Raw genomic sequence first — 144179 nt, 5'->3', positions numbered from 1 at the left:
TCGCTTATAAAGTCACTAGTACCAAAAATAGAACTTAGCTTAGACATTTGGTTCAAATGTATTTATAAATTTATTGGTAGATGCCAACTAAGTGCCCCAATGGATCTTAAATAGATTGAATAGCTCTAATTATAAAATTTGATATAATATAATTTACAATTATGAAATTCACTAAAGATAAATTAATTGTAGAATTACTAGACATAATTCATTTATGAATTTAACTACACAATGATCTCAACTATTCATAAATTCTTCTAAGTCAAACTTAAAATTTCAAATTATATATATATATATATATATATATATATATATATATAACTAATAAAATAAACGAATTTCCCTTTTTTTAATTTTCAAAAACTAAAAAAAAATACAACAAATGTGAATCCTATTTAAAGAAAAAGGGGAGTGGGGACCCACGGGTCCTGTCACCCCTGCGGTCCTGCAGGTGCAGGCCCGCAGAGGTGAGGGGACATCGTGGGCCCCTCCACTCCCCCTACAGCCACTGCCGTGACAGTGATCGCAGGGGTAGTGGAGGGTACCACTACCCTCCCCCCGGCGGTTACCTTAGCCGCCTCCCCTGCACGAAGCCCAAAGCGTGTTCGACATAAATTCTGAATGCCATGTTTTATCTTTATTTTTATATTTATATTAAAATTCACCTTGAAACATTTACTATATTCTTTTCGCATGATATAAATTTTATATATATATATATATATATATATATATATATATATATATATATATATATATATATATATATATATATATATATATATATATATATATATATATATATATATATATGGCTTAGATTTCCAGAATATTAAAATTGCATAAAAGGAGAATATATAAACAAGTGTGTGCATAAGGGAAAAAAAATATTTATGTAAGAGTAAGAAATTTAATCCCAGGGACAAAAATATAACAGAGAAATAGAGAAATAATTTGCTCCAGCGATGCACAGATTATCAAGGAAGTAGGTAGATGTTTATGCTGAGAAATACAAAGCTCACACAGAGGGATTTTATTTTATCCAACTAATATTCATAGAGAGTAGCATATAACCATGAAAATAAAAATAAACAAATGAGATCAGGGATTTATTCACAGGAAAGAATTTCACAGAGAATTATTCACAGAGAGATGTATATAACCAGATTAATGTAACCAAATGAGAGTAAGGATTTGTTTACGGGGATGAACAACATAGAGGATTATTCACACGGAAATATATTCCTTAATTTCAACTGATATCCACAGAGAGATTTATATTCAAAGAATGAGATTCAGATTTCCATTCGAAAAACCAGAGAAATGAATTAGAGGGAGGAAATAAAGATTGATCTAATCTAATTCCCAGCAAGGAATTGAAACAAAATTGATCTAATTCTCATCAAGGAATTGAAACAAGATTGATCTAATCTATTTCTCAGCAAGGAATTGAAACAAAATTGATCTAATTCTCATCAAGGAATTGAAACAAGATTGATCTAATCTATTTCTCAACAAGGAATTGAAACAATTTTTTTTTACTAATCTGATTCGCAGCAAGAATAAGATGCATGATTTCAAATAGAATAAAACTAAATTAAAAGAACCTAGACGCTTGCAATTGATGTAAAATCCCCTATGAATTCTTCAATTAGCCTCCCTTGATCCTTCAAGCTTGGATAAATTTCTCCAAAACAACCTTAGCTATTCTCCGAAATGAAATATGACTACCAAAACAATTATTTGAGAAAATAATTTCTTCAAAGAATAACCAACTCCCATTTTTGAAAAATTGCATATCATTTATAAGAAAAATCCCTTCATTCCACTATCTAGAAAATTTAATTAAAAAGGAGATTCTTTTCCAATATTGGACTTCATGCAAATTGATTAAACTTAGCGGGGGAAGTTACATGCAAGGTGGTGGAGATTCATCTAGAAGCTTCTTATTCTTCCTACAACATGTGCCATAATTGGGAGTGAAAAATAAATAAATAAAAATAATGCCTTTTGAATTATATTCTCCAAGTGTGTGTGTGTATATTCATTTTATTCTTTTATAATATTTATTCAATCATTTTGAGTAGTTTAACCAAATATAATAGAATTGTATTTTAAATCCAAAGTGATAAAGGAGGGTTGTGACATCCTCCCCCCCTTAATTTGTGCATCGTCTCGATGCACTTATTGAATGTATCCAAAAGAGTCTATAGTTCATGATTAGCTTAAAAAAAAAAGGAAACAATTGTTGCATTTCCTTAGTATCCTCCCACATGGCATTCTTTTCATCGTACTGGTTCCATTGTACTTTGCATTGATCAACCTCTCTATTGCGCAATTGGCACTAGCGCCTCTCCAAGATTTTGAATGGCTCTATCATTATTCTTCCCATTTCCTGGACCTATAAAGCATCCCAATTCAAAACGTGTTTATCATCAGGTACATATTTTTTAAGAAGAGATACATGGAAGACATCATGGATTCGGCTCAACAGGGGAGGTAAGGCCAACCGGTATGCAACTGGATTAATCCTTCCCAATATTTCAAAGGGTCCAACATAATGAGGTGCAAGCTTAGTCTTTTTCCCAAACCTTATGGAACCCTTGTGTGGCCTAACCCTTAGGAAGACTTTCTCTCCCACCTCAAACTCCCTTGGTGTCCTGTTCTTGTCTGCATAACTCTTCTGCCTATCTGAGGCTTCCTTCAATCTCTGCCTAATTTCCTTAGTTTTCCTTTCCATCTCCTTCAACATATCTGGTCCAACAATTACTCTATCTTCAAGACTATCCCAACTCAAAGGTGTTATACATGGTCTACCATACAATGCTTCGAAAGGTGCCATTCCCAAAGATGTTTGATATGTATTATTGTAAGAAAACTCTACCAGAGGTAGGTACTCTTCCCATTTCTTCTGTTAGTCCATGCAATACATGCGAAGTAGGTATTCCATAATCTGATTTGTCCTTTCTGTCTGACCATCAGTTTCAGGATGGTATGCAGTGCTAAAATTTAGTTGAGTCCCCAGAGTTGATTGAAGAGTTGTCCAAAACCTTGAAGTGAATCTAGCATCTCTATCTTATATGATTTTCTCTGGTATTCCATGCAACCTAAATATTTCCTTAACAAAGCGCCTAGCCAAGGTACGTGCATCATTCGTCAGGTTCCCTGGTATAAAGTGTGCCACCTTAGTGAGTTTGTCAATTACCACCATTATTGTATTATGCCTAAAAGGTGACATGGGCAACCCTTGCACAAAATCCATACTAATAACTTGCCACTTGTGTTGAGGTACATCATGTAACTGTAACAATCCAGCTGGATGTCTGTGTTCTGCCTTTACTCTTTGACACTCCAAACATTTAGCCACATACTTGACTATGTCATTCTTCATCCCTTGCCAAAAGTATAACTTCTTTAAATCTGCATAAAGTTTGTTAACTCCTGGGTGCCCTGAATAAGGGGCATTGTGAGTCTCCGACAAGACTACTTCCCTTAAGTCTCCTGAATTAGGAATATAGATTCTATTATTGTATTTGAGCAACCCATCTTTGTCTAATGTATACCCTCCAATCTTAGGATCGGTTGGATCGTGTTCTAATGTCAATTTGACTTGCTCATCCATCACTTGCCTTTTGAAAGAAGTTTTGAATGTTGCCATAGTCATCAAGTGTCTCCTCCTACTCAAAGCATCTGCCACCCTATTTTCCTTCCCCTTAATATATTCAATTTCAAAATCATATTCACTTAGAAACTCTAACCACCTTCTTTGTCTAGCATTTAAGTGGGGTTGGGTAAAGATGTACTTTAGTCCTTGGTTATCTGACTTTAACTCAAAGGGCTTCCCTAGTAAGAAGTGTCTCTGTTTCTATAGGGCATGCACAATTGCTGCCAACTCTAAGTCGTGGGGTGCATAATTAAATTCATGAGTCTTTAGCTTTCTAGATTTGTAACCTACTACCCCTTCATCTTGGACAAGTACTCCTCCTAAACCTTTAATAGAAGCATCAGTTACGACTGTGAAGTGTCCATTCGGATCTGGTACTTTTAGAATGGGTGCTGAGGTTAGTTTTCCCTTCAAGATTTGGAATGCCTTATCACTTTTTTCTATCCACACAAACCTTTTTCCCTTCCTTTGTAATGAGGTGATGGGGTTTGCTATCTTACAGAATCCTTCCACAAACCTCCTATAGTAACTTGCTAGCCCCATAAAGCTTCTTACCTCTTAAACGTTTTTAGGGATCGACCATTCTACTATTGCCTTTATCGTATCTGGATCAACTGCTATTCCCTCCTTTGATATTATATGCCCAAGGTAGTGAATCTTTTCCTCAAAGAAGGCCCAATTTGACAATTTCCCATATAACTTATGTTCTCTCAACTTTTGCAAAACAATTTGTAGGTGTACTAAATGTTCCTCCTCATTCCTAGAGTAAATCAATATGTCATCCAGAAATACCAAAACAAATTTATCCAAGTAGTCATGGAGTACACTATTCATTAGGTTCATAAATGCAACTGGGGCGTTGGTTACACCAAAAGGAACTACTATGAATTCATAATGCCCATATCTAGTCCTGAAAGTTGTTTTTGGAATGTCCTCCTCCTTAATTCTGAGTTGATGGTACCCTGACCGAAGGTCTATCTTTGAGAAAACTGTTGCTCCTTTCGTTTGGTCAAAAAGATCCTCTATGCGAGGTAAGGGATACCTATTCTTTATTGTGACCTTGTTCAACATCCTATAGTCGATGCATAGTCTTAAGGTTCCATCCTTCTTCTTAACGAATAAGACTGGCGCTCCCCATGGTGATACACTTGGCCTTATTAATCCCTTAGCTAAGAGTTCCTCTAATTGCATCTTGAGCTCTTGCAATGCAGTTGTGTTCATTCGGTAAGGTGCCCTTGATACTGGTTCAGCTCCCGATAGTACTTCAACAGAAAAGTCAAACTTCCTTTTAGGGGGTAAGCTGGGTAATTCTTCTAGAAAAACATCCTTGAATTCTTTTAAGAAAGGGGTATTTTCAAAGGTCAGGGTATTTTCCTCCTTCCCTTCATCAATTTCAACCATATAGATTAGGCCTCCTCTTCTTCTTTCCTTCTTTAATTGCATGGCTGATATGGTTTCTATACAAATGGGGTAAAACTTTCCTTAGATTTTGATCCTTTTTCCCCCATCATCCAAACATTCAACAACTTTATTATAGCAATCTACATTAGCTTGATGGTCTGTTAACCATCTCATTCCAATAATTATATTATATAATCCTAGGGGTGCCACATAGAGATCTACCCTTGTTTCAAACTCAGGAAATTGTACCCTTGCTCTCGGCAAACACTTAGTTACTTCTCTAGTTGCCTTATCCCCATATTGAACCGTCCATGATAACTCCATTTGATTAACTTTTAATGTATATTTGCTTACTAATTTAGGTGGGATGAAACATTCAAATGGCCCAGTGTCAATTAGAATTGAAATTGGTTGTTCAAATAGTGTACCTGTAGTTTCCACGAGAACATTCTGGTATCTTCCTCTTCAATTCCTAACTGCTACATGAATCCTTTGTTGGGGTTCCTGTTGGGGTTGGTTGGCCCTAATCTGACCTTGCATCCTGGGACATTCTCTAGCAAAATGGTTTCCCCCACACATGAAGCATCCACCTGGAGGACCCCTCCTACCTTGGTTCCTAGGGGGATCATTTCTTGTTTCATTGGCCCTGGGCAGATAAGTTATCCTGTTCTGTTGGTCATTCCTGTTATAGTTGCCTCTGTTATTATTGCCCCAGTTATTATTATTATTTCAATTCCTCTGATATTGATTAGTGGGTGGCCTTCTTTCGGAAGAATTATTCCTTTGACCTTTGTTGAAGTTAGTGTTCCCATTGAATTCCTGCTTCCTTTTAAATGAGTGGTTCCCATTATAGTTCCGCCCTGCTAGTGTTTGAATCTTCCTCTCTTGCCTTAGGGACTTTTCAAGTACTTCATTCATGTTTTTGGGTCCATGAATGTCAACCTCTGCCCCTATGTTGGTATTTAGCCCCAAAATGAACTTCCTTGCTTGGCCTTCTTCATCTTTCTGGTACATAGGTACATATTTAAGCAATTTGGGGAACTTATCCCAATATTGTTGGACTGATAGGGGCCCTTGACGTAGATTATGGAATTCTATCACCTTCTCATCAAAGAACAATTGAGGGAGCCACCTCTCTCAGAAGTGGTGAACAAATTGATCCCATGTGACCGTATCCCTGCTATACCCACTTTGTTCCTTGGTGTTGGTCCACCAACTAGCTGCCTCCCCTGTGAGTTGATAGGAACCCCATAAGGCTTTGGTTGTTTCACTAAAATCTCTTAGTTCAAAATACTTTTCCATTTCATTTAACCAATTCTCAGCTCCTTCACCAATTTGCCTCCCATTGAACTTAGGAGGGCTGATTTTCTTTAAGTCCTTGGAGAGTTCCAATATGTTATTTTCTTTTCTATTACCCACCATATTCCCTTGATCGCTACTAGGGTTTCCATTTTCGGTACCACTTCTATTTTCAAAGTCATTCTCCCTTTCCCTAAGGTCCTGCATTGATTGTTCCAAGAAGTTGATTTTATCTCTTTGTTCAGTTAGAAGGTTGATTATAGCCTCGACCCCATCTTCGTTATTTCCTGGGTTATGTCGATCCTCTTCATGGACCTCATGGTTTTCTTCATGGTTTTCCTCATGGTTTTCTTCTCTTTGACTCCTAGTGGTAGTATGTCTTCCATTACCCCTTCCTCTTTCGCTTCCTCTTCCTCTAGCCATTCTAGGTTTTTACCTGAAAGTTAAATTATGTAGTTAGTTCTTGATTTAGGATTTTAAAAATTAATTTCTACCATTGCAAAACATTCCCTTAGCTGTATAAATTGAAGTGAGCACAAGGCCTAGATTTGAACCTTTGCTCTGATACCACATGTAACAACCCACCATAATTAACTCGACAAAATTGACCATTTTTTTGTTTTGTTTAATTTAATCATTATGTTTGATTCAATCGCATACTTTGGGCATCCATCCATTTGGATTAGGCATTCATCCATCCGCGATGAGCATCTAACCATATGGGTTAGGCATTTGTCCATACGGGACATAAGATTTCATCTATCCAATACAGGATAGGCATCTACCCATATGGGGTAGGCATCTATCCAATCGAGATAGGAGGTGCTCTGGCCAGAGACTTAGACTCATCGGGACCATTCGGGTCCTGAGCCACTCACTAAGTACTACACTCTTCTAACAGAAGTGCACCAAGGTCGCCATCCTTAGGAGTAATTAAATAACATAATATAAGCTTGAATTCCGCCTCGAAATTTGGCTTAAAGCCTCGGGAAGTCAAGCAAATCCATACGGGATTCCTTCCGAGTATGCATTGAATTACTTTTTTTAATTTAATTATCTTATCTTTCAAAATAGGATTCTTACTCAATCTTTCTTTTACCAAGCCTAGACCCCACCCACGAACGCTTGAGTACTAAGGACAACTCCGTCCCAAGACTACCTACATACCCGTTTTGGCACAGGATCAAGGCGTAAAGTATGTAGTTCTATTTTCTACTCTATGGTTTGATGTAAACTGATTAGTGGGTACGCAACCCTTTCTAGGGTCAATGTCCCAGACAGTTTCTCTACGGTTGCTACCCATGGTGGTAGCGCTTAAGCTAAGGCTCAAGATGGCCTATTGCTCGTGGCCTAAAAACAACTAGATCCTAATTCTTATCATAAGCGTCACCCTTGACCAATTTTCAATCGATAACAATTCTTCGAGATTAAATCAATTTTCATAAAAGCATTTCACTCATCATCCCTATAGGGGTTTACTATAGTTTAACTCAGTGGATGAAAGATCGTTTTAGAATTATCTTATTAAATTATCGATCTAAGGGGGATTACCCACCCCTTGGATTTTAACTTCCAAGTGTCCCTTATTACTCCTCGACGATTTATAGGGACGATGCCACAGACGTCGTTGATGCAGCTTTATTAGGCGTTAAGTGCAGTTGTTCAACACGACGACATTACTCGCAAGCGTGACCCAGAGGCACTGTATATAACGAACGCTGCTAGGTTTTGGTTTTCCAACTTCCTTTGTTTAATTTTCTAACTTATGATAAACATCATGCTTGAAAACGATTATGACTTGAACATGCAAAATTTAGACATTGCAAAACTTAATAAATTAAAAAAAACTACTTGATGAATTTCGCGGAATAAAAAACATAACTAAAATTATTTGTTATTCGAAACTTGAAACATAACTTGCATAATAATGACAATTATGAAACTTGCATATTAATAATTAAACGCATAACTTGTATGGAGACGAAAACGTCAATAAATGTAATTAATGTGTAAGAAATTGCATGAAGCGAGGGTAGTATAAGTTACATGCAAGAATAATTGCTTATAAAGTCACTAGTACCAAAAATAGAACTTAGCTTAGACATTTGGTTCAAATGTATTTATAAATTTATTGGTAGATGCCAACTAAGTGCCCCAATGGATCTTAAATAGATTGAATAGCTCTAATTATAAAATTTGATATAATATATAATTTACAATTATGAAATTCACTAAAGATAAATTAATTGTAGAATTACTAGACATAATTCAATTATGAATTTAACTACACAATGATCTCAACTATTCATAAATTCTTCTAAGTTAAACTTAAAATTTCAAATTATTATATATATATATATATAAACTAATTAAATAAACGAATTTCCCTTTTTTTAATTTTCAAAAACTAAAAAAAAATACAACAAATGTGAATCCTATTTAAAGAAAAAGGGGAGTGGGGACCCACGGGTCCCGTCACCCCTGCGGTCCTGCAGGTGCAGGCCCGCAGAGGTGAGGGGACGTCGTGGGCCCCTCCACTCCCCCTGCGACCACTGCCGTGATAGTGACTGCAGGGGTAGTGGAGGGTACCACTACCCTCCCCCCGGCGGTTACCTTAGCTGCCTCCCCTGCATGAAGCCCAAAGCGTGTTCGGCATAAATTCCGAATGCCATGTTTTATCTTTATTTTTATATTTATATTAAAATTGACCTTGAAATATTTACTAAAAATATTAATGTAAGAGTAAGAAATTTAATCCTAGGGACGAAAATATAACAGAGAAATAATTTGCTCCAGCGATGCACAGATTATCAAGGAAGTAGGTAGATGTTTATGCTGAGAAATACAAAGCTCACACATAGGGATTTTATTTTATACAACTAATATTCACAGAGAGTAGCATATAACCATGAAAATAAAAATAAACAAATGAAATCAGGGATTTATTCACAAGAAAGAATTTCACAGAGAGATGTATATAACCAAATTAATGTAACCAAATGAGAGTAAGGATTTGTTTACGGGGATGAACAACACAGAGGATTATTCACAGGGAAATATATTCCTCAATTTCAACTGATATCGACAGAGAGATTTATATTCAAAGAATGAGATTCAGATTTCCATTCGAAAAACTAGAGAAATGAATTAGAGGGAGGAAATAAATATTGATCTAAACTAATTCCTAGCAAGAAATTGAAACAAAATTGATCTAATTCTCATCAAATAATTGAAACAAGATTGATCTAATCTATTTCTCAGCAAGGAATTGAAACAAAATTGATCTAATTCTCATCAAGGAATTGAAACAAGATTGATCTAATCTATTTCTCAGCAAGGAATTGAAACAAATTTTTTTTACTAATCTGATTCGCAGCAAGAATAAGATGCATGATTTCAAATAGAATAAAACTAAATTAAAAGAACCTAGACACTTGCAATTGATGTAGAATCCCCTATGAATTCTTCAATTAGCCTCCCTTGATCCTTCAAGCTTGGAAAAATTTCTCCAAAACAACCTTAGCTATTCTCCAAAATGAAATATGACTACCAAAACAATTATTTGAGAAAATAATTTCTTCAAAGAATAACCAACTCCCATTTTTGAAAACTTGCATATCATTTATAAGAAAAATCCCTTCATTCCACTATCTAGAAAATTTAATTAAAAAGGAGATTCTTTTCCAATATTGGACTTCATGCAAATTGATTAAACTTAGCGGGGGAAGTTACATGCAAGGTGGTGGAGATTCATCTAGAAGCTTCTTATTCTTCCTACAACATGTGCCGTAATTGGGAGTGGAAAATAAATAAATAAAAATAATGCCTTTTGAATTATATTCTCCAAGTGTGTGTGTGTATATTCATTTTATTCTTTTATAATATTTATTCAATCATTTTGAGTAGTTTAACCAAAATATAATAGAATTGTATTTTAAATCCAAAAGTGACAAAGGAGGGTTGTGACAGTTTGTGTGCTCACATATCCATATAGCCTTGCCTATATAAGCAGGCTCATATTCATTTCATGTAATGATTGATGATCGAGTTGATTAGTATTTTCATATTGATAGAATACAGTTTATTCCTATAATCTATTTTGTCTCTCTTGTACTTTTCATTGAGCTCTTGATCTTGGCAAAATCTCACAAATATGAAAGGAGGAAAAATGAATATGGATGTAGATAGAGTGAATGGATGAGGGATAATGGAGGATAAGGTGGATGTAGATAGAGTGAATGGATGAGGGATAATGGAGGATAAGGTGGATGGGACAGGATGGATGAAACTTGCCCCCAAGTGTAGAATACAAGAGGATAATATATTACACATGACACTTATTTGCCGAGTTTTCATCATGGTACTTTCCCAAGACACCACAAGAAGTGGTTTTCACTATTATAGAAATTATTTCTTTACTTTTTTTTGCTTTTTCTTTCATTTTTTTCAATTTTTTATTTTGATTGTTTTTTCTTTTTTGAAGATAAAGGATGCATGATAGGAGACGAAGGATGGACTCAATCATATCATTCTTTAGATAGTACCCCTAAAAGATGTCCAATGGACTATGGCTATTAAATATATGCTCAAAGATAATTGTAGGGTGATGGTAAAGGTAGATGAAATGGATAATAAAATAGAAATAGGTAAGGATTGGATGTGACATGGATGGAAGGATGGAAAATAGGTGTTGGATAATGTATGGGGTGTTGAATGATTTGTGTAGGGGTGGATGAAAATGTTGGCAAGATCAACATTGTCACACACCTTGAAGGGCAGTGGAGTGATGGAAACTAATTTCTATTGATTCAACGGTTTATAGAAAATGTTGGCAAGATCAACATTGTCAAATGAAAACTAATTTCTATTGATTCAACGGTTTATATTGAAAATCATATAATATCAAATTGAAATAGAGATTTGAAATTAATAATATCATCAAAATAGATAAATCATTACAACCTTACGCGTAATAACAATAGAATTGTCTTCATAATCGTAGTCACAGAACTTACAAAACGATTGGATGCACATGAAACCTTCCAATCAGAGTTATAAGATGTGCAGGAGGTTTGGAAATCCACATACCAACAATAGTCTGATAACTTCAGCAAACGCCAACCAGAGTAGATATTTCACCACCATAGCTAGTCTTGTTCAAGAGAGATTTCGTCCTCGAGAAGGTTGATATGGATCAAGTCCAAATCCCCAGAATCTCACAAGGTTACAACCAAGAAATGAATAAACTTAACATGCTCAAACAATCCTCACAATGCTCTTTTATAACTTTCTGAATGTACCTTGGCCTTCCATTTCCCCTTGCTTTTTCATTTTCATTTATTTTATTTCACTTTTGAATTAAAGGCCACTTTATTTGATTTCCCACTTTTTTTATTCACTTAAGTAATTGTATAATATTATCCTTATGTTGTACCTTTTAAAAGGAATAATATTAAATAATTGCATCAATGGCTTATTAAATAATTAAACATGCTTTTAATTATTTAATTATATCTAAGCCAAAAGGGGACATTATAACAACAAGAGACGAAGAAAAGCTAAGGGACATGTTTATTGGAGAGATAGCCCCTACAATCACACTTTCGTAGAAGTAAAGAATTATGGAGATACAAACAAACGAACTCTGATCTAAATAAATATTAGACAAATTGATGATGGAGAAGTGAAAAATCACCAAAGTCATTCAAGCAAAAGTAAGGAAAGCCACAAAAAAGGCTTATCAGTAGTTGTGCGAGGAAGAAGAAAAATGTAAGACAACTTCAAAGTCTACCCATGCATGAGAAGAAACATCTCACTGTCCACTTGAGACACCTTCATCCCATTGTTGACATAGTCTGATACCTTTCTGATGAAATTTAAGGGAGATGTTTTTGAGTGACATCCTAATCCTGAATCTACTTCTAATGTTTGCATCAAACACCTTTAGGAATAAGTCACCTATTGACACAGTCTGGTACTTTTGGGCTCAAATCGCAGACACAGATTCCTCTTGATTCTCATTTTTAAATCTATACTTAGAGTTTGCATATATATTTTGTAGCTTATCTTTTATGTTGATTATTTATGTCGAATTTGTGTCTATTTGTAAATCTTAACTAAGCCAACCACTAACCCTAGATCTACAAACTAATTCAACAAAACTCAATAGAGAAACTACAATTGCATACAAATAACATAAAATAAAAAAAGCTAGGGGCTTATCTCTATTGTTCTCCTATGCTCCAAGATCTTGTATTGATGATGGTTGCTCTCAACTATGTAGCACATGCACAAGAGGTCATGAAAGAATGAAATGTGGTTATGATGATGTAAGGATATTATTGTGATGATGTATGTTGATTTTGATGAAATGTAAAAATAATTGTTTGTAAATGTGTTGTAGAGTGAGAGGAGGAAGCCTCCTTTATAGAGATCATCTTAAAATTTGAGGGGTTAAATTAAGAGGTGGAATTATGAATGGCCAATATCTCATAGTTAGAAGAGAATCAATAAGATTTGAGGGTAGGTAAAGATGAAAGGAGGAGATTGAGTGGTATGTGGGAGTGAATAAGATTAAGAGATTAATTTTAAAATGAAGGGATGGGATTTAGTGGTGGGTTTACTTCATGGAGAAAGCACAAAGTGAATGAAGAGACGATTGACATTTGTCACATTCCTACAAATTTAGATTGTGATCCATGTGAACAAGTTGAAGGGCTAAGATTAAAAGAGGAAAAATGTAAGTAAATTAATTAATTAAATAAAAATATTTATTTAGTTAATAGAGGAAAGGGGCTAGATTAATTAAATATATATTTAATTTAGGAAAGAAGGTGGGATCAAATAAATAATAAATATTTATTTAATTTTGAAAGAAGAGGCTTAGTGAACTAATTAAAAATATAAAAAACATTTATTTAATTAATAGAAGACATTAAGATAAAATAATTAAATAAATAATAAATATTTATTTAATTAAAGACAATTTTAGGTGTTTACATTTCGCCTCTCTTTGAGACAATGCAATTTATCACGTTCTTTCAAAGAAGTTCAAAACATAGTGGGTAGGACATTTGGGATAAGGATTGGAAGGATTATGCCCTAGTTTGGGAAGGGTGAGGAAAGATGACAAGTTAGTAGGATGATGCTCCCTTGAGAGGACATGTGGGTTAGGAGAACACATGTGTGCTCTCGAAAAGAAAGATGGGGGATATAGATAAGGGGGGAATGGACAAAGAGATGGTAAATTTATGACCATAGAAGTAGTTATGGATAGGAATGGATGGACAGTTAGAAAGGACAAGGGTAGTGGAATCTCGTGCTTGATATAGTGGGATATCATATTGAGCTTATTATGGCAAGTGAATGCAAGCCTCTAAACATGATAAATCTAGATGACTCACATACTGCAAGGAGTGATAGGGCAAACCACAAACAACAATCAAATGATAAAAATAATGATCCATCCTCGCTTCTCTAATCACTTGTGGACATCCTTGAGTAGCACAGGATCATGATACAAGATAAATCAAATAAAAGATAAGACTCACTAAATCAAACGAGTTAGCATAAATTTAGATCTTCTTGCCAAAGTTAACAGTTTTTGTTAAAATGATGTTTGATAGAGGATGTCAATTGTAGGAAAGATATATTTGTAGGAAATGATATTTAATAGGGTGCTTGTTCTAGGAATGATGTATATTAAGAAAAGTCAAGTTAGCAATCACTGGCTCTTATTTTGATGTTGACATTAAAAAACGTCTTTTGCCTTCCAAAGAAGTTACCCCCCGCATTTATGGTGCCCCAAAAATTCATAAAGTCGGGGTTTTTCTGAGACCCATTGTTGACACCATAGACTCGCCTATGTACCTCCTCGCTTCTTTCCTTGCCAAACTCATTGCCCCTTCGATTGGGAATTCAGAGTCCTTTATCAAGGATTCTTACCATTTTGTCCAATTTGTCAAAGACAAAAAATTGGACAACAATGACCTATTGGTAAGCTTCCACATCGTTTCTCTTTTTACCAAGGTCCCTATTCTTGACTCTATTGAGATTGTCAAATGCAAATTCAATGATGAAATTTCCTCTCTGGTGGATTTATGCCTTAGGTCCACCTTCTTCTCCTTTCAAGGGATCATCTATGAGAAACTAGATGGTGTTGCTATGGGTTCCCCCCTTTTCCCCATCATTGCAAATTTGCACATGGAGTATTTTGAAGAGATTGCCTTGCATTATTTCCCTCTCCAACCTAGCTGGTGGAAGTGTTATGTGAATGACACCAATATCTGTTGGCCCCATGGTCTTCAGAAGTTGGGATAATTCCATGCTCATCTCAACAACATAACTCCGTGTATTTCTTTCACCAAAGAACTGGAATCTGATAATCAACTTCCCTTCTTGGATGTATTGCTCATCAAAAAACCTGATGGATCCCTTGGCCATTAGACTCATCGTAAATCTACCCACACTAATCTCTATTTGCACTCCTCGTCTCACCACCACCCGCATCAAAAAAATGGTATCCTTAAAACGCTTACCCTGAGAGCCTATCGTATTTGTGATGAAGACAACTTAAACCAAGAACTTGACCATCTTCGTAATGTCTTCATTCTCAACGGGCACTCCATCAAGAAAATCTCTAGGGCCCTCATCCATGCCAAGCATCTTTTCTTTTCTGATAACCAACCCCCCCAATCATCTACCCACCCTTTGATTGCCCTTCCCTTCATTGATGGCATTTCACAAAAAAAATTCAAGATCCTTCGTAAGAAAGGCCTTCAATGTTCTCTCAAACCCTTCTCCACTTTGAGGCATCAAATTCGTTCCCTCAAAGACCCTAAAGACATCTTGCTTGATTCAGGTGTCTACAAGGTCACTTTCTCTTAGGTGCACCTTACATAGGTGAGACGAGTAGGTCTTTCAACACTAGAATCAAAGAGAATAGTGTCAATATTAAGCATGACCGTGTCTCTAAGTCTGCCCTTGCCGAGCATTCCTCGTTAAACAAGCACCACATTTTGTTATACCCCTGCCCTAATCAATTTTTAATCTCGGTTTGACCTTGGTTAGTTTATCATAATATAATGATTATAGTCAGATGTTTTGATTTAGTGTATATCGGTTTATGTGGTCTTTACACCAATTTGTATGCAAGTGATTAATTCTCCTATTTTGTGCTATAATCTCGGGCTAACACTTTCATTAAATTTATATATGTATGCATGTATGACTCTTGATTGCAGGAGATTTTAGGTACAGTGCCGCATGGGTGCGAGGTTCCTCTCCACTTGGATTCGTAGGTTTGAGTGTACCTCTTTGGTCCTTAGAATTTGGATTAGGTGGTCGTAAGACCCTCGTTTGACCTTAGTCATGCTCAAGTGAGCATCGTCAGTCGTCATCGGTGTTCCCTTTGGTTGGGTATGCGGGTCGTCTATCTGTTTGGCTTTCTTGGGTTGCGAGTTTTGTGTGTGGTTAATCGAGTAATTAATCCTTAATCTTTAATTTGATTAAATGCATGTTTTCGCATTAGTATATTTGGGGACTAAATTAAATAGGCTCCTATTTTATGTGATTAATCGTTAATTGAATTGCTCGATTTAAATTGGGAGCAAGTTCAATTAAATAATTAATTTTGATGTTAAACTTAATATGTTTATGTTGTTGGAAAAGAAAAATTTAAATTTAATTGAAATAGAGTTAATTTAATCTTGTTGGCTTTTTGAAATAGAAAGGTTAATTTCAGTTATTTAAGAAAATCAATTTCAAATTGAAAAGCAAGTTAATATATTGATATAGTTGGAAAATAATGATTTTTGAGGAATTATTTTAAATAAAATATTTTAATTCCAAAAAAAAATAATAAAATTTTTGGTCAAACCTTTTCCATTTAACCTAGACTTTTGGAAAAATATGGGGATTGATTTTTTTGGAAAATATTTTGGATGGAAAATTTGGGGGTTTTGGAGGGAGAAGGATTTCTTGTGCTGCAGGTTGGGGCTCTCCATCAGATCCTTTCCAGGAATGCTTTTGAGGTAGGAATTTGTTTATCAATTTGATAAATTGTTTAATAAAAAAAAAATGGGCTTGAACGTTCTTCATGCAATTTTGGTTTCAAATTCTCCATTGATTGCCCCAAGATTAAGAACTATTGTGGAAATTAGTTAAGATTGGTTGATTGCTTGTATCTTGTATGAAAAATGAGCTTCCTTATGCCCAAAAAGATTATTTATTTGGATGGTTATTCCACAAATTTCTCTAATTTTGAAAACCTCTATCATTCTGAAAATCTTTATTTTAAGTCTCAATAAGAGACTTTTTTTTTTTTAAATGGGGGTTTGTTTAAAAAAAAAGAGAGAAATATAAATATAAAACAAAAATATATTTCATAACAAAATCGATTTTTATTTCAAAATCAAAATTTCATATTTGTTTGGAAAAAATATATTAATTTGGGGATTGGAGGAGCGGGGAGTGGAGGCTCAACCCGCCGCCTCCTCCCCCTGCGCGGGTCTACGACCAGCGGCGGCCGTAGGGAGCTGCGACCCCCGCGGTGACCGCAGGGTCCCCCGCGGTTAGGGCATGACCGCCCAACCCCCGTGAAAGGGAGGTGGGCTCGGCTACCCTTTTTGCTGCCCCCATTATATTGTTGTTTTTAAAAATTGTTTTTATTATAAAAAAATAATAATAATATAATAATTATTTAATATTATTAAATGTAATTTTTAATTAAGTTTAAATATGGCATTTAATTAATAACTGGGATCTTTGGTGTCATGTGTGCCCTTAGTTGGTGTGAGGTGTATCGACTTTATGTGCATGCTTGTCCTCCTCTTTGTATGTGAGTGATTGAGCAGACCTTAACTTGTTTGTAACGCGTGTGTTCACACCTTGTTTTCAGCTTCTTGATGTTGGTGCTTTGGAGTGATTATATGTTCTTTGTTGCTTATTGATATCTTGGTCTACGATTACTCAGATTCTGAAAGAGAGTCGTATGTACCTTCCTTATTGAGTGTTGTACTCTTTAGACTAATCCATTTGGGTTGGTTAGTGCTTGTCTTGAATCTGAAAGTGTGAAATGTGCTTGTTTAAGAGTATGATCTAGTTTAAGTGTTGTTCGCTTGAAGGACTGGTATGGTAGATACTGAATGCTTATTTTGTAGCAAATTGAATAGTTATAACCCTTCCTCCTCTCTCTCTCTAGAAATTAAAATGTTTGGGATATGTGTAATTATCTCTTATATGAGGTTTCTTTTTGGAAGAGAAAGGTGTGACTTCTTGAACCCTTGTGTGAACCTTATGACGCTTATGTGTTTTTAAATAATAAAAAGGGCTTTGGGTTTGAAAGTTAATATTGGCTATTGGGAGAAAACTATATGTTTGAATTAAGAATTCTCCATGTGTTTTGTAGAAGTAACATAATTAAATTCTATCTTAAGTAATGTGAATTAGTATGCGAATAGCCATTATTTGAAACTACTTTGTTTGTAAAAGAGGTATTAAAGGGAACATGTTATAGTAGCTTCAAAAGTGTATTAATGTGTTCCACGAAAGATTATTTTATGTATTTCATTAAACCAATTTTATTGAGGATTTATTTTAGCAATGCTCCATTGAACTTGCTTTTGGGTATATGTAATTACCTTATTATGTTTAGAAAGTGCGAATGAAAAGCTTGTTTGATGTGCATGCATTAATATGTATTATTTTGGTGATAGCTCCTCACTTACCTTTTGATCGTAATTTGATTTTCAAATATAGGTTGCAAATTATGATATGTGTCTGTATTGTATTAAAGTAGTGAGTGTTCTCAAGAGGCCTTGCATCATCGATAAGATTACCTGTTTTGATCTCTGTTGTTTGGAAAACTAGAACATTCTGTTGCAACCATAATTATTGGAAATGTCATGTTAGGATGTTTGGCATCCTTCTAAAACGATAGAGAAATGAAAACCATGCATTTAAAATGATAGGCTTATAGTGAGAAATTTATATTCTAGTGTGATCTTGTTGATCTTGTGTCTTTGTAGGAAATGGTTTGATTATCAAACTCTCTTTCCCTTCTCTTTGCCTAAATCATAAGATTTTTAGAAATGCTACGAAGAATGCATCGATTAAAATAGAATGGTTATAAAACATGTGAAATTGTACTGTTGCATTTTGGCTTCATATTGAAAGATGGAAGTCTTAAGCTTTGGAAAAGAGATTTGCATAGTTAGTAATGTGAATACGAATGCTTAGTGATATCCGAGAAAGATATAGTAATGATGTTATTCCTTATGTAATTGTGAATTGTTAATAATTATAGTACTTGTATCTAGAATAAACTTTATTCAGTTATTCATGTGGAAAGCATAATTAAAATCTTCCTTGAGTAGATGATAGCGTACTGGAAAGTACTCCTCATAAATGTGACTAAACCAGTACTGGTGTATTCGTGTGTATTGTAAGAAACCAATGCTTATTATATGTGCCCATGGGTTGGTGAAGTAATCAACCATGGAGGATATGTTGCTTATGAGTATGGGAAACCATACTATGTATGTGATGTTGCTTATTTGTTTCCCTACTGAGTACCAACCTCAGGTTGTGGGCAATTCAGTATGTTAAGGGGTAGTATTCGAAGTCACCATTCCTTGAATAGTATGGATTGGCGTACGAGTAATGTCGGCGCAAAGCGACTTTAGCTTCTCTATTTCGAGGAATGATATAGTTATACTATAAAACTGTATCAAAGGTGTACTCAATACTTTCCCTTTTGATGAATCTATTTATAGGTTTATGTGTGGCAGCCTATTCCTTCCTTTATTTGAGCATTTTGATGGCATTTCTTGAGCATAGTGATGGTGTAGTTTGGAGGATCCTTTGCCTTGTCTTCATGAAAGGTAGGTTTATCCACATGAGCTACTAGTTAGTATGTGTTGGTGGACATGTGGGTGGACCTTAGTCATGTATACCTCTGGCTTACGACGAGTATCCTTTTAGATACGTCTCTATGCAGGACTTGACCTACGCGTGCTTATTTCCGCGAGGTACACTACCATGCGGGATACATCCATTGCGTGTCTTTTCCGCTTGGAGTATTGCCATGCCGTGCTAAGACACGATGCAAGATGTAGTAGACATTGCCATGCGGCCTATCGACAGGTTTAGGGTAGAGCCATGCCGCATGACGACGTGATGTGGGGTGATGCCAAGGTGCACACTGCCATGGCGTGTGGATGTGTGACTTGGTCGCACCACACGATGATCTACTGTGATAGTTTTACGATTGTTCCTTCCTTCCTCGTTGGTGGCTAGATGCTAGTCACATAGTGATGTTATGTGCAGTTGTGATATTCTTATTTATTTCTTTGTGGACCAACAATTTATTCTACTTTGACTTTGAAGGTTTAGCCATGATCTTGTGATCTTTTGCATTCTTGATTTGGTGTTGCAAATTCCGGATTATTTTCTTGCCTTACTGTTGGAATTGATGATTTATTATCTTTATTCATCTGTACTTTGGTGGCTAAACTGGTTTATCCTTATTGTTTTCATATGCTGGTCTTGTGTTGAAATGTGAAATTCCTCTCCAAGGACATATGAGACGGTCTTGGTAGAGTGTGTACGAGGAAGTAGACGTAAGGAACCTTGAGGATGGGGCTATGTGAGGCTGTGATGCAGCCAGGATCCACTACCTACCTATGTGTGGTGACTATCTCTTGGAGGCTAACCACCTTACTCAACAAAGGATGTTCACGAAGGTCTTGTATGGAAGGTGACACTACTATGGTGTGCCTGGCACCATCGAGCCTTGAGTGAGATATTGGATATTTATGATCATATTATTGTTCTGAGATCAGGCATAGAGATGTTGATCGTGCATGTTATCTTTGACCGAGCATTAGACATGCTCACATGTGGCCTTTTGAGTTATGCATTCCAGTTATGTGGATGGTTATTATGTGTATCATGGAGTAAATTGTGTTAACTTGTCACTATGTTATGGGACATAGTCATTAGAAAGGTTTTCATTTATGTTTGGCAAGTGTAAACAATTGTGTACTATATGTTGCTCTTATTTCTTGAAAGGTAACTTGGTTGTAGAAATTGATATTTGAAGCTAGTTCTATGCGATAAAGTTTATGAAAAAGATGGAATTGGTAAAGGAAATTGATCATGTTGACATGTTTTTTGGTCATATTTGATAGATGAGTATGGTAATTGTTGCTTACCTCTTTTAATGCTTTAATTTGGTGTAATGAAAGGAAGAAAGCTCTTGTATCTCTACCATGATTACTGATGATTCCTAGAATATTTTAAGAAGTGTATGGTTTTAAAATGTATCTTGCCAATGGATAATGGCATTCATAAAGAATTTAGCAATAATGTTTCATTTATTTATGGAAAGATTCCTATGTACAATTTGATCTTTGTTAAATGAGTTTTAGGGCTAATGCATGCGACATGTTCTCCATCTAGAATTACGACTTCCAGGAGCAAGTCGGAACCTAGGGGGGGAGAATGTAGTACCCCTGCCCTAATCAATTTTTAATCTCGGTTTGACCTTGGTTAGTTTATCATAATATAATGATTATAGTCAGATGTTTTGATTTAGTGCATATCGGTTTATGTGGTCTTCACACCGATTTGTATGCAAGTTATTAATTCTCCTATTTTGTGTTATAATCTCAGGCTAACACTTTCATTAAATTTATATATGTATGCATGTATGACTCTTGGTTGCAGGAGATTTTAGGTATAGTGTCGCATGGGTGCGAGGTTCGTCTCCACTTGGATTCGCAGGTTTGAGTGTACCTCTTTGGTCCTTAGAATTTGGATTAGGTGGTCGTAATACCCTCGTTTGACCTTAGTCGTGCTCAAGTGAGCATCATCAGTCGTCGTCGGTGTTCCCTTTGGTTGGGTATGTGGGTCGTCTATCTATTTGGCTTTCTTGGGTTGTGAGTTTTGTGTGTGGTTAATCGAGTAATTAATCCTTAATCTTTAATTTGATTAAATGTGTGTTTTCACATTAGCATATTTGGGGACTAAATTAAATAGGCTCCTGTTTTATGTGATTAATCGTTAATCGAATTGCTCGATTTAAATTGGGAGCAAGTTCAATTAAATAGTTAATTTTAATGTTAAACTTAATATGTTTATGCTGTTGGAAAAGAAAAATTTAAATTTAATTGAAATAGAGTTAATTTAATCTTGTTGGCTTTTTGAAATAGAAAGCTTAATTTCAATTATTTAAGAAAATCAATTTCAAATTGAAAAGCAAGTTAATATATTGATATAGTTGGAAAATAATGATTTTTGAGGAATTATTTTAAATAAAATATTTCAATTCCAAAAAAAAATAATAATAATAAAATTTTTGGTCAAACCTTTTCCATTTAACCTAGACTTTTGGAAAAATATGGGGATTGATTTTTTTGGAAAAATATATTTGGAAAATATTTTGGATGGAAAATTTGGAGGTTTTGGAGGGAGAAGGATTTCTTGAGCTGCAGGTTGGAGCTCTCCATCAGATCCTTTCCAGGAATGCTTTTGAGGTAGGAATTTGTTTATCAATTTGATTAATTGTTTAATAAAAAAAAATGGGCTTGAATGTTCTTCATGCAATTTTGGTTTCAAATTCTCCATTGATTGCCCAAGATTAAGAACTATTGTGGAAATTAGTTAAGATTGGCTGATTGCTTGTATCTTGTATGAAAAATGAGCTTCCTTATGCCCAAAAATATTATTTATTTGGATGGTTATTCCACAAATTTCTCTAATTTTGAAAACCTCTATCATTTTGAAAATCTTTATTTTAAGTCTCTATAAGAGACTGGTTTTTTTTTTTAAATGGGGGTTTGTTTAAAAAAAAGAGAGAAATATAAATATAAAACAAAAATATATTTCATAACAAAAATCGATTTTTATTTCAAAATCAAAATTTCATATTTGTTTGGAAAAAATATATTAATTTAGGGATTGGAGGAGCAGGGAGCGGAGGCTCAACCCGCCGCCTCCTCCCCCTGCGCAAGTCTGCGACCAGTGGCGGCCGCAGCTAGCTGCGACCCCCGTGGTGGCTGCAGGGTCCCCTGCGGTGGCCGCATGGGCCCGCAGGACCCGCGTCCATCGTGGTGGCGCCGTCCGCAGTTAGGGCACGGTCGCCCAACCCCCGTGAAAGGGAAGTGGGCCCGACTACCCTTTTTGCCGCCCCCCATTATATTGTTGTTTTTAAAAATTGTTTTTATTATCAAAAATAAAATAAAAATATAATAATTATTTAATATTATTAAATGTAAATTTTAATTAAGTTTTTAATTAAGTTTAAATATGACATTTAATTAATAAATTATGATTATTTATAATTAATTGTATAAGTGGCAATATACTTTAATTAATTTTCAAATTGTATTTTATTATTAATGCATATTTTTCTAATTAGATACTTAATTTGTTATTTTGTTATTATTAATTGTATATATTTTATTAATTGTGGATTAATAAATATATAGGAGTTAATATTTAATTTTGGTTATTTTCTATATATGCACAAGGAAATAATTGTTAAGTTGGAATGGACTATCTTTATTTGGATTCCTTATATGTTTAAGTTTCCTTGATCCGTATAGTGTAACTGGGCTTGGAAAAGACGAAATTGGAGATATTGTTTTTGAGCCAATATGAGAATGATATTTTATTTGAAGAATAAATATCTTATTTAGTTGGTTAATGATTATTTAATTATATTCATGTGAACTTGGTTAAAAAACTCATAATGACGCATTTATGTATGTTCGATGCAATGAACCTTAGAAAGTTAGAAAACCAAGAACAACCTGTACCTGGATAAGGTGGGTAACTACAATCTAACTTAGATCATTTAGAAAACTTGATCGACATTTAATGTTTAGATCAATATGGGAAAAAATTGTATTTACCAATTGTTACCTATGCAAGTTTAATTTTTGTATTCGCTTTTTCTTAAGTAATGGCAAGTCGTGCTTTGTTTGATAGGACCTTGTCATATGGATTGATTTGGGGTACCCGTTTATGTCCTCAGTATTGAGTTTGACTGTTGTTTTATGGTGGTGTTGTAATTGGTCATATCCTTTATGCGGGTGTCGAATGATGTATAGTGGTTGACCATAGTTGGTCAGGTCTCTGGTTAGAGTATCTTTGTCAGTGCACCTCATGTGAGTCGTGTTTGACCAAATGGTTGTTCCCCCCTTTTTGAACTCCGGTTGCTTGACCATGTGTATTCCTTGGTTTTTGAGTTCGTTTGAGTATAGTCTAGTGCCGTATGGGAAAGTGGCTTTCGATTGGGGGCCGTGCCCAAAGTGGTTGTTGGGTAACCCATAGAAAGTGAGTCTAATAAGTGATAACCTAACATTAGATTAGAATGTTAATCTCTAAGTAAGATTATCGTGCCTCACACATGGGACGAGTGCTAACACAGACTCGACATGTTGTGAGAAGGCCTGAAATGGCAAACCATCATCCTTGTCTTCATGAATGGATGTGTGGGTCCACATGAGGCTTGGATGGGCCGAAGGTTCGGATTAGGTTGCCAGGGTAACCCAGTGTATGGGGCCGGAACCTATGAAGACCTGCCATGGTAACCATACCAAGTTGTGTGATGACACTTGTCCCTATGTTAGCTAGTGTGTTGTCGTGTTGTCTTGATAGGAGTACTTTTGTGGAGTCATCCTGTTGCTTATGTCCTTGTGAGAACCTGATTTCATGCTAGACCTTGGGTTGCGATGTCTTAGCTTTGCAGATGCTCCAGTGGACCTTTGTATTTGCTTCGTTTATGTTTCAGATGGATCCTTTCCTTTCTAGGGATCAATTATGTATTTATTGACCGATGTGGTCGTTTGTATATTGGTTATGTTTCGCCTTGATGACAGGATTGTAAATAATGTGAACCTTATGTATTCTTAACTTTATTAATTATCAGAGGGGTCTTGCAGTTGAGCAGACCAGGAGATGTAGCCCTTTAGGGGTGAACTCCGAGATCATCTTGGTGTTATGCAATGCTTTTGTTCTTATGTTTCATGTTTAGTGATAGCATGTACAGATGACATTTTGATAGAATGTATAAGTGGGTTAGAAGAAATTAATCTTAAATGCATGTATGCAGTCGTCTTTTAAATGCTGAAATGGGATGATATGGTAGATTGTAGATTAGAGCAATAGAATGCTTTCAGTTATTGTTAATGAAATTAAGTATGCATGGAAAGATCTCATTAGTTTATGATAAAATTCAAGTGTGTTGTTAAATTAGATGCATGACTTAGATTCTAATGAAAGTTTGAATGGAGGGTATAGATAAATCTTAATGGATGAACCTTATATTGTGATCTATATTTTCATCTATCTGAAAGAAATTATCCTTGTTTAAGAATTATCTTGTTATAAGATAATCAGCTTATTGGATTTATTAGTGTGAGTTAAGTTAAATGTGGAATTAAGTAATCACGTTGGGAAACTCTTTAGGTGTTAGTTGATGTCTTCCGCTATGTAATCTGAATTTTTGATATCTCATTGTATCATTATGTTGTGTTTAATTTAAATTTTTTTTTTATTGCACTCTATTCATGTGTTTTAGCTTATCCCTTCGGGGTTTCTTGGCGGGGCATTACGTATTTGTTTAGAGAGCACACAAATCTTGTCTAAGGAAGATAACTATTTCAAGAGAAAACTTAAAGAGGCCATTGCAATTAGCAACCAACCTTCTAACCTAAACCGTGATGAAGGGTGGAGCCTTAGTCCTTCATGGCACCCCTTTTATCCTTTCTTAGGAAACCTCTCCCCCACCCTTAATGCGTCATTTTCCTCCTCTTTGCAGTCGTCCCCCCTTTCCTTTTCTCTCTTTCCCCTTCTCTTGTCCTTTTTCATTTTTCTTTTTCTTTTCTTTGTTTGTTATCATTTTTTGATCCTAATCATTTTCTTCGTTATTTATTTTTATTCTTTTTAAATTTTTTTTTAATTTAGCATCTTTCTCTCTCTCTCTCTCTCTCTTTTTGATTGGTAAGGGCCGAAGCCAATAAGGTGTACATACCCTACCCCCTTGTGGGATTTGAACTTGTGACCTCTCTTTCAAGAGCACAAGTTCTCTACCACTAGGCCAACTTAGGTTGTACAACATCTTTCTCTTTTTTATTTATTCTCTTACTTTTTCCTTTGTTTCTGTTTCTTTTTGTCATTTTTATTTTGTATTATTTCTTTTCTTTTAGTCTTTTTTGTTTTTTATTCCCTTTCTTTTCTTTTTATTTATTTTTTCACTTATGTTTTTATGTATTCTTTCTTTCATACACTAATATTTATTTATATATGTGTGTGGGTGTCTACACACACACACACACATGTATATGTATACACACACACACACACATATACATACATACATACATACATACACATACACATACACATACACATACACATACACATACACATACACATACACACACACACACATACATATACATATACATATACACACACACACACACACACACACACACACACACACACACACACACACACACACACACACACACATGTATATATACATATTCACATATACTTGCTTGCATATATTTATATTTTTATTAGGTTTAGCCTTTCTTTTCTTTGTTCATGTTGTTCTTCTCATTTGTATTTATGTTTATTTTTATATCTATTTTCATTTTTCATCTTTATTTTTTATTTTATTTATTTATTTAACATTTTTTCTCCTTCATATGACCTTTTGTTTTCCTCTTCTTTTTTAATCTTTTCTTTGGTTTTGTTTCCTCTATTTCATTTTTTGGTTCTTGTTTTTCTTATAGGTATTTTCTAACATTTTTGGGGTTTTTGTTTCTTCTCTTTGACTTTTCGCCTCGTCAACCATGCCACTCTCTCCTCCTTTGTGCTATCTCTTTATATCCCCCTTTGATCTACAACTGTCCATCTTACTAATTATTAAGCATTCTTTCATCCTGATGATGGATCACAAAGTGTGATCCGAAACGTTGATGCAAAAAATTACACAATCAAAACCAGAAGCAAGAATAACAATTATCATGGATTGTGGAAAAATAATTAGTTTTTATATTGCTTGATAAAGACGCTAAAACTAGTAGGCAGTGATTGGTAAAGTTGTAGAATAGCTTGGTAGTTTGTCTATTGATTCATGATTTTTTAAAATCGATGTTTTGTATGATGTTTTGATTGTGTTTGTTCAAAGTGTCAGTGTCGTATTAAGAGATGATTTAAAGCGGATTTTGGATTTAGAAAGTTTTTTTTTTTAATTAATTAGTTCATTTATTTTGATTGTTTTTTTTGGATTTTGAACGTTGTTTTTTAGATTTTGAATTTTTTTTTTTTTTTTTTTTTTTAATTTTAAATTTTAATTGGATTTTTAAAAGTTGTCTTGATCACTAATTGAGGTATAAGACATATATCAAGATTTATTCTCTAGTAGGATGTATTTATTTGCCCTTAGTGTCTATCAAGGCAAAAAATAATTATGAATGAGAGAATAAAGTAATTGGATGGAAATTGATAAGTGAAGGATGGAGGCAATTTATTATGGAATCAAAGATTATTTGATTTTCAAGGGTCATCTCATGATGGAATAACATGTTTATCAAAGATGAGGGATTTGATATGACAATATAAGGTGATGACATGAGCATTGAATAACACGTAGTCCATAGGAATGAACATGTTAAGAGGCTCCTAAAAACATGCTTTACATTTTATGTCCTTAGTTTTGATCAAGATCAAGAGATGGATTTAGATGGAATGGAAACATGATAAGGAAGATCAAAGGTGATAATAGATGATGAAAGCAATAAATGGATAAGATAATGAATATATACTAAAAGTGTGGGTAAGGTGAAGTGGATAGGATGCACAATGATTATGGAGATCCCTAACCCTGTCTATATCAAAGGTGGAAAATGGAATATGGATGTAGATAAAGTGAATAGATGAGGGATAATGGAGGATAAGGTGGATGAGACAGGATGGATGAAACTTGCCCCCAAGTGTAGAATACAAGAGGATACTGTATTACACATGACACTTGTTTTCCGAGTTTTCATCATGGTACTTTCCCAAGGCACCACAAGAAGTAGTTTTCACCATTATAGGAATTATTTCTTTACTGTTTTTTTGCTTTTTCTTTCAGTTTTTTCAATTTTTTCTTTTTTGAAGATAATGGATGCATGATAGGAGACGGAGGATGGACTCAAGCATATCATTCTTTAGATATAACCCTTGAAAGATGTCCATTGGACTATGGCTATTAAACATATGCTCAAAGATATTGGTAGGGTGATGGTAAAGGGAGATGAAATGGATGCTAAAATAGAAATAGGTAAGGATTGGATGTGACATGGATGGAAGGATAGAAAATAGGTGTTGGATAATGTATGGGGTGTTGAATGATTTGTGGAGGGGTGGATGAAAATGTTGGCAAGATCAACATTGTCACACACCTTGAAGGGCAGTGGACTGATGGAGGGAAAATGGATTTTGGAGTTTGAGATTTTTATTTTCAAACATAAGGACTAAAAATGGATGAAGGAGATGATGGAGGATCTAAGACAATAGATTTTGGGACACAGGGACCCAAAAATAGACTTGAAAGGTGGGATATGTTTAGATGGAGTGAAGGAAGCCTTTGGAATAACAGGCTTGGATGCCAATTTTGATTATTCATTGGGATGCAACAACATGAGAATCCACATGATTATTTGTTTTTATTTTCTTTGTGGTTCTTTGAAATTCATTGCTTCTATGAGCAACTTAGGAATCCACATGGTTTTTGATTTATGATTTTTATTTAATGGGCCCTTGTGGCTTATATATATTTTATTTTGGATCAAATTTTGCATTGTTTTTACATGTCTCTTAGATGGGACATGTTGATCTTTGGGCATATGTGGATTTCTATACTTATGAACTTTATGCTTGGCATCCAAATTGCTTCCAAGAGCATTGGAGTTCATGGGTGGATAGGAATGATATGGAAGTCTTTTGGATGAGTTCATGTAGATGGATGATTAGAAGGTTCTCAAGGATGTGTACCTTTGTTGACCTTGGTTTATGGTATGGTAAGTGGATTGTGAGCTAGAGGTGATATGGATAACTGACGAAAGGATATAAGGACCTAAGATGGATGGAAGGGATGGAGGCTTTAGTTTTGGGGTATAAGGACCTAAGATGGATTAAAGCGATGAAGGGGGACGTGCATGTTTGGGTTTAGATGGAGGAATGCAAGATTTAGTAGGGATACCAATGTATTGAGAGTGAGTTACGTAGTGAAGGCCATGACTATTAGGATTTGATTTTATATCAAGGGGTTCTAATATACCTTGTTCATGGATGCATAACCCTTTTCCTTGATAATGCATGCTTTGACAAATCCTTTTAGAAATGGGATACTCGTTGCTTTTGAAACAAGATGCAAGTCCATTTTGATGAGGATATGGTATGGAAGGAATAATAAGCTTTTGGATCAAATGAACATATTGCAAGGTTAGTCACACGAGAATAAAATCACCTAATCTCAATTACGAGTCTAATATCAAAATGGTAATAATTATCCACAAGCATCCACTAATCTAAATCAACACTATATACTCACAAATTTGACCACTTCAATAAAAAATTTGCACTACCAATGTAATATGTTATAATGAATATGATCAAAAAATATACATGTGAGAATCAACAATTATTTGTTTCCCAAAATAGATACATCAAGGAAAATAAGATTGCATAGAAAAGTGGGTCTCGTGCTAAAACATAGAGTTTTATGAGATAATGCAGATTTTGACACAACCATTATATAAAAAAAATTAATTCCATGTAGTGGTGAACATAAATAACATGACATCAACATTTCTATATTGTCAAATCTAGAACTATCTCTAATCCTAATATATAATAATCACATCTTCAATACAACTATCAACCTTATCTTTTTTTACAAAGGATAAACACTTTTGACCTAAAGCTATGAATCCTTGAGGTCACAAATGGGGCAACCTAATCCCACTTAAAAAAATTCAACAATAACACCCAAGTGAAATTTGAACCTTGATGGCAAGAACAACACCACCACAACTTAATTATCAGTGTGTATTGATATCGATTCAATTTATCAATTTGATCTCTTATTAATCTAAATTAATTATTTAGTATACTTATTTAATTTGCTCATATATATTTATATATATTCCATATAATTAGCAATAACCAAGATTTTTTTATTATTGAAGATGTGACATTCTCTTTCTACCAGTCAACCTAAGCCCCCTAAATAGGCCACAATGTGGTGGAGCTCCATTGGTCACGAACACTGTTTAACAAATCCCACTAAATTTTTCGTGGGTCCCAGGCCCACAATATTGGTGCACAAGTTTTGATGCAAGATTTTATTGGTCAATTTTATCGTATAAAAAAAGTATAAAAGCATCCCGGAAGACTCGAATTTAAACTGTGACACAGGCCCGAAGAATAGGACTCTGCTGTGTGTTGGAAGGAAAACGAAACCATTCAAACCCCGAGAGAATCGAAACTGCGACCTGTAAACAGCGTGTGTTGGATCAGTGATGGTGCCTTCAAAAGATCCAACGCAAACCGTGCCAACTGACCCTCAGGAGCAACAAGAGGAGCGTCCTGTTTCGAGCCTTCTCATAGTAATCGGTATGTGGTAATGAAAATCTTTTATACTATTTTTCATGCTCAAAACCCTAGGTCTCACAATCTACAGCATCTTAGTGACAATCTTTATGATTTTTAAAATTTATTTAATAAAACATATGAGGATGTGTTTTTATCTAATAAAGGCATTCTATTAATATTATCCAGATAACAAATGATCTATATATTGTTTAATTTAAAATGGTTATGTGATCAGAACCCGAGACTTTGCAATTTGCAGAGATTTTGGTATAGAGTTTTGTTGCCGACGATGTCTTTCTAGTAAAGAAATGTCTCTTATATTTACTCTGAAGAGAAATGTTTTACATCAGCCAAGCATAATGATTTAAAAAAAAATCTCTGTATACAAGTACTAACAATTTTTATTTGGATTTTGTTGGTCAGCAATGCAAGCAGAGGCGCTTCCTTTAGTCAGCAAGTTTAATCTTTCGGAGGACCAAGATTCACCGTAAGTTTGAGAGTTTTATCACCGTCTGGTTTGAGACAATTTTATTACGTAATGTCCTGTGATGCAGCCGTATACGACAAAAAAAATGTTTAAACTTAAGTGTAGATATTCCTTTGTCAGTCCAACTTTTTGTCAATTTAGGCATCTCACTCGGTTTGTGGGCTTAGGCGCAGTATATATTTAGCCCTAATGCATTTTCTGGATCAATTTTTTATGTGGAAATTGAATAGTCTTTCAATAAGAAAACAAGGTTTTAGAAGGAACCCGTAGGAAGTTTTGTAATCAACATTATGGATCATGCTCCGTGATCCATTTTTAAGAGAAAAATATGTATATAGGTTGTAGATTAAAGCTCTTTATACATAACTCTGTTATGTTGACGCCATTTTGCAATATAAAGATAATTAAATATATATAGGTTGTAGATTAAAGCTCTTTATACATAACTCTGTTATGTTGACGCCATTTTGCAATATAAAGATAATTAAATATAATCACGTGCAAAACAATTGTTAACCCCCATTTATTAATGAATGATTAGCACTTCATAGATATTGCAAAATATTGAATGAAATAACAATTGCTACCAATTTCTATCTTACAACAATTTTGTACTGATTTTAATTTATTGATGATTAGTCTTCATGATTGGCCTTAATCCTTCATCCCTTTTCAGATTATGAGCATTCTTGCTAATCTTCATAATTTCCTTAAGCCATCTTTTGAGAGCCTATGCTGTTTTAATACAAATTGATTGGTATAATACTATAAAATCTGTGCTCTGTAAAAGCTGACTTGATAACCCAGTCATTTTTTCATATCAGAATCCTGCTCTTTAATCCTAGTAAATATAGAATGACCAGTTTCACTGATCTGTGTTCTCTCATAAAATAAATAAATTCAATATCACATTTTTGGTTTGCTTCTAGTCAATTCTTGGAAGACTTGAGCAATTCTTTCAGCTTATTATGGGGAACAAAAATAGGATTTATGCTCTTTTTTTCATAATTCTTGGTATCTTATTGGGGATGCCCTCAAAGCAGGAAAAGAAAGCTGCTGGAATCCCTCATGCATGATTCACAGTCTGACATTTCTCATGATTTTGTCTTTCCTGTTTGAAAGTCCTGGCATGATGTTTACCATTATAACCATTTCTTTTCAATACCAAAAGAAGGTGTAAAGGTTTTGTTTAATATGCTCATCTTCACAAATCTTAAAAGCTCTAGTAATCAGGGTTTTGAGGACCCCTTCTTTTTAAGCCCGATGTGATTTGATGATACATGCAAATAAAGGTCTGTATGTGATGAAGCATTTAATGGAGAAGATTTTCTATGCTTTTATTTTCAAATAGCTGGCTTGTGCTTTTTTAATTGGTAAGCTCTAGTTGTTTACTAGTTCTCTGCCCTGATAAACAACAAAAAATCAGAATGAGGTGCAACTACGTGAGGATACTGACACATCTCAGTGTTTCACCAAGGCTTACAAATCTCAATGTTATTAATCACTAAGCCTATTATATTTTTACAACAGTGACTGCAGTTTCAAAATACGATAAGACAAAGCTTTTGTCAAATAATTTCCATGCTTTTCAGTCTTTGACCTTTGCTACTTGCAAGCCTGCCTATCATAGTCTTCAATAATTCTGATGTCTGGACTCCTGCAGTAAATGCTTTCAACAAGGTCCTGCTGCTCTCCAATAGCTCCTATAGTCCTAGGGCTGCACCTTACCAAGGCATTAGCCATTTCTCAGCACCATACCCCAGTAAGACACTAGTCAAACAATTGATGTTCTTTCTGTGAGCTTCATTCTATCACTATGTCTTATTATTGTGTTCTGAGTTTGCAGGAGGACAAACAAGAAGTGAAAAAATTGATTTTCATTCATAAAATTTGAGGTTACATTTCTTCCAGATTTTCTCTCATGAGAAGGTTCTTACAGTAATAGTTCCAATTTTTTTCTATAAATTAGTGGTGGAAACCATACATGATTTGTGTTTATAGACAAATTTTACTTTCATTAGTATTACCGTGCTGGAAACGTTATCGAGTCCAATCATTCAATCATATTTTGAGGCTTTTCATGCCATGGCCATAGAAAATAATTGTTTATGGATTATGGATTGTCTATTGTAGACTGAATATAAATGTTTTGCACACATATCCCTTTTTCTGTAAGTATAAAATTAAAAGTAGGGGGTTTGTGCCTGGGGAAACCCATCCTACAGTAGAGGAAAAATGAAACAAGCAGCTGAGTAGAGATCAGAGTAAATAACTAATTCCATGAAACAATCAACTAGCAAAAGTGTTTTTTACTAACATTGATCTTATTATATTGATAGCTCATAGCATCATTTAATAACATTTCTTTATAGACAGAAGATGAAAGAAAAGGAGACTTGTAAATAGTTGGCAGAATTCACATAGTTGATCTGGTTCCATACATCACCCAGTTTGTGGTGGGGATTCATATTTTAAAGCTATGAGATTTCCACAATCCATGCTGTAATTCTCTTATTTCTTCTGGATTAGATCGTGTATGCAATTTTTTATCATCAAAAAAATTGCATACACAATCGAATCCAGAAGAAATAAGAGGATTCATATTTTTTCTCTCACAGTCAAAGAAATACAATTTCACTAAACAGAAGCTGAAACTAGAAACCATTAGCAGCTATGTAATAGGATAGACTGAAATCTCATTGCAACCTCCCGAAGTCATTGTAAGCCTGATTGTCTAATTGGTTAATAGATGCTATCAGCCTATCACAAAAATCTTGACCCAAAAAATTGCCACAAAATAGAATGGGTAAGAGGGAAGAGGATATTACAGTTGACAAAGCTGTTACTCCTTGATGAATCATTGAACTAGCTGGCTGAATCAGATAACTGTGAAGATGGATCTGATACTTCCACAGAAGCTGTTCAGTAAGAACACTGGTGTGACCACCCATCAAGTTCTTGGGGGCCACCCATGTCCTCTTATAAGAGGAGAGAGATGGGAGTTTAGGCAAAGGGTGGTCTCACAATGATTTCTCAGCAATTGATCAATCCCTTTATCAGCTAGGTAATCTGCTATAGTTATCTACTATTTTATCTAATATGTTTGCATTTATTGTTATTGCATTTTAACTAAGTTACTGGGTACACCCTTAAGGCCTATCGCACCCATACCGGTTATGGGTTCGCTTGGCACTACACTTGGGTATGTAACTGGGTGTCTTGGTACGTACCTGGTGTACCCATGCGTACCTAGTAACAAAATGGACATATTTTGACTTTTTTTTCCATCCAAAAACCTTAAACCTTAATCCTAACACTAAAGCCTTTTAAAATAGCATTGATTCTATATGTGAATCTCCTTTATAAGGGTCTTGTTCTAGGAATAAGGCAAGGTTGGACCAATTACTCATATCAAATGGCCACATCAAAGGTAGAAATTATAAAAACCACCATTAAACATCTCAAGGACTAGGCATGTCCTTTTTACAAGGATAGATATGGGGATCTAGGAAAAGGATTATCACACAATGAAAAATTGAAAATGTTTGTTTTGTTCAGAAATGGAACCAACCTCTTTATTAGCTAGTTAATCTGCTGCACAGTTACTATGCCATATAATATGTTTGTGTTCTCTGCTATTGTAATATAGTAGAAGAGATCCGATGTCTTGGATAACTTTCTTTATTTGCTAGCTGGGACCAAAACCTTTCTTAATAGCATTGATGCTAGTCTATTAATCTTCTATAATAATCAAATTGCTCCAACTATGCCTTATACCACATGGACAAGACCCTCATGAAATGATTTTGCTTGAACTATGTTTTGGCACCAAGTCCTTTTAAAACTGACTAGGCCACTACCCTTTCATCTTTAATCATTCCATTTGATCTAAAAATTGGATCTTGATTGTGATTGTAATGTGGGTTTTTCTACATTTTGGTCAAGAAAGACTAGCCAAGGAGTTCTTGCATGTGAATAAGCTGGTTTTTGTAGGTTTTGGCATAGAGGGGACTTGTATGCAGGGTGATGAAGAATCAAGAAGATCTGGAGCATTCTAAGGAAGAAGATGGACTTGCATGCAGGCTGGAAAAACTTGATATTTTGTACTTTTGGCAAGTTCGCTGCTTACACAGGTGACAAACACATGTTTGCCCCAGTGAAAAGCCATCTGCTGGGGTGAATGCATTATGAAGCAGCAAACACATCATTGAGAACCAGCAAACTCGTTTGTGTGTGTGCTGAGCATGGAATTTGAAGGTTAACACTATTCATTTCCACTTCCAAGCACTGTTTTGTGTGCCTCAAACCTTGGGAAATGTATGGGCACTTATTTAAGCATGTTTGGATGTCTACATATGGTTCAGCATTCATTTTCCTCATTGTAAGGAGGGAGTTTGCTTTGAAAGACACCATTGGAGTAGGGTATTGGAGTAGAGCAGCACATTGATGTGCTTGGGAGCTCTTGATATGTGTTGATGAGCTTCTTATGTCATGTTCAGACCTTTTGTACGTTGTATTGACTGTTCCTGATTGGTTGCATAGTGGAGATGCCATTGTATTTGCCCCTCAACTGGAGTTTTCTCCTCGTCAGGTTTTCTCTTGGTCAAAATTTTTGTCTCTGTCATTGACATGGTTTTTTCGTTATTAATGTTTGTATGTTTCCTTTGATTCTTGATGATGTTTAGATGCAACTGTATGACAGGCCCAAGTTTGAGGAACGTTTACCCACTCTTTTGCTTGTTTGGTGGTTTTTTGGAGTGATAACATTGATAAAATCTGTAAATGGTGAGCTGATTAGGAGTACTTGATCAGTTTACTGATCAGATTGGTACTGGAGCAGGTCTGAAACACCTGTGGGTTGGTGTTCATCGCATTTTTGGTGGGTTTTCAGTTTAATGGCCCTTACATAATCTACTTGAAGTGGGGATTTAAGAGAATTTGAGCTCGAAATTGATGCTCGGAGGTCGAATCAATTACAAAGGAGGATGGCACATGATGGTGATAAGGGTGTGGATAAGCTAGAGAAAATATTTGGACACTAGAAGCTGATATTGCCATCATTTCTTGACATATTGTAATGAGATATTTGCTTGAGATTGTTCTAATGGTCATAACTCAGAAGTTGGGCATTCAAAAGACCCTAGAAGAAGAAGAGCAACCAAAGACCATGCATGGACATGTTGAAACTCAAATAGTGCTAACAACCTTCTGTTTAAAGATGAAGCAAAAATAGAGATGCAACCATTTGATGGGGAAGTAAATGTAGAGAGGTTGGATCAACGAGTCTCCCAAATGGAGGCCTACTTTAGCCTACACAATCTAAATCCTCAACAACAGATTTCTTTTGCCTGTTTGAAGCTATTTGGACGTGCCTTAACATGGAATGAAGCACATGCAACGTCATTGCACATGAGAAAGGCCCCTTCAATCTCGAATTGCAAAGATTTTAAGGAAAGATAAAGAAATTCAACAACACTTCTTTTGTCAGTGACAAGGGAAAAGTATTTCAAGACTATACAGGTGAATTCCATGCTTCAACTTGGTATCCATGTGATGGACTGAGATATGCTAATGAAGTACATTGGAGGCTTGTAAGGCATCTTTGTAGCACTGTTCTAATGGCCAAACCTCAAAATATTGATAAGGCCAGTGTGCAGGCCCATTATTTGGAGATGAAAAAGAAGAAATCCAGTGAATATAAGGATAAGCAGCAGGGTAAAATGAAAGGTAGGAAGGTAAAGATTCTAACAAGGGTTGAACAAGTGGAAGTTTAAGAAATCTGCTAGCATCACTATGAAGAATAGCAACAAAGGAGAAATGAAAAAGATTTTTTAAACATTGTGACAAGGAGGGTCATAATGAAGAGGATTGTTGGAAGTTGCACACGGAGTTTCATCCCTTCAACAAGTTAAAGAGGAATAAGAGTGCTGCCACTTCTCATAGGCTGAAAGAAATTGAATGTAACTTGGATACAGATGATAGAATCTCTTTAGCAACTATGCAGAAAGGTGCAAACATGGTTCAAGATGATGCTCAAGGTGAGGATGAGTCCACCAAATTATTCTATGTCAAGGTATAGCTGAAAGGTAGGAAAGTAGATGCACTTTTTGATACTTGTTCTCAGGCAAATTTAATTTCTCAAAATCTAGTGGAAGAGCTTTGGTTAGAAATGAAGAAGCATCCCAAACTATTCCTTGGGTTGGCTGAAACAAGCTGTTGAAATTACTGTCAGAACGCAGTGTACAATAAAAGACCTCCAACAAGGCTCCTAAACATAGAAATTAAAAAGCCAATTGCCATGGTGGAAGCAAAAAATGGAATGTTACTTCAGAATTTGACTCAAAACTTTTCATTTACCATCTCTCGGGCTGGTTCACCCAAATTGTATACATTTGCCCCGTTTATCAGTAAATGCATTATTTACCTGATTTTGTCTACACCTTCCAGAGGCAATAAATTTTGCATGGACTTCAACATAGATGCAGTTATTTTGTACTTGCACTTTTCTTTGAGATCTATCCAAATATGCAATAAGATCCCACTTATGATTCCATCTTCACATTCTTTTTAGCCTTGAATCTTGACTGCATCTTTGGGACCCCAAATGAGCTAAGTCAATCTCAGCGGTTCTCTCATTTGCTAGTGGCCTTATAAAGATTCTGAGATGTCCCATACCATCCCAAAACATCCATAAGTATGAAACAAACTGGCTAATGTGCTGAAATATCCCTGCATGTTGATTTAATGATGAACTTCACCTTTTGGCTCCTTGGCAATATGCTGCGGGCTGGAATGACATGTCCAAATTTCAACTACATCTGAGTTTTTGGATCTCAACTCCCCAACCACAAGGCTTTTGGTCCTGTTGTGACCTTTTCACACATCGCCCCATTGCTAACGAGGACCCCCTCTTTGCTAGCTTCTTGCGTCGTTAGGTTAGGGTTTTGGTTGCTTAGTGGGCAATTTTGTGTTTTCCGTGCCCGAGTCTCAGAGTTTTGATCATGCCTAGTGCCGTCTAGGGTTTTTGAAGTGTTAGGATCAAGTTGCAAAAGATGATATTTTTTTAATGATCCTAAGTTTTGCTAGGTGTTTGAGCATTTGAACGTTAACGTGTTTTTAAACACGCGCATCAATAATTTTAAAGTGCTAAGATATTCACAGACCTTTTGGAGTTGTTTTCTCACTCCTAAGGTAATATTTAAGTTGGTTTCGCACTTTATTCCAACATTTTCCTGGCGTTTCGCTCATATTTTTGGAAAATTAGTCTAAGTCCAGTTAAATTTAAAGTCGCTGAGTAATTTTGAGTGGTTAAAATGTTGAAATCCTAAGGGAAATCCATATTCCAAGGGTTAAAGGGTCAAAATCCATGCTAAAGGTGATTTTCCCCTCACATTCCAGACTACCCAACCCATTCCCCCACTCAAAATCCATACTACACATGGGTTTCCCCTGGAATCCATACTGGCCACTAATTTCCCCCACTGTTTATCCACACCTGGAGTGATTTTCCCCTGGGAATGCTAAAATTTGGCTAAGTGTCAGGATTTATCCAGACACCCATCGAATTTCCCCTGGGAGTGCGGATTGGAGTGCAAGGATAATTCTATGCCTGGGTCGTTTTTCCACCAGGATTTTTGTGACAACTAAGTTAGGATTTTTGTCCGGATTTTTATCCAGACAGGGATCGATTTTCCCCTAAGCATTTTTGTAAGGATTTTTGTCCAGACAGGGATCGATTTTCCACTGGGAACATTATTAAGAGTTTTTGAGTCCGGATTTTTGTCCAGACTGAGGTCGAATTTCCACCAGGGAGGTATTTTTTCAAGTTAAGTGATTTTTGAGTGTGGATTTTTGTCCAGACACCCATCGAATTTCCCCTGGGGGGTGATTTTTGCAAATTGAGTGCAATTTTGTCTGGATTTTTGTCCAAACTCCTATCGATTTTCCCCTGGAGGGTGATTTATGTGCATTTTGATGATTTTTTTGCATGGATTTTTATCCAAGCATGGGTCGAATTTCCCCTATGGGGCAAATTTTGACACTTAAGCGTTTTTTGAAGGGATTTTTTAATCTCAACCTATAGCGATTTTCCCCTGGAGGCTTTATTTTGGATTTAAATTGCAATATTTTAAATAAAAGCCCCATTTTGATTGCTTTTAAATAATTATTAAATGATTATTTAAAATTTAAAAGCAAATTTAATAACTTGCAATAATTATTAAATGTTTGAATCTTCTAGAAGCAAGTTAGGGTTTCACCAAGCAAGTATTTATACAAGTGTTTTTTTTATCCCACATTGCTTGTGTGGTGAAAGTTGGAGCTGAAAGCAAGTATATGAGAGGAACTTCAGCATTATTTTATTATTATTTCTGCCAGGTGTCTCCATGAGAGCGATTTTTTCAAGTTGGGCGAATTTTTTTAGCAAGGCATTTTTGTGAAGTGTGGGATTGAGGATTTATTTTCCTCCATTTTTTCCAGCTTGCTGATTTATTCCTCTTGGCTGCCATTAAAGTCCAGTTTCAGATTTTCGATTTTGCTAAGTTTGGCGATTTTTTCCAAATTTAGCATTTTTTGGTGAAAGTTGGCGAATTTGTGTTTGGAGACCTTGGGCGATTTTTCCTCCACCATTGTTGCTTGCTGTTCAGACCTTCATTTCTGCAGATTGCTGCCATTAACAACAATTTTCAGAATTTTGAAAATTTCGATTTTTTGCTAAGGCAGGCAAATTTTTGTGTTTGGGGTTTTCAATCCCAACTTGGGCGATTTTTCCAGATTATTGCCATCCTCCATTATTGCAGATCCGAGCTACCATTGGCATCAATTTTCAGATTTCCATTTTAGTGCTAGACTTGGGAAAATTTCGATTTTGCTTGGAGGCCACATTTTGGTGGATTTTTCATTCATGTTTGTTGGCTGTCATCATTTCCAGCCTGCTGATTCGCTTCAGATCTGAGGTTTGCTTCAGATTTTGACCTCCATTAATGGCTGCCATTAATTTTCAGACTTAAGTTTTTATTGCCCAGCCAATTCTAACTTAAATATTTAGCATTTGGAGACATTTTGTGGAGTTTTCTGTGCACTTTTTAGACCATTTTATCGCTGTTGCAGGTCTGAAACTCCATTGTTAGGCGGTTGTCCTCAGAAATTTCATCTCCAGCCACCTAACCAATTTTGGCGAATTTGCTTAGGGCTGTTTCCTAAGCCATTTTTCATCATTTTCAGGGATTTAAACCACTTTGCAAGGTGCTGGTAAGTTTGAAGTGTTCGATTTTCAGACTTGTCCTTAGAAAACTAATTTTTACCAGCCATACTTACATTCCAGAAAATGATTGTTTTCATCAATAAAACTGATTTCTATTGATTTTATGCACATTTTGAAGATTACAACATATTTTGAAAGTCTGAATTTGCTGGTTGTCTTCAGAATTTTGACCTCCATTGTTGACTGCGGAAGGTGTCTTCAGACATTCATTGTGTGAAAACACAACCTTTCACACCTTTCCTAAGTCATCATCAATCCGGTATACTCCTTTGCATTCTTTGCTTGCATATTTTCTAAGCGTAAGGAGGTATAAATGAATTTTTATGGAAGGCTTCCATGCCTTAGTGTTGTCACACATTGAACGTAATTGCTAAAATTTACCAAGTGTATGGATTATTTTCCTGACTTCATGCTCTAAACTAGCTAAATCTCTAGAAAGTCAGGAATTTTATTACAAGTATTTATTTTTATCCCAGGACTAACTTCCAGTTTCGTACAGGTGCGATGTCGAAGTCAGGATACAAGGAAAGGAAAGAGCTGCTGAAGACGTTGGAGATTGGATTTTATCCAGAGTTCAAGATTTCATCCAGATGGAGGGAGATCACTGATACCAACATGCATTTCCTGGACTTCGACCAGATGCAGCGTCGGATGTTCGGATCCAGAGATCAGGTTCCTTCTCCAGCATATGCGAATATTACGAAGAGTGGCATTTTCCATGCCGCTGGGTTTCCACAATCCATACAGTGCAGTGAGTTGATCCTGGAGTGTGCACGATGTTACGATCCGCTCACAAGAATGATCAAGAGTCCGAAGGGTGTTGTCATCGCCTACCTTGCTGAGGATGCCATTGCTGAGGTATTCGGAATTCCACGCAGTACAGACATGAAGGATGTGACCAAGGAAGATTATGCAGACAGATACACGAAGAAGATGGGTGTATGCAAGAGTTTAATTAATAAAGAATGGATGATTGAACCTAGAAATCATCATTCCAAGGCTCCCAAGACACTTATGTGCGTAGATTTTAAGGAGGAATATAGTGATTTGATATTCCTGTTCAACAGAGTGATGAGAATGCCGCAGGGAGCAATATTTCATGGATGGATGTTCTACTTCATCCAGGATTGTCTTAAAGGGACACTAGTGAATTGGTCTAAGATCATAAGCGACAATCTGGATTTTCAGTTGAGGAATGTAGAGAGGTCCAAGTCATTCGCCATGACTTCTTACCTGGTGTACCTACTTGCACGGTTTGTTTCATACAGAGGATTAATATGCAAAGGTGAAGTCGGGAATGGGCAAGGACAGTTTAAGAGTTATGAATGCTACCCCCAGTTGAGTATGCACAGAATTGAAGACTATAAAAGAGTGAATGATGCATTCACTATGTACATCACACGGATGCTGCAGGGCGGAATCCACAGAAGATTGTCCAAGGAGGCAACAGAGTTAATAGAGAAATATGGATCGTGGTATATACAGTTTCCCACTTTCACATACCTCAGGATTCATGGGTTTCAATCTGAACCCTACAGGCTTCCTAGGTATCCTACTGACAGAATGATATTGTTGGAAGTCGTAAGACAGTTTCTAGAGTTCGATGTTATCTAGAGAGAGAAGCACAGGACAGGAATGACATTCCCTATTTCAGTTGGGAAGACGTTAGAGGTCTGCCAACCCGCCATAGCTGCCAGCACTGCAGGTGAGGAGATTGCTTTCTACAGATTTGCTACCTACAAGAAAAGAGAAAGATTTGATCTAGACAAGAAGGTCGGAAGGATCAGAGGAGAGAAGTTCACTCACAAGGTTGACATAGAGGATTATTGGTCTAACTTAATGGATGAACAAGCAGTAAAGAGAAAAATGTGGTCCAGAATGTCAGTGGATTTCATGAGGAAGTGTGGACTTTTCCTCATCCCTGATCAGGTATTGGATGATAGAGATCATACACACCCACATTATGAGAATGAAATGAAGAAGGCAATCCTATTGCCAAATTGGTCAGAGTCAGAGGAGACTGATCTGAATATATTGATGAGAGAAGTCTTGAATTTCTCCCGCACATGGGTAGATATGCAGATGAACAGATTAGTTGACATGGGTGTTCCCTTCACTTATGAGAGGATGAAGACGGAAGAGTCTACTTCCGAGGATAATCAGAGGACTGTCAGTGATGTCAGGATTCATGCAGACGAAGAGAGTCAAGCTCCCAAAAGAAGGAAGAACATGCATGGAGAAGTCAAGGCTAGAGAGAAGAAGATTGAGGATGTGAAGAAGAAACAAAAGACTATCATTCCTTCACCCCCTCCCAGTGTCTCATCAATCGAAGTGATTAAAGTAACATAACAGAATAAGGAGACTCAGTAGTGTTCCAACACAGTGATACTACCAGAGAATACTCAGGAATTTCATGCCACAACAACATCTGCACCTCCTAATGAGAATGATGACCAGCCGGGATCCCCTATTGTCCTTTTGGAAGTTAGTTTGGGAAATGATGTATATGATTGGACCAGGAATAATCCTGATGATAATGATGAAGTTATCTCGGCACTGAAGGACCTTGATCAAGAAATATGTCTTGATGATGGTATGGAGATGACCGCTATTCCTGAATGGTTGAGGAAGAGTATGGAAAAAAGTAAACAAATGATAGAAGTACAGCCTATTGAGGATATTGATGACTACCTAGTTAGGAGTGCTAAGAAGAAAGAGCCCAAGAGAGCGGAGATTTTGTCGCACATAGCTAGAGATGAGACAGGAATGCGGATTGCGCAGATTGCTGTTCCTAGAGCAGGCGTGACAGTGGACACTGCTACTCCCATGGATTTCCAGATCACTTCAGTTGCCCTTGGTCGTCCATCCGCAGGGCAGGAATTTCAGGAGATTGGTGACAACCTCCAAGCAATCAATGCCAAGTTAGACACAGCGATTGCGGAGAATGAAAGGTACAAAGAAGAAAATATTAGACTCATAGAGTATATTGCAGCGACAAGGCGTGGGGATCCCACCCTTATTTCCCCTATTGCAGTTGACCATGGAATACATTCACACTGCGAGGTAGCGAGAGGTACACACTCCGAGGTGGAAAAGTGGATTGAAAGCACAAGAAGGCAGGCAGATGATTTCCTTACTCAGTTTGTCCAAGCATATGAGAAGACAACAACGCTTGTATTCAGAATCCAGTATTTGGAGGGAGTTTGGGAAGAATTCCGGCCTATCCAAGAGAAGACCATTCCACGCCTTCTGGCATTGAAGAAGGTTCCTAATTCCATTTTGGTCAGCGAGAACATTGTGCACAGTGGAGACATATATAATTTCCATGGCTGGTATTGTGCACTAGCTTTGAAGAAATCCGCTTATGAGAACGCTCAATCGAGTTGTATGGAGATGGAAGGATTAATTCAGGACATTCAGATGAAAATCCTTGCCTCGATTGAGGAATTATTGGGTGTTGATGTTAGTGATGCTAGTGGTTTACACTTAGCCGAATTAAGAGACAAGATAAAATTTATGTATTTTTGCCAGTTGGACCCTTTGCAGAAGAGTCAGATAGATGACTTGGTCTCTTTGTTGATTCATGTTCATAATTCGCAGAAGCTCATACCTGAATGGGAGAACACTTTGAATGCTTGCTCGGATTCATTGGATGTGATTGATTTACAGCAGGATACCTTGCCTAGCATTTCCATGGAGGAGTTAAATTCAGTTTTGGCTAGATTCTTGGAGTATGCTAAGAGAGAGAGAGATGCAGGGAGGAATCTTCTAGAAGATTCTCTATATGATGACTAGGTATCTTTCTATTGGGCCATATGTTGGTGGCACCATTTTTGATGTAACCCTAATTAGGGCAATTCTAGGGTTTTGTTGGCATGATCTCGACCATTGATCTTAGATCAATCTGGGCCATCCATTTTGTAAGAGACTCTATATATGCCCCTTTGTCTCTCACTTGTAAGAGAGAGTTTTTGTAGAATTGTTGGTATATGCTACAGCTATTTGAATCCTAATCATTGTTCAATTGTTGGTGATTTTGCTCTTCAAGTGTTGTATTTGCATTCATGGTTCTCAATTCCTCCAAGTTAGATTAGAATTTAGATTAGAATTTATTTTCATGTATGTTAGATTGAATGGAAGATTTGTTGAGTATATTTGTGTGGAATCCTTAATCCATACCACTAGCCTCTTTCCGCTAGTAAGTGCGCCTTGTGTGGTCAACTGGAGTTTGAGTAAGCATAACTTCAACTATTACGCGTCCGTTGACAAGCATCAACTTGGATGGTGTCTTCGTTTGATGGTAATAGTTTGAAAATCATTAAGTATACCTTAGATGATTGCACTAAGCTTGTGTCAATACCTGATTGTGAGACCTTGCCTGGTTTGATTCCACTAAATCCATTCACCATTTCCTACATTCCTAGGATTAGAATAGATTTCCTGAACCCTATTCTTTTTCCCCCTTTTTTTAGTAAGAAGTAAATCCAGAGCCTTATTGATAAATCTGAAGTTATCAGCACACCTATTCCGCATCATTCATGATAATCCAAACATTTGCGTAAGTCCCCAAAGTGAAACACAGCAATTCACATCAACCACTGAACTTACCCACTCGTCAAGACCTGACATGTAGAAACCTTGGAATCACATTAGTTGATCTCATCCTTAGCATCTGAGGTGATTTTGTTCAAGAGAGGGTAAATTACTTTGGTAATTTATTTTGTATTGTTATGTGCATAAAAAACACATCAACAGATCCCAAAAGTTTCTCAACACAGAGAACAAGATGAAGATTCTCAACATGAAGAATCCCCCCAAAACCTTTATCCTCCAAACATGCTGAATCAAAACATGGCGACTTGTCACTTTGATTGACTATTAGGTGCATCACATGAACCAAACTAAAAAGAAAACCAATCTGGACTGGTCCTTGGAGGCATTCCTTGAACAACTTGTTTTGTACTCCCATGCAAGTCCAACTTATTTTTCTCAAGAGCGAGCCAAGAAAAATTTCCCTTGTTTACACAGCTCTCATTTAGCATGCAAGCCCTACATATTTGACATTCCAGCTTCTTCCAACTGCACAATGTTGTTTTGCCTTTTTTGGGTTAAAATAATTAATAATATTTAAGCTGGGCCCAATAATATCTAATTTTAAGGGCAACTTAATAATATTATTGTGATTAAAATAAAAGGCATTTTTAACTAGTAATAAAATAAAAGTATTTGTAAATACTTAAAAAAATAAAAATAAAAAAGAGTATTTTTAAATATTTGAAGGGAAATTTAGGATCCAAGGGCCCAATTTGCAAAGGCTTATCAAGGGGATGCCTATCTTCATTTGATCATCCAATTTCATGTTTTGACATTCCTATTTCAGTTCAAGAGTGATCATGCATTCAAGTACAAAACCCCTTGCCTGCACATTCTGAGGTTGTTCATTGTAATATTGCAAACAAATTCACATCTCAATTTTCAGGACTGTTGGATGAAATTTGAAGGAAATTCATCCTGGGTGCTTGTTGACGTGTATTTTGTACACCATCATACACAGAATAAAATACCTAAAGGCATCTTATCCTCTCTTGAATAAAGTCTCTAACTGCTGAAGATTCGCATGAAGGATCAGTTAGGATGACTCCAATGTTCTTTTGGTAGGGTCTCTACGTGTGGATAAACTCCAGTGGTATGATGTGATTTGCTGGAATCACAAGGGGACTTACATCTGATGATTGAACTTCCGATCTGCTTAGTTGGAACACAGGCTCTTACTGGCTTAGATTTGAAAAAATGGAAAAAGGATGAGGGCGAAGAGAAGATCTAATCCTAATACTAAGAATGTAGGAGCAATGATTTGATTTTTGATGAAACTCTAACTAGGTCTTGTTTTGACATCAATGGACCATCTCCACAAGGCTAGTGCGATCTTCTAAGGGAAGCTTTATGATGTTCAAATCATCACCGCAGGCATAGACACCATCAAGTTGATGCATATCAATGAAGAAGCGACAAATTGAAATTGAGCTTAAGCTGAATGATTCCAGTTGACTACACAAGGCAAGTCTGCAATCAACAAACTGCTAGTAGTATGGATATACGAATTCCACCATTAATCAATCGCATTTCCTCCATTCATCTAATCATCTACCATCTAGGATTGAAGACTCAACAAGAAACCATGCAAATTGCAAGAAACGACACACTTCACCATTACTTCAATGAAAATGGAGTTTGTTTACAATCAATGGCAACAATTTCTTGCCTTGTCCTCCTATTCTACTCTAATTGCTATTCTATCAACTTCTAACTACTCTCTATCTACTAACTGCTTTCTATTATTTACAACTCTCTCTCTCCTTATTGCTAAAAAATTAGCCTTTACAAATGAAATGCCTGGGCTTATATAGTGCCCACAATACAATTTGATGGCTTAGATCAATTCGAGATCAATGGCCAAGATTCAACAATGAAAACCCTAATTAGGGTTTGTTACAACCATTACATAACATTTAACGCTTGACCAATGATAAAATTGTATTGCTTGGACACATGTCCTCTCTAGAAAAAATCGACTAATGGATAGCCGGGGTAGGTACATCGGAGTTTGTGCCACCTTCCATGAGTTAGGTACATTGAATCTGGACATGCTGAGGTGGACCACACTGACTGGAGGAGTGATGACTGGGATGCCACCTCATCTGACACTTGTAGCTTGCTACATATTCAATTTGATGTCGTTGAGAGGCTATCTTTAATTAACTCTTGTTCTAACTCCTTGTGTCCTTGATGTGCAAGATGATGATGTACCTCGCCTTGGAACGCTGGATTGAAAGAGGTCGCCCCTGTCCTGGCTTGATCGTCCCGGCGAAGACCGTCCTTGATCCGGCTTGATTTTTCTTGACGAGATCTCCATTTGATGCCTACACAACATTTCAAAATTAGTAACATGATTTTGCAATGAATAGCATAGATTAAATTAATTTTTAGGAAACTTCATAATAAATCCTTGAGTTATTATTTCCTAAAAAACAATTGGGCTACTGGAATTCAAAATTTCAAAATTCAAAATTTAAGCTATGACGATCAACGTTCAAAATCAAAACAATAAATCCATATCGCCATACCTCTCTTGAGAGCTAACTCTAGAATGCAAAATGAAGAAAATTCGCCTAGGGAAAATTGATATTAGATGGCCTCAACGTGATCTCTTGTTCAAATTAGGAACTTCGCCACCTTTGATATGTCCTTGACGTGATCTTCAATGTCCTTGGCAAGTTCGCTCAAGTGGAAACTAAGTTCGCACTCCTTTGATGATATTAGCGCCTTCCTTTGCTTGAAATGAAATTCGCACCTCTAACACACAATTCGCACTACTCCTTTGTCTTCCTCAAATCGCACTTGAATGATAAAATGGTAATGTGAAAATAACAATCTTCACCACCCTTTATAAGCGCTTACACCACCAATTCACTTAGGCCGACTTTTATAAAATAAGACAATTTAAATGATTTTTTAAATAAATAACAAGGGCCGACCTTCATAAAACAAATAAATACCAAGCGCTCTATTTAATTTTTTAATTAATTAATAATTAATTATTAAATGCCTTTATTATTTAAATTATCAAATTCGATTTTTTTACAAAGGCAAAAAATAATTAATAAATATCAAGCGCAATATTTAAATGCTAATTTAATTGAATTTTCCAAGTTATCGATTTTTTAGCATCTAAATAAATTCAAAAATATTTGTTTGAGCGCCAAATTTTGAAGATAAAAAAAAAATACAAACCTCATCGCCCTGGTCCCTGACTGAGGGATAGGAGCGATCCATCACCTTTGGTCATGATTCTTGCAATTTTGATGTTCAAAGTCTCCATTCTTACGTTGAATTTGGCATTTTTGCTAGGGATTTCGAGCTTGATTGACTTGTTTTTGCAAACGAATGCCCTTTAGATGTGATATCGCCCTGGTCCCTTGGAGAGGGACAGGAGCGATCTTCATGCTTTCTCCTTGATCTTGCATTCTTTGACCTCCAATCTCTATCATAGGCGAAAAATAACATTGTTTCTTTACTCCACGCTTGTTCCACTTGATTTTTACAAGGCATATTTGATGTTAAGAGGAATATCGCCCTGGTCCCTTGGAGAGGGACAGGAGCGATCCTTGTCTTCTAGCTTGAAATTCATCGTTTTTGATTCTAACTCCTCGTTCATTGCCTTCCAAATGGCGTTTTAGACCCTTTGCAACTTTGTTTTGTCATAATCTTTGAAGAATAACAAGTGACTTAGCAAATATCGCCTTGGTCCCTTGGAGAGGGACAGGAGCGATCCTGGTGTCCTGGCTCAAATTTGCTAACTTTTAATCTTTGCCTCTTGTTCATCACCGTCCCTGATCTTGCCTATCCTTGCCTTGTCATGATTTTGAAGGAACATGGGTATTTTAATGAAAATCGCTTTGGTCCTTGTCCAAAGGACAGGAGCGATATAAGTCCCTTAGCTCAATTGATAACATTTTGATGTTCAAAACTCTTGCATATCATCTTCAAAAGACACCTTAGACCTTGTATGACCTTGCAAAACATTGACTTAACGTGATTTTTGCATGAATTGGCCAATATATTCAATATCGCTCTGGTCCCTTCCTGAGGGACAGGAGCGAACCTAGGTATTTAAGTGCAAATCTCTCAATGTGGTGACCTTTGATGCTTTGTGCTTGATAGAGATGCCTTAAGACTTCCTTGCCACCTTGTTCTTCATCTTGAAGTGGTTTGAACTTGGAGGAATAGCAATATAATCATTATATCGCCCTGGTCCCTTGGAGAGGGACAGGAGCGAACTTGTTCTTGTGGGCTTCATTTCACTTCATCACCTTCAAAAACTATCTTCAACGGATTCGTAATGTTCCATTCCATTCATCCATGCCTTGGGATCCATTCAAACTGGGCAAGAAAATCATCTAAGACAAAAATCGCTCTGGTTCCTGCCTGAGGGACAGGAGCGAACTTTGGGCATTTGGGTCCCTTGTTGACGTTTGATAATCTTCAATTTGTCTTCAACAGTTTCAACTCACCTCTTTTCTTGCCTTCAAACTTATAACTTGCTTGATTTTTGCCTAGAACATGCCCTATGAAGAATTTCGCTTTGGTCCCTGGGAGAGGGACGGGAGCTACAAAGAACTTCGCCCTGGTCCCTGACTGAGGGACAGGAGCGATTTTTGCATTTTGAGTCATTCTCCTTCATGACGGCACTTCAAGTTATATTCATTTGATAAAACATCTCTCCTTGGACTTCTTCAAATCGTCAAGTCGTCAAAATCCTGCAAGGACAAAGCAACATTTGATTTTGAGCTCCGGTCCTTCACTGAGGGACAGGAGCGATTTTGCTTCCTAAGGCATTTCCGTGTTCGTGAAATTCTTCAATTTATATTCAACGGAAAGATCACGCCTTTCCTCATCACTTCCAATTCGCAATTCATCTTGACCCTGTAGAGACAGTAAGATATTTGAAAACGAGCTCCGGTCCTTCACTGAGGGACAGGAGCGATTTTGCTCCTACAGGCCAAAACATCATGATTTTACACATTTAATCATTTCACAAGGCGAAAACAAATTATTTCCCATGCCCAGGATCAAAAATCAAAAAAGTCAAAATTTGGTCAAAATTGCTCAATTGGACAAAAATTCATATTTCATTATCAACACTTAGAAAAATTCAGACTCTGCACTTCAAAATTCCGATTGAAAATAGACCATTTTGGCGAATTCATTTCATTCAAAATTGCATCCTACAACAGGAAGCTCAAAAAGCTCTCAAAATTGACTGGATTCTGGCCTGAAAAGATCGAAAAAGGAACCCTAGGGCTTGACCCTAAATCCAGACAACTGACAAACTAAACCAAAACCCTAAAAAGCAAAGCGAAAACGAGCAAAACGAGCAAAAAAACATGGGTCCCCATTTGCAATGGGGCGATGTGTGAAAATGTCACAACAGTGCTGCCTACAAATATCATTGTGGGATCATCAAAACATTTTGAAGAGAAAATTCATATCAATCCTTGGCTGCTGGCTGGAGTTGCTTTCATTACTGATTGCTGGGGTATTAACTATTGATTTTACACAAGGGCTTAAGCTACCTCACACATCTCCTGTGCATCTGGTATTCATCCTAGGTCACTGCCATTTCCAAGGGCAAAGTCAGAGCTTGCATCCATTGCTGGAGGCTGATGGTCACATAAATAGCAAGGCTAGTTAGTAGGGTTTAGGTTCTACATATTGCAGCAGTGAGTCCTCTTGTTTTATGGCAGATTTACATTATTTTGGACCTCAGAGTGCAGTAAATAACCCTACAGGAGGTGTGGTAGTAACAAAGAATCATCTACTTTGCAGATCACTTCATTTAGGAACCTTGACTTGCTGACCACTTCTTTTTAACACCCTAACTGCTGTAGTTCATCATCTGGGAGGAGTTGCACAGGTTCTAGGAGGGTTTTGCAAACCAGTGGTGACCTACAAGCCCCATTTTGTGGTTGCTGTCAATTTGTCCTTTGTACAGCATTGTGCCCTCATATTCAGGCAGTTTTGTAATTATGAAACTTGTGTTCAGTTCTGCCTGAACGGCATTCTCCTATTGGTTATTGAGTGACTCATCAGTTTGATGAGATACACATATCAAAAATAGCATATTTTATATGTTTTGGAACTGTGGTGAAATCAAATAAACTGAGGTTACTAAACTGTTCTTGCAATTTGACTGTGGTTGCTCCTAAGTCACTGTATTGATCAATTTTTTAATTTGTTTTAGTTTGAAGGCATCCAGAAAATCATAAAAGCTCAGAAAATATAGAAAATTGCAAGAATTTTGATCAGGGACATGTTGATGTGTTTTTAATGCACATGCAAGCATCAGGATAAAATACCAAAGTACTTTACTCTCTCTTGAACAAAATCACCTCAGATGCTAAGGGTAAGATCAACCAAAATGATTCCAAGGTTTCTACAGTCAGGTCTTGACGAGTGGGTAACTCAATAGTCGATGTGCATTGCTGTTTTCACTTGGGGACTTACACAATTGTTTGAATCAACTTTACTTATCATGAATATGGAACGAGTGTGCTGATTACTTAGGATTTTGCACCGAAGTTCTGGACTTAATTCTAACAAGACTTTCTAAAAAAATGCAAAAGGGAAAAGGTTTCAGGAAATCTATTCTAAAGCCTAGATTGCAAGAAGTGATGAACAAATTCAATGGAATCAAACTAGGCAAGGTCTCACCATCAAGTCGAACAGATTTGAGTCAAGCTTAGTGCAATCATCTAAGGTGTATCTCATAGATTTTCAAATTACTACCATCAAACATTGATACCATCCAAGTTGATGCATAACAATGGACGTATAATAATCGAAGTTAAGTTTGCATAAATTTCCAGTTGACCATGCACGACGCACTTACAATCATCAGCAAGAGGCTAGTGGTATGGATTAATGGATTCCACACAAATACATTCAACAAATCTTTCATTCAATCTAACAAACTTGAAAGCAAATTCTAATCTAACTTGGAGGAATTGAGAACCTTGAATGCAAGACAACACTTAAACAAAATCACCATCAAGTCGAACAATAATTTATATTCAAATATGCAACATCTACCAACAATTCTCAAAATTCTCTCTCTTACAAATGAGAGGCAATGAGGTATATATAGAGCCTCATACAAAATGGATGGCCAAGATTAAATCAAAATCAAGGGCCAAGATCATGCCAACACAACCCTAAAGTTGTCCTAATTAGGGTTTACATAAAAAATGGAGCCACCGACATATGGCCCAATAGGAAGACACCTAGTCATCAAATAGGGAACCTTCTAGAAGATTCTGTCCCGCATCTCTTACTCTCACATCATAATCCAAGAATCTAGCCAATACAAAATCTAATTCCTCCATGGAAATGCTGGGTAAGGTATCTTGTTGTAGATCAATCACGTCCAACGCATCCGAGCAAGCATCCAAGGTGTTCTCCCAATTGGCATAAGCTTCTGCGAATTGTGAACGACAAATCAACAAAGACATTAAGTCATCCATCTGACCCTTATTCAAAGAGTCCAACTGATTGAAGTACATGAACTTCATCTTGTCTCTCAATTCTGCTAAGTGTAAACCAAAGTTCCCAGACTTGGACTCGGCAAGACCAACTCGACTCATGACTCGGCTATGACTCGACAACAACTTGGCAAAATTAAAAAACCCTTGAAATTTAGAGATTTTTAACGATTGAAAACTTGTGTCATGTACCCATTATTGAATAAAGCTTAAAGACACTATAACATCATCAAATAGAAGCTAATTTGATCACATACATAAACATACATCCATCACATGTGTAGAAATGTAAATTGTAGCTGAAGGAAATAGAAAACATAGATATATAGAGTTATAAATGTTGTCAAATGTATATAAAATTTATGACATCAAATGTTCCCAAACACATATGTAACTGTAAACAAAAACAAGTCTATGGCTCAGGCTCTAGCTCATCCCCAACCTCAGCCTCAGAGTAGTTCGTTTGCCTCCTACAAAGGTGTCTAAGGTAGGTCTTGGATGACTGAGTAGCCATAATCTCCGCTTGTGAGGTGCCACAATGATCAACATCAACTGTGCCTGAGCCGGATCATGCTCTATCCTCCTCCTTCGCCATAGCCACAGCCTTTCTGTCAGCCTGGTCAACCCACTCATGGTCCTCCTCAGTGAAGACAGGATCGGTAGACTCAGCGATCCACTCAGACTCTGGATTGATCTCCGCTAGAGTGATCAGAGAGGAGTCAGTGTCCAATATCTGTCTGGTCCTAAGATGAAGGTTGTAATGAACAAAAACAAGATCATTCAACCTCTGCACAAACAATCTATTACGCCTCTTCGAGTGGATGTGCTCAAACATGGACCAATTGCGCTCACATCCAGAAGTGCTGCATGGTTGATTCAAAATATGGATGGCAATTTTTCGAAGGTTTGGGGTTGAGGGCCCAAACATTTGCCACCATGTATCTGAAATAACAAAGAGAAAAAAAAATCGGTCTCATTTCCAACTGTATAAAATCAAAAATTAAAATGCATAAGCCATAAACTTAAGAATCTTAAGTTTACATATATTTCTACCTGGCTGCAATTGTGTCCGAGCCTCTAGGCACGTGCTGCTTGCAAAGATTGCCCCTTCTTGATTATTATATTTATCCAGCTGGAGGGTTAAATGAAAAAGAAATTAAAAAAAAACATGTCAAAAAACTTATTTTTTTTTGTTTTTTGTAAGTCAAAATGTGGCCTGCCACGGCGCGAGTCTTGGAGCTCGGACTCGGCAAGTTTGTCCATAACTTGCCTGACTCGCGAGTCATGCGAGTTATGCGAAAAACTCATCGAGTCCGAGTCACGAGCTACCAAAACTCGCCGAGCTTCACTCGACTCGCCAACTCGGGAAACTCGCCTGACTCGCAGCGAGTTTTGATACTCTGGTGTAAACCATTGGCTTCACTGACATCAACCCCCAATAATTCCTCAATTGAGGCAAGGATCTTCGACTAAATATCATGAATTGATCCTTTCATCTCTGCACAATCCTTTTGTGCGTGCTCATAAGTTGATTTCTTCATGGCCAATGAACAATACCAGCCATGGAAATCGTATCTATCTCCATTATGCACAATATTCTCCCTGATCAATGTGGACATAGGAATTCTTACTCAAAACTCTGAGGCGTGGAATAGTCTTCTCCTGAGTAGGTCGGAATTCTTCCCAAACTCCCTCCAAATACTATATCCTGAATATGAGCCCTGTTGTCCTGTCAAAAGCTTGGACAAAATGAGTAAGGAAATCATCCGCCTGTCTTTTTGTATCCTCAATCCATTTCTTCACTTCCGAGAGTGTATCTCTTGCTGCCTCATAATGTGTATGTAGTCCACGATCAACTGCAATAGGAGAAATAAGGGTGGGTTTCTCACACCTTATCTTTGCAATATACTCTTTGAGTTTGATATTTTCTTCTTCATACTTTTTTTTTTCAATCTCCCTGTCCAACCTTGCACTGATTGACTTGAGAGTATCACCAACTTCTTGGAATTCGTGCTCCTTTGTAGTACGGCCAAGGGCAACTGAAGTAATCTGGAAATCCATGGGAGTAGCAACATCCTTCGCCACATCTCCAATAGGAACAACCACCTGCGCAATCCGCATTCCTATCTCATCTCTAGCTATATGTGACAAAATCTCAGCCACCTTTGGTTCTTTTTTCTTGTTGCTCCTAGCTAAGTAGTCATCAATGTCGTCAATAGGCTGCACCCCTACCATTTTCTTACTTTTTTCCATACTCTTCATCAGCCAACCAGAAATAGTGGCCATCTCCATACCATCATCAAGACACATCTCTTGGTCGAGCTCTCTCAATGCCGAGATAACATGATCATCATCAGGATTATCCTTAGTCAAATCATATACATTCTTCCCCAAACTAAACTCCAAAAGGACAGTAGGATATCTCGGCAGATCATCATCTTCATTAGGTAGAATAGATGTAGCTGTGGCACATAAGTCTTGAACATTCTTTGGTAATATCACCATGTTGGAACATTGTTGAACCTCGTTATTCTGTTGTGGCACTTCAACTTCCTTGATTGATGAGACACTGAGGGAAGGTGAAAGAATGATAATCTTTTGCTTCTTCTTCTTAACCTCCTCAATCTTCTTCCCTCTAGCCTTGACTTCTCCTGGTGTGTTCTCCTTCGCTTGGGGGCTTGACTCTCCTCATCCGCATGAATCCTTATGTCATTGATAGTTGTTTGATTGTCTTTGGAAGCAGATTCCTCATGTTTCATCTTTTCATATGTGAAGATAACACTCATGTCAACTAACTTGTTCATCTGACTGTCTACCCATCCTCGAGAGAAACTCAAGACTTCTCTCATCAATACATTCAAATCTGTCACTTCTTGTTCTGACCAATTAGGCAATAAAATAGCCTTCATTTCATTCTCATATTGTGGATGCGTATGATCTTTGTCATCTAATATCTGATTAGGAATGAGGAAAAGTCCACACAACCTCATGAAATCCACGGACATTTTGGACCACATTTTTCTTTTCACTGCTTGCTCGTCCATTAGGTTGGCCCAATAATCCTCTATGTCCACCTTGTGAATGAACTTATCTTCCTTGATCCTTCCAACTTTCTTATTCGGATCAAACCTTTCTCCTCTCTTGTATGTTGCAAGGCGATAAAATGCAAGTTCTTCAATAACTGTGTTAGCTGCTGTGGTGGAATGACAAACCTCTAATGTCTTCCCTACCGAAATAGGAAATGTCATCCCCGTTCTATGTTTGTTTTTCTGGATAGAATCAAACTCCAGAAGCTATCTCACCACCTCAAGTAATATCATTCTGTCTGTAGGATACCTAGGAAGCCTGTAAGGTTCGGATTGAAATCCATGAATCCTTAGGTATGTGAAAGTGGGAAACTGTATGTACCACGATCCATATTTCTCTATCAGCTCTGTTGCCTCCTTGGACAACCTCTTGTGGATTCTGCCCTACAACATCCGTGTTATGTACATAGTGAATGCATCATTCACTCTCTTATAATCTTCAATTTGATACATGTTCGGCTGTGGATAACATTCATAACTCTTATGCTGCCCTTGTCCATTCCCAACTTCACTTCTGCATATCAATCCTTTATAAGTAACAAATCGCGCAAGTAGATACACCAGGTAGGAAGTCATGGCGAATGACTTGGATCTCCCCACATTCCTCAGCTGAAAACCCAAATTGTCACTTATAATTTTTGACCAATTGATCAATGTTCCCTTCAGGCAATCCTGGATGAAATAGAACGTCCATCCATCAAATATTGCACCTTGCGGCATCCCTATCACTCAGTTAAGAAGGAATACCAAGTCGCAATATTCCTCTTTGAAATCTGTGCACATGAGTGTCTTGGGAGCTTTGGAATGATGAGACCTAGGGTTGATCATCCAATCCTTTTTCACTATGGTCTTGCACGCATCCTTCTTCTTCTTATATCTTTCTTCGTATTCATCCTTGTTTCTATCTTTCATGTCTACTCCACTTGGAATTCCGAACACCTCAACAATCGCATCCTCAGCAAGGTAGGCAATGATGATATCCTTAGGAGTCTTGATCATTTGGGAGCGAGGATCATAACGTTGTGCACACTCTAGGATTAGCTCACTGCACTGGATTGTGGAAATTTAGTGGCTTGATAAATACCACTCTTCATAATGTTTGAAATTTGAATAAGTTGGGGAAGGAATTTGGCTTCCAATTCCGAACATCCGCTGCCGCATTTGGTCCATGTTCAATAAATGCATGTTCGTGTTTGTAATCTCCTTCCATCTGGATGACATCCTGGATTCTGGATAGAATCCCGTCTCAACTATCGTCTGTTGTTCCTTTCTAATGCTAATTCCGGATTTCGACATTGCACCTGTATGAAGCTGGAAGTTAGAAACTTTGGAAAATTTTCCTGACAACTATTTTCAGAATTGAATAAGTTCTGATTTCTTAATGATTTAGCCAAGTTTATGGATGGAAATCAAGAATTTTATCCATATTTTAAACGAATTCTAAAAATAGAATGTAAGTATGACAAGGCTAGGGTATGAAACTCTCATGAAATTCATTAAAATCATAAATTTTCAGACTTAACAAAGTCTGAAGACACCTCCTTATACTTAGAAATTTCATCAAAATTAGACTGCAAATGAGTATACCAGATCAGGAAATGAACTAGGAAAGGTGTGAAAAGTAGTGTTTTTTCACTCAAAAGTTGTTTGAGGACACCTTCCCAAGGTCAAAATGGCTGCCAGCAAGTCTGAAGACAACCTGCAACTCTACAAATTAGTCCTTAAAAATATGTTGCAATCACTCAAAATGCACAAACTTGATGAAAATAAAAATAACCTTCCTGTGGTGAAAACAAACAATTTTGGGTGCGTATGTGTGGCTGGCCAAATAAAACTTTTTTGAGGATAAGTCTGAAAATGGTGGTTTCAGACTTACCAGCACCTTGCGAAGTGACAAGAAACCCTGGAAATGATGGAAAAATGACTTATAAACGCCCTCCAAGTAAAATCGCTAAGGTAGGTGTTGACGTGTATTTTATACACAATCATACACAGAATAAAATACCCAAAGGCATCTTATCCTCTCTTGAATAAAGTCGCTAACTGCTGAAGATTTTGCAAGAAGGATCAGTTAGGATGACTCCAATGTTCTTTTTAGTAGGGTCTCTACGTGTGGATAAGCACCAGTGGTCGTTGTGATTGCTGTGTCATCAAGGGGCCTTACGTTGCCGAAGATTTTGCTAAACTAAACAAGCTTTTTTAAAAAAATATCAAAAGGATAGGGTTTGCAAGAGATCTAATCTAGTCTAACCCTAAGAATGACTTGATGTGGACTATGCTTGGTGAGATTCAACCAATTTCAATATTGCCATACATTAACAACTCAATTGAAATTGATGCGATCTTCTAAGGCAACAAATGATTTTTCAATACATCAAAGATCAAAGACACTACCACGAAGGTACATATCCAAGATACAACAATGATTGAAGGTTTGAGTGATTCCAATATCTCCAGTCGACCACGCAAGGCGTTCCTACAATCAGCAAGAAGCTAGTGGTTTGGAAAGCGAATCCTACCAAAGATCAAGTCCAACACTTTGTCCTTTGAATTAACACACTACTTTGATTGAGAATGGTTCAAGAAAAAATGAACAACCATGAAGATAACCAAGAGAATTGCAACAAAACACCATAACTTCAATATTTTATTGATCTCAAAGCCATCATGTACAACAATTGTTTGAATTCCTTTCTCAAAACTCAATCTTGCTACAAAAGTAAATTGCTTCTAAACTCTAATCTCTAATGCATCAATAATTTCTAACTCTCTCTCTTTCTATTTTTCTCCATTTCGCATGTGAAGGATGTTGAATGATGGTTTGAAAATGAAATAAACCACTCCCCTTTATAGGCGCTCACCCTCTTCATTAACTCTAGGCCGCCTTGGCAATTAAAAACAAATTTAAAATAAATTTAAAGGCCGACTTTTGTAAAAACAAAACAAATAAACCCCAAGCGCCCCCACTTTTTATTAATAATTAATTAATTTAATGCCTTTATAATTAATTTTTTCGATTTTTAAAGGCAAGCAATAATTAATTAAATGCTCACGCGCAAATTTTAAATGCTAACTTTTAATTGTATTTATCGATTTTTAGCATTTAATAAAATTCAAAAAAAATGTTTTAGCGCCAAAATTTGGAGAGGTGGAAAGATACAAACCATATCGCTCTGGTCCCTGGGAGAGGGACAGGAGCGAATTTTCATCTTAGCCTTGATTCTTTTACCTTTTACGTTCAAAATCTTCATTTTTACGTTGAAACTGGCATTTCTGACAAGAACCTTGTGCTTGATTGATTTGATTTCGTAGACGAATGCCCTTTGTGACCATTATCGCCCTGGTCCCTTGGTGAGGGACAGGAGCGAACCTTGTGTTTTTTCCTTGATCCTAACTTCTTCGATTACCAATCTTCATCATGTGGCAAGCAATGACGTTATCCCTTGGTTCCACGCTTACTTTATTCGTCCTTAACAAGGTATTTTGATGTTTGAATGGTTTTCGCCCTGGTCCCTTGGTGAGGGACAGGAGCGAATTTTATGCTCTAGCCAAAATTCATCATGTTTTAATCTTAGCCTCTTATTTGTCGCCTTCCAAATGGCGTTTTCAACCTTATGCAACTTTGCTTTGACATGATCTTTGAATGATAATGAGTGATTTAATGAAAATCGCCCTGGTCCTTGCCTGAAGGACAGGAGCGATTTAGCTTCTTGGCTTAATTTGATCACCTTTTGACGTTTAACTTCCTCGCATATCATCTTCTTAAGAACACTTTGACGCTTTGCAACCTTGCACGACCTTGGTTTGACGTAGTTTTCGAAAGAAATGGCCAATATAGTGAATATCGCCCTGGTCCTTGCCTGAAGGACAGGAGCGATTCTTGGTGTCTTGAGCTCATCTTTGTTCTTGCCAACCTGCAATTGCCTTCACAATGTAGAATGAGGTCATTTGATCCCTCCTGAACGTACGAAATGTGATTATCATTCAAAACCTAAGCCTCCATAGAAATTTCGCTCTGGTCCTTGACTGAGGGACAGGAGCGAACTTGGGCATTTGGTGCAAATCGTTCATCATATTAACTTGTAATTGTCTTCAAAGTGCAAAACGATGCCCCTTACTTCCTTTAAAACATTTAAAATGTGAATGGCAACTTAAATTTGGCCTCATTTGAACATTTCGCTCTGGTCCCTGACTGAGGGACAGGAGCGAACTTGGGCATTTTAGTGCAAATCCTTCATCTTTGTCAATCTTTGTAACTCCGTTCTTCGTCGAGACACCTCAAAACGTCCTTGCCACCTTGTATCCTGACTTAGAGTGGTTTAAACTTGGGGGAAAGGCAAGATAAATACCATCTCGCCCTGGTCCCTGGCTGAGGGACAGGAGCGAATTTGATGTTCTAGGCTCCATCACACTTTGCTAACTTCCAAAATTATCTTCAATGGACTCGATGTGGACCCTTTCACCTATTCTTGGCATGAAATTCGTTCTAACTTGGTGAAAAATTGACCTAAGGCAAAAATCGCTCTGGTCCCTGACTGAGGGACAGGAGCGCCTAGGCCAATTTAGGCTTCACTTTGGTATCCTGTAATCTTCAATTTGTCTTCAACGAGTTCATTACGCCATCTTTACTTGCCTCAAACTCAAAACCTACTTGATCTTTGCCCAAAACATGCCTCATGAGGAAATTCGCTCTGGTCCCTAGGAGAGGGACGGGAGCTACCACTGAATTTCGCCCTGGTCCCTGACTGAGGGACAGGAGCGATTTAGCTCCAAAGTCATGTTTTCCTCATGTTTTGCGCTTCCAAATTATATTCAACTGATGAAACATATCTCCTTTGATCCTCTCAAATCGTCAAATTGTTCAAATCCTGCAAGGACAAGGCAATGTTTGATTTCGAGCTCCGGTCTTCCACTGAGGGACAGGAGCGATTTTTGCTCCTGGCACATTTCCATGCTTGTGAAATTCTTCAAGTTATATTCAATGGAAAGAACATGCCTCCCCTTATCACTTCCAATTCGAAATTCATCTTGATCCTGCAGAGATAGTAAGATTTTGAAAAACAAGCTCCGGTCCTCCACTGAGGGACAGGAGCGATTTTGCTCCTACAGGCCAAAATATCAAGATTTTGGGAGTTTAATCACTTCACAAGGCAAAAACAAGTCATTTCCAATGCTCGGGATCAATTATCAAAATTTTCAAAATTTGGTCAAAATTACTCAATCGGACAAAAATCCAAAATCGCATCATTCACACTTAGACAAATTTGGACTCTGTATTCAAAATTCCAATTGAAACTAGACCAACTCACTTAGCCCCTGGCGAATTCACTTTATTCAAAATTGCATCCTACGAGAGGAAGCTCAAAAAGCTCAAAATTGGACTGGACTCTGGCCTGAAAACACAGTAACAAAAACCCTAAGGTTTGACCCTAGTCCAGACAACTGGCATACTAAACCAAAATCCTAAAAAGCAGAGAGAAAGGCGAACAAAAACGAGCAAAAAGAGGGGGTCCCCATTTAAATGGGGCGATGTGTGAAATGGTCACAACAGTAGGTAAGTGGCTGGAAATGATGTTTTCTGAGGACAGCCTGCAACAATTGCATCTTAGACCCGCAACAGCGATGAATAGCTCTGAAAATTCACTGAAAACTCCTCTGGACAAAATCACCAAAGGCTGGAAATGTGTTGGGAATGAAATGTATATCTGAAAAATGTGTTCCCAGCCAACAATGGAGGTAAGATAATTTCCAACAATGGTGAAAAATCAGGTCTGATGGCAATGATAGTGTATCTCAAGCAATGGCGCCACCCAACATGGAGGATAATCACCAAAAATTAGAGGAATAATCTCCCCAAACTAAATCGCCTTCTCCTCAACAATGGCGCCACCCAAGGAAACTTGCCAAAATCTGAAAATTAGTCTTCAAGCACATCCAATGGCTGCCAAGAAAAATGGCCTAAGGCTGGAAATGGAGAAAAATAAACAATGGAAACAACTTTCAGCCTCAATGGTGTCAAGTTGACACTTCACCAAAATCGCCAGGTGGAGAAATTCGCTCAAATCAGCAACATACTTGGCAAATATAATATTATTATAATGCTGGCCTCCCTCATTTAAACATGCTTTCACCACAAGTTTTCACCACACAAGCAATGTGGGATAAAACCTTGATATTTATACTTGCCTGGGGAAAATTGATTTGCTTCTAGAAGGTGAAAATCATTTAATGTTTATTGCAAATCATTTATTAATTGTTTTTTATTTTTTAAATAATTGTCAACACTTGTAAAAAAAACAATTAATTTTGGGTCGAATTAAAAAAATATTTCAAAATTTAGATCAAAATTGACCTCAAGGGGAAAATTGATCCCTATTGGGATAAAAATTCCAATAATTTTTTTTTATTAAAAATCATTAATAACGCTCTTGGGAAAAAATCACCCCATACTAGGATAAAAATCCCAACAAAATTTCATCAAACTTGTACAAATCTGCCTCTAGGGGAAAATTGACCCTTGTTTGGAATGAAAATCCCAACTTAAATCTTGTCATTCAACTCAAAAATCACCTTGGGGTAAAATCGATCCCTATTTGGATAGTTATTCGGACTTAAAATTGTCAAAATCATCACTGGTGGAAAATTGATAGGCATCAGGAATCATCATTTTAGTCACCATTAAAGTCATCCGCAGTCCTGGTGGAAAATCATGGCTCATTAGGATGATTTCCCTCACTTAGTCAAATTTTTACCTCTCTAATGGAAAATCACCCCATGTTTGGATAATGAGTGGGGGAAAAATTAGGTCCATCAGGAATCCAATGGAAATTCACCTCCGATCAGGATTTTCAGTGGGGGAAAATCATGGGTCATTGGAAATGTGGGGGGAAAAGCACTTCCCATTAGGAATTTTGACATTTTGACCCTTAGAATATGGATTTTCATCGGGAATTTAATAATTTAATCATTCAAAATCATCCGGACACTTACAATTTTCAATAAACGCATCGAGACCTAGGCAAACTTACCAAAATTTGAGCGAAACAAAAGGAAAACTATTGGGATAAAGTGCAAAATCAACTTGAATAACTTCCTAGGAGCGAGAAAACAACTCCTAAAGGTACTAAAATACCTTAGCACTTAAAAATCATTGATGAGGACGTTCAAAAACACGCTTATGCCCAAAAGGTCTACACTTAGACAAAATTAGGATCATTTAAAATCTCAACTTTACGCACTTGATCCTATAACTTCAAAACCCTAAACGACAATTAGGCATGATAAAAAATCCTAGACTCGGGCATGGGAACTCAAAATTGCCCACTACGCTGGCAAAACCTTAAACTAACCAACACAAAAAGCAAGAAAGAGGGGGTTCCTGTTTGCAATGGGGCGATGTGTGAAAAGGTCAGAACAGGACATTACACACAAATATTGCAACAATTATGCCTTTCCGAAAGAAAACGAATTTGCAGCAACCAGTACAAACATTGTCCAGATGGCACTTTTACAATCTTGCCAAATACTTACAAGAAAGACACCTTCTCAAACAGTAACCTGCTACTATTAACAATGGAAAAAAGAGTGCAATTGGCTGAACTAGAGTGCCCAATGCCTAATCCATGAGTGTGCGATGCATGTCCTCAAAGGATTTACTTGCTGTTCACCTTCTGGTTTACATTTTGAACTGCTATTGTACCCAACACAGTTCTTAAATCATGCTGCTGACAAAACAGATTTGGAAACATCCGTATAGCTCTTGGCCATGAGTGTTTGTGACATCAGAAAAACCATTGCTTAGCAACAATATCAGAAAATTCTGCACACAAGAGATGTCAACAGATTCTAAGCAAAAATCCCTGCTCACATAACTTCTTCCTCAAGTCACAAGAAGAAGAATCGGCTCACACATGGCTTCCCAATGGCTTAATTGAATTGGTCTCTGACACCACCTGATCATTAAACTGGGGTGGCGATGCTGCACCTCAGTTACCAACACACAGATTTAAAAATGCTCACATTCTCTATACTCCTTCAAATCCACATAACATGCAACTAGCACTAAGAGAACTAGGTATTCAACAAATATGGAAATAAAGACATTGCAATGAACAAATTGCAACACAATATACTATTGAAGAAAATCAATCAATGGCAAAAACTTCAGAAAGAGTAGGATAATTCTTCATGCCACTATCAGACAACATTTTTAGAATTATTACATGCTTTGTGCCTAATACAAGAGATTTCATGCAATTACCATGCTCCCAACACTTGCAAACTATAAATGACATCAATATAAACTTGCAACAATCCATGCTACTGTGATAGAAAGTACATTAATTACCCAAACACATGGGGAATGCCATACAACTAATATTCTGGTCATCAATAAGGTTATTACAACACGTAACCCAAACTATTCAAACTGAATGAAGTACTACTCCTTCCTTTCTGAAGAAGAAGATTCACATCTCTCAACACAGATGATTACTATTGCTTTATATACAACCTAAGTCACAGGATACGGCGATTTTCATGGATGAGATTCTAATTTAATCGAATTTCAAACATCTATAAAAAAAATCGAATTTAATCGAATTTCCTCTATAAAGCACTGCTATCCGCCTCTAAACACAACTCAGCTGGTCGTGGGTATTCTTTGTATATGCTTTGTATCTATTGGGTCATGGGTGTCTGCAACTGCTGGGTCGCCCTCGGATTTTCTCCAACAAGGATCGCTATTCTGATAATTTATTAGAAGTATACATATATTTAAAAATAAACAAAATTATAGAAGGCGAATTTTATCCGAATTTTTTTTTCAATTTTCCCTTGTCGAATTTCATCCGAATTTCATGGCTTTCGAATTCGAACCTTGTGACTTAGTATACAACAGTTCCAATTGGACTACCTCCATCAATTAGATGAGTGCTTGCTTGTCTTCTATCCTCAAAACATGGAAAGACCATATATTGAAAAGCCAATCACCATGGTGGAAGCTAAACTGAAGGATACTTCATAAATCTGATCTAAAATCTTCATTTTCCAATTCTCGGTCCATAGACATGTGGCTTCACCCAAAATATACTAATTCCCCCCTTTATTATTAGTAATATATTCGTTGGGCCTATGCCGTCTTCACTAGGACGAATGCATGATTTACCCAGTTTTGCCTACATCTTCTATATGATATAACTTTTGAATATGGTCTTGAAATTAGGAGTAGTGTTTTCTGAAATTACACTATTTTGAGGGTTATCTGAATATGCAAGAAAATTCTACTTTGGGTTCCATCTCCAGATTCATTTTGGCCTTGCAACACGATGACATCTTTGAGACCTTGATTGAGTTGAATCAATCCTGGAAGTTTTCTCATCTACCATCAAAGGTTCTGAGATGTCCCATACCATCCCAAAACATCCACAAGCATGGAACAAAATAGAGCTAATGTCTTGAAACCTCCCTGTACACTGATTTGAGGACAAACTTCGCCATTGGGTTTCTTGGCAATAATTTGCAAGTTGGAATGACATGTCCAAATGTCATCTACATCTGAGTTTTTAGATCAGGTGACCCTCATGCGATTGATGAATGAAGTGCTAAGCCTTTGTAATGACAAGGGTGTGATTGTCTACTTGGATGATATTCTTGTTTTCTGCTGGACATATGAATAACATGTTGCATATTTGGAAAAAGTATTACTGATTTTGAAGGAGATTGCACTTTATTTAGATGGTAAGAAATTCGAATTTGTGAAACAGATTTTGGTTTACCTTAGACTAGTGGTAGGATCTGTGGTATAGTTTGAATTTACCTGGCAAAAATAGAAGCTATTGTGAATAGGTGCAAGTCCACAAGCATAACCAAAACAAAGAGCTTTGTTTGGGCAGATCAATACTTGCAGAAATTTGTAAATGCATTTTCCTTCATTGCAGCTCCGTTGCATGCAATAATAGGCCATGGTAAGAGTTTTAATTGGGGCAACATGCAACAAAAGGCTTTTGAATCAGTTTGATGAATTGACGAAGCAATTCAGCAATGAACCTGTGTTGGCTCTTCCTAACTTTGGAACTTCCATTTGAAGTAGAGACGATGCAAGATTATGATACGAGGGCTGTTCTAATGTAAGGTGGAATACCTCTCTGTTTCCATTTCAAGTTGTTTCTTGGGTTGATCGTTGGGTATTTCACCTATGATAAGGAGCTTTATGCATTGGTACACGTGGTTAAAAATTGGAGACTTTATTTGTTAAGCAAAGAGACCATGTTGCATATGGATCATCGGCCACTCCAGTATCCTCAAAGCTCAAATGGAGCTTCAACAAACTTGGCTTTACAAGCAGATGGGCTTCCTCCAATGGTTCCACTTGGTAATCAAATATAGAAAAGGTATAATGAAAAAGCTTGCTGATTTATTGTCAAGGATACCATTATTAACAGTTATTTCTATTTTGTCTCTTCTTGAGCCTTTTGGAAAGGAGTTATGTGTGGAGGCTATGAGCATGACAGATTTTGGGAAGCTGTTTTAGCAGCTAAAAGGTGGTGTAAAATTCCTTAACTAAGATCTGATTGCAGATAGTTATATGTCCAGGATATAACAGAAACGAACACAGCCGGTGGATTATTGGAATACCAATGAATATCGTTATACAGTATTATTTTTTAATACACAGAGTCTCAATTCTACTTTCATATTTACTAATAAACATAGCATTTGTCAACAGAAAATTGAACAATCATTATTCAAGGAAGTTGATATCAAATGATTAAATATTCCACCAGGAAATGGGTTAAAGAATTTCTTTCATGATGCACCTGATAGATAAGCTGTGACTGCCGGTTGTACATTCATGTTGATGCCAAACTCGTTGCAGAATGCTACCAAAGAGTCTTCATATATTCACCGATAGACAATGTAGAAGGAGACACCCACAGTAGCAAACAGTTCACCCCGAACTTAATTCCACTGGAAAATCAATTTGCACGAACAGGTCTGGGACACGAAACCATCATGGTGTGCTTCATATTTGGTAACCCTTCCATTTCCTCTATGCGAGGAATGCGGTCTCCCATCACGACAATAACAGACCATACGCTTCAACCCGATATCGGGTTACAGGGCCACGGGAGAAGGAGTGAGTTTGAGCGCTGTCTTTCACCCGCCTAGCTTCCGTTGGTCTTATTCCCGTCTCGCGTGTAAGGAAACACACGCTTCCGCAACACACGCGTCCACATCACATACAAGGACTCACTCTATTAAGTTACTCCGCTGCTTCGATAAAACATGGTTCCACTCCAAGAACTTGCGTCCAATAGGCCAGTCAAGAACTGACGAAAGGTAATTTAATTCAATGTGTATCCTATCACACAGATAACAAATCTTTTATTCTCCCCAATTGCCAAATCTCCACCTCCTTAAATCCATTCCGGAGGTAGTTCCCGAACAAAATCGAACCAATCCCCATTATTTGGAACTAATCATAAACCATCAAATAGTTTAGGCATTTATTAATTAATTTATATTAACAAATGGGTGATTAATATAAAATAATTAATATTACAATAAACATTTATTAATTAATTAATTTATATTAGTGAATTGGAAACTAATATAAAAGAATTAATGTGACTTTGACTTAGAAATTATTAGGGGATATTACAGACTCCCCTGCCTCTTGTTGCTTGCCCACAAGTAATTGTAAGTTAGAATGCTGGAGAATATGCTCATTTTCCCATGTAACATCATTTAAGGGCAAATTCTTCCACTTAATTAGATATTCTCGGATAGTCCTGTTCCGCAATTGCCTGTCTCAGGATTCTAAAATCACTTCAGGAATCATTTCCAATTTTCCTTCATCATTCATGGGGGGTAGTTCCTCTGACACGGTCATTTGCTGTCCCAAAGCCTTTTTGAGACAAGATATGTGAAACACATTGTGTATCTTACTAGCTGTTGGTAAATCAAGTTCATAAGCTATTGTGCCAACTTTCTGAACAATCGGATACGGTCCATAAAACCGAGGCTTTAATTTTTCAGCACCACTACGCTTAAGAGATGATTGCCGGTAGGGCTGTAACCTTAGAAATACCAAGTCACCCATTTCAAAATGTTGCTCAACTCGCTTTTTATCAACATAAATTTTCTGTTGATTTTGTGCACACTGCAAATTCTCCTTAAGTGCTTTCAAAATATCTTGGCAATCCTGAAGCAAATCACGAGATTTGGGAACATTACTCTGATCAAAAGCAAGATTAAGGAAGGAGAGCGCATCATATCCATATAATGCCTTGAAAGGAGTCATAACAATTGACATATGAAATGTGGTATTATAGCAATATTCACCCAAATACAACCAACGAACCCAAGCTTTCTGATGTCCTGCTACGTAGTTACGAAGGTAACCTTCTATCCACTTGTTCACTATTTCCGTTTGTCCGTCAGTTTGTTCACTATTTCCGTTTGTCCGTCAGTTTGTTCACTATTTCCGTTTGTCCGTCAATCTGAAAAGTTCTTCCCAAAATATACTAAAAAATCTGCTATCTCAATCACTGATTATATTCTTCGGTAATCCATGTAAACGGCATATGTCTCTAAAAAATAGGTCTGCGATCTGAACAACTGTAAATCCGGTAGTGATAGAAAAGAAGCGTGCAAATTTAGTTAATCTATCAACCACAACAAAAATACAATCTTTACCTTGGGACCTTGGTAAGCCTGCAATGAAATCCATAGATATACTTTCCCATTTTTGTTCAGGTATTGGCAGCGGCTGTAATAAACCTGCAGGGTAAGTGTGCTCTGCTTTATTTTGCTGACAAGTGGTGCATTCCTTGACATAACGAAGGATATCATTTTTAATCCTTTCCATGTGAACCTTTCTCTTATTTGTCGGTAAGTTTTAAAGTATCCGGGATGCCCTGCTAAAGGAACATCATGCACTGATTGGAGGATTTTCTCTTTCAGCTTTGAACTGGGAACTAAGTAAATTCTGTCCTTGTAATAGATAACATCATTTACAACCTTATATTTGTCATCCTGCACATTTCCATCTAGCAAATCACATGCAAAAGAATCCTTAGAGTATTCAACCAGCAATAGATATTTCCAATCCGCTGTTACTACAGATAATGCATTTATTTCAGGCTTCCTAGACAAGGCATCTGCAACAACATTGTTTTTACCTTTCACATATTCAATTTCAAAATCATAAGCTTGGATCTTACTGACCCATTTCTGCTGTCTGTCATTTAAATCTTTTTGTCCCAAGAAATATCTCAAACCGTTATGGTCAGTTCTTACTACAAATTTGCCACCAACCAAATATTGTCTAAATTTTGTCATTGCATGCATGATTGCCAACATTTCCTTATCATAAATGGAATATAATCTCTCAAGGTTGCTAAGTTTCCTGCTTTCATAAGCTATAGGATGTTTATTTTGCATTAAAATTGCTCCTATTCCCTCCCCGGAAGCATCACATTCCAAAACAAAAGGTTGATTAAAATCAAGGAGTGCAAGTACTGGGCAAGAACTCATTACCTCTTTAAGTTTCTCAAAAACCAATTGTGCTTCTTTAGTCCATCGAAATGCCCCCTTTTTGGTAAGATCTGTCAATGGTGCCCCAAGCTGTGAAAAGCCTCTGACAAATCGCCTGTAATAACTGCATAAACCAAAGAATCCTCTTAACTCGATAAGAACCTGTGGCGGTGGCCAATCCAAAATGGCCCTTATCTTTTCTTGATGAACCTGTACACCTGTAGCACTAATCATATGCCCTAAATACAAATTTTTTGTCATTCCAAATTCACATTTAGAAGTCTTTGCATATAGTGATTGAGATTCCATAATACCAATAACTATATCAATGTGTTTTAAGCGATCTTCCCAAGTTTTACTGTAAATCAATATATCATCAAAGAAAACTAGCAAAAATTTTCTCAACTGTTTGCTAAAGATATTATTCATACAAGACTGAAATGTTGCCGGAGCATTTGTTAAACCAAACGGCATAACCAAGAATTCATAATGACAGTGAAAAGCCGTTTTATGAATATCTTGATCTCTTAACTTAATCTGATGATATCCTGACCTCAAATCGATTTTAGAAAAATAAACAACACCATGTAATTCATCTAACAACTCATCAATACGAGGAATTGGATACCTGTTTTTGATTGTCTTCTTGTTAAGAGCCCGGTAATCAATACACATACGAAGCGTTCCATCCTTCTTTTTGACTAGTACCACTGATGATGCAAAAGGGCTAGAACTAGGCCTGATATGCCCCATATCCAACAATTCTTTAATTGCCTTTTCTATTTCATCCTTGAATGTTTTAGGATGTCTGTAAGGAGTTGTGATAACTGGTTTGGTGCCTTATTCTAATTCAATGGTATGTTCAAATCCTCTATCAGGTGGGACTACTGGAGGAATATCATTGAAAACCACATGATGTGATTCTAATACTTCTAACAAATCTTCTTGATAAGATTTAGATTCAAATCCTGGTACCTTGTTAGAGATTAAACATTGTGCTGACCATGCCTCATCTCCATGTCTGAATATAGCCTCCATTCTTTTAGCACTAACGATCTTGGGACCACCGTTAGATATTCCATGAAGAACTACTTTCTTATCATCAATTTTGAAAGAAAATTCCAATCTTTTGAAACTCTGAGTGTACTCATCTAGGGTTTCCATCCTTTGAATACCTAAAACAACATTAGTATCAGCCAAATCAATCACATAAAAATCATCAGTAACAGTATAATTACCAAGGGTAATACTTAATTTGGCCACTTTATGAGTACTGGATAAATTAGTTCCACCTGCTACTCTAACATCAAAACCTTCATGTTTCTCAGTTTGCAAACCACGCTTAACTACAAGAGCTGCATCTATAAAATTATGAGTAGACCCACTATCAAGCATAACAACCACACGCTGCCCATTCAAAACTCCTCGAACTCTGAAAATATTATAATGTGGTGTTCCTGTCATAGATGCTATTACCCCTTCACCATGTTTTACTGTCTCTGATTCTGTGTTTTTTGATGTAAGTTCTATGTTAGGATCAACATTTTCTTCATCATCACTATCTGACATAACCTCAATGTAGTGAATTTTTCCCTTACCTAGACATCTATGTCCTGGCTGCCATGATTCTCTACAACCGAAACATAGTTTTTTCCTTCTGAGTTCTTCCCTTTCTTCTTTATCTAACCTGTTATTAGGGAAATTTTCCTTGTTAAAGGGTTGTTTGTCTTTATCGTGCTTAAGTAGTGGTCCTTTATTAACAGTTTTCCCTTTTGAAGAAGGTTCTAATTCTCTTGCTCTTTTAATAGCTGTCTGTAAAGTAGGAGGATTTAAGGATTTAACCCATCCTTTGAGTGAATCAGACAATCCATCTATGAATATAACAATTTTGTGTCTTTCTGAAATTTCAGTTACTAAGGCTGCCAATTTTTCAAATTCAGAAATGTATTGCTCAACAGTTCTAGATTGCTTAAGCTGGGTCAAATCTTTTAGATGAAGTTCAAGATCTTTAGAATCAAATCTGTCAATAAGTTTCTCAGGAATTCAACATATGTAATAATCTGATTATGACCCAAAGTTACTTGCCCATGATGCCACCATTCGTGTGCTACACCATCAAGATGTAATGCTGCATATTTGATTGCTTCATCTTCCAACATAGGATTTAATTGAAAGTAGGTGTCAAGTTTTTGCATCCAAGCCCTAGCTGGCGTTTACCCTGACCCATCAAAGTAAGGAATAGACATCTTACCGATTTTCCTCTGTAATTCACTGTTATTCCCTCGCTGTCCTCTTGGCCTATGTTTCATTCTGACATCCAAGTACTCTCTAAATGTCATTGTTGATCTAAATTCATCCCCTGATAATAACCAATCATGGTGTATCTCATCTTGTAATTCTCTAATTGTCGGTTCGTTTTTTGGTTGCACATTCCTAATAGTGAAAGTTGGCATAAAGGGTCTGGCTGTTTCTGTTCTTTTCGGCTGATTATTATTGACAGAATGCTCATCTCTACCCCCATTATTTGCCCCAGCATTATGATGTTGATTATTTCCATTATTTTGCTGCTGATTAATAAATTGGGTCATTAAATTAGTCATTCTGTTGACATTGTCCTGCATATCTTGTTGACTTCTGATTAAGGCTGCTATGAGATCCCTATTGTTTTCAGGTTCTCCCATACTGTTTGTTTCAAAAAGAATCTCTTCGTCAGTCGCCGTATGGCTGTCCTCAATTTCAAACTGAATAGAAGAGCTACTTGGTGCTAAAGGCAAGTTTTGATCTCTGTTTTGTCGCACCCTAGTATTCCGAAGGTTATAATTTCCCTAGTGCATACTCAGCTATACATAGAACTTTCAACTCAACAACACCCTACAGGCTGGCAAGATTCAAAGGCTCTGATACCACTGTAAAATTCCTTAACTAAGATCTGATTGCAGATAGTTTTATGTCCAGGATATAACTGAAACGAACACAGCGGGTGGATTATTGGAATACCAATGAATATCGTTATACAGTATTATTGTTTAATACACAGAGTCTCAATTCTACTTTCATATTTACTGATAAACATAGCATTTGTCAACAGAAAACTGAACAATCATTATTCAAGGAAGTTGATATCAAATGGTTAAATATTCCACCAGGAAATGGGTTAAAGAATTTCTTTCATGATGCACCTGATAGATAAGCTGTGGCTGCCAGTTGTACATTCACGTTGATGCCAAACTCGTTGCAGAATGCTACCAAAGAGTCTTCATATATTCACCGATAGACAATGTAGAAGGAGACACCCACAGTAGCAAACAATTCACCCCAAACTTAATTCTACTGGAAAATCAATTTGCACGAACAGGTCTGGGACACGAAACCATCACGGCGTGCTTCATATTTGGTAACCCTTCCATTTCCTCTACGCGAGGACTGCGGTCTCCCATCATGGCAATAACAGACCATACGCTTCAACCCGATATCGGGTTACAGGGCCACAGGAGGAGGAGTGAGTTTGAGCGCCGTCTTTCACCCGCCTAGCTTCCGGTGGTCTTATTCCCGTCTTGCGTGTAAGGAAACACATGCATCCGCATCACATATAAGGACTCACTCCATTAAGTCACTCCGCTGCTTCGATAAAACACGGTTCCACTCCAAGAACTTGCGTCCAATAGGCCAGTGAATAACTGACGAAAGGTAATTTAATTCAATGTGTATCCTATCACACAGATAACAAATCTTTTCTTCTCCCCAATTGCCAACTCTCCACCTCCTTAAATCCATTCCGGAGGTAGTTCCCGAACAGAATCGAACCAATTCCCATTATTTGGAACTAATCATAAACCATCGAATAGTTTAGGCATTTATTAATTAATTTATATTAACAAATGGGTGATTAATATGAAATAATTAATATTACAATAAACATTTATTAATTAATTAATTTATATTAGTGAATTGGAAACTAGTATAAAAGAATTAATGTGACTTTGACTTAGAAATTATTAGGGGATATTACAAAAGGTAAGCAGGACAAGTTTTGCTGAAAAAATGATTTTTCTTTGAAAGATGGACTACACTTCAAGTGCAATTTGTTGCATGTTTTGAAGGAGAGGAGATTCATGTTTTTGAGAGAAACACATGCTTCTAAGATAGCTGCTCATTTTGGAGTTAAAAAAACATTTTCAAACTTGCAGTGGTATGCTCATTGGCACTATTAGCCACTTCTAGTTTCATCATGGCCATGAGAGAGTACTTCGATGAATTTTGTATGTGGTTTTTACATGACATAGAAAGGGCATGACTATCTATTTGTAGTGGTTGATATGTTTAGCAAAATGTGTGTCTTAATCCGATGCAAGGAGACTTTGATGGGTAAGGATGCAACTGAAATTTTTGTTTCCAAAATTTGGATTCATATTGGTCTACCTCAAAGCATTATTTCAGACTGGAATTCCAGGTTTCTTGGTAAAATTTGGTGTATTTTATGGGATAACACAAATATCCAACTGAAAGAAGCAAGGCTTTCCATCTAAAAATAGATGAACAAACTGAAGTGGTTAACTGGACATTGGTGCAGCCACTCTGTGAGTGCTGTATGGAGCATGTGAAAACATGGGATGAAGGTCTTGCATATATACAACATTCCTACAACCAAACAATGCATTATCTGACAAATCTTTCTCCATTTGAGACATGTTAAGGCTTTCTACCTACTCGCCTGCTTGATATAGTCGTGGGATAGCTACTCCAAAAGGGTAAATGTTAATCCACAGGTTGATATTTGCTGAAAAGTTTATTGAACATATCAGACAAGTGCAGCTCCAAGTGCAAGGGCTTTTGAGCAGCCAATGAAGGTATGATTGAGTCATTGACACTGCACTGAGCACAAGTTCAAGGTGGGTGATAGATTTTGGTTGTATGTGAGCAAGGCTAGGCTTAAAGGATTAGCATAGAAGGTGAAACCACTATGGTATGGGATCTTTTCAATTTTGGAACAAGTTGGTAAAAGTGAATTCTGGCTTGGTTGCCCCCATAAATGAAAGTGTATTTGGTGTTTATTGCAAAGAACTTGAGATGGTTTGAGATTTCAATGTTGGATGAATAAAAAGAGCTGGTTTTGTCATCCACGGAAGATCTTAGTTCATGTCCATTGGAAGAGTTTTAACAAGATGTGTTCCTACAGAGAAAACAAAAACATGAGATTTCATGAAACATGGTTGTTTGAGTTGAAAAGGCATTTCAACCAAGGCAAAATGATACCTTGAAGAGAATGTTGGAAAGAAATTTCTGCATCTTATGAGTCCCAAAGCTTTTGGGTACCAAAAACCTTCTAATTGGGAAACCCAAAAATTGGATCTTGATTCTGATTGTAAGTTCAGTTTTTCTCCATTTTCATCAATTAAGACTAGCCAAGGAGTTCCTACATGTGAATAGATTGTGTTTTTGGTGCATTGGGGACTTGTATGCACAATTGTTGAGGACTCCAGGTCTTTGGAAGATCTCAGTCCAGGTCTGTTGGAACAGTTTGAAAAAGATCCTACAAAAGAAAGAAAGACAAAGACTTATGTAAAACATGGTTGTTTGGTTTGAAAACACAACTCCCAACCAAGGAAAATTTGCACCCTGAAGTGGTTGTCGGAAAGAAATTTATGCATCTTATGAGTATCAAAGCTTTTGGGGAGCAAAGCCTCCTGATTAGGGAGGTATAATCCAAAAATTGGATCTTGATCATGATCCTAAGGTCAGTTTTTCTCCATTTCAATCAAGAAAGAGTAGCCAAGGATTTCCTACATGTGAATAAGTTGGTTTTGGCACACTGAGGACTAGTATGCACAGTTGTTGAAGATTCAAGGTGATCTTGAGCATCGGGGGGAAGAAGACAGACTTGCATATAGGTTGCAAAAACTTTATATATTGCTACTTTTGGCAAGTTTTCTGCTTACGCGAGCAGTAACAGGCCTTCTCCTGTGGTGAACATGCTATGAAGTAGTGAACATATCACTGAGAATCAGTAAACTTGTTTCTATGCATTCTGAACATGGAATTTGAGGGGTCGCCACTGTTATTTCCACTTCCAAGCATTATTTTGTGTCTCTGGCCTTGGCAAATGTATGGATACCCAAGCATGTTCAGATGCCTGCACATGGGTTGGAACTCATTTTCTTCATTGTAAATAAGAGAGATTTCGTTGGAAGACACCATTTGAACATAACAGCAGTATGTACTTGGAAGCTCTTGTAATGTGTTGATGAGCTTCTTATATTGTGTTCAAATCTTTTGTACATTGTATTGACTGTATTTGGCTGATTACATTGTGACGCAGACCAATACTTCGAGTCTTTCCAGACTGAGAAGTATTGCAGCCAAGATCACACAAATTTAACACAATATACTCAGGCACAATATGAAACTTCAAGGTATCTGAAATTTTATTAGAATCTGCTAGGGAAATTAATATAAAACAACATTACTTAATAATCCCCTGTTCACTTTATGTTAACCTGCACTACAATATTTGCTTTTAAGTTATTCTCCTCCAGCATTACCAAGTTATTCTTCACATTCTTCCTGGGTTTAGTGCAGCAATCAGTTCATTCTGTTTGGCTCTGTATTCTACAGTTCCTATGCTAGTTTTCTATTCACGCAGTTGTAACTCCTTTCCATACTTGTTTACCAATTTCTTTTCCTTACATACCACACCACACTCACACTCTGTTTCTTCAAACCAATGCAGCAATTTATTGTCTTCCTTTCTCTGTTCATTCATAAGCCAAAGCATCTAACTACTCTAATGCTGCTCTCTCCACCTTCCTACGTAACCAAAAAAAACCTCTTCACTTCTATCCCCAACTCTTCTTTTGTTGACTATTCAAATCCTCAATGCTGCAATTTGTTGTGCCCTCACACAGCAGCTTAGAGACTCTAAGAGTCACACAAGCAATAGTAACACCTTCTTTCTTCTATTTTTATTTCTCTTTTCAGAAATTTTAATTTTTTTAATTCAATGTAAATGGTGCCAAACCTTCGTACTTTACTCTAGAACACTTTTGTCTCCATGTATTCCACTCTACATTTGAATCTTCTACTACATATTCCTGAATGTTTATTGTTGCATTGGCATGTGAATATTTCATCTTGATTGCTCTGGATGTACTCAATTAGTATGTTGATAGAATATTCCCGCTCTACTCCTTGGACCAATATACACAATACACAATATACCAAGGTTGCCCGGGTACGGGGGTACTTGGAGATTGGTGCTGGTACCGGTACGACTATTTTTTCAAAATAGGAGACGTGGGTACTTGGAGACGCCAATTTCTCTTAAATATAATTTAATAATTTATAGAAATTCCAAAAATATAATGACATTGAACATTAAATATAATGACATTAAATGTAATATAATAATTTAGTAATGGCTGTTGCAACGTTTTAAGAAATCCTTGTGACCTGCATTTGTTTTGAGCGTTTTTTTTTTTTTCCGTTTGTACTGCAATTTGATTATTTTGTTGCCTGTGTTTTTTTTTTTTTTTTTAAAACATTTTAGGGTTTCCCTTTTTTTACAGTGGGAAATGGGCGGATATGTTAGCGGGAAGTCTCCTCTCTATAGAGACGTTTCCAACCAAGTTTCCGGTGCGGGATATGCGTCTGAGTCTCTGGTACGAGTACCCAGGGGCTGAGTACGAGTACCCATGCAACTATGCAATATACACTATTCTAAACCCTCAATCTCAACAAATTGTATAAAAATAAACATTGAAAAACAAAAATTAAAATTCAAAATATTTTGGATGATGTCGCTTGTTATTCACTCGGGATGCTCCTGCATTACATTGTGGAGATGAGGTGGTATTTGCCCCTCAATTGGAGTTTTCTCCTTCTCAAGGTTGCTCCAGGTCAAAATTCTTGTCTTGGTCATTCCCATGTTGTTTACATTGCTGTTTCTATTTTTCCTTTAATTAGTGATGTTTTGATGCATTTGTATGACTGTCCCATAGGTTGAGGACTGGTAACCCGCTCTTTGCTTGTTTGGTGATTGTTTTGAGTGATAACATTGATAGAATCCATGAATGGTGAGCTGATTTAGAGTATCTTGATCAGTTTATGGATCACCATTGTCTCTTACAGGTTCCGGATAACCTCTGTCAGCTGGATCAAAAAAAGTTTCAGCCATCCCTTCTTCAGAGGAGAACATTTATTGTTTACTTATTGGGCACTTTTCAACCAAGCGATTTATTAGGGGATGAGCATGAGTATTTTGGTACAAATTTGCAATTGCTCTTTGTTTTGCTGGCTTAGTATCACTATCTTTGTATGTCTACACCCTAGGCGATTTGGGAATACTATTTTCAATCCTTGAAATTACTCTTTTCCAATCCATAAATCTAAACTTCCTCCCATCTCTTTCCAACCCAATATTCCAGCATAATATTGCTGGTGCTGAATCCATTATGGCTCCCAAGGGAACTGATTTGAGGTAGCAAGACCAAGAATACGTAATGTACATTATGTTGTTGTCATTTTTATGATATCCTTGGTCCATCAGTGAGAACCAATCAGAGATATGTTCCATGGACTTGTGCTGCCCCAGTTGATCAAGGACAAGGCCAATGGTCATGAAGTGTTAAGTGTTGTCTTGTTGGGAGGCAAGTTCCCAGCCTTCTCCTTCCTTTGAATGCGGAATCCGGGGGTTCCCAGCCTTCTCCTTCCTTTGATCGCAGAATCCCGGGTTCCCAGCCTTCTCCTTCCTTTGAACCCAGATCCCGAAATCCTAGGGTTCCTAGCCTTCTCCTTCCTTTGAACTTGGAATCCTGGAATCTCGAGGTTCCCAACCTTCTCCTTCCTTTGAACCCAGAATCTGGAATTCCAGGGTTCCCAGCCTTATCCTTCCCTTGAGCCCATATTCCCGAGGTTCCAAGCCTTTTCTTTCCTTTGGACTCGGAACCTCGAAATCCCGAAATTCCTAGGTTCCTGTCTCCTCTCCCCTTGCGGCAGGGCTCGACTTCCGACTTTCGATGATTGCGACACTTCCAGATGGTGTGATCAACACTAAAGGCTCTTAATGCTCCACCAACTCTTGTAGCTTGTCTACTTTCATTCGTGGAGCTACATGGGCACATTTAATGATTTTTGCAGGATTGCCATCAAGTGGAGTCCAAGGCCATGCTTATTTATGGTTACTTGATGGCCTTCATGTCAAGACTGCATGCTCTGACTTTGGAGTGTTAGGCAATCCACCTTCTAGAAGTACTTTTCTTCTTGGGATTGCCTTGCTAGGGTATGGCTAGGTTGCTTACATAAACACCATGTCAGGTCTGTGCAATTCCCTGCCTTCCTTGACCATTGGTCTCTTCTCTACGACCAGTTGGCTATATATAGGTTGTTAAGCCTCATTGTAAAGGGTTCTCTCCTTGTTGGCTTGAGCTATTCCTTGCTTTTTCACTTCTCTTGAAGATTTGTATATTTTCTTGCATTTCTGCAACTGTAAGTTTGGCCATTGGCCTAAGAGTGAATTGAAGTTATCATTGTTGCCTTACTTTAACTTATGCATGTTGTGTATGTTTTTCTTATCTTCATTGTAAGTGCATGTTTTCCGGCTTTCTCTCATGTATATGCTGTGTTAACTTGTTTCTGGGTGTGACTTGTGGGAAGCCTTCTCCCCTTTTGACATTCAATGAATTTTAACCTCCATACATGCGTTGAGGTCATTCATGTAACTGAAGTTTATGCATCTCTTGGGTATTTTGATTGGTTCTTTGTGTCAAATCTAGGTGGGGAGAGAAACATCTCTATCTTGGTTCATCACCTCCTTTCATTTTAGCATTTCTTTCTTCTCTTTTCCTCTGCAAGCTGTTAGGGTAGGTTTAGAAGTAGAATTTGGAGTGTTGAGTTGGTTCAACACCTGCGCTTGGATTGAGAAGGAAGACAGCCTACTCCGGAGATTCAACCCCTTTGCGCAAGGTCCCACACTTCAGGGTTGTTTCCATGTTTCACAAGGTTGCTGAGTTGATAGCTCAACAAGGGTGCACACTTTTGTGACAACAGTTAGTTGGTGTTGCCCACTAAAAACAAAACCAATTGATAGCCAACTCTAGGTAATAACAACTTACAGTGCAAGAGAAAGTGGTCGACATCTCTTTTAGCTTTTTTGAATAGTAATTTTGGACATTTATAACATACATTTGTTTTTTCTTTTACCCTTTTTTTTTAAATAGCAGAAAAGATTGTATTAGGAAACTGAAATAATATTTCAGCAGGCCATCGGGCTTCCAACCAGAAATTGGACAAAACTTTATAGTGAGTAAATATCATTAAATAGCCTTAAATGAGATATTACCATATCCAACAGTTGTCATAATGAAACTTCAAGTTTCAAAATATCAGTTTAATTCTAGTGCTATTATCAACCACTCAATGTTTGATGAATTGAGAAAATGGTCCACCACCAAAATGAAGACATAATGGTTAAATTCCAGAGTGTAAAAGATTCAAACACCCCTGATAATGCCTCTTTTATCGTCTAAGTACATGACTGTTTACTACTTAATTAGAGAGTGTCTTGGATCTCCATGAAATTAATTATTCATGGAGTAAAAATGGCCAATTTTTATTTTTTGTAAATTTCTATATTTGATGCATTTTAAATTTGTTATGGTTATAGCTCATTGGTAGTATTTGATATATATTTGTCTATATACCTCTGATATATAGATATTTTATGCGGGATTGTTCACTGTGGGAGTATTTATAATACTTAAGTAATTACCATAACAACCAATTTCTATGAGTAGTTATTTTTCTATGACATTTCAACTAATGGCGTGTATTGGTGAGTATTCACAAGGCAAGGGAACCCCAAAGCACATAATCACTTCTAAGAATTTGTTAGTATGGTGGGGGATACACCAATTCTTATTAAAATCCACGGTGTTCAGATTTTTACCCTCTAGCCTCTTTCCCAAGTGACAAATTTTTGTGTGTGTTTTTTGTTTCATATTGATTATCAATTATTAATATTTACTTCTTAATTCAATGTGTACTTGTCTCAATGAATTTATTTTTTCCTTTCAAAATATTTCAATAATTTATGCATTTATGTTTTCTAATTTCATGATGAGTCCATGTCATGTGACCATGCTTCACGTAGAAATAGAAATTAATATACTTATGTGGTGGGTCTTGGACAGGTTTCCAAAGTGTGTACCCTGGATTAGATATCATGGAAAGTACAAGGACCTTGAAATCAATATTGTCATACCAGGAAAAGATGCCATGTTTGGTAAAACTTGACTTTTTTATTTCGATCTCAAGCTTTGTTAGAACCAAGGTTAATAGAAGTTTATAAACGCTATCACAAATTTTCTCTAGTTTATTACCTCATGCTGATATTATGTGTCTCACAAGAAGCTCCCAGTCATTTGAAATGTTATAAAAATTTCATTCTAATTCTGTTCATGCCCTCAGACTGCTGTAAAATTTAATCTAAAACCTAACATCTTTGTATTCCATGGTGCAGGTGTTGATAGTGTTGGAACAGTAAGTGCAGCTCTTGTGACTTATGCGTCAGTGCAGGCACTGAAACCAGATATTGTTTTAAATGTAGGCACTGCAGGTGGATTCAAGGTATTTAACCCATAGGTTTTCCTGATGTATTTCTTTTTTCAAATTTTATTTGGTAACTTGGTATTTTGACTTGAATGGTCTACTTACTTTTGCTTGGACAAAAGGCATGCTATTCTTCATTGTCTTGACTTTGCTAGAATATTTCTGCATTCATAATGTATGCCAACAGAACATTTGTAGAAGTCTATGTGGATTGTGACCATATTGTATGAATACTAGAACCATCAAGTTCATGATTAGAATATAAATAAACTGAATTAGCTCAATATCCTTATCAGAGCCCAATTAGGGCATACATGAAAGGACATAATCTGCATTGGCTCCTTAAATCTGACCAGTGTTTAGATTTTGACATTATAGGCTTTATTTCTGCTTTGGTTGGCTACCAATAATATTATTATCTTTTACATATGTTAATCTTATGGAATTCTTTAGGGCCATTTTTTTTTCTATATGTTAACCTTTATTATCTTTAAACTTGGAAGTGTAGTCGATATTTTTCAATCTTATATTTGCTGCTTTCCTTGTCTAACTCAACCCTCTATTCAATCTTAGAGTTGTTTTGCATACCCAATAGCTTTAGCAAATTCTGCAAATGTAATAGTTGCTTGTGGGCCCGGGTCCTAAATTTACCATTGGTAGCTTGGCCAGTCTGAGATCTATTGTCCTGGTTAAGTCATGCAATTTGGTAGTTAATATGGAATTGAGGTTATGCAACTTGTGAAAAATTGATTGCTCAAATAATCGGATTATCTATTCAACGGTATACAACCGTAGATAAAGAGTTTACAAGACGACGTTCTAAATTAAGAATTAGTCGTTTAAGTGAAAACTAAAAAGCTAAAAAGCCAAATGACCGTTAATAAATAACTAAATAAAGCTAATTAAAATATAATTAAATATTCTAATACCCTCCCTTAATGGTCATTGTATCAACTAACTACCCTATAAAAGACACTGCAGGTCTTTTGGTCACAAACGGAAAGAACACTTTGCTGCGGCGGAGACCCTCCCAGGATCTACAAAGTGTTAATGATCAAGAATATTAGAATCCATCCAACCTTATGTTGGGTAATCAAATAGAAACCTGAAACCATGATTTTGAGGAAAAATCGGCAAACCCTTCAAAACTGAAGTTACAAATCATCATTTTTTGTGGAAAAAAAAGGTAAAAACCCTAAATAGGACCAAAAACCTTGAAATGATTTTTGAGGAAAAAATTGAACAAAACCCTGAAACGTCGTGTGGCAAGACCCAAAACATCACGTGGTAAAAGACAAGACATCACGTGGTAAAACACTAGACATCACGCAATAAAACCCTGATTTTTTGAGGAAAAAAACTCAAGCAAAAACCCTCCCATGATTTTTTATGGTGAAAAATCATAAACCTTGATTTTTTGAGGAAAAAAATCGAGTAAAAACCCTCCCATGATTTTTTATTGCGAAAAATCAGAAAACCCAGAACAGGAAAATCTGAAAATAATTGGATTTTTAAGGGACATAATATAAACCCAAAATAATTATTTTTTAAGGCAAAATAAATATAAAAAACCCAGAATGATTTTTTTGGATAAAAAATTTATTAAAAACCCAAAACTCTGGTTGCATTTGACAGAGCCCGTCCAATCCACAAAACTCGCGAGCAGCAAGTTGAAAAAAAAAACTGAGGTCAAAAAACCCTGCCGCGGCCACTGCAAGTCAAATCGCGGGCTAAATAAAAACGCGAATGTCTAAAAGAAATAATCTCGTGAACAGTGCAAAAAAGTTGGCTAAACACCGCTGCAGAAACCCTTTGCGCGCCCAGAAAACGACTGAAAATTGCATGCGGAAGGCGCAAAAAATCGCGCGATCTAGAATCAAATCGCGCGGCTAGAACCAACACGAATCAGGGCATAGAGTGAAGACCAAGACAGGCAGAGAAAGATCCTGTGCTTACAGAATAGAGCCTTCAAATGGGTCGCGTGAGTTATCGCGAAAATCACGATCAAGCAGAAACGTGGAAAGAAAAACAGAAAGGCGTCACTGGAAAGCCACACCCACAACCAGAAATCTTCACGTGGGAAAAACTCTTCACACGGCAACAGAAAAAACTTAGTGATTTTGCACGAACCCAACTCGCGGCTCAAAAAAGTAATTCTGGTCACCCAAATTTGTGCACAGAAACCCTAGGCAAGTCATAAAAAAAAACACTTCAAAAATTGCAGAATTGTTTGTTTTTCATAAAGAAACAATTAAATTTTTTTTTTGGAATTAATTCCAGGTAAGAAATCACGAATAAAAATTCGCCAAACTCTAAAAGAGCCCATCGACCTAGGCTCAGATACCATGAAAAATTGATTGCTCAAATAATCTGATTATCTATTCAACAGTATATTGTATATAAAGAGTTTACAAGACAACGTTCTAAATTAAGAACTAGTTGTTTAAGTTTAAACTAAAAAGCTAAAAAGCTAAAAAGCTAAATGACCATAAATAAATAACTAAATAAAGCTAATTAAAATATAATTAAATATTCTAATAACCTGTCATTTGTTACCATTGTTGGCTCTGATCTTAATAACAATTAGGTTTCCTACTCCACCTGTCCTATACCATGTAATTGCTCTTTTGTACGGGTAACTAATCTCACTTCATTTTATCTTCTAGGGGTTGTATATTTTTTGCTGGAATCATATATTTCTATAGGCTGTAGTGTTTATTTTTTGATCCCATGACAACTGTTTTTTGGCAGACTATTGAATGTTTATATGGCAGATACATTAGAAATCTCTTACTGCTATTATTGCTGGTTGTCCTTTTGAGTCCGATCAATCTATTTTGGTCATTCATGGATGCTAATTTAGTTTCTTTCTGTTTCCTTTGTGCACTCTAATGAATATGATAAATAATAAAACTTTTATCCTTTGGATTGCCTGATCACTGTTTTAGATTCTAATAATAGCATATAACTGATATAAGTTAAAATATTTGGCCAACTATGAGAATTCATACCTGAAACTTGAATGATATCATCTTTGGAATTATTTGCCCTAAATTTAAAAAGATGGGCTGAGATGATAATGAAGAAGGATTCCAGAAAGAAATATTCTGGAAACATCTTTCTTGGAATAGTCTGCTGTGTGAGCAAACTTTGTTGAAAACTGAAGTTTTATTAAATGTTTGTGCTATCTACTCCTTGTTCATCTCTTTTGACGACCAAATCTACTTTAATCTATAAAAGTCTATACTCCATTAAGTTAATTAAGGTTTGCTTCAGGATTGCAGCTTTTGGAATTATTTTCTCGAAATCTCTCTTTATGACTTTTGTAAAATTTTCTAATAATGTAAAGGAAGAATGGCTGTTATTTGAAGTTCTTTAGTAATAAATTGTGAACTATTTATGTTGAATAATTCTTTATCATTTTATTCCCCATTTCTTGGAATCATTTTTTAAGATTTGTTCATTGAACAGGAATAATAAAATGAGTTTACTCTGGCTGACTGCTTTCATTAAAATTAGGTCAAGGGAGCATGCGTTGGAGATGTCTATTTGGCAACTGATATTGCTTTTCATGATCGCAGAATTCCAATTCCTGTAAGCTTCTATAACCACCTATTAAAGGTTTTGGTTTAATATCTGGATCCTTTTGTTTCCTTTTGCATTCTCAAAATGCCATCCACACACCTGGGTTGTCATTTTTGGAGATGGAAAAGAGGGCATGCTGGATTCCAGTACAGATATCATCTATCACAAAAGCACATTGCTGTTATCTTTATTGATATGAAATAGAAGCCCGAACCTCTTTGATCAAGATGGGAAACATTCCATGTAGATCTGTGGAAGGAAAGTGGCAGATTATTAGATCTCTGCAAAAAATATTGTGCAGTCTATAGGCTGCATGCCACTTAAAGTTATTAGAACAACTCTATAGACCAGTAATTGAGGGGTCTTGCTACTGGATATAAACTTCATTTTGGATGCAATCATCGGAAGCCTCTTAGATTTTTGTGGTTTTAGAGTTTTAGATATGCATCCAACTTATGAGAATCTCAGTCTGGGTCCCAAGCACATCTAAATGAAACTGACAGAGCACTGATAATCAGCGATCATTAAGGTCTAAACCCATTTTGCATGCTCTAGGAATCTAAAGTAAATATAATGGTTAGAGGCTAGATCAATGCTTCCATAACACTTTCTCTGGGTTTTTGGCAGGTCTTTGATCAGTATGGAGTTAGATCCAGGACAACCATCTCAACACCAAATCTTGTTAAAGAACTTGGTTTCAAGGTAATCTTGGTTTGCATATTTCTTTACCTTGAGGTCTGTAGTGTCAGTATTTCATTTTTCTTCAGATACTCACCAAAAAATGATATGTTTGGAATTAAATTTGTGTTTACAACTTTGGTTCGGACTTAATAGAAATTTGTACATACAAAATTTATTCTTTAGACTTAGAAATAAGAGAAACTTGATCTCATTTATATTCTTAATACTTATTTCTCTTACAGGTTGGAAAATTATCAACCGGTGATTCTCTTGACATGTCTTCACAAGATGAAGAGTTGATAAGGGCCAATGAAACTACAATCAAGGATATGGAGGTATGTGAAGGTTTTGTTGTCTTTTTGATCCTTCGCATTAACACTGAACAAATTTTCGTGGTCACTGCCTTTATTATGCAGTATAATAAAAGCAATAAAAATCTTGTTATGGACAAATGAACTAATTTTAATTGCTGCATCGGGACTCTTGAAAATCCATTTCAATAATTTAGAAGGGAGGAATTTAAGTAATTACTATATATATGTGAGAACTTTTTTTCCTCTTCTCGTTGAATGAGGTGAGTCTTTTGCCATAATTTAAAAAAAAATACATTCTTTGACAACTTTTGATTATTTTGCAATGTTGGCTTTAGTCTATTTATAGTTGACGCTGCACATACACATGCTACTTGCTTTTTTTGACTGTTTCAGAAATCATATCGGTGTCTGGTAAAAGAACTGGCAATTAACTAGCTCACTCGTTGAATGACTCAGTATTGTTCCCTAATTTTCAAATAATTTACATTCTTTTGTAACTTTTTTTTTAATCTTGCAATGTTGTCTTTAGTTGATGATGTTGATACTACCCATTACCAAATGCTACTTTTTTTTTCATTGTTGAAGAAATCATACTAGACTTTGTTCAAATCTAGTGAGTGACTCACCTACTTGTGAATTCTGGGCATCACATGAGTTACTCATCCAATAACTTGCTTCCGAGATATGGGCGAGTACTCGCTGGTTTACTTTCCCAAGGACTTGCTAAAAACTTGCGAGCCTTGAGAGAAAACTATTTGCCAAATTGGTAGAAATATAGGCCAATCTCGAGTACAAACATCCTAGAGTCAGATCTTGTTTTGAACCATTTGTGAATTCAACTAGGGTTTGTCTACTTGCCTACTTGTGAGTTATAGGCATCACATGAGTTACCCATCCAATGACTTGGCTTTGAGATATGGGGGAGTACTTGCTTGTTTAAATGCCCCAACACTATGAGTTTTGAGAAAAAAACTATGTTGCTGAATGGACAGATATACAGACCAATTTTGGGTATAAAAAATCCTAGAAGCAAATCTTGGTTTAAATTGCTAGTGAATATGATTAGGGTTTGCCATTTTCCTATAAAAAATGATTCTACTGTTTGCTAGTCAAATTGGATTGATCCTAGTGACAATGTTGCATTTCTAGAGCAAAATTATCAGTCATCCTAGAGGTGGATGCAATTTTTGAAGGTTTTAAATTTTTTGGATCCAAAGAGGTCCTAAATGGTAGCGTTTTTGTTATATCGTGAGTTTTATTTGCTGCAGGAAGGAAGAACAGCTGCAGAGGTTGGTGGATGAGATTTATCTCTTTTCAACATCATGCGGTTGCTATTTGAATACAATTTCATGAGTTTTATTTTGCTAGATGTTATTCTAGTCTTGAACCAACAAAATAGATGGAAAGAAACCACTTCTAAAGGAAAACTCAATAAAACCATCTTAGTAATGGATATCAACTATAATACTGCGATGGTTTTTAAAAAAACAAACTACCCAGATAATTTTAAATACAAGACCCTATCTTCTTAAAGCATAAAAAATTAATATTTAAATACCTTCTATCAACTATAACATTTAAAGTTCTTTGAATGTTTTTTTTGCATTGCCCACATAACCTTCATGGAGATACCATATCAAATATAATGTTGGGATGGTTTAAAAAAGTATATTTCTCTCTGTCTGATCACCACGTTAATATAAATTTCTGAAATATACATTAAAAAAAATAATCCATATTAATATGGTTTATAGATAAGATGGTATTAATATAGGTTTTTTGAATATAGTAAAAAAATTGATTTACTCAAGTATAGCCTAATATTAATATTGTATTAATATAACATAGTTTTTAGGTTGTAAATATAATTCAGAAAAAGTTTACATCAAAGTCTGGAACCGAATCCAGATGAAACCTGATCATGATCCAGAATGGCTGACAATCCAGGCCACGCCTGTGGGTTGTCAGTGATAAGACATCGATGAGAATCCAATAGCTTTCTCAGTCACATTGCCTTACAACCTATACTGGCTATTGTCTTATGTTTTGCCTTAGTGGAAGATGAGGCAGATGTGTATTGTAGCTTGCTCTGCCAAGAAATTGCTCCTGAACCAAGAGTAAAAACATAACTTGTTGTAGGCTTTCTTTATCAACTAATCTGTATTACTATTAGTATATCTAGTTAGCACGGAGTCAACAAATTGCTGATATAGAATGCCAAAGTCAAGGGACCCTTTAATATAGTGAAGGAATTGTTTTGCAGCTTGCCAAAGTTCCTCTCGAGGCTTAGAAATGAATTGAGAAAGAGAACTAACTGCAAAACATAGATCTAGTCTAGTGGTAGTAAGATAAATCAAACCACCTACTGATTGTCGATACACAATTTCATTCCATAGTGATGAAACAATATTAGTTTAGACTCAAAATTTTGATCCCAACTTCCATAGGCGTAGATGTAGGATTACATTTAGTCACTGGAATTTATTTTTTTAAATGACATGGAATCAGGCATAGGTCTGTCATTTCATAGCAAAATATATATCATGTTTCACCTATTCAATTTAAAAAGCACTACTTCCGGTGATGGAAAAATCATCAACATAGACAATTAGAATCAGTATGTCACTGTCATTGATTTTGACATAGAGAGTAGGTTCAAATTCTCCATATACCATATAGAATAAATACTACATTTTTAGGCTTTGATACCATAATTATCTTATATTCTTGAGTTGATGAATATTACATTGTAGAATGGTAATGTCCCCTACTAGGATTAAGCCTATTTTCCATAATTAGACCATATATCACCACACATCATGCCTTTAATCTGATCATTGAGATTAGAGAACAACTAATTCTTCATAATACAATCAATAACCAATTATATTAAGGGTTTATCCTTATTACTTCCCTAACCCTAATAGAGGATTGTGGAATTACTGTGCCAGGTCACTTGGAAACTGTCTACAAGTAGGCTCCCTCAAGGTTTCAGGAACACCTGTTCATGCCCATCTCGGGACTCTCCCTCAAGGCTTCAGAAATATATGTCCTTACCCCATCTTGGGATTTACCTGTCTTGTGACAGAATTACTCCGCTTCTTCCTACACAAACCCCGTATCCTTACAAAGGCATTAGCGGAAGACTGAGGACTGGAACATATAAATATTGATTCTTTATGTATTGTGGAAGATAATGCATGTAATTGAAATTAAGCATAAATCGTGTTCTGCTTATTAATTACTAATACAATGTGTTTATACTAATAATTATGATATTTCATACTACTACTAATTGTTTCTTATTCTTAATATTCCCTATTATATATCTTGCAAATATTCTCTTAAAACATAATTCAGATATGTCATACCATTCTGTCGATTAGGTTGTCATGCACGATTTCCACTTGCAGATTACTTGTATTCTTCCTGATTGAATTCAATCTGCCTTTGTTACTGTATTTATTGCCGAGTGATGTGGATATCTGAAGAGGTGTTTTTGTATTCATTGGCAATGATAGTATTTTATATCCCTTATTCTTGGAAAGTCGTACTTCTTTCCACTGCTGGCTGTGTTGGTTGGGAGGAGACGCCTCCCTATACCAGACCATTCTCTCTTCATAATCTCTCTTTGATTAATAGTGCCCAAGTTTGATCAATCAAACTGTTTCAATTAATCCTTTGCTAACTAATAGAATCGTGGCAACTCCTGGGAAAAGGGGATCGGTCCTTTTCTAACTAATTAATAGTTTGATCAAGTCCACCCACCTGAGATAGGCGATCAAGACAATGAAATTATGAAGTCTTACTTTGTAAGACAATTTCATCGCCGGAAATGGAATGTTGGATGGTTCACTCTTGTTATTCTCATATTCTAGATTAACGAAGAATATAGAGCCAAACATGGAGCATACACTTGAAAACATGAAGTATACAAATGGATATATGCAAACACAGAGCATACATGTGAATACAAAATCTTTTAGATCCTTCTTATTTACTAGAATGATTCATTGATTCATCTTTACCTAGTAGGATGGTAGGATCAAAGCTCTGATACCATTTGTAATGTCCCTTACTAGAAGGCTACCTGTTTCACAATAATTATCAAACATTATTATGTCTTAAATTAAGTTATTGAGATTGGATGTTTTCTAACCTTAGTAACTTAATTTAAGACATAATAATGTTTAATAATTATTGGGAAACAGGTAGCCTTCCGGTAGGGGACATTACAAGAATGGCTTATTATATAAGTCAAAGAATGAAACAAGCGGTCTTATTATTTAGGAACAAACTCTAAACAACCTACTACCTATGTAAAACGACTTACAACTTACAACCTATAAACTATGTGAACAACCTACAACAATGTGCTAATGATAGCACAATATTAACATATATAAAACTAACATATATCCCATAATGCTAAGATCTATCCTATAGTGCTAACATTAATCTATATTAATCTAATAAGCCATCTCCCAAAAAATTGTTGTATCACTATATTTGTGTATTTGCACCTAATTTGGTAACTTGGGAAAAAACTAAAATTGATCAAGCTTTGATACTATTGGGTTTCAATTGTGGGTTGTTGGGTTTTTTGAATTAATCTATATTTGAGTGGGAGCTTGTGTAGAAGATACTTTGTGATCTTGTTGCTTGAATTTTTAGATGGCAAGTTCATCAAGGAGAATAGAGTTGGAAAAATTTATTGGTTACAATTTTGAGATCTGGAAGCTAAAGATGGAGGATGTATTGTAAATTGAGATATGTGCGATGCTATTGATGAGAATGTTTTTTAGGCCTATACATCCTACTTTGGTTGCTCAATATGATGTTATGGATTGTAAAGCTAAGGGTCTTATCAAATTGTGCTTGGTAGATTCTGTTTTAATCAATGTCCATGAAGAGTCCTTTGTAGAACACTATAGAAGAAACTTGGTGAGATGTATCAAACCAAATCTTTAGTGTATAAAAATTTCTTGAGGAAGAAATTGTATTCCTTGAGAATGGAGGAGGGTGGACTAATCACATACCACCTAGAAGCATTCAATATGTTGGTGGCTCAATTGGCATCAGTTGGTGTCAAAATGGATGAGGAGAAATGTCAGATCTTGCTTTGTTCTTTGCCTGATTTATGGGTTTCTCTTGTTATGGCTATTGGGAGTACTTCTGTTATCTTGAAGATTGAAGATATGGTGGGTTCTTTGCTTTTTGATGAAATGAGGAGGAAGATATCCATCAGTGCCAAGGAGGCCTTAAATGTTTGTGTAAAACATAAAGAAAAAGGCAAGAAGGATGAAAAGTGTGACAAATCCAAGTTCAAGGGGAGATCCAAATCTCCTAGAAAGCCTAAGTTATTTTTTGGAATTGTGGTAAGCCTGGACACTTTCGTAAGGAGTTCAAAGAAGAAAAGAAGAAGAAGAAGAAATTTGATTTTGATTTTGAATTTGAGAATGAAGATTGTGATGTGTTCATTGCAACTTTGGCATTGCATGCCTTTAATGATGCATGGTTAATTGACCCAAGTACATCTTTCCATATGACCTCTAATAGAGAGGTTTTTTGAATATGAAGAATTTGATGGAAGTAAGGTGTACTTGAGTGATGATTCTTGTTTAAATATTGTTAGCCGTGGTAAAGTTAGAATCAGATTTCTTGATGGTAGAATAAAAAAGATAAATGATGTGTTGCATATCCTTGGACTAGCACAATTTTTTTTATTTGTGAGCAAACTAATTGATGTAGGTGTGCAAGTAGTATTTTTTTTTATGTAGGATGCAACATGGTTAGAGGTGCTAGGGTGATGGCTAGAATTGCCAAATTCAGCTCATTGTATAAGCTTGATGCATACACTGTTGAGTGGAATAGTACTTTTATTGAAAGTAAGTCTATCGCTACTTCAATGGAAGAGGTGAGAGTTTCACCTTCAACAAATGGTCATGGTTTTTGGTTACCCGAGGGTGAGTTTTTTTGAATCATTGTTACTTGCCACATTGGAGAAAAGGGTCTAAAGACCCTGAAAAATAAAAATCATGTTGATTGATTGTAATCGTGAGTTTGATTAAAGTGAGCATTTTATTTATGGAAAACAAAATTGCGTTCAGTTTTACACGAGTTCTCATAAATCTTGTGGTATGTTGCATCTTATTCATTCTAATGTGTTTGGTCTTGTAGATGCTTCTTCCACTGGAAAATCCACATATTATGTTTCATGTATTGATGATTGTAGTAGGACATGGGCCTCTTAAATTCCCACCATGAATACACTCACTTCCAAAAGAAAGGAAGAAGTAACATAACAAAGACATTCAGAAATATATCACTATGGTCAGAAAATTGACTTATTTATAAGACTTCTCAACATTCTGAGATCTAAATTAAGGTTCAAGTAGCAGATTGAATAATTCAATTGGTATACTAATCTGCCTTGGCAAGAAGGAAATGAGTCTCTCCCATTGCTACATAGACTAAAGCATATACAATGAGTAAGGCACGAGCTTGTTAAGGTAAGGCACAGGTTTGTTAAGGGTAAACTTCATAAAGATAACAAGCAGCGATTTAATAAATGAAGGGGCAAGAGACATGTAGGAAGAGACGTCACTTCGAAGAAGGTTGTGACCAAATGAAAGGCATAACCCTTTACTCCCTCATGCAGGATATATAAGACATATCAACATTTCAAGGAAATCATCAAGGAATTTGGATCAGGTCATCTCTGATATAATTAACCTGCATTTTCATACAGCAATCTGGTGATATAGCAAATGCTACAGTATGCAATATGATAGTATATTTAATACATAATTTCTCATATATTTTGGTATACGCAATAGTAAGAAATGCTATTCAAACAATCATGTTGAGGTTAGTTAGGAAATGCAAGGAGGGAGAGTAGAGACATGATCCCTTTCTAAGTAGACCACCCCATGTTGGATGGACGAAGTTCTTGCCACTTGTGGGCCAAGGGGTGTTGTATCCTCCCCTTGGGCTTAGATAAGAGGAATGTTTTGGGTGCCCTATTGCGGGTTTTCCTCCAACCTTTACAATGGTTGATTGTTGAAAATGAATTAAGAATAGACACAATCATAGGTGGGTTGATAAGGTGACATGAATAGGGAGGGAATAGACGATCTCCCCCACTAAGTAGACCACCCAATATTGGATGGATGAGGTGCCTGCCACTTGTGGGCCAACAAGTGTTGTATCCTGTTCTTGGGGCTTTGTTTGGGGGATGTTTTGGGCACCCTATCGTGCTCCCCTCATTCAATCCCTATTATGGTTGAATTCTAGAAATGAAATGTATATTCAAGTATGTGATGTTAATTGCTTATTTACTTTTAAGTTCAATAGACATTATATAATTTTATTATGGAATGCTATTTAAATTAAGGGATATTGCAAATGATTATTAGTACAATTGATTATATGTGAACATTTATATGTTATTAGATCCCCAAATAGTCTTATGAATTACATTTCAAATACTGGCTAACATTATTGTAGGGTTCACACCATTGTTTATGTTGGAAACGAAATTGTTAACTAGCAAGTTTGCCTTGAATTTGTGATTTTAGGGCAAAGGTAGCGAATCTCCCATGAGGGGACATTACATGACGGGTATATTTTCTAAAGAGTGAATTTGAAGTTTTCAGTTGTTTTAAGTAATTTAAAGAAATGGTCGAGTTGTAGATTGGAAAGAAAATAAAATGTTTGAGAACTGATAATGGGGTGTGTTGTGACCATTTCACACATCACCCTATCAAGATGGGGACCCCCCTTTTCTTTTCAAGTCCTATCCTCTTTATCTAGTCTCTCTCCTTTTCACAGGTGAAATGAGTAAGTTTATAGGGTTTAGATGTCATGTTAGTTAATCAGGAGTCCAACTGAGGAGTCTAAAGAAGTTGCTAGTTAGTGACACTCCAAGAGTTCATGGTTAAGCTTCAATTGCTTCTCTTAAGTAGCAAAATTCACTTTAAATATCCTTGGCTGAAGTTGTTCCAAGAGGTCTCATCGCGCAAGATTGAAGGGAGAAAGTGAACCAAGGTGATATGCAAATAAGCAATTTTAGATGTCAACTCACCTCATTCTCCAAGCCTCAAAACCTTAACTTCATGTTGAGTGGTAGACGAGCGAATTTTCCCTTGAGTGCATTGTTTGAGAATATGTGTAAGATGAGTTTGAACGTTTGAGCGAGGTAGTCTAAGAATTGAGTTCATAGGCAACGAAATGATTGACAAGCTCATTCACAATCTACTTCATTTCCAAGTTTTCCAGAGGTTTTAACTTCATGACTTGCACTTTTGGAGCGAACTTCATGAGTTGAACTTTTGGAGTGAACTTCATGACTTAGCATTTTGGAGCGAACTTCATGACTTAGCATTTTGGAGCGAACTTCATGAGTTCTTTTGGAGCGAACTTCATGACTTAGCATTTTGGAGCAAACTTGAACTTTTGGAGCGAACTTCATGACTTCACAACTTGGAGCGAACTTCATCAATGAGCACACATGAGTGAACTACACCTTCAAGCCTACATGAGCGAAATAGAAAGAGGAGCGAACTTCATCAATGAGCACACATGAGTGAACTACACCTTCAAGCCTACATGAGCGAAATAGAAAGAGGAGCGAAAGATGTTTAATGACACTTACCTTGAATGAATTCAATTTGAAATGAACTTCACGAACTCAACAACACAAGCAAACTTTATGAGTTGATGATTTCAAGCGAACTTCATTAGTTGACAAATTGAAGCGAACTTCATGATGAGAGATTTGGAGCGAATTTCATGAAGCGAATTTCATGCAAAGGTAAACTTCATGAGTCAAGAAAATGGAGCGAAGACAAGTATACTTCATGAGTTAAGAAAATGGAGCGAATTTCATACAAGGAGAACTTCATGAATTTGAAAATTGGAGCGAGCTTCACCAGTTGTGAATTTGGAGCGAAATTCATGATCAAAGGAAGAAGAGCCAATTTCAAGTGTATTGAGAAGCATAAGTGAACTTCATGAATTGGAGGTTAAGAGTGAACTTCATGAGTTTGAAAATTGGAGCGAACTCCAAGAATGAGGTAAATGAGTGAATCTTCTTGATGCACTAATCCAGGAATAAAAAAATTCGAAATTCAAACAAGAAGAGGTAAGTTGGCTAAGGCAATTTGTTATTTTATTTTAATTTAGCCAAGTTGGCCTTCATAGGAAAAGACATAACTTTTCGCCTTGATCACCTGTAAGAGGGAGTTTGAATCATTTCATTTTACCATCAAATCAAACAAATCATTCTCTCTCTTGAGCGAATTTCACCAGCAGGCAGCAATCTATCCTAAGGAATAGCGAATTTCACCATCAGCAATCAGCGAAGTTCATTAGGAAAGGCCAATTCAATCATTGTCAACAGCAAATTTACTCCAAAAGAGCAGCAATATTATCCTCATAAGGGTGAATTTTAGCAGATTGGAGGGCAAATTTCACCCTTCAGCAGCAAAGAATTAAGAAGACAGCACCCCTTGAGCATTAGCAGTCTTATCATTGATTAAATTTTGAAGTTAAAGTTCAGAAATCAGAAGTAAGTGCATCATTTAGACTGATATAAAGTCAGGAGCAGGTCTGATTTAGGTTTGATAGTGATTTTGTTAAGGCAAATTAGACCTTCCTAATGCATATAATGAGTAAATTAGTCTTATTTAGAAATTGATTTCATATTTTAGATGCAAGATTCATTCCATGCTTGAGTAAATAGGCTTTAGTACATCAATATTTCACCACTACTCTAAATTGCATATTTCTCAAAGGTGAAAGATGGCGGCTCCTAAACCAAACAAGACCCTCTCCCGCCAAGCGCTCATCAAGGAAGACTTGAAGGGAAGTGCATTCGAAAGTAAGATCACATCGCATTGGAGCAAAGTAGGGGACACTAATCTCAGGAATTTCGACACCAAGAAGTTCCACACCCATCATACATAAATGAACCTACTGCTACAACCAAGAAGATGGTTGAAAGCGGGATCATAAATGCACCTGGTTTTCCTCCCGCAGTGCAATGCTACGAGCTGATTGTAGAATGTGCTCAACACTATGACTACCTCAAGGAGAGTTGTGACGAAAGATGGAACAATGCTCGCATATCTTTCGGAAACGGCAATCAGCGAGACATTTCATCTACCCGAGCCCAAGGACATGACCTACATAAGCATAGAAGGAGCTAAATCCACATATGATGATGATCCAAATGCTTGTGCGAAGATCATTGACAAGTTTTGGTTGAAGAAGAGTAGAGGCGGAAGGAGCAGATGGCCCGATAAGCTACACAGGATAGACTTCAATGATGAATTCAGAGACTTCATCACCTTACTCCATCGATTGGTTGGTGCACCTGAGGCTTTGCATTTTGAAGATTGGATGTTCTACTTCATTGAAATTGTTGCTCATGGCAAGAATGCAGTCAACTGGGCGAGGCTCATTAGCAACAACATTGATCAACAGTTAAGGAGGCTAACGTGCACTAAAACGTTCTATATGAGCTCCTACGCCATATACTCCATTGCAAGAAATTATGAGTATCCAGGACTCATGTACACGGGCGTAGTTGGAAGGAGACGTGGACAGATGAAGGTGTATGATTGTTACCCACAACTTAAGCATCCACCTAAACAACACTAGAGGAGAGCGAATGATGCTTTCACTAAGCATATCACGAGAACATTTTGAGGTGGATTGCAACAAAGACTCTCTCCAGAAGCACAAGCATTGGTAGAGCAACATGGTGCATGGTTCATCCAGTTCCCGAAGTTCACATATATCAGAGTTCAAGGATCTCCTGTTCCTCCCTACATGTTGCCGCGCTACCTAACGAATAGAGTGGTGCCACTCGAGGTGGTGAGACAATTATTGGCGTATATCAAGGCACATAGGCATAAACATGGAGCTGGTGTCTCTTTTCCTATCATACTTGGAGATTCCATTGAAGTATGCCCATCCACTCATGCAACGAAAGATGCGGAGAAAGAGTTAGCATTACATTTACTCAAGCCATTCACAACTAGAGATTGCTTCGATCCATATGGTAATGTGAAAGAAGTATTGGGAAGAAAGATTGATCTCGGAATAGTTATAGAGGCTAAGGAGTTGGAGGAAAGAATAAGAGCTATCTTCCATGGGGCTGATGGAACGATCACCAAGGAATGATTGAATGATACGCTTGAGTTCATGGTTTTAGCAAACAAAACTCAAGAACTCAAACGTGAATGGGAGGATGCCATCGTCAAAGCTTTCTATGAGTTCCTGCACATGGAGGAGTAGCTGAAGTCTTGTTGATGTGTGTTTTATGCACATAACATTTAGAATAAAATACTGAAGTTTTTTACCCTCTCTTGAACAAAATCACATCAGATGCTAAGGATAAGATCCACTAAAATGATTCCAAGGTTTCTACAGTCAGGCCTTGACGAGTGGGTAATTCAATGGTCGATGTGAATTGCTGTTTTCACTTGGGGACTTACACAATTGTTCGAATTAATTTTGCATATCATGAATATGTAATTGGTGTGCTGATAACTTTGGATTTGGCAATGTAGTTCTGGACTCAATTATAACAAGACTTTTTAAAAAAATGAGAAAAGGGAAAAGAGTTCAGTAAATCTATTTTAAGCCTAGGAATGTAGGAAATGGTGAACAAATTCAGTGGAATCAAACTAGGCAAGGTCTCACCATCAAGTCAAATAGATTTTGACACGAGCTTAGTGCAATCATCTAAGGTATACTTAATAGATTTTCAAATTATCACCATCAAGCATTGAAACCATCCAAGTTGATGCATAATAATGTATATGTAATAATCGAAGTTAAGTTTGCATAAATTTCCAGTTGACCACGCAAGGCACACTTGCAATCAACACGAGGCTAGTGGTATGGATTAATAGATTCCACACAAATATACTCAACAATTCTTTCATTCAATCTAACAAACATTGAAAGAAAATTCTAAATCTAAAATTCTAATCTAACTTGGGGGAATTGAGAACCTTGAATGCAAAACAACACTTGAAAAACAAAATCACCATCAAGTCGAACAATGATTTATATTCAAAAGCTGCAGTATATGCCAACAATTCTACAAAAACTCTCCCTTACAAATGAGAGGCAATGAGGTATATATAGAGTCTCATACAAAATGGATGGCCAAGATTAAAACTAAATCAAGGGCCAAGATCATGCCAACAAAACCCTAGAATTGCCCTAATTAGGGTTTACATAAAAATAGTGCCACCAACATATGACCCAATAGAAGGATACCTAGTCATCAAATAGGGAATCTTCTAGAAGATTCTTCCCTACATCTCTCTCTCTCTCTCCTAGCATACTCCAAGAATCTAGCCAATACAAAATCTATCTCCTCCATGGAAATGCTGGGTAAGGTACCTGCTGTAGATCAATCACGTCCAATGCATCCGAGCAAGCATCCAGAGTGTTCTCCCAATCTGGCGTGAGCTTCTGCGAATCATGAACATGAATCAACAAAGAGACCAAGTCATCGATCTGACTCTTCTTCAAAGAGTCCAATTGATTAAAATACATGAATTTCATTTTGTCCCTCAATTCTACTAAGTGTAATCCACTGGCTTCATTGACATCAACCCCCAATAACTCTTCAATTGAGGCGAGGATCTTCGATTGAATGTCATGAATAGATCCCTCCATCTCTGCACAACTCTTTTGTGTGCTCTCACAAGTAGATTTCTTCATGGCTAATGAACATTACCAGCCATGGAAATCGTATATATCTCCATTGTGCACAACATTCTCCTTGGTCAACGTGGACATAGGAATCTTCTTCAAAGCTCTGAGGCGTGGAATGGTCTTCTCTTGAATGGGTCGGAATTCTTCCCAAACTCCCTCCAAATACTGTATTCTGAATATAAGCCTTGTTGTCCTGTCATAAGCCTGGACAAAATGAGTAAGGAAATCATTCGCCCGTCTCTTTGTAGCCTCAATCCATTTCTCCATTTCTGAGAGTGTATCTCTTGCTACCTCATAATGTGTATGTAGTCCACGATCAACTGCAATAGGGGAAATAAGAGTAGGATTCTCACGCCTTATCCCTGCAATATACTCTCTAAGTTTGATATTCTTTGCTTCATATTTCTCTCTTTTCTCTATCTCACTATCCAATCTGGCACTGATTGCCTTGAGGGTATCACCAACCTCCTGAAATTCCTGGTCTTTTTTGGTACGACCAAGGGCAACTGAAGTCATCTGGAAATCCATGGGAGTAGCAATGTCCGCCGTCACACCCCCAATAGGAACAGCCACCTGCGCAATCCGCATTCCTGTCTCATCTCTAGCTATGTGCGACAAAATCTCAACTTTCCTAGGTTCTTTCTCCTTATTGCTCCTAGCTAAGTAATCATCAATATCATCAATAGACTGTGCCTTTATCATTTTCTTACTTTTCTACATACTCTTCATCAACCAATTAGGAATAGCGGCCATCTCCATACCATCAACGAGACGCATCTCTTGATCAAGCCCTCTCAATGCAGAGATTATTAGGATATTTAATTATATTTTAGTCACCTATATTTAATTCCTTGTTTAATGGTCATTTAGCTTTTTAGTTAATTAGCTTTTAAGCTTTATTTAGCATTTAGCTTTTTCTTTTTAGTTAATTAGCTTTTAAGCTTTTTTCTTTTTAGTTAATTAGCTTTTAAGCTTTATTTAGCGTTTAGCTTTTTAGTAGTTCACTTTAAACGACTTGTTCTTAATTTAGAACGTCGTCCTTGTAATCTCTTTATATATGCTTGTATATTGTTAAATAGATTATCCGATTATTGAATCATTCATTCAATTTATTTTTCATGGTATCAGAGCGAGTTGATGGGGTTCTTTAAAGTTTGGCGAATTTTTTAATAAAAATTCATGGCCTTCTTTCTAGAATATTTTCCAGATTTTTTTTTACGATTTTGTTTTTCTGAAGGTTTTTTGAGGGTTTCGAGGGTTTCTGGTTTGTGGGCGAATTTCTTTGTGCTAGGCAGCAGTTCATGCTTTTTTAGGGTTATGGAGATTTTTGGGCCTGAAACCTGTAGGTTTTTTTTTGTAGATTGAAAAATTTCCCAAGGTTTCGACAATTTTTGACTAGGGTTTTGACCCTTCAGTTCAAGTCGAAATTTTATTCTGGTTGTAGATTCTTGGTGGGTTTTTTGAGACCTCAACTGGGTTGTCGTTAGATTTTTCTGGGTGCATCGTTATCTGTGCCTCGATTTTTGAGTTGTCAGATCTGTATTATGATTTCAGATTCTTGGTGGGTTTTTCGAAAGCTTTTGTGGGTTGGTCTCATATTTTTTTGGGTGCCTCGTTTTCCGTGCCTCAAATTTTGTGTCGGCGAATTTGTCTTGGAATTAAAAAAAAGTCCGCGATTTCTGCTAATTCTGTGGACGTCTGCTTTTAAAAAAAAATAAAAATGAGAGGTATGTTTGTTTTTCTACCAATAATCTTTTCTGAAGTTTCAGAGACAAAAAGGGCTTTTGTAGATTTTTATCGGAAAATCAGATTTTTTCTTGCGAACTGTTCTGGATTTTCAGAACATTAGTTTTTTGGGTTTTCCAGCATTTGTGCCTTGAGTTCCGTGCTCAAATTTTGAGTCGACTAGTTCTGTTTTGATTTTTCATCAGCAGCTTTTGCCTCGATTTTTGTGCCTTCACAGGGTTGACCAGAGTTGACCTCAATTTCTAGAATGGCGTCTTTGACCAATGTCATGTTGGAGAGCAGTCAAAAGTTCAATGGGCAGAACTATAATACTTGGAAGCAGTGGATGCTCTCAATTTTTGAGTATTGTTGTCTTGATCAGATTGTTTTGGGCAAGGAATCTTGTCCTGCAACAACAGGTGATGATCAAGACAAACATGATGTGAAGAATCGAGAGGCTGTCAAGCTTATCAAGTTATTTGTCACAGATGATCAACTCCCTTAGGTAAAACATCTAAAGAGATCTGGGATCTCTTAAAGGATCTTCGTGCAACGTTTGACAAGAGCCGAGCTTTCTTCTTGAAGAATATGCTATTTTCTATCATGATGGATGACAAGACATCTATCCAGGCACATCTTACGAAGATCAAGGAGATCCGTGACCAGTTGGAAGCTATTGGTCGTACCATGGTGGAAGAGGAAATGGTAGTGATCATGTTGAAAAGTCTTCCCCTCTCTTACGACCATTTCATTGACACGCTCAATATCTCTTCTACTAGTGTTGATTTGAAGTTTCCTGATCTTTGCACCAAGCTTCTACAACAAGATAGATGGAAGCAGTAGTTTGGTAGTAACAGTGTCAGTGCAGAACAAGCTTTTACTGCCAAGGAAAAGGGCAAAGGTGGGTACACACAACAGAAAGGGCAGCACAACTCTAAGGAGGGGTTCATGCAGAGATTCACATGTCACTATTGTGGTAGATCTGGGCATATCCAGAAGTTCTGCAGAAAGAGGTTGGCTGATCAAAAGTCCAACCAGGGAGGGTCTCAGGAGCAGGTACATGCTCATTTTGTAGAGCATTCTGAAGAGGAGTCAACCTTCTATGCTTTTTGATTTTGTCATTGGTTAAGCTTTTTGATTTTTCGCCATAAAAATCATGGTAGGGATTTTGCTTGATTTTTTTCTCAAAAATCAGGGTTTTACCACGTGATTATCGTCTGGTATTTTACCACGTGATGTTGTTTGGTGTTTTCCCGCATGATGTCTGATGTTTTATCGCGTGATGTTTGGTGTCTTACCACATGGTGTTTTGGGTCTTGCCATGCAAAGTTTTAGGGTTTTGTTCGATTTTTTCCACAAAAAATCGTTTCAAGGGTTTTTACCATTTTTTTCCACAAAAATGATGATTTGTATCTTCAGTTTTGGAGGGTTTGTTGATTTTTCTTCAAAATCATGGTTTCAGGCTTTAGTTTGGTTACCCAATGTCAAGTTGGATGGATTCTGGTATTCTTGGTCAAGAACACTATTCAAATCCATGGAGGGTCTCCACTACAGCAAAGTGTTCTTTTCATTTCTGATCAAAAGACATGCAGTGTCTTTTGTAGGGTAGTTAGTAGATAGAATGACCATTAAGGGAGGGTATTAGGCTATTTAACTATATTTTAGTCACTTATATTTAATTCTTTGTTTAATGGTCATTTAGCTTTTAAGCTTTATTTAGCGTTTAGCTTTTTAGTAGTTCACTTTAAACGACTTGTTCTTAATTTAGAACGTCGTCCTTGTAATCTCTTTATATACGCTTGTATATTGTTGAATAGATTATTCGATTATTGAATCATTCATTCAATTTATTTTTCAGAGATAACATCCTCATCCTCATCAGGATTATCTCTGGTCAAATCATATACATTCTTTCCCAAACTAACCTCCAAAAGGACAGTAGGGGATCCCGACTGATCATCATCCTCATTAGGTGGAGCAGATGTCGCTGTGGCATGTAAATCCTGAATATTCTCTGGTAGTATCGCTGTGTTTGAACATTGCTCGGTCTCTTTGTTCTGTTCTGGCATTTCAACTTCCTTGATTGATGAGACACTGAGAGGTGGTGAAGGAATGATAGGCGAAGGAATGATAGTCTTTTGTTTCTTCTTCTTAACCTCCTCAATCTTCTTCCCTCTAGCCTTGACTTCTCCTAGTATGTTCTTCCTTCGTTTGGGAGCTTGACTCTCCTCATCCGCATGAATCCTGATATCATTGATCGTCCTCTGATCATCCTCGGAAGAGGATTCTTCCGGTTTCATCTTTTCATAAGTGAAGGCAACACCCATATCAACTAATCTGTTCATCTGAATATCCACCCATGCTCGGGAGAAAATCAAGACCTCTCTCATCAGTACATTCAAATCTATTTCTTCTGGTTCAGGCCAATTAGGCAATAGAATTGCCTTCATTTCATTCTCATATTGTGGCTGCGTATGATCCTTATCATCTAATACTTGACCAAGAATGAGGAAAAGTCCACACTTCCTCATGAAATCCACTGACATTCTGGACCACATTCTTCTCTTTACTGCTTGCTCATCCATCAGGTCGGCCCAATAATCTTCTACGTCTACCTTGTGTATGCTGCAAATCGATAGAATGCAAGTTCGTCACTTGCTGTGCTAGCTGCTAAGGCGGCAAACCTCCAATGTCTTCCCCATTGAAATAGGAAATGACATGCCCGTCCTGTACTTCTCCTTTTGGATAGAATCAAACTCCATAAGCTGTCTCACCACTTCCAACAAGATCACTCTGTTAGAAGGATACCTAGGAAGCCTTTAAGGTTTGGATTGGAATCCATGAATCCTTAGGTATGTGAAAGTGGGAAACTGTATATACCACGATCCATATTTCTCTATTAGCTCTGTTGCCCCCTTGGACAACCTCTCGTGGATTCCACTTTGCAACATTCGCGTTATGTACATTGTGAATGCATCATTTACTCTCTTATAATTTTCAATTCGATATATGTTCAGCTGTGGATAGCACTCATAACTCTTGAATTGTCCTTGTCCATTCCCGACTTCACCTCTGCATATCAATCCCTTGTAGGTAACAAATAGGGCAAGCAGGTACACCAAATAGGAAGTAATGGCGAATGACCTGGATCGCTCCACATTCCTCAGCTGAAAATCTAGATTGTCACTTATGATTCTAGACCAATTAATAAGTGTTCCTTTCAGACAATCCTGGATGAAGTAGAACATCCATCCAACGTATATTGCACCCTACGGCACCCCCATCACTTGGTTAAGCAGGAATACTAAATCACTATATTTATCTTTGAAGTTCGTGCACATGAGTGTCTTGGGAGCCTTGGAATGATGAGTCCTAGGCTCGATAATCCACTCCTTGTTCACTACGGTTTTTCACGCATCCATCTTCTTCTTATATCTCTCTTCATATTCATCCTTAGTTATATTTCATATCTGCTCCACGTGGAATTCCAAACACTTCAGCAATCGCATCCTCAACAAGGTAGGCAATGATGGCACCCTTAGGAGTCTTGATCATTCAGGAACGAGGATCATAGCATGGTGCACACTTCAGGATAAGCTCACTACACTGTATGGATTGCAGAAATCCAGCGGCCTGATAAATACCACTCTTCATAATGTTCACATAAGCTGGGGAAGGAATCTGGCTTCCAATTCTGAACATACGCTGTCGCATTTGGCTCATGTTCAAGAAATGCACATTCGTGTTTGTAATTTCCTTCCATCTGGATGACATTTTGGATTTTGGATAGAATCCCGTCTCAACAATCCTCTGTTGTTCTCTCCTTTCCTTGAGTCCGGACTTTGACATCGTACCTGTACGAAGCTAGACATTAGAACTTCGGAAAGTATTCCTGACAAAAATTCTGATTTCCTAATGATTTAGGCAAGTTTGGGTATGGAAATCAGGAAAATAATCCACATTCTCAATAGAATGCAAAATGTGACAAGGTTAGGGTAAAAAATCCTCATGAAATTCATTGAAATCAATAATTTTCAGACCAAAGTCTGAAGATTCCTTCTTATACTTAGAAACTTTATTGAAATCAGAGTGCAAAGGAGTATACCGGATCAAACAATGACTATGGAAAGGTGTGAAAGGTTATGTTTTCACACAAAACTATGTTTTAAGACACCTTTCGAGGTCAACAATGGCTTCCAGCAAGTCTGAAGACAACCTACAACTTCACAAATTAATCTCTAAAAACATGTTACAATCAGCCAAATATGCACAAACTTGATGAAAATCGATTTTTCAAGGCAAACATGAAAAAATCTGAGCATATATATAGGGCTGGAAATGCAAACTGTTTTCAGACTTACCAGCACCCTTAGGAATGATGATAAGCTCAGAAAATGGCCCCGGAATGAAGCAAAAATGCTTCTCAAATGAAATCCCCAAGTTAGGTAGGTGGCTGGAAATGAAATTTTTTTGAGGACAGCCCCCCTAAAATGAAGTTTAAGACCTGTAACAGCATGTAAATGGTTTGAAAATGCACACAAAACTCCACAAAATATTTCCAAATGCAAATCGTCCAAGTTGGAATTAGTTGGGCAATGAAAAATGAAGTCTGAAAATTAATTACCAGCCAACAATGGAGGTCACATAGGTTTGAAAAATGGTGCAAATCAGGTCTGAGAATAATTATCAGCAAGTTCCCAACAATGGCGCCACCTCCCAAGGAGATACAATTACCTAAATGGAGGTAAAGACCTCCCAAGACAAAAATCACTGAACTCCCAAAAATGGCGCCACCTTCCCAAAATCGCCAAAGTCTGAAAATGACGCTTCAACACACTCAAATGGCTGCCAAGAAAAATCGCCTTGGTTGGGAATGAGGAAAAAATGAATAACAAAACCAACTTTCAGCCCAATGTGTCAACTTGACACTTCACAAAAAACACCACCTGGAGGAAAATCGCCCGAGTCTGAAATACACCTGGCAAATATAATAATATAATAGTGCTGGCCTCCTCCTTTTAAACTTGATTTTGCCTTTTACTTTCACCACACAAGCAATGTGCGATAAAACACTTGTATTTATACTTTCCTGGCAAAAGTCGATTTGCTTCTAGAAGGTGAAAATTTAAAAATGTTCACTGCAAATCATTTATTAATTGTTTTTTATTTTTTAAATAATCATTGCACCTTGTAAAAACATTAAATTTGGTACCCATTCATTTAAAATATTTCAAAATTTGAATCAAAATGGCCACTTGGGGGAAAATTGATTTTAGTTGGGACAAAAATCCCAATAAAAATCATTAAAAAATTATTAAATACCCCTTCAAGGGAAAAATCGCACAATGTAGGGATAAAAATCTCATAAGAAATCTTCATCAACTTTGCACAATTGGGTCCAGGGGAAAATCGACCCCTATTGGGATAAAAATCCCATCTAAAAAATTCTTCACTTAGCACAAAAAATCATCCTAGGGGAAAATCGACCCTTGCCTGGACAGTCATCCAGACACAAAAATCATCAAAACATCTCCAGTGGAAATTCGCCTAGGGTTTGGAATGATTATCCGCATAAAAATCCATGAAATCTCGTCACTAAAGTCTTGGTGGAAAATCGATCCATGTCAGGAATCATCACTTTGGTCATCCGCAACTTCATCCACACTCCCTGGGAAAATTCGAAGGTAGTCAGGAAAATTCCAAACACTTAGTCAACTTATTAGTCATTTGGTGGAAAATCGCCCCTAGTATGGCTTTTGAATGGTGGAAAACAGGGCATGTTTGGATTTCAGGGGAAATCCATGTTCAGTTTGGATTTTGAGTGGGGGAAGATCATGGGTAGTTAGGAATATGAGATGAAAAGCACCTCTAGTGTGGAATTTTGACCTTTTAACCCTTAAAATATGGATTTTCATCCAGAATATGATGATTTTTCCACTCAAAATCACTAGGAAACTTCAAATCTGGATTTGGGCAAATTCACCAAAAAATTGAGTGAAACACAAGGAAACCTATCGGGATAAAGTGCAAAATCAACTTGAATAATTTCCTAGGAGCGAGTAAACAACTCCAAAAGGTCCTAAAACACCTTAGCACTCAAAAATCACCGACGTGGACGTTCAAAAACATGTTAATGCTCAAAAGGTCTACACTTCGACAAAACTAGGATCATTTAAAATCTCAACTTTATGTGCTTGATCCTTTAACTTAAAAAACCCTAAACGACAATCAAGGATGATAAAAAATCCGAGACTTGGGCATGAGAACTCAAAATTGCCCACTATGCTGCCAAAACCCTAAACTAAACAACACAGGAAGTAGGAAAAGAGGGGGTCCCTGTTTGCAATGGGGCGATGTGTGAAAAGGTCACAACAAGTCTCTACCTGAGATCTCGATGACAGAGATAGATGATATGGTGACCAGATTCATTGAATATGCTAGAAAGGAACGTGAGAAAGGGAACCAGATTCTAGAAGACAGTTTGTTATGATCCCACTTGGCATTTCATTTTCCTATTGGAGGATGCTTCCTCGGTTTTTGTGTTGACACATGCTTTTCACACATTAGGTGATTTTGTGATGATGTTTATCTAGATAGGGTTTCATTTGTATCAAACCCTAATTAGAGTTTAGGTGGCTAAATCTTGGCCCTTGATCTCCATTTGCTCTCGGCCCTTCGTTATATTTGGGAGTCCTATATAAACTCCACTCATTTCATTTGTAAAGGTCAATAGAATAATAATAGAGAATAGAAGAGAGAGTAATAATAGTGCTAAAATAGATAGTTTGATTAGAAGTCAAGAGAGATAAGAGAAGGACTTGAAGAATTGTTGTTTTTTGGCTATTAGATTAATAAAACATTGAAGTTATGGTGTTTCTATTCAATCTTTCAAGCCTATTGCATGGTTCTTTATCTTCTCAAGTCAATCTTTGATATTAGTTTAAGTATTTAGATTAAATGATGGAATGTTGCACTTGATGTATTGTGAAACTCATTATCCATACCACTAGCTTTTTGCTGATTGTAAATTAGCCTTGTGTGGTCAACTGGAACATTTGAAATTGCTTAAGTTCGATTGTTGCTCAACCATTGATATGCATTCAAGTAATGGTATCTACACTCAGTAATGATTTGAAAATCTCCAAACATCCTTAGAATATTGCACTAGTTTTAGTGGAGTTGTTCTTGTATGGCGAAACTAAGACTAGTAGAGTTTCACTTGTGTCATTCTTCATCCATCCATTCTTAGTATAATTTAGAACTTCTCTAAACCCTTATCTTTTTCCAGTTTTTGACAATCATTCAGTAGTATTAGGAAAGAGCCTCATTGCATATCATCTGCAAATTAGTTCATGAAATCTTTCGTAACCATAAATGCCCTTTGATGAAACAACAATTACAACGACCAATAGAGCTTATCCACGTGTAGTGATCCTACATTCATGAACCTTGGAGTCTTCTCAAGTGATCCTTAAGCTAATCTTCAGCATTTGAGAGATTTTGTTCAAGAGAGGATAAGATACCTTGGTATTTTATTTTGTGTTCGCATGTGCATGAAAAACACATCAACAGGGTGAATTTTCTATAATGATTTTGATAGATTCTATGAAGGTTGTGGAATTTTGAGACAAAAGGCAACTCTATATTCTCTACAGCAAAATGAAGCTATAGAATTAATGAACATGACACTAATGAAGAAGGCTAGGAGTATGCTTAGTGGTGCTGGTCTAGAACAAAGGTTTTGGGCTGAAGTTGTTGCCACTATTTTCTACTTAATAATAGGCCGCTTATCAACTCTTATTGATAAAATGCCAATTGAGGCATGGTCGAGTGATAAGGCTTCATTGAGACATATTAAAATTTTTGGTTTCAAGGCTTATGCCAAAGGAGAAGTGAACAAAGTTGGAGAACAATGTTGTGAAATGTATCTTTATGAGTGACAATCATGGTCTGAAAGGATACAAGCTTTGAGATCTTGTTGCACAATAGGTAATATATAGTAGAAGCGTTATTTTTAGAGAAACTAAGCTGCCTTCTATTACATTGCAGCGAGTACAAAGTGAACATAACGATGTGATTGAACTTTTTTTTATGGTTGAGAAGGTTAAAATCAAGGCCCCTAGATAGAAAAAAAATGAGGAGAACCTATTTAGCTTTGAATCTTCAGAAGAGGAGGAAGAACTTCAACTCAACATGTTTGAACGTCTACAAGGCATAGACAATCACTTGAAAGTATTAACCCGATAATTGGAGATGCATTTTTGCTTTTAATACTAACATGGATGAGCCCAAATTTGTAGAAGAGGCATCAGGTATGAATGTTGCAAAATCTTGGAAGATTGATATGGATGAAGAAATAATAGCTTTGAAAAAGACTGATACATGGGATCTAGTACCATTACGTAAGGATGAAAAGTAAAACATGTTGGTTGCAAATGGGTGTTCAAGCAAAAGACTGGTTCAAATGGAGGCATTGAGTAGTACAAAGCATATTTGATTGCAAAAGATTACTCTTAGGTTGAGGGTGTTGATTACAGTGAGAATTTTCTTTTGTTGCAAAAATGACATTCCTTAGATTTTTGCTTTCTATTGTTGCTGCTTTTGATTTAGAGATTGAGCAAATAGATGTGAAGAATTCCTTCATGTTGATTTGGAGGAGGATATTTATATGATACCACCAAAACAATAGTGGTGAAAGGTAAAGGTGATTTGGTTTGTAAATTGAAAATGAAAAAAATCTTTGTATGGCCTCAAATAGTCCTAGGATGTGATATTGGAAATTTGATATGTATTTGTTGAGTTTGGGATTTGAGCATTCTAAATCATATCATTGTGTTTATTATGAAACTAATGGTGATCGTTTCCTATTTATTGCATTGTATGTTGATGATATGTTATTTATTGGTAAAAACAGGCATGATTTCAGAACTAAAGTCTCAACTTGCAACTGAATTTGAAATGAAAGATCTTGGTGCAACTAAGCACATTCTTGGGATGGAAATGAGAAGAGATAGGGTGAATAAAAAGCTATGGCTTGGCTAGAGTAAGTATGTGAATTCAATATTACAGAGATTTAACTTGCAGGCTAAGTTGTTGAATCGGGTATGGGTATGTGGATATGATATGTTGGTATGACAATTCTTTTTGAAGGGGCTGGGTATGTTTTTGGTACGTTTGTACAAAAAACATATTAAAGTTTATATATATGTGTGTGTGAAAAATGAATGTGTATTATATAATATAAATATATATAAAATAAATATTCATTTTCCATAAATATTATATAAACATTTATTTATTAATTTAATAAATATAAACATATATTATTTAAAAAATTGACATTTGCTTATTTAAATAGATTAAAAATTGAAATCGAAAAATACAAATAAATAATAAATAGTAAATCAAGCAAAATGAAAAACAAAAGAGAGCGGAAAAAACGAAAAAGAATTTAAGAGTGATTAGGGTTTTTGTTTTGTGAAGAAGCAGTTGTGACCGAATCAGCGAATGAAACCCATGGAAGAAATGAAATCTAAAACGTTGTCTTCATTTGCTGTTTTTTATCTTCTTTTATGCATGAAACACCTTTTCACAATCCTGCACACAATCACATCCTCTCTGTTCGCTTGCCATTGCCTAATCAATTTCGCTAGAAAACGATTAATGTTTCACTTTAATGGTTCCTTCCATAGCTACAACTTAAACTTGTGTGGTGTATTCCCCGTTCGAGCAGTTGCAATGAAAAAAAACGATTAGGTCAAAAAGGTCGAACAAAAACTCTTGAAAATTTTATCCATTGTTTGAAACGCTCTGGATTAGCTCTTGAATCGTTACGTTGTCATTAGAGTCGGTCGGAATTACCACATTAAAGTTGGGAACATTTCAGGTGGGAAAAATTTGAATCTAGTCGAATCCATAGGCAATTCGAACCATGATTTGATTCTAGGATGTTTCATACCCGGAATCGGTCTATATATGTGCTGATTCAACAACCTAACTTCATGAAATTAGACCATTGTGTGTTCCTTTTACATTTGGAATGAATTTATTTGCTATAGATTGTCCTACATCTCCATTGGAGATGGAAGACATGAGCAAAGTGAATCATCAAAGTGTAGTTGGAAGTTTGATGCATGCTATGGTTTGCATGAGACTAGACATTGCCCAAGTAGTGGGAGTTATTTCCAGATATATGTCTAATCTTGGTAGAGTTCATTGGATGCAGTTTAAAGAGTCATCAAATATTTGCAGAGCATCTTAGAGTATTCCTTGTGTTATCATTTTAATTTTATAGGAGATGATCTTTCACTTGATATTTGTGGTTATGTGGATTCCAACTAGGTAGGCGATACCAATAGAAGACATTCCAATAGTGCTTACATGTTTACTGGTGGTGTAATAAATTGGATGAGTAAGAGACATGCTACGGTTGCTTTGTCCACTACTAAAGTTGACTATATAGCAACTACTCATGCTTGTACAAAAGTCATTTGGCTCAAGAGATTGTGTTAAAATATTGGAATAAGACGAGGTATCATCAAAATGCAATCTTCCTAGCTAAGAACTGTTGGTGTCTGTTTTATCATCTACCAAACATTAGAATAAAGTACCTAAAGATAATTTACCCTCTCTTGAAAAATCACCGCTTATGCTAAGATTGCTAGAAGATCATATGGCGATTCCAAGGTTTCTTTTGTCAGGTCTTGACGTGTGGATAAGCTCAATGGGTGTTGTGATTTGTTGGTAATACACAAAGGGACTTACGCTTAAATGAGTTGTCAACAACTTTGGCACTTAGATGGGTTTGTCAATTAAAGCTCTCTCTCTTTCTTTCTTTTTGGGATTTTCAGGGGTTAAGACTTTCAAAAAAAAGGACAAAAGGATAAGGGTTTAGAAGTCTACTCTACTCCTATGAATTCTAGAGACGGTATTGATTCGGTGAACTCAATAAACCACACTTTGTTCTGCCTCACTTAAGACAACTTACACAAAGTGGATGCAATCTTCAAGGGATGTGCTTATGATCGGAAGTTTAAGCATACACAAAATGGAATGCTCAGACTAACTTTTTGCACAGTGAATGAAAATCATCCATTCACCAAAAGTAAAGTAGAGATACACCATAAACCAATACTTATCAGATCTTTCATTCATCTAACAACGTAAAATAAATTCTAACTAATGTGTTGAAGAAATTGAAAACCTTCCTTAATCACTCAAACAATAGGGATTACAATGCCTTAAGAGAAAGCACACATGTAATATATTATCTGAAAAATGATCTTCATGCAACAATATTTCAAAAAACCTCACTCTCCAAATGAGAGGAGACAACCTTATATAGTAGTCTAGAAATTATGAACGACTGAGATCAAACAATGATCAAGGGTTCAGATTAAAAGTTCAAAACCCTAATTAGGGTTTCCCCAAACTCTAATAGTCAAAATGAATAGGAAGGAGACAAGTGGCGCAACTGCTATTCTCATTGAGGTGGGTGTCTAGTTTCTTTTTCTGTAGATTTGATGTATCTGGACACAAGAAATCGCATCTCCTCCATGGTGACACTTGGCAAGTTGCTAATTTGGAAGTCGACCATGTCCACATCATCAGTATAGGTGGCGAGTGTGCATTCCCAGTCAACTGCTTGTGCAAGGAAATTCTCATCAATGAGGAGAAAACTCGAAACTCTAGAGAAATCTCCTTTGAGAATTGTTCCTGAAACCTTAAAAAAGTTTGAATGGACTCTAGCTCTCAAATTTTTGGCACGCAAATGTTTTTCTCGCACCACCTCTCACTTCCAGATTTCTGCTGCCACATGAAACACCTTATCTTGAATATCCTTAACAATTTTCTCCACTTCCAAACACTTGGCTTCAGATTTCTTCAAGGTTTCAACCCTGGTTATCAAAGTAAAATACCAAGTGTTGAAGTCATATCTATTTCCTACTTGAATGACTCCTCCATCCACTAACTCCTGTTGAGAAAGCCCCCGAATGATCTTCAATTGTGGGAGAATCCTATTCTGAATTTCTTTGACTTCTTCCCAATTCTCAAACAAATCCTGAATTCTGACCAACAAAGACGAGGTAGACTCATATGCTGATACCAGATTTTCAACAAGTGTATTTGCACATTCTAAGGCCTCAGAAATCCATTCCTTGGCTTCTCTAAAGGTAGCCTTCATATCATCATAGTCCCTCATGAATTCTTGTGGAAGAGGTGCAGGAGGAGCAATTGGTATTTCCTAATTGAGTGGCTTCGTCAAGTGCATCACATACTTCTTCCAATCTTTTCCTTTTCTCTACTTCTTTGTTTAGTCTTTCCTTCAATGTATTGCAAGTAACATCAAACTCCTAAACTCCCTGGAGTTTGGTACTCTTTCCAAGGTTAATAGTGGTGATCTCATAATCTTCTGGAGCAATATTATCCTGAGTTTTACCTTCTTTGGGTACAACTATTTGTACTGATATGAATCATGCACTATCTCTTTGAATTAAAGAGAACTTCTTAGCTGGTTTGGGCGGTCTTTTCTCAATTGGTTTATTCACCATAGCCAGGAATGCTGTTGTGTTCTCTTTTGAATGAGCTTCCTCAAGAGCCTTAGCCTTTATTGTTTCTCTCAACCAATTTGGAATGGTTGATTGCTCCATGCCACTCTTATCAAATTTATCTTTAGTTTCCTTGGGCGTAGTGACAATGCCATCAAGGAATTCTCTCGAAGGCTCAGGTTCTTCAACTTCTATAGCCTTGGCAGGATTTGGCTCTTGAGTTGGTTCTTCCATTATCTCTTCAACTGAAGGAGAAGGAACTCTTGCTTCATTATCTCCCATATTAGTATTCATCTCCTGTTCATTAATTGTAGTACTGACTGGACCAACGGATGCAACACTTAAGGTCGAATGACCTTCATTTGATTTATACCCTCTACTTGCATCTCCAATTATTTTCTTTCCTTTACCCCTCATAGAATTTTCAGTGGGTTCTTTCCTTTTCCTGGACCCAACACTTGACGAAACACCATGGTTTGAAGACATTGATTCATTGGTTCCCATGAGATCATATGTGTGAGATTGACACCTTTTGATCTAAGACCTTTTGTCTTCGTTGCCCACCATTTTGAATACTCAATCACTGGTCTCATGAGGTCGCTCAAATCAAACCTCTCAGAATTTGACCAATCAACCAAGGTAAGGGGCTCATTTCTCAATTTATCAAAGTGAGGCTGCTCAAACTTAGGATCATCCTCAAGCTGATCTGCTACTTGAAATACTTTTGATACTCTAATCAAATTCAGGAGAAGTCTAGACCACAATCTCCTTCTGATTTCAAAGCTATCATCTGCATTAGCCCAATAGTCTTCAAGATCAGGTCTATGCTCGAACATCTCTCCATCAACTTTTTTCATCCGGTCAAAAGGGTCAAAATGCCTTCTAGCCTTATACTGAAAGAATGGGTACCAAGAAAGCTCCTTTTCAACACTAGTGGCAGCTTGCGCTGATGAACATGTCTCCAATCCATTTCCAACATGAAGGGGAAAAGACGCTCCTGTCTTTTGCTTCCCTCTTTGAACAATCATAAAACTTTCAAGTTGCCTGATAACTTCAAGCAACACTACTCTGTTGGTGGGATACATGGGTAACTTGTAAGGAGGTCCAGAGAATTCTTGAATTCTTAGATAAGTAAATCTAGGGTATTGGATGTACCAATACCCAAATCTGCTGACCAAATCTTTAGACTCTTGAGAGAGCCTTTGATGAAGACCACCTTGGAGCATCCTGGTAATGTGTGTCATGAATGCATCGTTGACTCTCTTAAAGTGAAGTTTTTCCTCCAAGTGCAGCTGTGGGTAGCAATCATAAACAACAAACTGATTCTCCTTATTCCCCACTTCTCCTCTACAGGTGAGTCCTCTATATCTGTAAGTTCAAGCAAGAGAGTATACCAAATAAGAACTCATATAAAATGTCCCGTTCTCTTCCAAGTTCTTCAGCTGGTCATCAAGATTATTACTTATAATCTTTGCCCAATCAATCATCTTCACTCCAATAATTATTTCTTTGATGAAGTAGTACATCCAAGGCTCAAATGGCACGCCTTGTGGACTACCCATAACTCTGTTCAACAAAACTATCATGTCTCCAATATCCTCCTTGAAGTAGGCTCTCACAAGATCCTTGAGTAACCTAGAAGCGCCCTTCCTTGGCTTATCCAACCATGAATGGTTGATATTGGCCTCGTATTCCTCAACATTATCTTGATATAGCTGTGTTGCTTCCTCCTTGGTCATGTAAACTGGGTTATGGTATTTAGGGGTGAGAAAAGCTTCCCTGATAGCAACCTCACTAATGTTTGCCAAGACTCTCCCGTCAGGTGCTATGATCTCTCGGTTTATAGGATTGTAGTGTTTAGAGCATTCCACCACCAACTCAGTACACTGCATCGCTGGAAGGAAACAAACATCTTGTACAATTCCATTTCTCATCATCTTTCTAGTAGTTGCTGTAGGCATCAGGTTGTCTAGGCCATACATTCGCTTATTGAATTCTCTCAAGTTGATATGTCCCAAGTTAGTGTCTCCGACCAGCTTCCACTTGGACTTCATCTTAGATTTTGGAGGAGAATCTTTATCCACCTGAAACTTCATCCTGGCTGAGATGTTCCAAAATCTGCAAAACAATCAAACCAACTTAAGTTAAAATCTATACTTTTAAGTGTAGTTTGTGAGTTTGATGGCTAAGTAATCTGTGGTTTTCACTTTCTTTTCAACACTTGGCCACAAAAACTTGATTATTCTGAGAATCTTAAGAAAATTCCTTGAAAATCATCAAACTTAAGGAGTTAACAGTTTGATTTTAACTTCAAAATCAGAATTTGGGAAAAAAAATTAAGTTCATTCAAACTCCTTGAAAGACAGAAAGTAAGAAAGAGAAGAAAGGAAATCTGCTATATTTGTTCTTTCTCTTTAAAACGCTGAAGAAAGATTGGGTTCAAAACCCAATACTCTGCCTATGAAATCAACTTTCACCTTCGAAGAATGAGAAAATCAGAAGTTAATCACAGAAAATTAATGGGTTTATCCTTCAAACAGTCAAAGCTCTTCAAAAATCTGAGTTGAAACTTGTTGAAAAATGGTTGATAACTCAGAAAAATATTTGAAATCTCCTTCAAAACACTTCCAACCTGCAAAAATTCTCTCAAAATTCACTCTCAACCTGCAGAAAATGTTTCAAACTCATTCTCAACCTGCTCTAGAAATTTCGAACTTCATATGTAAGAATGAAAGAGTGAATGATGTATTTGTATGAGAGTTCGAATTTGTAATTAGAAACACAGAGAATCTTTAAAATTTGTTTCTAATCTGTCATTGATACATCGAACATGGACATTTAGTCCTTAATCTTTCAAAGGAAGTTTCTAAATTTGAACTCAATGAACTGTCATTCCTTTGGCAAGTTCAAACTCTTCATCTCGTCTTTCAAATGCAAGTTTCTAATTCGATTTTCAGTTTATAATTCGAACTAAATCTGCAATGTTCTCTTTCAAAGAAACTTCTATTTTGGTCTCAGTTCGAACTTCATGAGAAGATTATGCTAACATCACTCAAAAATATTCCTCTGTTTTCAAACTTAGCATGTATCTCTCTTGAGGGCGGACTTTCTTTGACTTTTTCCTCTTCAATCAAAAGTAGGGCGGACTTGGAGAGAGTTAGGAACTTAAAATCCTTTTCATAGGGCGGACTTCATCATCATTGTGCACCATGTGTCATGCTAGGGCGGACTTCTTTAACATTAGGCACCATGTGCTCATGACCTTAGGCGAACTTCATTTACTTCAGGAACTTAACTCAAGGCGGACTTTGATTGATTCAGGAACCTTTCCCAAGCTAGGGCGAGGTTTGTCATCTTTGCTCCCTTCATGACTCATCAAACACTTCTCCATAGGGCGGACTTGGCTAATTCCATGCACCATCTCCAAGGCGGACTTCAACATGGACAGGGACCATGGAGGGCGGACTTGGTAAACTTCATGCTCTTCAAACACTTGCTAATTCCTCCTTAGGCGGACTTCTTTAACTTGATGCATCTCATACAAAGGCGGACTTGAGGGGAGTTAAGAACCTTTCGCTAGCATGGCGGACTTCATCACTTCCTTGCACCTTCTTGTTCATGATAGGGCGGGGTTTGAGACATTGTGGAACCATAGTGGGCGGACTTCATGATCTTCATGACCCACTTCCACCACTTCCAAGGCAGACTTCTTTGACTTTGTGCACAACTCATGGCGGACTTGATGAATTTCAAGAACGACAAGATCAAACTTTAAAAACTTCATAACTTGTGCAATTCTTGCCGGATCATCTTGAAATTTGAAAACTATACTTTATTCATCTATCGAATTCCTCAGGGTCCCTAAAATTTAGGAAATTGGCTTTTTTGATCGAAACTTGAATTTTGGAGGATTTTGACGATTGTTTTCAGTGCATCTCGGTGTCGGTAGTGCAAACCCTAGATCCCCTTTCCCAAAATAGATAAAGCAAGCATCCCTAAAAAATAGGAAAAACTTTCTAAAAATAGCCATTTCGGGGATCGTGCTTAAAGTGCCAAAAACGAAACTTCCTAAAAAATTGGAAAAACCAAAAAACCAAAACTTTCCAAAAATAAAAAGTTGTCCAAATCCACTCAAATCAATTGCAATCTTCGTCCTTTGGCCTTTCTAGGCACTTTGACGGTGTCTAGACTCTGTTCTAACCATGGCTTGCATAAACTGACTCACGACTTCCAAAACTTAGACTATTCAAAATTGACAATCTTGGCAATACTGATGCAGGAAGGTCACAAGGCTCTAACAAAAACCCTAGAAAGCTGGAAAAAGGGAGGGTCCCCATTTTCAATGGGGTGATGTGTGAAAAGGTCACAACAAGAACTTGATATTTAATGCTAGGACCAAACACATTGATGTACAATAACATTTTGCCAGAGATGGTTGATGATTGCAAGATGAAGCTAGTTAAGATAGAGACCTTGATGAATGTTGTAGATTCTTTAATTAAGCTTGTGAACACATAGAAGTTTAGATGGTGTTCAGAGTCTATGGGCCTCTTGGGAGGTCTAGGGGCAGTTCGCTTGATGGGGGTTCAAGGATATCATCTCAATAGGGGTTTAGAGGTAGCACGCCCGAAAGGCACTTATGTATATCTTATCATTGTAAACTTGGATTGTTTATCATTGTTTCACAGATCTAATAGTAGAGATTATTTTGGTTTTATTTGCCCTTGAAGGTAACCCTATTGTATGAGGCCATTGTATTATGATTGGGTATTGTGATGTATGATGAGAGTCTGATAGCTATTGAGTTGCCTTCAAATCTTTGGTTGGTGATACTCTTGTGAGAAGCTTCCTTTGCAAGTATATTTTTTTCTTGTTGATTTGAGAATAATATATTGGGTGGCTTTTGGAGTGTGGGGTTTTTCTCTTGAAAGGGTTTTCCTATGTAAATCACTGTGTTGTTGTATGCATGATATTTATATTTATTTACACTTAATTTCTGAACTGTTGTAAATATTCAAAAAGTTGTTGCATTATCCTCTCAAGATTAGTAGGAATTTGTTTTGTTACCTTAGCTTCCCTACACTTTCAACTGCCATGACATCCATTCATCTTCTACCCTTGTATATTACTTTAATTTTGTAGTTACAGTTCTATAATGGTGTCCCATTGCTCTTGTACTCTTTTTGTTTGACCACCCTGATTTGGTATTTGTGCTTTTATCATTCCTTGATTTGCATCAGTCCATACCATATCTGATTTCATTTGGGTTTGTTGTTTCCTAGGCTCACATGGGCCTCAGATCAGCAACATTTATGACTGCAATCACTATAATACTATATTTCACACTCCTTCCAAGCCCATGGCCTCAAATTTTTCCTTTCGAATGTGTAAAAATGAATGGTTCATAGGAATATATTCCTCTGCATAAGATGCATTTATTATGGTAAACCAAGTTGAATGGATTATAACTTACCTAATCATTCGTGAAATAAAATTTTCTGAATGAAGAAAACACCATGAATGGTTTTTGACCTTGCTAATTGAGTTAGAAGGAAACAAAGTAATTAAGCAACGTATACACTTAATCCTACTTGCATTCATTATTTTTCTTGTGGTTCTCCTGAATGCCTCTTCACGGCTATCCACTCCACTATGGAATAGCTACTCTTATATAATTGTTCAGAGGTGGCAGATCAAGATCAGAAGGTTCTGGGGATGCCAATATGAATAGAAAACAGGGGCATTTGTCTTTGACCAATCTGTAGTAGGCCCCCCAATTTTTCTTTTAATAGATTTCTGGAGCTATTGCGGCTGTTCTAAGGAGCTTTTGGTTAGGGGAAGAGGCGTGGTGTTGGGGGATGCAGCGTAACCAAATGAAGCTGAAGCTTAGCTCAGCTTGACCCAGTGGAATGGACTGACTGATTCAGGCTTCTGATAGAAGTTTTCATACAAAGTCTGATGGATTTTAATGACAGAAACATTACAGGTGAGATGGTTCATGTTCTGCATTTATTACCTTCACGTGACAAGGTTATAAACATTAAGCTTAGCTGCCTGCCACTCTTTATCCTCTATCTTCTTTCCTTATTGTTTTTGATGTGGCAGACAACATCAATGCCTACAGGTGACATGGTCTATAGTTCTGTTGATTTGTCTTCATTTGACAGTGTTTAAGCATTAAGTTTAGTTGCCTGTTCCTTTTATCACCTATCATCTTTCCTTATCATTTGTGATGTGGCAGACAATGTCAATACCTAAGTGATGGGTCTAGATGAGGAAGACATGGTTTGTGTAGAGTGTCTGGAACCTATAGTGCTTTCAGGTCTTTGAATTCTCTAACTTTGTGTTTTTCCTGATTTTGGAATCCCTCCCTTCAGTTTTTATCCATCTCATCTCAGGATTCCCACAGCTAATGGATCTTTGTCAATGGATTCTGTCTTTTCACAGAGTTACCAAAGTTTAGGATTAGAATGAATAGTCAGTGACAATGCAAATACCTGTGTGGAATCTATGCTTTACTTTATCTTACTCATCCTTTCCTTCAATTGTGATTGAGCATGATGAATCAGCTGGATTTTCCAAAATTTATCTATGCATATGGTAGCACAAGTACTATTTGTTGCTATCCTTCTTTTGTGTTGTTTTTAGGAATCATGATGATTGTTAGTGACCTCCAAATCAAGAAAGACTCGTGCCTTTACTTCCTTCCAAATCTCTTGTGATGCAGTTACTCTCAGCTTCCTTTATGTTATCACCAAATATCAACTGCTGTGTGAGATTGCCTGATAGATATGCCACCTTAGAAAACATGGTGGAAAACAACGATTGAAGTTGCTACTGATACCGAATTTTTTTTTATAGCAGTCACCATAACTCACAGCCTTGAAAATTTCTTTTTTGGCTGAATCTATGATAAGTTTGGGATACCCTTGCACTTTAAGATTTTCTAGATTACTTCTCTGTGCAATTTGAAAGACTATAAGAAGGGTTCTGATTCAGCAACTTATGACACTATTAGCACCTATGCATTTGTTCTTTTATCTAGATGTGTCATAAATTTTTGTGGAACTTTATGCTGTATTACACGAGACACAAGAACACTGGCACATTTGTTACAATTTGATGGCATATTTAGCACTTCAATATACATTAAATGTATGGTTGAGTTGAAATACGTTACCAACAGATGGCTTTCTATTTGGTTAAGTTTGGCATATCAAATTTTTCCCATAGTAGCTTCTTTTTTCAAGCATCGTTGGAATTCATTTGATCACTTTTCTAATGTCATCCAATCAAATGCATGCAATGCTGTGAACCAGGGTGCTGCCATTGCATATGTCACAGATCTTTTTTCTGTTCCCACTATATTTGTCAAAGCTATAACAGATGTTGTTGATGGAGAAAAGCCAACTGCAGAAGAGTTTCTGGAGAATCTATCTACTGTAGCGTTAGCAATGGAGGTAGCAGTCACTCAGGTTGTAGACTTTATAAATGGCAAGAGGCTTTCAGATCTGTAAGCAGTCTTCAAGATCTTTATATATTAAAATAATGGCGTTATGGTTATTAGTCACTTAAATTTCTATCCATAATTTTCTTGCCAAGAAAGTGTATATTAATATAGTTTGCATAATGGGTCTATATTTAGCAATTTATCCAAGATTTGCACTGGTAGTTTTCTCCTAAAGTGGATGCCTACTAGAACAAAAGAATGCATATATGAGACTAGTTGCTTTAGCAATGCTGGATTTATTCAAGTCCATGTGAGGATGGGTCATAGATCTTATGCATTTACATTGTTTTCATGCATATTTTATGCGAATGCATTGGATATTCTTTGTATACAAAGGTAGAAGAAGAAATCTGTAATTTCTATGTATATTTTAGTATAGTTTACCTTTCTACTTATTAAAAGAAAGGCGCCAATACAATTAATTTTGGGATTCTGTTTATTATTGAGTTCCTCTTTAATGTCTGCAAGAAAAGTTATTATGATGCTCCCTTTTATATGAAATATGGTCATCAGTGGGTCTTTTGTGTTACTTAACATTCAATATTAATGGGATATAACTTTAGAGAATTCCACAGAAATTTTGTTGGTATACTTTCTTGTTGAGATATAACTATATCTGTTTTGATCTTCTTGATGCAAAATCTCCTCCCACTTTTCTTTCTGCATCGGGCATCAAAATGGGATATAACTTTAGAGAATTCCACAGAAATTTTGTTGGTATACTTTCTTGATGAGATATAACTATATCTGTTTTGATCTTCTTGATGAAAAATCTCCTCCCACTTTTCTTTCTGCATATGGCATCAAAATATTATAGTGAATTTTCCTTAGTATTTGTTGATAGCAAAACATATGTGCTTGTATTTTGGTTCAAATGTAGAAGAGATTCCGATCAATCTTTCAAGTAAACCGTATACACCTAAATCAAATATGTTGCTTTTATTTATAATTGGCACAAGTATATGCAGGTAAGTAGGCTACATTTTTCTTTTCATAAATTTGTTGCTAGAACAGGTATATCAATTATAACAGTCACAACACACAAAACATTCCTCATGGAGTTGTATGCCATATCATCATCATAGCAATCACTTCACCTTATCATCATGGTGATCATTTCACATAATTACTAGGCCACGTTCAACTAAAGCCAATTTGTGTATTGCATTTGTTTGAGTTACGTAATTTGGTCCATGGTTGTTAAATCATGGGTCACATTACTTTTAACTCAATCTCAAAGATCTAGTGAATTTGCATTTATTTATCATGAATCAATGGGTGAAGTCATGGTGCAATGGGTTCTCTTTTGTTAGGCTGTTACAAGACTAGGACGTTGAATTTTAGATGGCAACTCAGGAAATGTAACTCAGACAGTATATGTTTTGCTGCAAAGGAAGAATGGATTAGATTATAGAAAACAAGTCATAAAGAATTTAGGACTTAAAAGAGTTATATACATTTGTTTAAATAGCCTCGTTGAATTGAAATTAGTACAGGTTGATGGAATTGGAAAATAGGTACTTAGAATAAAAGTTGGCAGTTTGAATTTTTAGGGGTTAGAATCGTTGCTTGCAATCTCAATATTTTAGTGTTAAGGAATGCTAGAGGTAACGCTAACAACCATTCTTTTGTAAAATGTTAGTAATAAATTTTTCCCATTAAGTTGTTTTCTGGAAACAGGCAGAATTTTTTTGGTACTAAGACCACTGATATTTGAAATTTTCTCTACTTTTAAAACTCATAATGTGGAGTTTGGTCACTATTCTTATCAAGGGCATGAGGCCAACTTTGTGGCTTTAATTGGCTTAGAAACAAAGTCCATGGATTATGAAGCCCAATACATTATGGGAGGCTGACATCAATGCCTATTTAAGACTATCGTGATAGTTAACTAAGATTTTCTTTTTTTTTTAAAAAGGAAGACAAAAATGAAATGGCTGTTCAAATCTGTTATCAACTTGTTATATTTCCCAGGATTTTTCCTTGTAAAAAATAAACTTTTACACTTACAAATAGAAAAAAAACTAATATTTTATCTTGTCAAAAATAATTTGGGCAACCCCCACGAATGAGGTGAATACCTGTTGAAAGGATGACAAAAACTGAAATGCTTGTTGAATTCTGACATCATATTGTTATATTTCCCTGGGATCATCCTCACCAAAACCGAACTTCTGCACTTACAAATTTAGATTCTATAGAACAAAAATTATTGACAGAAACAAAAACTAATATTTGATTATTCCAAAAATAATTTGGGCGACCCCCCTGAATAATGTTAATTCTCATCATCTCTTTATAATATCAAGGAGATAGAGTTGAGATTAAGATGAAATTAGGAGAGAAAAACAATGAACTTCCAAAACGACATGATTTATTAAGTGAACTAGATGTGGTGGATAAAGCATTCAAGGATGTTTGCTTAATGAACTGGAAAAGATTCAAATTCAGTTTAGATTCCTTATAAATCAACTAATGATGTGGATATTAATTGAATTATTCACATTTATGACATTTATTTACATAAATAATGAAAAATATAAACATGGTAAAAGTAATGAAACATAAGTCCAATTTGTATGCGTTTGTATATAATATATTTTATACAAATTCGAGACTTAACCCATTCAGTGACAAATTCGTTTGTGAATAAGCGAAGACACATGCTGATATTTATGTTGATCTTGGAAGTAGCATGGTTATTGTTGAAGTTGAGGTGATGTGACAACAATATGAAATCCGCATTAGGTCCACTAACTCAAGGCTCGAAAACTGAGCATCACCAATGTTGAAGTGATCAAACACATCTGTTAGGTCAATCAAACATCCTGCAACTAATTGAGAATCTCTAAGTGCGTCATAACTCATGCACAAAACAAGGTCCGAAAGAAGCCAAATTAATTATCGCCAATAAAGGAGGCATGAGACAAGTGAGAAAAAATGTCAAAATCAAGAGGCTTACAATCAAAATGGTTGAAAGGTGAGACATAACTTGGTCAAAAATGCTTTGGAAAGTATCCAACCAGCAGCTAGCGTTGGATAGTGATTAGTGTCACATCAAGGACTAATTGCCAAACTAGAATTCTTATAAAGAGAGCACAAAAGATAAAACATTTGAGTTGTAATATTGCGGCCAAGTCTATCATTTTATGTGTAAGGAGAAACAATATAACATCAATATTTGAGAGCACAAAGCAACTTTTATTATGTGAAATTGAAACAATGATCACTAGAAATGATACATTTGAGGCATTTATATTATGAAGGAAACATCAAATTATAATTGGTGTTGAATTTTAGACTTTCAGATTTAACCTATACTCAAAAAATTGAAGTTAATTACTAAATCAATATATTTGCTGTTTAGTTTAATTACTTTCAAACTTAGACATAAACATAAATTGAACAAAATGAACACAACACACAAATATCCTGGGAAAACCTCCTAGGAGGAAAAAACCCAGCCAACAGATCTTCAGATTTGACTATGAATTATATCCAATTGTAACAGTACATTACTTAGCTGGGAGCTTTGATGTGGCACACCAATTTGTCTAAGCCTTTCACACAGCAATACACCTCTTGAATCTGTTTTGCATATAACAACAAGATGACCTTCAGATGAGCAGATCTAGAAATTGTCTTTGGCTTCACATATGTCTTGCAATTCACATCTTCTATTGAAGTTCACCCTTGTATTAACAATCGCCTCAATGCACACTTCCTTCACTTCGCATTTAGAATTCTTTCCTTCTGATTTTCGCACTTGCAAAACGATTATCACGTGTGATATCATTGTTTTAATGTGGTCAAGTAGTTGTTTATTTATATGAGGCAAGATGACCTATTTGAGGTCAGCTTGGTGCTGATCCCTTTTATTTGTTTTATTACTTTATAGGGTCGGCCCTATTAGAGGGAACACGTTTCCCTTTAGTGTGCCGTGTGAGAAGGGAGAGAAGGGTCCAGCCCTTGGCGGATTCCAATGTTGCCTTAAGGCAATTGGAATCCGCATTCTACCTAGTTACAATAAACGCTCCCTCTTAACTAGGGAGAAAGATAATCTTACAAGCAGGTTACAAGATTAGGACCCAACCCTAAGTAATACATACAATGTTTAAATTGTAATCCGAACTTAGCTGTCAACTTCAAATACTCTTTAGAGAGGATCACAACAAGTAGCCACAAATAGTAGCCCATAGTAACTATCTTGTACTGCCCGTGGAGGGTGAATCCAAAACTTTAACATGCACACTTACACGTCATGAATACATACACAATTATTCATGCACATCATGGAGTCTTTCCATGCCATCCATCACGCATATCCATCATTCATTGCCTTTACCTCAGTTTTCTCCCAAAGAAGAATGTAACATCATAATTTTCCATCTTGCACCCAAGCATAGAGTGGACTTACATAACCATTGTCCTCCATCTTGCACACAAGCATATAATGAAAATATAGTCCTCCATCTTGCACACAAGCATATAATGAAAATATAGTCCTCCATCTTGCACACAAGCATAGAATTGAATCTAATACACATAATCCTCCATCTTGCACACAAGCAAAGAATGGAATAAACATAATTAGAATATTGTAGTCTTCCATCTTGCACACAAGCATAGAATGAAACTACATAACATAATCTTTCAGCTCGCACACAAGCATGGACTGGATCCACCTTACATTGCCCGCAGAGGGTGGAGAGGATCTTTTCTACATCTTACATTGCCCGCAGAGGATAGTAACAATTACTCTTCTCCCTGAGAAGATTACACTACCACCTTACATTGCCCGTAGAGGGTGGTTGAAGTACTCAAACTTCAAGAGACTTGGTGAGAACATCTGCAACACAGGATTGTCTTGCCATAAAACACTGAATTGTCAGGTATCTCTATACAACCCTGATAATAAATCAAAACAACATAACAAGAATTTTGAGAAACCACACTGCTTCTCTTGATGCAACACTTGCAACAATTTAGCTTCAACAATACTCAATGCAACTGAGGACTGTTCCTGTAGGTCCAAGAGATCACAAGTGAATGCTTGAAGTGTTTTCCTTGTCCGTAACACTTCTTGACCAATCTGAACCTAAGTAGTCTTCTAATGATGGCAGCTTCAGCCCATAATCAATTGTGTCTTGCAAATGTATCAAAATATGTTTGGCTGCAACAATATGCTTAGCTTTGATTAACTGAAGCACTCACCAATCAACCTGCCTCTATTCAGATGAATCTGCAAGATCATAGTTGGTTGCATACATACTCAACTTCTTCAAGTTAGTTTCCATATAAGTTTACAATCCATAATTCTAACATAACAATAGAAAACTTGACTTAGAATAATTTCATTAGATCCTTGCTACACTTCTAACCTAGAAGTAATGCATTTTAGATTTAGATCTTCCATCTCAATTTTGAGCTAATTCTTTCTTATATTAAATCATGAGACTATCTTTATTAGTCAGAGTTAGATCATCCACATAAGGAATCAAAATTAGCATTTCAAATACTTTAAGGAACATGTTAGAATCTTTACAAAACCCTAAGCTTATCAAGTACTCTTTCATACCAAGAGTTTCATTGAAGATCATAGGGCTCTCTCTTAATCCTCAATATCAGATTGATAGCCAAGCATCATAGTATCATAAGTATTCATAAACAAGGATGAGAAATGCCAACCTCACCTTTTATGAATTGGACCCATGGCGCAATTATGATCATGACATATCTTCAAACTTCTTCTAATTGAGTGTGAAGATCCTTATGCCTTATTTCAAAGCTCTCTTTGAAGCCACATCAATCCAAGCTTATGGATTTCTGATGTCAGTATGGCCTTGGCCCTTGACATACATCACCTACTATATGAGGTTATATAAAAATGACCTTGGCTGAGGATCACAACATTCATGATAAGTTAGATGCATCCCTTTAACAATATAACCAATGATACATAGAATGCTGAGACAATACTTATGTGACACAAATTAAAAGAGCCAACCTGTAACATACAACTTGAAACTTGTACATCACCATACAGGTTATAACAAAAATCTAATTTTTCATGAAGGATGTACAAAGAAACTCATAAGGGTTAAGTCATGTTCATTTTTTGCCTCACTAGGGTTTCCACAGATTTGAGAGTACATGCATTCAACCATTAGTATGACCTAATAGAGTCTACAATTAGCTCACAAAAGTACGATAGTTATCAACTAGAACAATTCTAAGTCAGCAATTGAGGATATAGTGTATATCATTAACTTCCATAATACTTCACACTTCATGATAACAAATACTCAACTGAAAAAGTCAGTTTTATGTAACTAATATAGAATCATTCAATTGATAGTCAAAACTCAATCAGATAATAGATGAGGAAGTACTAATACCTTTTAATAATGAAGTACCACATGATGGTGACATAGAATGTTTACAAGGAGAGTGAACTATACTTACCAAACAATGATAGTGAGAGCTTGATAGAGAACAATACTTCCATGAATCAATAGCAATTAGAAATCTACAATATATAATCAAAATAATTCTGATAAAGGATATAAAGGTATTTCAGATCAAACCTCTAGACATCCAACAACAAATACATCAAAGGAATTAATCTTCAGATCAAGCATAAAACAACAATCTAATATTATTTTTAGATTTGCCCTTTTCAACACTCCATACTCTAACAACTGGTGGGGTGTGTGTGTGTGTGTGTGTGTGTGTGTGTGTGTGTGTGTAATGTCCCCTAATGGGACCCTCTTATATTAAGATCTGTGCATAGTGATTACAATATGGGAACACTATTGTCAACTAAGCTTGGTCTGGCCCCTGCACAACTGATTAGTCAACATTTCCATTATGCTTTGATAGACTATATACATATCATAGTTATATGAAGGATTAGAAAAACCATTTCTCTCCCTACACCAGTTCCCATTATGGAGCTCAAGGAGAATCACCCAAGGTGCCTCAAGACTATCCCTCTCCAACAAGCCCAAGAGCACCAAGGACCCATCAACTTGGCCTCTTGGCCCACACTTGGGGTTGGCGTACCCGCTGGAGCCTAGTACTCTTGCTTCCTTGTATTCTCCCTCCATAATTGGATGGTGAGATTGAAAGGTATTACAGACTCCATCACATAATTTACTTAATCGTCATATGAACAGTTAGAAAAGCATTATTAAATTGTCATACATATTACAGTCTATATTAATATTACTATTAAATTCTGCATAAGAACATTATCAAGCTTCATATATTAAGCATACATATTCAACTCATCCCCATGCATACCACAAAGAACAAGGATGTTACTGCCTGTAACTTAATAACGATCCATGGTGATGTCACTGGATGCTTTTGATTCCTTTCCTTTATCTCTCAATGTGAGGGAGATGTCACACCTCTTCATCATGTATGCCCTTTCCACAATTAGCACCCTTTGAGAGAGTGCAACTCTTCATTATATCTGCCCTTTGAAAGGGACAACTTTTCATGATCAGATCTGCAATTCTTATTTAGATCATATCTTAAACACTACATAAATATGTAGCCCAAACGAAATAATAAGCCCTTAACAACAACCTTAATTAACTAAGAACCCTCTTATAATATTGTATAACAAGGACTAAATAAAGATTCTTTAACAAGTAGTAAATATAAGGATCTCTCAATAAGACGACTTTGATGACAATAAAAACATTAAATGTTAAATGAATGAATCATTTATTTTAATTATTGAGAGAATACACTTGAATGTGTCAGATTCACTCTCAACTTGACGAAGACTTCCACACGAATTGCAAATACTACCACGCAGGCTTTTCTATTGGTCGAAGGTGAATCATATCCTAATTGTTGCAACTGCGCCCTCATTTGCATTAGGTTCGCTGATCAATGAAACTTGTTTCCAGCCTAAGGAAGATGTTCACAGTTTGAAGACCTAATTCATTGATCAACACACCATAACCTAATTCTTTCTTTTGGTTTCAGTGTTGCTTTAGATCTGATTTCTATTTGGACCTGTCACCAAAGAAGGAAGGAACAAGAGACTAAATTTACATGATTAAATCTGATCACTGGTTATACGAACTTGGCTCTAATACCATGTTGAATTTTAGACTTTCAGATTTAACCTATACTCAGAAAACTGAAGTTAATTACTAAATCAATATATTTGCTGTTTAGTTTAATTACTTTCAGACTTAGACATAAACATAAATTGAACAAAATAAACACAACACACAAATACCCTGGGAAAACCTCCTAGGAGGAAAAACCTCATAGGAGGAAAAACCCAGCCAACAGATCTTCAGATCTGACTATGAATTATATCCAATTGTAACAATACATTACTTGGTAGCTTTGATGTGACACACCAATTTGTCTAAGCCTTTCACACAACAATACACCTCTTGAATCTGTTTTGCATATAACAACAAGATGACCTTCAAATGAGCAGATTTGGAAATTGTCTTTGGCTTCACATATGTCTTGCAATTCACATCTTCTATTGAAGTTCACCCTTGTATTAACAATCGCCTCAATGCACACTTCCTTCACTTCGCATTTAGAATTCTTTTTATTTATTTTTTATTTTTTTCTTCTGATTTTCGCACTTGCAGAATGATTATCGCATGCGATATCATTGTTTTAATGAGGTCAATTAGTTGTTTATTTATATGAGGCAAGATGACCTATTTGAGGTTGGCTTGGTGCTGATCCCTTTTATTTGTTTTATGACTTTATAGGGTCGGCCCTATTAGAGGGAACATGTTTCCCTTTTGAGTGTCCCATGTCTTTTAGTTACAGGGTCGGCCCTATTAGAGGGAACACTTTTCCCTTTAGTGTGGCATGCGAGAAGGGAGAGAAGGGCCCAACCCTTGGCGGATTCCAATGTTGCCTTAAGGCAATTGGAATCCGCATTCTACCTAGTTACAATCAACAATTGGAATCTACTTGTATTAATATTAACCCTTTGGAAAAAAATGTGTATTTTCAATAAAAAGGGATTGAAAAGATGTTTGTATACCTAAATTAAAATTTTTGTTAGAGATCATAAAAAATAACGAAAAGGTCTAAAATTGACAATTAGTAACATTTTTTATATAAGGTGTTCAAATATTATGCAATGGATAGTAGTCTTTAAAACACACTTAGCATGTGCTCCTTAACAAATTTAAAATACATTTGCTGATGTGACAAAATGTTGATTTGGGTGAAAATATCTTTCTTTCGAGGACAATAGTTTTTGGAGTGAGTTTGGGTTCTTGGCATCAATTTAGTCTTGGGTTCAAGAAACTCTTTAGAATAGGGAAATAGGATTGGGAAGTAGGGAAACACAAGGTGTGTTGGTGGAAAGCAAGTAAGTTGGTTGACAAGGAGTTGGGTTGTGGAAATGGAGCTCATCTCAACTAGGGGTTGGAATTTGTTGTGCGGGTATTAAATGAAGATTAGCATGAAGTGTGTATATGAAGGATAAATTCCAAAAAGCATGGAGCTAGAGGTTTACAAGTAGGTATTGGGTTAGACAAAGTTGCTTTGAAGGAAAAAAAGGATAATATGAAATGAGACAAACAACATATAAGAGAAGATCGCAAACAAATAAAACATAAGGAAGTTGAAGATTTAAGAGTAGATGTTGTGTACAAAGGGGTAAATTAATATTCTTAAAGAAAAAGAGGTCAATAGGCCTCCAATAGGTATGAACTATGAGCTTCGTGACATGATGGGTGTCATTAGTAGGGATTTTATTAATATTAAGTGATGTTATGGGAGAAGACTTTTTGAATAGAGTTTGATGATTACAACAATGTGCACATTAGGTTAGTTAAGAAAGGGTCATTTGCAAAGTGGCATAAGACATGTAGAATCAATTCGAGTTAGAGGCCCCATAATAAAAAAGGGACCCCATGACATGTTTTTTAATTTGATAAAATGGGAAACAAGGGTCCCAACTCTATTATAGAGAAAGCTCGAAGGTTGAGTAGAACATTAAAAGATAAAAGGGAAACCAAGGTCACTTTAATAGAAAAAAAATGCTACAAAACTAGGAAAAAAACTTGTAGTGAGGTAGAAAAGACCAAGCATAACACCACTTAACAACACCAAATCTTGAACTAGCAAATCTCACACCCTTGACCATGGTGTGAGATTGAGATACATGTTTTGGAATACCTTTTTTCTATCTTTGGACAACAATCTAAGAAACCTCATTGTTTAGATTCTCAGATTGAGGGGAGAGAGGAGGGGAATTCCTTTGTGAGACCTCAATCAAGGACAAAACATGAGAAGAGCACTTGTTAAGGGAAGTTGATTTCCTAGTAGAAAATGCAACACAAACTTGAGGAGGTACTCCAATAGTACCCCTTGAAAGAGGATCAACACTCATAGAATAGGAGCATTAGGCAATGTTGATGGTTAATTGTTTACCACCGCATAACATATGTTCCTTGCTCAAATACAAATTATTTTTACATCCCATTTTTTCCCCTTATATTTTCATATACAAACTTACATACAAAGCCTTGTCACAAAATATATTATTTAAAAATGATTCAAATCCAAATTTGGCTTTCTTTTTCTCAAGTGTCCGGGTAAACAAAATTGATCTAAATGTTTTCAATCTTGTTAGGCTTAGTGATAGTGGCAATAATCTTTCATGAGGCTTCAAAAATAATGAATGTCAAATGTCATCTCCATAATGAACACGTTATAGAATCAAGGATACATGGGGCATATGGTTGTAGTCTTATACATTATTGAAGTTTGATACCAACTTGTTAAACTTTCTAATTACCACATTAAAAAAAAACCACCTTTCACACTTATAAATGAGATTTGACAAAGAAAGATTATTGACTGGATAAATAACTAAGAGGTTATTGACAAGATAAATAACTAGTTTTATTATCCCAAAGGTAATCTCTACGACCCCTAGGCAAGGTGTATATCTATTCTCTCTTTATAATATCGAGGAGATAGAGGCAAAAGTAAGGTGAAATTGGTGGTGACATTTTTAGCTAAAAGTAGTAAGATTTGTCTAGTTAGATGTTAGAGTTGATAGTGAATCCCACAATTCGTGGAAAACACTTGCAACTAAAGCACCTATCATGTCTAAAGAGAAAAAGTCATAGTTGAATGCTATGTAACCTTGAGAGAGATTGATCCACACAAACATTTCATACTAAGATTATCTTGTATTGAATTGATTGATCCAAATTGGATAGATTACAATGATTACAATGCGTATAAAAGCTTAAAGATAAAACCTTAGATGAAAACATGTTATCCTCGATTTTAGATCACTCAAATCGTCACTTAACACCTACAAAATTTGTCCATTTCTTAGCCAGCATCCTCTAAGTACACATGTTGAGCCGCCTGTCAAACCTCCTCGTGTCTAGTCAGGTTCCTTGAGAAATCGTCTCATTTGGATCCCTTAATTTGTCTTTTGGAAAATTACTGAAATTTTGTTTTCTAGAGTAAGTCTTTTTCCTCTTCATGCATTTTGGGTTTTAAAAACTAAAATGCACTTTTCATTGTTTGCATATGTATTTTGGGTTTTAAAGCTTGAAATGCACATCCTTCCATCATTATGTATTTCAGGTTTTAAAACCCGAAATAAAATTTTCCATTCAACCTTCGTGCATTTTAGGTTTTAAAACCCGAAGTGTAGATCTCTCATTGAGTATGCATTTCAGGTTTTAAAACTCGAAATACACCTTCATCACCAATGAACATGCACTTCGGGTTTTAAATCTTGAAGTACATGTCTTGAGTTCACTGTTTATCACATGTGCATTGGGTTTTAAACCCTGATGTGCACCTTACATCTGCATCACACATGCACATCGAGTTTGAAAGTCGCATGTGTAACCTTCTAAATCATTGCAACCTGTTTGGGTAGGTTAGTCTTTGAAACCTGACCAACACGTGATCTACCTACACAACATTACATGCAAATTGTTCATCAAGTTTTAAAATTTGAACATGTTTTGCACCATAAATCCATCCTATGTGCAAGTCGGGTTTCAAAACCCGAATCGCATGTATAATCTAGTCTTAAGTGCAAAAGACTTTATTTGCATGTTTTGACCTACCTTGGTGCAAATTGGGTTTTAAAACTCAATTTGCAATTTTTGATCCAAAAGGTAGATTTTTTATTTATTTATTTTTAACTTTGGGGATTCTTTTATTCGGTACTACAATTCCATTCCAGATGCCCTCTCCTACACACTACGACCAAATGACTCTAAAACACAAGCTACCTTGCAATGATATGAATATTTTTTTTGATGTGTTTCCAGACACTTAGTTTATTTTCATGTTGTCAGTTATGCATTATGTAATTTGTTTATGACATGTTACATATTTGTAAAATTGTAATTACATGTAACAACAACACAAATCTAAAGTCAAATAGGGCTTTGCTGTTGAATAAGTCAAAGTTAGTTGCAAGTTTCTCTCTTTTTGCTCAATTCTTTACTCTATATAAAGAGGTAGCCTCATTGTAAATAATCATATTTAATTTATGCATCAAAACTTTGCTTTTTGAGGAGCAATTTGAGACTTTGAGCATAAGCTATAAATCAAAATTTTCAATGAATATATAAAGCATATTGGCATCCAACCTTTGTTTTGGATTTAGTGTGGATGGAGTAAGATTGTTCTTATGACATTCTTGTTTCATCATCTTATATCGATTGAAGCGTGCATTGTGGTGAAGGTAATAATTCAAAGAGAATCAATTATAATATTGTAGACTTTGACCTACTCTATTGTGATTGAAGATATTGTTATGCAATTGATAATAGTTGAAGACTCTATGCTATTTTCTGTTATCAATTTAGAATACTTAAATTGGGTTGTGTGTGTGAGACTTTGTGTTGCACATACATCACCATATTGTTAGTTTGATCAAGTAGTGGAAACAACATAAGACTTTCAGCTTGTGTTAGTTTCTTGTTCTAGTTATTAGGATTTGTTGGTACAATGTTAAGTTATTCTTACGTCTTGTATTGGATATCGGTTATTGTGGCCCAAATTAGTATCAAGTTGTAATAAGGAGAAAGTCTATTCTAAAATAAGAGAATAGAGTGAACATCTATCCTGAAGCAAGAGGGTAAGATGAATGTATAACCCATTGAAGAGGTTAGTGAATATAGTGTAGTTTAGATACCAGTTGTTGAAATACCACAAGAAGGTAGCCTCCCGTTTGTGAGGAGAGTTATAATCTCACCATAGTTGTGGCCGAATCTACCATTTTGTAATCAAGTCGTTGATTACAAAATATTCAACCAATAAAAACCTAGGTGAGGATTAAGTTAGATCATGACAAGTGTCCTCATCCTATGCTATGAGACAATATGATGTAAAACTAGCTTTATCTGATAATAGAAAAACATTCCTAAGTTTAGCTTAAGTGTAAAAAAGTAATAGGGGACCTAAGTAATTTACTAAGGTGATTACCTAATTACTTGAACAACCTCTCTTTAGATCAACTTAGGGAGAAGCTAAAAAGTTAATGTTGAATGCACTGAATGGATGCATGGTTGGGTCTCGACAAGGCTTGATGAGGTACCCATGTACAAACAAAATGCAATGTCTCATAATCAGAGAAAAGGAGAAAACCACATGGGAAAATAATATTCTCCAAAAGAGAAAAACTAAATGCACTAATGAAAGAAGGATAAGGCTCAATGTGATACCCCGAGGATTGCTTCTGTCACATAAGTACAATAGATGTTCCCCCATAGGAGAGAAACATGAGGATATAAATCCCCCCATAAAGAAGCTCTTTTGCAAATGATGAATGCTTGAAGATAGAACACAATCCAATGCCTGTAAACAACATTTCTTCCCTTAGGAAGAAATATATTTGCTAGTGATTGGAGAAGCAATTAACATATATTGGAAGTAGGAAATCCAAATCCAAATGATGTGTACCTCAAAACTACTCAAATATCCTGATGTTAGAATGAGATGATGTCAATCTAGAAACTTGTGAAGAATGATGTAGAACAAAGTCCAAATATGATGAAGATGCTGGGCTAACAATGATGATGTGACTGCTAACAAAGAGGAGATGAATGTCCTCAAGACGATCCTCCAAATTTGCAGTTTGACACTCCACGAACAATGATGACATGCCTGCAAGATATGAATCCCAAGTCGTCATGTTTGAAAATTTAAAGGTGGGAAATTAGGGTTAGTGTTAAATTAATATAATAAAACCACTTAATGACCTAATTAACCATTACATTAGGGAGGAGAGGAATCTAATAGATCTAGCCTTAAAAGATCAAGATTTGGATCAAATTCCACTCTCCTTTTAATAGGGGCTTTCTCCTTCCCTTGATTGAATTGAATTTATTGTTGATTGAAATTAGAGCAAAATAGGTGATAATTGAAGTGATATGACATAAATAGTAAGTTATAGATGTTGCATGGGGCCACCGACTTGGATTTGGGTAAAGTAAGATGTTTGGAATCCGCTCTCAGAAGTTAAGACAATTTTTTCGAGACTAGGTAGTATTAATTCGCCATGGTCCTCCAAATTTTTTACCGTTGAAAGCTACACCTATTCGTCTCATTGAAATTTATCGATCCTCCCGAGCACAACTCTATACATGCTTCCTACACACAGAAAGAAAGAGAAAGATGTTGGGGATAGAGGTTTGCCTAAGTCAAACCCCAATTTGGGAATTACCTTGAATGTAATAATGCAAATACTAAAATAAATGTTGAATAGATATACCTCACATTTGTAATTGTTGATGATGATGCTTTGCTCTTTGAATGTAATGTATGTAATGGCATGACAAACACATGAGCATGAAAAACCCTAATCACACACACATGCTTGCACAAGATTGATGTAATTCTGCCCCACAATGCTTGAACAATGAATATGCAACCTTGAAGATCTCTGAAAATACTTGATGATGAATGCTTCATGGATGCATGAATACTCTAATTGTTGTTCTCTTATTTCTTAGATGGAAATAAGTTGATAAAATGTCTTTATATAGGATTCCTTGGGTAATTTAATTTGTGTTATGTTTCTTTGAGTGAACTTTCAAGTTTATCTTTTGGTTCGGGTTGCAGGTGTTAGTTAGATGAGATGGGGGCGGGGGGGGGGGGTGAATCAGATAAACTCACAATTCAATGATCTATCCAGATTCAACCTCGGTAGAACTTAATTGATATGCAACTATGACTATAAATCATTTAAACTCATAAATTGATAAACTTGAAACAACAAAACACATATAACACCAGATTTAACATGGAAACCCAAATAGGGAAAAACCATTGTGGGATTTTAGACCCACTAAGAAAGTATACTCTTCTAGAGTATGCTCGGTTAAAAGCCAATCCTGTTAAAGATTACATATACACATTGCTAGATGTGACCTGGTCAAGGGATTTCCCTCAGATCTATCAGAATCTTGCACTTTGTTAGAAGTGACCTTGTCAAAGGATTTCAAACACTCATTCAGAACGTTACCTTGCTAGAGGATTTACAAATAAGACTGTTAGGTCCACTCAGTTAAGAGATTTCCTGTCACTTACAAAAATAAATAACAGTAATAAAATATATCTGCAACTTCACATCTGAAATGTTAAAGCAGACTCTATGTGCTCAAAATAATCTTGTCATAAGACTTATCTTCCTCCTTGCTAGGCTTCTCAATCTGTTCTTCAATCTGTTCTTCAATATTCTGTACTCGGTAATCACCTCTGCAGTATCACTACTCTTCTATTTGCCCGCATACCGTGTTCATCAACTTTTCCTTATTTATAAGCAATTCCAAACCGCTTAATCTCCTTAATCACATTTCCCATGATTAATCTTAGCCATCATATCTTCAAACTTGACTAGGTTCATTGAATCCTTCGAACTGAAAAACGTTTTATCTTGCCTTGGAACTTGTATACCTTCCTTGATACTTGTGCTCGGTTATGACCGTTCAATCTGTGCTGTAGATCTAACTCTTGTATTTTCATTGTCGTTGATCCTTAACAAACTTCTTGCACGACATTCCAATCTCCTCTAAATCTCCAGCTCATTGGCATCCTTCATTTAATAATGTATTTATTCATCCAATGCATTCTGTTACTGCTCGATTGATACTCGGTAAATACAGAACTTTACTCGGTAACTTCTTCCTTCTTTAACCGACACTGATAACCTTGGTGTTTACCGACTAGCTCCTTGCTCGGTAAAATAGAACAGTATCAAACCTTTACTCATTCTATTACATTAAATCTTTTCCTTCTTATTCAGTCTTCGAATACACATATACAGGATATCAAAACAATCAAAATAACATAATCTCATCACTGTCTAACTCGGTAATAGTTGCCCATTGAATAACTTATTACTCCCCTTCATTTTCACATTCTTTCTGTGTCACTTACCGACATCTTTATACTCATCAGAATCCGAAAATCAATTCCTTGACATCAATGACAAAATAATATTATTAAGACAATAATCATCCTTTATCAATTATATCAACAATCTCCAACAACCTTCTCAATATCAACAAACTTAATGTAATGCCATCAACAGGTCCTTCCAAAACCTGTCTTGTATAAGGTTTCGGGTGCCTTAAAACCTGATTTTCCTTAATCAAAAACATTGAGGTCAACCTCCAACGATCATGTGTAGCCATGGGGATCAATTCCTATCGGGGAGATACAACACTTGCCACAATTAAAATTTGGGCCCTGTTGAGAGGGACCATGGTCCAAACTAGGGCATTCCACGCCCTAACCTAATGTAAACAAGACCAAAATGAAGTGCTAGGGAGAGGGGTACCTCACCATGGGACCCACCAATGGGTCTTCATGGCCTGAAAGCTAGAGAATGAGGTCAAATCAGACCTAGAGAGGAGATGAGAGTAGGACATGCTAAAGTGGGAGCACAATCATGAGGTGCAAATTGGACCAGTGACAATTTACGACTCTACATTTACCCCTAGTTTAATAGGAGTACGAGCCTACACAAATACTCACAATAAAGTAGATGAAAAATGTGTGTGTGTGTGTGTGTGTGTGTGTGAGAGAGAGAGAGAGAGAGAGAGAGATCACAAGGTGTATAAGACATCACTAATTGTGAGGAACCAAGCCCCCAATCTTAGGATATTAACTCACACAATTGCATGCAAGGGCACACAAAACAAGACAATGACAAAAGGCAAAAGACACAACACAAAATCTAAAAACCAAAACAAGACCTCAAGTCAACTAGTTGAACATACCTTGATAATCAAAATGTATCAACCACTAATATCATTCTTGAAATGCCATCACAAGGACAAAAGCGATCACATAAAAATAGCAAGATCATGCACCAAACCATGAACCACAATAGCAAAGCCATGAGCTCATGGAGAGAAGAAAAGGGAGACATGGATATCAGGGGCTAGCTGTGTTTTGCTAGGTGATCCATGATAGGAAGAGCAAGAGAGGAGATGGATACCACGAGCTAGCTGTGTTTTGGCGATCCATGTTGGAGAGGAGAGTAGGAATAGTCTAGTCGTGTTTTGCTAGTTCTACTCATCTTGCATATGCAACTGTTTGGTTTTAGGAGTTAAAAATATCGTATAGGAGTTTGTTTTCTTTGGTTTTGAGCATGCAACAACTTGTGTAAAACATGAAATGAAAATGCAAATGCGTGTCTAGTTTTTGGAATGAAGCATCTCGCATAAGAGTTTATTTTCTCTGGTTTTAAGTTTGAACACCTTGTGTAAGACAAATATATGCATGGTTTCAAGAACATCTTGTGTAAGACTTTGTTTTGTCTAGTTTCAAGAATGTGTAACCCCGTATAAGACATATATAAATGTTGCGTCTAGTTTCGGGCATGAAGCATCTCGTGTAAGACTTTGTTTTTTCTGGTTTCTAGAATTAACATCCCGTTTAAGACATTGCAAAATATAGTACAATATAGTACAATATAGTACAAAGAGGGTGATATGTATGCCCCCCCTTTAAGATGCAACATAGCTCTATGTTGATGCCTTAAGGAAGTTAGAAACAAGGATACCCACCTTCAATACCAATGAGATATCCTTTTAGGCAACAATGCGCATAAATCGAAGCCAAAGAGATTTAACTCCTATAAGCAATAAAAAGATAGTCAAGTAAAAATATATCTTGCAAAAAGACATCTACCTCGAAGAGGAGATTTTGAACAAACATGACATCTTCTACCAAAAGAAAGGAAGGAGAACAAGAATGCCTAACTTCCTCCTATTGCTAGGTAAAGGGATTCTTGATGAAGGATGACACACTTTTGATCCAATGTGAGGGGTATGTTTAAAATAGATATACATTGCCAAGTGAAGAAGAGGTTGTGAACAAGGATACACACCTCTTGTATAAGAGAGAATCCTTGAGAAAACAACAACTTCACACACAAAATGACATCAAATTATAAGTGAACACCACTCAAAAAAATAAAAAATGGATCCTTAGGAGAGAATCAATGCCCCCAAGCATAGGGACAATGAGAAGAATTACACAACCTCTAAGGAGAGGTTATACATAAGAAAATGCACTATTCCAAGCAAAGAAAGGTCCTAAACAAGGAACACACATGTACTCGCATGAAGGAATATTCAATGCAAGAAAAGACATCATGTTATTCAAAATGCAACTCTAAAGAAGAGGTAATCTTCAAAGAGAAAGAGAGAATCAGATGTGCATATTGCCCTTGCCCCCCAATTGAGGAAACAAAGAAGAAATATGTTGTTGTGCCAAGAAGTTTGTTATAGAAATAACATCACCTCTCATGACAAAGAGCCCCCAATGAAGTTAACTACTTGTGTCATAAGGTGAGGAGAAACATAGGAGGGTGAGTGGAGTGCTAAGGCACTACCTCTTCACCAAGAAAGAGTGCAATATTGGTTCTAAGATCTATGTGAGGTCTATCATATTGGTTTTGAACAAATGTTTTAAATGCTTTACATTTTGCAAGAGAATGAGAATGACTACAATGAAAAAGACAATGTTCATCACCTTCGTTATGCTTATAATTGTAATTAAGTCTAATGAAAGGAAAAACAACATTCTTATCATACTTCAATCTCCAAAAGATTCTAGTAACTAATTTCTCTTGGTCATCAATAGGAGTAGGTCTTGTCTATAGAGATGTAGGACAAGGGCTTCTAGAAGAAGATGGATTGTTTTCTATTATTTAAACTATGCCATTATCAATGAGTCCTTGTAGTCCATTTTGAAAATCCGTACAATCATTGGTATCATGGTCATTAGTTTGATGATGTGAGCAAAAATGAGTGTTTGAGGAAGAAGCTTCTTTAGACGGATGATAGAGTTTATGTCTTGCAAAGTAGTCCTTAAGTTTTTGTACTCTAAGGAGATCATCCATAGGTGAATGATGAGGATGTCCTATATCTTCTATACTAACTTGTGTAGGATGGTTTGTAGGGACTTTGATTCCTTGTTCATATTTTCCAAGTCCTTGTCCTCTATAACCTTGTTTTGATATTATGTTATAGTCACTCCTATAAGAATGATTTAATTGAGAAGAAGACAGAATATTATAACGAACTTCTTTAAAATTTGTAGTGTAAGTACATCTAGAAGGAACTAAGGGAGAAGAAGATGAAGATGGATTATCCTTTTGTAGATTCTCCTTTCTACCATCATGCATATCCTCTTTGCTAGATTGGGAAGGAAGATCCTTATCATCTAAACTCTCATCTTTACTTAATGTTATGTGGGTAGATAGATCATGAATAAAATTCATTACATCATCTTCTTTACAAATGTTTTGATGGTTAAGATAAGCTCTAGGAGAATAAGGGGGATCTAGAGAGATTGAAACACCAATATTTTGACCTTGCCCCCCTTGTGCTAGGGTATGTGTATGAGAAGAAGATGGTGCCATGTTTCTCTTCAATGCTTGCTCTCCATTAGAGAGCATTGATAGGAGTATTGGCTCTTTCTTCATTCACATGAGATATGCTAGGAGGGGTACACGTTTTAGGTTTTTCACTAGCATCTCTAGGTCCTATCATTATCTATAAAAGATTTTATGTGATCTACATATGTAATGCATTTTTTTTAAAAATATCACCATAAAACAACATACATCATGGATAAAAGCTTTGAGATTTGATTGATTCATAGAAAATATTTTGGAAACTCTAAAAATGCAATATGCCAAAGTGTTATGAATGAAAAGAAGCAATGTGAAGTGAAAGAAACCATTATCCAACACATGATTTTGATAAATATAAGTGAAAAGTAATGTAATCATATGTGAAATGGAAAAAAAATCAGATCTATTAAGTGCCATTATGAATGCCTAAGATTAGATCTGAAAACAAAATTTTCCAATTATGCAACCCACAAGTCAAATTAACTAAAATAAATTAGGGTTTTTATAAATTTTAACCTCTAAATTTATGTATTTTTGAGAAAAAATACAATCTAAGTGCAAAATTGAAAATTAAAATGCATACAAATCAGATTTGAGAACACAAATAAAAAATAGTTGTGTAAGAAGTTGGGTTCACAAAAATGTAATGGTGGGAAATTAGGGTGAAGGTTAGATTAAGATAATGTAACTAATTTATGACCTAATTAACGATTACATTAGGGAGGAAAGGAATCTAATAGATATATCCTTAAAAGATCAAGATTGTGATCAGATTCCAAGCTCCTTTTGATAGGGGCTTTCTCCTTCCCTAGATTGAATTGATTTGATTATTAATTGAAATTAGGGCAAAATAGGTGATAATTGAAGTGATTTGACAGAAACAGTAAGCTATAGATGTCGCATGGGGCCACCGACTTGGATCTGGGCAAAGCACCAACCTGGATCTAGGAAAAGTAAGATGTTTGGAACCACTTTAAGATGTTCGGTTTGATTTCTCAGGACTAGGTAGTATCATTTCGCCATGGTCCTCTAAATTTTTATTGTCGAAAGTTGAACCTATTCATCTCTGTTAATCCTCCCTAGTACAGATCTGTACCCATTTCCTGCGCACAGAAAGGGAAAGATATTGGGGATTGGGGTTTGCCCCGATTCAAGAATTAACCTTGAATGAAATAATGCAAATACTGAAATAAATGTTGAATAGATATACCTCAGATCTGCAATTGTTGATGATGTTGCTTTTCTTTTTGGATGTAACCACAAATGTTGTATGTAATGGCATGACAAACACATGTACATGAAAAACCCTAATCACACACACATGCTTGCACAAGATTCATGTAATTTTTCCCCACAATGCTTGAATGATGAATATGCAACCTTGAAGATATCTAAAAATGCTTCATGATGAATGCTTCATGGATGCATGAATAATCTAATTGATGTTCTCTTATTTCATAGATGAAAATAGGTTGATAAAATGCCTTTATATAGGGTTCCCTAGGTAATTTACCGATTAGGTCAACTTTCAACGATCATGTGTAGCCATAGGGATCAATTCTCGTCGGGGAGATACAACATCTGGCCCTATTCAAATCTGGGTCCCATTGAGAGGGACCATGTCATTTTGGGGCGCCATGGTCTAGAATAGGGCATTCCATGCCTCAGTCCTTCTACAAATAGGACCAAAATGAAGTTCTAGGGAGAGGGGTACCTCACCTTGGGACCCACCAATGGGTGTTCATAGCCTCAAAGTTGGAGAATGGGGTCAAATTGGACCTAGATAGGGGTTGAGGGTAGTACATGCTAAATTGGGAGCACAAACATGAGGTGTAAATTGCACCAGTGACAATTCATGACACTTATAAGAAGATGATGAATATCCTACTATAGTAAATCAATATGGGTTAAAGATGCACGACAATGCAAATCTAATTGAGAACAACAAAAGATGAAGATTGGATCTCAATGTGAGAAGTAGGAACATGGAGACAAGCCTTTGAACCATTTGAACATGCAAGACTTGAGATATACTTAAGCTCCTCTAAAGCAGTATCATCAAGGGGAGTGCAATCTACATCTACAAGGGGAATGTGATAATTTGCAATTGAATCCTTTGAGAATGGAGAGATATGAGGGTCTCCATGGATCTTTTAAAGTATATTCCAAGTGCACGGTGACAATCAATGTCCAATACAACAATTTCAAAATCAACACTAGAAAAAATCTCCTTTGCAACATGATCTATGACGTTTCCCCAAGCTAATATACCCCTTGGTGTTGTTGGTTTAGATATGAGTCCATACACATAAGGAAAAAGGTCAAGCCACCCAAGATGTGTTAGGATGTCATTTCACCAAGACTCAAAATTACCTTTTCTAGGATAACAACAAAATGATGAACAAAAAACTAATGATATGGTATCTCCTCAAGTAAAAAAAATTAGAGATCAAATGAATTCATGTAATGCAATCAAATCCTTTCTAGGTGATAAAATGTCCAAGTAATTGACTAGAATGTGAAATCACAAAAAGGGTGAATAAAATGTACTTGGGGTAGCTTGTGGAAACAATGCATGATTGTAGAGATTTGAAATATGTTTCCAACATCACAATTATTGCAAAAATAAGAGATATTGGCAAAAATTTGTGAGCTCAAAACCAAAAATTTCTTTAATTGAGAATAAGTTGAACCAATAGAAAACTCTGATGATGAGAATTGCATCATTGGAGAGTGCTTAGAACTATGTTTTTGACGATATCTTGTTTGCCCAATTTCAACATTTTATGCCCAAGTTATGCCACAAAGAAAAAAATAGCTCAGTTTAAGGCAAATGGGGGCTAGGAGGGGGGCAAGGTGGCATCCATACTACTGATGTTAGCATGATGGCAAAATATTTGAGGAATATTCCTTTTTTTTAGGAAAAAAAGTTCATTTGTTTTTTTATTATTAAAAGAAATAAAGACAAGGGTGTTGACCTTGTATGCGAACAACCCATATGTAGCTTAAAAATAAACAACAAAATAAGGGTGTTGATCCTATATAAATTTAGGTCCAATAGGCCATTAACAACAGGTCATATGACCACAATGTAAAACATAGACCAAATATACCTTCAATAACACTAGCAATTTAGCTAGGAACCCTACTCATGAGTGGGAAGAAGCACCCACAACTCGAGGAAGAGTATTGGAAGAATGACCTTTTTGCCTATGACAAGTCCGTTTGTTGGAAAAATGGATTTGTTGGAATATGCAACTTCATCCCCTAAATATTCTACATTGATGGAATTCAGTCAGTTCGAAATATGTGTTGGTTGGAAAGGGAATATTCCTTGAGTTAACTGCATGTCTAATTCACTACAGTGGTCTAGAAAGTTTGTTGGTGTTGTCGATGCGTTCAGTGATGTTGGGATCTTAATTGTTAGTGGCAAAAAAGGAAGATGACCAAAAAAGTGGGACTTGTCGATATAGAAGACAAAAAGTTGGTGCAGGGGTTGATGAAATCTAGACGTGAGACTGCACCCTCTAAGGAATGAGCAAAAATATTTATTTTTTATTATTTATTTATTTTTTTAAATTCTATAAAAATAAACAAAAAAAACAATTTTTTTTGGCATGTATTGACCACTACAAGAGCTATGTCGGTAGGGGTCGTATAGGGCCATACAGTCATATGGATTCTTATGTATAGGGCCATACAGTCATATGGATTCTTATGTATAGGGCCATACAGTCATATGGATTCTTATGTGAGGGTCTTTATTGCTATTTTTTTTTGTTTATTTTTAACTTCTCAGATTTGAGTGTTTGGATAGGTGATTTTTTTGATGTTGGCCATTTTGGATGCAGTAGTGATGCCAATTTTGCTCCAAGATGTGCCGATTTTTTTCCTTAAGGTCAAATCTCTCAAAATTTAGATAGGAAGCTATAGACTAGTGCTCTAATCCCATGTTGGAGTTGGTAGTGAACCAATGCAACCAAAGCACCTATCACATCTGAAGAGAAAAATCCATGATTGAGTGCTATGTTCCTAGTGCAAGATTGCCTCATGTTCGGTGCTCTATCTACACACTCAAGAACACTACACACTTTACCTACAAATATTGGTGCAAGTTTACTTCATGTTCAATGCTTTGTTTGCATGCTCAAGAACATTGGCTCTGATACCATGATGTAGGGACTCCCTTAACACATGCTCTATACACTTGATGTGGGTTACTTCACCCACTATTCATTCCTATACTAGAAAAGAAGGTACAATAAAATTGCAAGCAATAAATTGTCTTCAATTTCTCTATATTACAAAATGTTTTTGATTAAGTAAAAACAGGTTTTAAGGGACCCGAAACCCATTTACATTCGAAAGATATTCAGGAAAGAAACAAAACACAACAGTTGCAAAAGACCAGCAAAAAAACCAGCAACAGAGAAAAGGACAGCAAGAGGCTAGCAAGAAATTGACCCCAAGCCCAACATTACAAGAAATTTAAAAACTCTTCATGGTTTCTTTTGCATTCTGCACCAAGAGCATCATTGCCTTGGCTGCTTCCCTCAAGTCGGTGTTTTCCTGAGCAATTTGACTCTCTTTCATTTTAGTGTCCTTCTCAGCCATAGTCTGCCTGGTTTTGTGCCTAGGGGTCTGGTGGGTTAGGCTGGAAGTAGGAGCATCTTCTATAATTACTAGGTTCTTCTCCTGGTTTTTCTTTTCCAGATGATTCACCAACGCATTCATATTCTGGGAGGAGACTTTAAGAACCTGGAGGCTGTGGTTCATAAGGCTTTTCAAGGCTTTCTCGTTTCGGGCCATCCGGGCGTTGACATTGTCCTTGTCCTCCTCCACCTGTTCCTTCATGATTTTAATGACGTCCTCCAAATGTTTCAGGTCGCCTTTTATCAGATCTTTCTCTAGCCAGTCTTCCATTTCCATTTCCTCCTCCGCTTCACTGTTTTCCGTCTCCTCGTTCTGTTTCCCAAAGTCAGACATCTTAATCAGCTTGTTGATCTTAACTTCCAGCTCCTTTCGTTTACCCTGCATGCTGGTGATG

At 36.5% G+C, this 144179-nt stretch overlaps 1 protein-coding gene across 1 annotated transcript; it reads left to right on the top strand.

Moving 5' to 3' along the window:
• The first annotated feature begins 29718 nt into the window (after positions 1–29718).
• LOC131051198 (5'-methylthioadenosine nucleosidase) lies at positions 29719–119641 on the top strand. Its single transcript, XM_057985594.1, has 8 exons — positions 29719–30046; positions 30449–30512; positions 79681–79772; positions 80010–80116; positions 83618–83692; positions 84311–84385; positions 84607–84699; positions 119012–119641. Exons 1-8 carry the CDS (start codon positions 29953–29955, stop codon positions 119207–119209), a joined length of 798 nt encoding a protein of 265 aa, XP_057841577.1. The 5' UTR covers positions 29719–29952; the 3' UTR covers positions 119210–119641.
• Positions 119642–144179: the final 24538 nt, after the last annotated feature.

The sequence above is a fragment of the Cryptomeria japonica genome, chromosome 5, assembly GCF_030272615.1.
Source record: "Cryptomeria japonica chromosome 5, Sugi_1.0, whole genome shotgun sequence".
NCBI lineage: Eukaryota > Viridiplantae > Streptophyta > Pinopsida > Cupressales > Cupressaceae > Cryptomeria > Cryptomeria japonica.
The sequence above is the reverse complement of the archived record's forward strand: the minus strand, read 5'-3'. Positions and strand labels throughout refer to the sequence as shown.

What these genes read in the sequence shown, in the direction of transcription:
- LOC131051198 (XM_057985594.1), top strand. Translation starts at nt 29,953, where the DNA reads ATGGTGCCTTCAAAAGATCCAACGCAAACCGTGCCAACTGACCCTCAG. An exon ending in AGGAAAAGATGCCATGTTTG is followed by an intron (nt 79,773 to 80,009) that starts GTAAAACTTGAC and finishes TCCATGGTGCAG; the next exon opens with GTGTTGATAGTGTTGGAACA. An exon ending in ATCGCAGAATTCCAATTCCT is followed by an intron (nt 83,693 to 84,310) that starts GTAAGCTTCTAT and finishes GGTTTTTGGCAG; the next exon opens with GTCTTTGATCAGTATGGAGT.